A 144,179-nucleotide genomic window follows, 5' to 3' on the forward strand; every position below is an offset into this window, starting at 1 on the left:
AATATATTTTAACAAAAAATTTACTCTGACGTCTTAACACCGCGCACTAAGCAATGCCGGTTGATAGCATGATTGCGAAGCCATTTCTTCTGTTCAAAAAATACAGCGATTCCCCTGTGACACCACAAGCACTCTTCTTTAAAAAAAAGATTGTTATTACTCAGGGCCCCTTCAGCTCCTTGGGGCCATAAAATGTCGCTTGTTTCTGCGTAGCATCTTCCGTGTTTTTTTTTGCCAAGGGAGGGATTTCTGTGCATGCTTGGCTCCTTGACAAATATTCACCACTTTTCAGTGTCCTTGGACTCTCCTGCAAATGGAGACTGAAAAAAGTTAAACTTTCAGATTGATACTTATATCATATGGCACATGCCGAACACTCTGAAGCCTCTGACTGGCTCAGAGGGATAATAATACAATACACAGCTATATGTTAGGCACATCGCCGCTGGGAACATGAGTTCGAATCCAGGTAAACTCTCATTTCTGGGCTTACAGAGACACGTCACTTAGTAGTGTGGCTAAAAGAGGCTGCCGAAAATGAATAATTTCTAATGCTTATATATTTTTCAGGAGGGTCCTGCCAAACATTTTTCTGCAATAGGGAGAAGGGGCGATGTTGCTACGTGTTATCCCAATTGAGTAATTTTAAAGTAACTATTCAACATTGGGATGTTGGTCAATGCCAGTTACATTGCTTTAATATATATTATCTATGGGAGAAAAGTGGAAAACTCGGAGAATACTCATGCAGAATAGGGGGTAGAGCATACGTACCACACACAGACAGAAGCCCGAGTCATGAATCTACTAATCTGCTGAGCTGAGCCAGAATAAATCACGATACGCTGACCTCACGCCAATTATCAGAATCAGAATATTTATTTAGACTGGAGGAGGAATCCGATGAGCTACGAAGACCTTTTTCACAGATGTCCACTTTTCTTTCACCGATGGGGGGAGGGGGGGGTCAGCATATATGAATGTGGCTTGAGAGCCACTATGTGATTACAGCTGTCAAGAGAGAGAGACGCGAGGAGGAACCACAGACAAATGGGAAGGCAGCAGCCACACGGTGAGCCGGCGCTACCAACTACCAACAATTGCCCGAGCTCTGCTGCCCTCTACATATGTGCAAAGGACTTATATCATCTGCGTTTAAAACTAAGCTCAACACATTTATTTGCGGTGTTACTGCCCGATAGAAATTGCTGTTATTATAATATATTATTTTCACAACTAAGGTTTCATGCTTAATGCTCTAGGCAATACATGTTTTTTTTTAATGAACGTAACATATCGCTAACCCGCACTGACCAGGGTGGTGAAGTATGGACGAGACAACCCCTCGTGACTGACAACAGTGTGGGGAAGGTCTTCATCCATCGGTGGATTGAGAATCGACTATCAATAATATTGAGTACGCCATTTAAATCAAGGCCACAGCAACAACAACGTTTTCAAGAACTGGAATGTATCGAATAAGAGGGAATATTTTAAACGTGCGAATGCAAAAAAATACACACGAGGTGCCAAACAACAATGTAACCCGGTATCAATGATCGCGACTGCAAATAAGACTCGCGTAAAGTAACAGGCCCGACGTCAGTGTTCGATTTAATTCACTGCTTAAACAGACCGGCCTCAATTAATTGGTGTTTGTCTGTTATACATCGGCTAATCCCACAGAAGTGCAGAAAAAGCAATCAGGAAACATAATTGGAAGGGATATTTAATGTGCTCGCATGCACTCACTGTTAACCAAACAGCGGTTTCAATTAAATCCGTCTTACATTTAAAGGGACCCGATCACTCAGAGGGGAATTGTGGTCAAGTAGCGCACGCGTTATATATTTACATGTGGGAAAAAAAAGAACGTGACATTTATACGTTGGGCATTATCATTGTCGTCATCATCCCGTGGTCTATCCACTGCTGGAAAATGACCTTCCCCCACCCCCCCCGCCATCCCTCACGGCCGTACGCTCTGCGTGAATCATCGGATGCTGCCACAGTGGTGGAGCGGTCAGCAACACGGGACCTGCAATACGCATGTGGTCGTCGGTTCGATGCTGATCTACGAGCGCGGCAAGTTAAAACAACGAGCACGTTGCTCTATTGCCCCCCACCCCCTTCACAGGAGATGCTGTCGGGTTGTCATGGTTATTATACCGCACTGGACAGAGGTCGCCGGCTCAATTTGATCTGCTCGGCGTGGCAGTTGAAATCAGGATCTTAATTTATTCTGGAAAAATCCGATGAGCTATGAAGCGCTTTTAAAAAAAAAACACATGTCCAAGTGATTAGACTTCCTTTGCCAGTACCAAAATGTAATAATAGGGTTTTTCCCCTTTTTTTATGGCAACAAAACTGGTACTGGCAAAGGAGGTCTAATGATGTAGATGCTCACCCCGAGCCCTCATTACTTTGATAGTGCATTGTCTTTGAGCTGTACGCCTTTTGGCGTCATCTGGTCGAGCACCAATTGGGTCGAGGCTCAAAAGAAAGCCGTCCCTTGGTGTGGACTAGTCAGTTTCAAGGACAATGCATATATCATCATAGTATGTTTTTTGTTTGCATTTTGACTGCAGGTATTGTGGTTAATGCAGACATTAATCCTAGTAAAAAAAAAGTTTCAGTTTTGTTGCCAGAAAAAGGGGGGAAAACCCCTATTATTAGATGTCCAAGTTTTATTAAAACTTCCACAACCCCCCCTGCCGCCCCCTCCTTCCCCCGCATTGCCTCTTCCCAGCCAGCGGCTGTATCAATGGTTCACCACAGGTAGTCGATAGGCAGGTAGCGTGTGGTGGGGTAAAAGTGTGGGTACTGCAAACCCAGGAGGTGAGGTCAACGTAGAAGAGTAGGCCAAATATCCTCGGGGAACTCAAGGCCCTTCCGCCCAGCTGAAACGTGATTCAGACGATTGCAGGGCTGTAGCTTTACCTACCAATCGTCAAGCAAAATCGCGGTTACAGTGAGGGAAAAAAGTATTCGATCCCCTGCTGATTTTGTACGTTTGCCCACTGACAAATAAATGATCAGTCTATAATTTTCATGGTAGGTTTATTTGAACAGTGAGAGAGAATAACAACAACAAAATCCAGAAAAACGCATGTCAAAAATGTTATAAATTGATTTGCATTTTAATGAGGGAAATAAGTATTTGACCCCTCTGCAAAACATGGCTTAGTACTTGGTGGCAAAACCCTTGTTGGCAATCACAGAGGTCAGACGTTTCTTGTAGCTGGCCACCAGGTTTGCACACATCTCAGGAGGGCTTTTGTCCCACTCCTCTTTGCAGATCTTCTCCAAGTCATTAAGGTTTCGAGGCTGACGTTTGGCAACTCGAACCTTCAGCTCCCTCCACAGATTTTCTATGGGATTAAGGTCTGGAAACTGGCTAGGCCACTCCAGGACCTTAATGTGCTTCTTCTTGAGCCACTCCTTTGTTGCCTTGGCCGTGTGTTTAGGTCATTGTCATGCTGGAATACCCATCCACGACCTATTTTCAATGCCCTGGCTTAGGAAAGGAGGTTCTCAACCATGATTTGACGGTACATGGCCCAGTCCATCGTCCCTTTGATGCGGTGAAGTTGTCCTGTATCCTGAGCAGAAAAACACCCCCAGGGCATAATGTTTCCAACTCAATGTTTGACGGTGGGGATGGTGTTCTTGGGGTCATAGGCAGCATTCCTCCTCCTCCAAACACGGCGAGTTGAGTTGATGCCAAAGAGCTCCATTTTGGTCTCATCTGACCACAAAACTTTCACTCAGTTGTCCTCTAAATAATTCAGATGCTCATTGGCAAACTTCAAACTGGCATGTATATGTGCTTTCTTGAGCACGGGGACATTGTGGGCGCTGCAGGATTTCAGTCCTTCACGGCGTAGTGTGTTACCAATTGTTTTATTGGTGACTATGGTCCCAGCTGCCTTGAGATCATTGACAAGATCATCCCGTGTAGTTCTGGGCTGATTTCTCACCGTTCTCATGATCATTGCAACTCCACGATGTAAGATTTTGCATGAAGCCCCAGGCCGAGGGAGATTGACAGTTCTTTTGTGTTTCTTCCATTTGAGAATAATCCCACCAACTTTTGCCACCTTCTCACCAAGCTGCTTGGCAATGGTCTTGTAGCCCATTGCAGCCTTGTGTAGGTCTAGAATCTTGTCCCTGACATCCTTGGAGAGCTCTTTGGTCTTGGCCATGGTGGAGAGTTTGGAATCTGATTGATTGCTTCTGTGGACAGGTGTCTTTTATACAGGTAACAAGCTGAGATTAGGAGCACTCCCTTTAAGAGTGTGCTCCTAATCTCAGCTCGTTACCTGTATAAAATACACCTGGGAGCCAGAAATCTTTCTGATTGAGAGGGGGTTAAATACTTATTTCCCTCATTAAAATGCAAATCAATTTATAACATTTTTGACATGCGTTTTTCTGGATTTTGTTGTTGTTATTATGTCTCTCACTGTTCAAATAAACCTACCATTAAAATTATAGACTGATCATTTCTTTGTCAGTGGGCAAACGTACAAAATCAGCAGAGGATCAAATACTTTTTTCCCTCACTGTAAGTATATTGTGTTACATTTACACATTTACGCGTAAGATTTGTAAATTAAATCTTAATAAGCATGGTCATAATTGACAGATAATATGCAATGTCTCTCTAACCCCCTCTACCCGCCACTCACATATCCACCCACACACTCACGGAAGCCTCAACGTGAATTACATAATTTGGGAATACAGTTAATTTATAAAAATAGAACAAATGATTTCACGAAGCGAATTGTATAATTCAGGAGTTAATTCGACACTGTGTAACACAAAAATTATTGTCCCTGGGTATTAAGTGTCATTTCCTAATTGTTTATGCATCAAAAGTAAAAAAATGGCTATTATTCCCCAAAAACTTAGCTTTTGTGATGAGGACAGTGATATTTTGTAATTCCCCTATTTTCAATGAGAAAACGTGGTGTGCATTTGTGTCATTCCTTCACATGAAGTCTCGGTCAGAAAAGCAAAGTTTGTGGGGAATAATAGCCATTTTATATACTTTTTAGGCATAAGCATTTAGGCAATAACACTTACTAATGTAACATTGGAACAGGAAACCCAGATTAGGGTTGATATAGTTGTCACATTTCAAATGTCACGGAGTGTTAGTGTGACATAAATTTATGCTGAACGTAGGAAAATCGCACACTGTGCAATTACAAATTATGATAATTTAAAACGCCTTTCTCAATCCACTGCTGGATGAACGCCTCTGCACGCCCATGTCACTCACCCAGTGCAACACACAAAGACGTGGCGTTGCCTGTAACTGTAAAAACTGTCTCCCTCGTTGGGCGTTAGGCCACATCCCGTTGGTTCTATGCGGGTACACGACCTATTGGCATTTTAAGACATACGTGCCCCCTGTGTTTAATTGAAACAATGTAGATCTTAAGCATCTGTTGTTGTTTCTTTATATGGCGTTTTAATATATCTCATTCCTCCCCAATACGTCTCGGCAGGGTGTAAAAGTGACGAGACGGCCACGTGGAAGGGGAGATCACAGATGTCGTGATTATTCGCCGCACTAGGGGTGCAAGCCTTTTCTAACACGTCCATGTTTGAGATGTTTATATCGTGGTGGCGAGATGTTAACTACTTCGCCTGGTATGCAGGAGGCCGTGGATTCGTTGCCAACTCTGGCGCCTGCGTATTTGGAGTTTGCCTGTCTCTCTCTCTCTCTCCGTGGTCGTGTGGATATTTCTCTTGGGTCCTCTGGTTTTTTCTCTCCACATTTATAAACATGCGCTTAGATGATCTGGCTGCTATGAATGTTCACCTGATAAGCCACTTCACGTGGCCTTAACGTGCACATAGCCTGGCACAAGCGATGTGGGGACGTCACGCCACTTACTGGCGAATGGCGGTTGTTGCAGGCAATGCTGACTGGGCTGAGACCACGACCTATCTTTGAGAGCATGGTTTACATCTCAGGCGGCGGAATTCCGAATTGTACCTACATGTCTGTTGAGCTTTTTTTGCACCATACGTAGCCAACCGTGCTAATCGGAGGTGCAGAGGTGGAATGAAGAGGTAAAGGTGCAGCCCTGCAATTGCTTGTTCATGCCACTGCTGACAAGAAATGCATCTCTGAGAGGAAGCTGTAGTGTTCTGCACATATTGGGTGTTTGGCATATTTCTCCACACTAGGCCAGATGTAAACTATAAAAAAAAAACTACTGAGAACTATTTTTTTTATTTCACCAGGCAAGGCCCACTGACCTATGTAGCTCTTTTTCAGAAGCGACCTGGCCACAAATGATAGCCAAACGAAGTGGCTTATCACGTGGAAATTTATAACAGCCATATACTCTAAACGCATTTTGATTCTAAATGTGGAGGGAAACCCCGGAGAAAAATCCACGCGACCACGGGGAGAGAGAGAACATGCAAACTCCAAATATACAGCAGGTGCCAGGGTCGGGATTGAACCCACGACCTCCTGTATACCAACGGAGATAGTTAATAATCTCGCCACCGTGACGCCTGATGTCAAACCCAGGATCTGAGCGGTGCTTGCTCAGTGTCTCTGACACGGTATTAGTGCCCTTAGCCTTGGGCTCACCTCCAAAACATAATATTTCAATTTCTCCCATGGAGGTAATGCGCCTAGAATCCTGCGGGGTGACAGGTCCCGCACAAAAGCACCCATGAAATATAAACACAATGCGGCCATATCATGAGCGTGCCATGGGAATGCGCGAGTTTAACCACCGCAAACGTCACTGTGACATGACCGAATCCACGTAAGACGAGATGAGAGCTGTGTGCTGGGATTTAAGAACTGTCCAAAAGTGTGATGCTCGAAAACTCCCCTGCCGTTCGTGTGAATGAATTAGCGCTCGATTCAGGACACCTGTGGCGTTTCTCATATGGCCAAGGTTAGGAAAGGGTAAATATGAGTTAGCAGATTGAATTCACACCATTCCATACATCGTCTCATACGTAGCCAGCCAAGAGTCTGTTGCAAATCGTTACCTCTTTTAGTTTATTTTCGCTTTTTGCAAGCTATATCTTGGGAGGTGATGCTTTCGCAAGCATCTGCTTGAAGTTTCTAGTCATTTTGGCTGGTGGCTGAGACTACTGCAGAGTCGCAGCCAAAGAAGGAAACGCATCTGAGATGATGTTAACCCAAGGGGATGGCGTGACACAACGACTTTCTGCGCAGGAGGTCTGTGAACTGCTGCATCACAGGCCCTTCACAGGGTGGTGACAGCTTGGTGAGGCCTTCATTTAGCAATGGATAGATTGTTGTATACGGCCCTTTTTCCACAATTAATATCAATAATATTTGCCGATGTATTTTTTTTTTACAGTAACCGAAACAAACAAACGCCGCTACGACAAGGACCAGCAAACAGCAGATGGAGGTCGTAAAAAGGGCCATTTAAAAATAAACAAATAATAAACTCCGGGGCAAAGAGAGGTTAGCGACGATCTGAAAAATCTCCAGATTGCCAAAGGACAATTCACAAACCAACCTGTGACGAAGGGTATATGTTTTCTCTCTCTCGAGAGAGAGAGACGCGGAGAGATGAGAGAGAATTTCACATTTAAGCTCGGCAAGGGACAGCGAGACAGCAGATCGGAAGAAGACATCAAGCCAGCTTCGAGGCATGGCCTCGAGACACTAGCAATGGGTGCTGTGTCCCGCAGAGAAGAGGGGCGAGGGGATGTTAGGTGCTGAGTTCGGCATGGACCGACAGACTATCGCTGAAAGTCATTCTACATTCATCCTGATGTTTTGAGTCACTTGCGGAATCGAGGATTGCGATAAGCTGTATCGTACTATCTCTCAGAGTTGTGTAAGAGGTGTGCAAATACAATTTTCAAGTGTTGAGAGTGAGCGACAATTCGCCACTCGGCAGTTCAACAGACAACAGCTCGGCGAGCGCCAGGAGAGGGCGGCGAGCGGCTGGCTCCAAGGGGCCCCGCGATCAACTGAGAATGGCGAGGCTCGCCGAGTAGCGATGTGCCACCGAGTGTGAGTTCAGAGCTGAAATAAGAAGTATCGCTAAAAGACTCTTATTCTACATCGAGCGCCAGCTGCCAGCGGCCAAGCGTGTGCCGACTTGGCTCATCCACCAGGGTAAAGAGCCTGACCAGCCGCCCGTGAGCAAAAGAGTCACCAGCGAACCAGCGGAGGGCGCGTTCGAACATCTCCACGGAGAGACAGCGCGTGCGGCGCGGCTACTACAACAGTGGAAAGAGCCTGTATCTGCCAGCACGAGCAGCCCAGCCGACACCCCGAGCAAGAGAGCAAAGCAGTCTGTATGACCCTTCCCCACACTCACACCCTCACGACGCATCACCCGGCGTCTGCTTCACGAAGACACACAACACGCATATCGGGACAATCAAGAAGAGTGACATTCCAAGGTGGTGCATTAAATATCAACTGATCGTGAAGAACATTGCTGCCCAATGAGTTACGTGAATACGGTCACTTAGAAGTATTTGAGTCGTTCGTTTCTTTTTCATGGCATAATCTTGCCGATGAATCCATTGACGTATACTTTTGCCTAAGGGAATAATAATTGTTTTGACTGCCTTTTCGCATGAATATCGTGGGATGAACTTTTAAGGACTTTTTATTCGAATTTTCCATGTGCTGTCTGGTACCCAGAGGAAGTAATAAATTGTTCCGTTACCCAATTACCAACGTGATTATTGAGGGTTGAAGAGATGGATCAATGAAATGAACATCGCCTGTGGTACTGTGTTGACAATTTCAAGTATAATAATTCATATTATAGTGTTAAGGTTTTCGTTTAGAATAGCGTGCATGCATGTTTGGACGACTCTCCCTATCAACAATCGAGCTCGCGTTACGCGGTGGAATTAATCATATGTGCAGTTGCCAAAGTGAAACAACGCAATCGTTGATGCTACTGTGTTGATAGTGTGTTGATAATTCCAAGCTTGAGAGTTTGCATATCATAAAGTTAAGGTTTCGTTTAGAATACAATTGATTAACGCAGAAGTGTCTGCGTGCTTCTTTCCTGATTTCATGCGTAATAATCTCATTCATAAGAACTGTAGTCTGCGTTGAGATTCTAATTTGGAGACCTGACATGAACGCACTAATACACAATCAGTAAATGTTAAAGCGAGAATAATTGTACTATACCGAGCGTTAATACAAACCTAGACAACTAAGCGGAGCCTACTCTGGCATACTTGCATCACACTGGCATAACTTCATGCGATTCTCTTATCCCGATTGATAATCCGACCCTCGTCAGCGAGGCGGGGCCTAATCATCATAACGGCTTACATTAGCATAATCACACCCCTCGCATAAAATAATACGATTATCCCTCGAATTAGCATATTTTACACGCAAATTCCAAATTTCATGTAACTTTTATTATTTTCATCAAAATTTTCACAACCGACATATACAACAAGATCATGGCTGATGACGGTGGCAATAATGAAATGTGGGGTTTGTCTTGCGACAGTGACATGCAGTGCTTTACTCTTGTAACAAAACTCTCACGGGGTCTGGAATTTGGGACTTTCCATTGACGGGATGTGATCAGTGGATGAGAATAACGATGGTGTCAATGTATTCTTGTATTAGAGAGAAGCCATAATGCAGTGGTTAGCACACTACGCTATGAACCGAGAGACTCGTGTTTGATTTCCAGCCACGACTAATATCAGTGGCAAGTGATAGCTGAACCGTTCCTTGGGTACCCCTTCACCAACCCATACTGACCAGCCTGGTGAAGTATGGTCAATTAAATCTACTGATGGATGTGGGTTAGTGAAGGGGGTGGGGGGAGAGATGTGCGGGGTGCTACCCAGGACCTGTTTAGATGTCACTTGCCACCATCGTTAGCTGCAACCAGTAATCAAACTCAGGTTCGCCGGGCTCGTGGTGCAGGGTGATAAGCAGCGTGATAACCACCGCGCCACAGCTCCACATCCGACGTGAATGTATATCGTGTTGCCGTGTCGTATACCGTGGCACGTATAATGACTCCGTGGCCAGCACATACATCATTATGTGAAAGCATTCATACGGCGCAGAGTTGTAATGGGTTTATTTTGTTGGTCATTGCTGTGGGTTATTTACAATGTTGCTCTGTGACAAAGCTGTTGAATCACAAAATGAAATTCATGTAATTTTGGCCCAAGGCCAGACAATTTCTGTAATCTAATTACGTGGCATACGTAATTTAATGGTACCTGGCCACTTCCCTCTGTGGTGTTTATTTATTCATTATGCATTCGCATACATATGCACACATAGTTACAAGAAAAAAACAACAACTGCTTTGTCTTTTCATTTAAGAGTGTTTCACGTATTATAATTTGTTTTACACGGGGAAATGTCTCCATAACATCCGCCAATTATTAAAATGTCCTGTCCGTTTGCAATTCGTTTACGGTATATGAGAGTCTTCTTTGGTTCTTTCGGTAAAGTCACGTGGAATTAGAATAAAATAATAAATTGATAAAATAAAATAACACTCGAGACTGTCTCGTCCTTTCACCTGATGAAGGCCGCTTGTGTTGTGGCCGAAACGTCGTGAGAATATTATTGTGTTATTTTATTTTATCAATTTATTATTTTATTCTCATTCTACGTGACTTTACCGAAAGAACCAAAGAAGATCATCAGCATCATCACCAACATCGTAGACCTCATCGGCAGCATTACGATAAAAACGGTGCTCGTTAGTGGAGCAATCGGTGGCCACGGTTGGCTAATCCTTGCAGTCACGAAAGCTTTAAATCGAAATTTATATGAGAGTCCTCAAAGGTCATCCTCTGCATTTTTGGTTCCAAATAATCATCGATGAAACGCCAAATTATTTCTCCAATGTGTTTTCGGCTCGTACCGAGTGTTGCCCGGCACGACGTCCCACGTTTTGCCCTCCACGTTGCCCGGAGCTTCTGCGGCAACTGGCCCGTCGCGCGGTGCCGGACAAATCCCAGAGTCATCCGCCTTCACGAATTGTCCCGGCAGGTCGGTTCAGGCGTCGCCCCGGCCAGCAACGTTAGCCGTGGCCGGGGATCGAACTCGGCTACCACCGGCTCCACCCCGCGCGAAACGAAGGGCGGCTGGGCTGCGTGAATAAAGGACGGGTCGCTGTTCGAGAGAGAAACCAAATGAACCAAGTTTATTCACGCGCAGCGCAGAACAAGTGTAAGTATGTGACAGGTGCGATGCGTCGGGCACACCAGGGGGATGTGTTAAACACCTTCTCCGTTGGGCAGTGCTCGAGGACGTCGGCGGTGAGGTCATCGCGAGGGTCCGCAGTGGGGCCTCAACGAAATTGAAAAAATAATTTTTTTTTCTAAGCTATACAACTTTTCAATAAAGCCCAAAAAACTTCCTCGCGAAGTGAGATGACGGGATGTGCGTACAGTACGCACAGAACTGTTCGTTGGACTTCTTTCGCGCCGTTACGTAGCCAACCGCGCTAGTCCGGAGGTGGCAAGACGGCGGGGATATCGACAAGAGATGGAGCTGTGGTGAGGTAAGACGAATGCGGACAGGCACAAGAGACGTCAGTGAGATTTAAGGAGAGATTCAAGAAAACAAAAAGTTAAGTTGAATCGACTCTTGATACCAATGACCTTGTTATGTTCATGACAATACAGCATTGGGCTCACCTTTAGATTTTTTTCATTAATCCCCCCCCCCCCCCATCGGCCTCCCGCCCCTTGAGCTCCCTTGGGGGCTCGAAGCGTTTGCTTTGGTTGCTTTTGCCTAAGCGCCGCTACCGACGGTCGCACGCCGACAGTGTTGGGGGGTTGTTGTTGTTGCTGTGTTGTTGTTGTGTTGTTGTTGTTGCTGTGTTGTTGTTGCTGTGTTGTTGTTGTGTTGTTGTTGTTGTGTTGTTGTTGCTGTGTTGTTGTTGTTGTTGCTGTGTTGTTGTTGTGTTGTTGTTGTGTTGTTGTTGTTGTGTTGTTGTTGCTGTGTTGTTGTTGTTGCTGTGTTGTTGTTGTTATTGTTGTTGTGTTGTTGCTGTATTGTTGTTGTTGCTGTGTTGTTGCTGTGTTGTTGTTGTTGCTGTGTTGTTGTTGTGTTGTTGTTGTTGCTGTGTTGTTGTTGCTGTGTTGTTGTTGCTGTGTTGTTGTTGTTGCTGTGTTGTTGTTGTTGTTGCTGTGTTGTTGTTGTTGTTTCTGTGTTGTTGTTGTTGTCCAGCACGTGTGGAGCCTTCCCCCGTCCCGGCGAGAAGAGAGAAACGAGCCAGACTTGTAAACTCGCACCCAAACCCTTTTTGTTTATCCTGTTGCGCGGCGGGGCCGGTGGTGGGAGCTAGTGCGCGCCTCCGAGGTGACAAAAGTGTGGCGAGGATGAGAATAAAGGAATAACCAAATCGCCGACTCGATCGCGACACATTTAGGAGGAAACGCACGCCCCGTCCTCAAACTGTGGTTCGTCTTCTTCTTCCTCTTCTTCTTCTTCGCCGTATTTGTTTTTCCACAACCTGGCGTTTTCCGTACCACACGCTAAGCATTGTCCGCTGATAGATTTAAAAAAACCCAAGTATAATCATCATCCCAAAGCAATTTTTTTTTCCGTTCAAAAAGCAGGCATCCATCCGTGACCCCCCCCCCCCCCTTCACGCAACACGCTCCGAGGAGCGTGTTGCGGTTCTGTGATTCATTTACATAAAGGGTACCCATAGGTATAATAATAATTCATCGCTTCCCAGATACCTCTTGGCCCTGCTGTCCCCCCCACCCACCCACCCTGCTTTAAATGTGTAGCTCACCGCCCTGACAGCTTCAGGTATCAAATCAAGCCCTGGATAGATATATACACTTTAATTATGGGCATTTTAATGCTTGTTGGAATTGGGGGAATTTATTTATATCCATGCGCATATGACCAAAGGGCCCCAAAATATCCCGCTCTCGACGGAACCCGCAAGCTTAGCAGGAGTTGAGCCTGGAGAGTGCTTGGATGGGCGACCGTCGTGCAAAACAGGTGCTATAGACTGCTGCGGTGTTTACACTGCGGGTAACAGGGGGCAGTGCAGCCCTCCCTACTGCTGCTACCTGCCCCCCAGCTACGAACAGGCCAAACGCCACCCCCCCCCCCCCCCGCTAACCTCTCCTGCCCGTTCTCCCAACTTTCACCGTAGCTAAAATACCATCTTCAATAACCCCACTTTAAAATAAAAAAAAAACCCATCTCAAACGCTTTCACCGCACGTCCTATTTTAGTTTCATCACTGATGTAAAGCGCCCCCTGTAAATCTTAAGAAGATGCGAAAATCCATCGTTGAACTGTGCTCTGCCCCAATGTCTGCGCACGTCCCACGCCTTGACCAATCCGGTCGTGGGGAGGCCCTCATTCAGCAGCGGCTTGACAAAAAATACGGCACATATACCTCGGATGTGCTGACATAAATCTATCTCGGTTTGAACAAACAATATTTACATTGCCTACAGTCACTCGGGATGTGGTGTGGTGGTTCACAGCGCACTGGGCTTGCAATCAAGAAGTCGCCGGTTCGATTCCGTCTCCTGGTGCATAATTGACAACAATCGGCTGATGTTCTCAAATCCAACCCCACATCTGTCTGCCCAGCACTGGTGATGGATGGGGGGGGGGGGGCACCACACGTCAGTCAATTGGTAGCTCACGTGTGGTCTTAAAAAGCTTGGATCGTCCCACCTCTCTCATGATATCTGGTCAGCATGGAAGTGTGGGCCAAATTCCCGATACAGGGGGAATCTCTTAGAGCTCCGCCAGCAGTCCTGCACTTCTTACAGCCAATGAAATGCGTCCATCTCACTCGTACGGACGTCTTGCCACGGCGGCAGGTAAATCATTTGCAAAGAGGCAATATCATGTGCGACTCAGCACGTGGGTTTTCTCAGCCGGTGTTATGTTTCGTCATTGACTTTGGGGCTAGGCCAAGCAATTACACTGCGTCACAATGTTTTTTTGTCCCTGGGTAGTAAGTGTTATTTCCTAATTGCTTATGCCTCAAAAGTACAGAAAATGGCTATTATTCCCCACAAACTTTGCTTTGTGACCAGCACACAAAAGCATGGTTAATAATCCACTCCATTAATAACCCTGTGTAACAATTTTTGTTTTGTTCCTGGGTCGTGTTACTTCCTAATTGCTTATGACTCAAAGGTTCAGAAAATGGCTATGATTCCCCACAAACTTTGCTTTTGTGACCAGGACAGTGCTATTTTGAAATTAACCTATTTTCAAATGAGAAAACGTGGTGTGCATTTGTGTATTTCGCTCACATTAAGTCCTGGTCACAAAAGCAAAGTTTGTGGGGAATAATAATAATAATAGCCATTTAATATACTTTTTAGACATGAGCTATGAAAAAATAACACTTAGTACCCGGAAACAAAAATTGTGTTACATCGTGAATTATCAGGGCCAAATCTATTTCGCAAGGAATGATCCACTAGCCAAACACGGCCAAACAAATTACATTGCCACGTATACCAGCGTTTAACACGCCAATTGTTATTCGCTCAGCTCACTGGTAAATTGAAGAACAAAACCCCACAAACGAACTCAGCAATTACACACACGATGTTTCCGCTTGTGACTACATCAAGCATAATCAGGACAAGGTCTAGAAAGTCAGAGTAACAATCAGAGTCAAACATCTTGGGCTGTTTGCAAACTTTGCAGAATTTTGGCACAAGAACGGGCACACAACGTCGCGTTCTTAAATCATTAAGGCCCATGGCATTTAACGTCACATTGACATCACACGTCACGCAACAACAATAATATTCCTCATGCCTACGACTGTGTCGGTGTTCGTGCAGTTGTGCTTCTGCTGCTGTGTATTTCTCCGATGTGTTTTAAGGTCGTACTGCATGTTGGTCGGCACGTTTTGCTCCACGTGCCGGAACCTTCTTCACGAACTGAATTCCATTGCGGAGCGTAAACGTCGGACACCACGACAATCAAGCGCAGTACGACGGGTGAACAAGAACGAAGCAACCAAATAATACATCAGCGAGCAAAAAAAAAACCCGGTAATTATTTTAGCAATTATTATGTCATATGGCATTGTGGAATCTAGGAGCGGTGTTTTTTTCAGCGTTGAAATGTCAGGATGCCAGCAGTAATCAGCGTAATGTGGCGTATCGTCGTTAATCGTTGTGATGCCTATTTGCGAGGGGGTGAGATTCAGCCATGGAGCTCAGGGAGGGCACGCAGCATATGCTATGTTGTGTCCCCGTGGCCCCAACCGCACCGACGCAACGCTGCCATATCATATCGCTGTCTTAACCCCCAGCCCCCGCCCAATGGCCCTGCTTGGCTTCAAGCTAGATTCGGGTGGCTTGTTGTGGCCACAGTTTGGTTCAGGCTCGGCTCGGTAAATGGGCAGTGGAAAAAAAAAACCCCACCCGTACCGCGAGGGCCCCAGACTGGTTTGGCTCACAAGTGCATCTTGGCTCCTAAAGCTCCCTTTATCATCGTGTTGGTACTCAGAGCAAGCTGTCAAATGTAGATATTTTAATACTGACAAAAGTGAGCCATTACAGTGGCATTTTTTTAAACGTTTATATATTTGTCTTTCAGTCGTGCTACAGATATTGGAATGTTTTGTGTATACTGCCATTTGCAGTGATGATGGGATTTGGTGTCAGTAAAATGCATTAACCCCATCGTCCCTGACCTTTCACCGCTCGTGAATATATGCTATGCAACTGCTGTCTAATTTATTCTCCTAGAATCGGGATTGAAGATTTTTTTTTCTGTTCCACGTGAACATTTGCATGTTATGTCACTTAAGCGTGTAGTCTGAGATTGAGTATTTAACATTTATTTTTTACCGCTTCTGCATATGTATTCATTATTATGACCACATTTGTTTAACCCAGGAAAGCCTCATTGGGTGTCAATACTTTTTTTTTAAATCGGAAGAGGAGATTTTCCAATTGAGAAAATTTGCATTTTTTTTGTCATCGAATGTTTTGGCCATTACGAGTTAGACTCATGGATGTTTTTTTTTTATTTGAGCTAATGCGAGAAACCAGAGAAGCCAGAGAAAACCCATACAGGGCAGGGAGGGAACGTAGGCATTACGCACATAAAGGCACCCAAGTAGGGATCCGAACCTATGTCATCTAGCTGTGAGGTACAAGTTTTACCACTGAGCTACTCTGCCATCATATTAGATTAGCAGGGCGACATTTGATGGGTCCTTGGACTAAAACACAGAGTGCTCATGATGTGAAAGGTATACTGTTCAAAAACACGCGAAATAGCCGTCGGTTGGATGCAAATTTGAAAATGCGGCAGAGTATACAGATTCAGTCTATACCCAGGGCAATTTTTGAAAATGTATCTGATGAAAATGAAAAAATAAAGAGGTGAGCAAGAACCAGATGGAGTGCTTATTGAAATAAGTAAATTCCATAATGAAAAGCAGATAGGAGTGTGCCCCAAGAGGAATCTTTTCAATCAGTGCGCAGTGCCAACTGTAACCTGTGAATGAGAAACACTGAAAAAGAAGACTGGGAGAGAGAGAAAAAAACGGATAGGTGCAGAAGAAACTCATGGGGAGATGCACAACTGATATGACACCGAGACGAAAATGAAGACTCTGAGTGATCTTCTTGGTTCTTTCGGTAAAGTCACCACGTAGAATGGGGATAAAATAATACAAATAAAATAAAAATTCTCACGACGTTTCGGAGGCAACACAAGCTTCCGTCTTCAGGTGGGACAGTCACAGCAAGATCAGCGATCTCACGACGTTTCGGAGGCAACACAAGCTTCCGTCACAGCAAGATCGCTGATCTTGCTGTGACTGTCCCACCTGAAGACGGAAGCTTGTGTTGCCTCCGAAACGTCGTGAGGATTTTTATCATTTTATCCCCATTCTACGTGGTGACTTTACCGAAAGAACCAAGAAGATGAATCCCTGCAGTCACAAAAGCTTTAAATCCACTTTGAGCGAGTCAATAAAACGCAAATCAGAAACATCACATTTGACTGAAGAAGATTGAGCTTGAGCAAGCCACGTCATCATAGCTAAGTGCGTCTGAGCATGAATGTTGCATGTAAGTTGAACTTCTTTCGCACCGTACGTAGCCAACCGTGCTAATCGGAAGTGCGGGGGAAGGACAACAACCCTAAATACAAAAAAAAGCAGTTCTAAATAAATTAATGTTCAATCCAGAAGAGGCATTGGCCCCAGTTCGTCACGAACGAGACGCTCAATGGGTGAGACTGGTGAAAGAATGGCAGCCAATGGGATGGGTTGTGAACGTTTCTGAGAAGATGAGCACTGTTAATGAAGTGTGATGAATGACAGCATTTTCAAAACCGCGAGTGGTGACACGGTGGCGAGATGTTAACTACCTCGCCTGGTATACAGGAGATCATCAGTTCGATCCCGATGCTGATGCCTGTATACTTGGAATTTGTTGTGTCCCTCTCACCGTGGTTGCATGGATTTTTTCTCCAGGTCCTCCGGTTTCTTTCCCTCAACATTTAGAATCGACGTGATTAAAAAAAAAACCGCTTCGTTGAGCTATCATTTGTGATGGCCAGGTCACTTCTGAAAAAAAAGGCTACATAGCTCAGTAGGCCTTACCTGGTATATATAAAAAATAGTTTCGTTTAGTTTCATGTTTGGCGACTGCGTTCGGAGGCTTTGATAGACAACGGTTAATACAAACCGTGCGTCGTGAAAGTTCTCATTTCATTCCACGGCGCTTTTAAAAAAAATTCCAGCCAGCAATCAAAAACACCGTGAATCCGCCTCCGAGTGCTTTCCCTCCCCCCACCCCCCACCCCTACAAATAGAATACGGTGGAACTAAGAGCTACGACTTTTAATGGAATTGACTTTCCGTTGGACATTTCGAGACAGAGTTTCAGACATCACAAAAAGCGAATGGAAGTTTTGAGATGCTTTAGTTCACTTACGTATTATTTCCCCCCCCCAAAAAAAAAAAATTACGCAAGTAACGTCTGGTCCATCAAAACTGAGCTACTGCATTGATGTCAGAAAGTCAGATTTTAAAAGCATCGAAGTGCACCCCCCCCCCCCCCCACTGAAAAGAAAGGATTTTTTTTTGTATATAATCCATGACTTAAATCCTAAAAAAAATGTGAAGGGATGAGTTTCTGATATCGTTTTTTTTTCCAGACATCAGATTTAAATTTTTTACCAAGTCCATTTTGGGAGTTTATTTTAGATTTGTTGTTTTAAATACATTGCCATTATAGTTAAACAAATGATTTGCTGATGCTGCTACGCTAGCAGTGGTGCACACGCACAATTAACAAATACCAAACTCAGCACATTCGTCAAGAACACTGTGGCCTTAAAAAAAACACATGATATACATTTGTATTTGAATGCAGTGTTATTTCCAAACGTGTTCTCTTTTTTGTGATTAACTTGACTTGTTCACACGGTACCTTTCCACATGAAGTGTTGCATTTTTTTTTAAACAACGTTCAGTCAGTGAAGCAATGATATTCAAGTAGACATTTGAGAATTTTAACAGGAATAATATAAGCAAATGTTACCGTCACGGGATAATACTTTTTTGTTTACATGAAAAGCACAGATGTGGTGACGTCTAGGAAGTGATGTCACTTCCTGTGATGTCACATTTTCAGATAAATCCGAAATGAACAAAACAATTGAATATTCATCCCAGTTTTCTCTTTGTTGATCCAAGTTTCTGACAAATAAAATAAATCTGCAGCACATCCCCCATATGTATGTTTAGGCACACTGCTCATTAACCTCTGGTGGGTACTGATGATTATGAAGCCTTTGATTCATTTTCCTGTTAATATGTATAGTTTCATTTCAAATTGCAACAACCACTGCTTAAACGCCTTTTAAACAGTGTTGGCCGTTCGTGGTTATAAAACGCACAATAGTGTCTTAAAAACACAATGTCCCAATTAACTTTGATTTCGTGGTGAATGATAATTCGTCAATTAAGCGATTACAGCCCTTCCTCTTACCACTGCTGGATGATGGTCTCTTCCTCGTCAGGTCGGTCGACCTTATTTCACCACGCTGGTTAGTGCCATTTTGTGAGGGGGAGGTGGGGAGAGGGTTGAGGACCGGTGCACACGTCACTCGCCACCGGTGTTGGCCGTGACCGGGTCATCGAACTCAGGTCACAAAGTTCACGGTGCAGTGCGCTAAACGCCGTGCCACCACTTCCACTCCATTCGCTGAAGGAACGTATAACAACCACTGCTTTTACACGTTCCTGATTCCTTAGCTGGTATCATCTGAACTGTTAATTGGTTGTCAGTTTTTATCGTATCAAATTTCTATTTGTATTATTCTTACTGTTTGATATATTTTTTTACTGATATCACCAAAAATGTTTTTTTGTGGCAAAAAATATGAGTATCTCACCTGCAGCTCCCATTCCCTAGGCATTCTACTGACCTGTCCCCAAACGCCCCCCCCCCCGCCCCACCATGTTCATATGAAGTGATCACGTGGCCTCCGAAACGTGGGCCAGTTTAAGATATTTGACTCGGAATGTTTGCCAAGTTACAATTCAGCCAAATGTGCAATGAAAAACAATAAAAAAAACCGACCCAGTTTGAATGGTAAGCGAATATTCCACGCAGCCTTAGTATGCTCTGGCCCGCCCCTACTGGACATCTGTGAAAAAATAGCTTTATAGCTCGTCGTATTCCTCCACTATAAAGATTCTGATTAAGATTTACCCAGGTAATCTCTCTCCACTGAGTCTCGAGACTCTTTTGCAGGAGGGTCCTGCATTGGAATATTTAGCAAATTTCCTTTTTGAGCATTTTGAGAAGACGAGGGGTGGGGGGAGGGCAACTATGTACGTCTTGGAAAATGCAGCACTCAAAACCAGGTAGTATACATATATGTGGGAGCCAGCAAATCATCTGCCTCAATGTATTACCATAATATGCAACACAATGTCAAACGTGCCGAGTGTCGGTGGCTATACACGTGGCCTTTAATGAAGCACCACCGTGGAGGAGAGGGTTGGGGGACCAGGCACGCTCTGCGAAACTCCCCGTGGGCATCGAGGAGGAGCCATAACCCTGGCTTGCCAGAAGAAGGTGGTCGACCAAACGTGGAGCCCACCTGTTCCGTCTGTACGAGACAAGCGTTGCCCCCTCGCGCGCGCGAGTTTTTTCGCCGCGTGCTCCGGTTTCCTACCACAAAGTGCTTCCTCGTGCCTCCATCGCGCAAACTCCGGTGGTCATCCTCGCAGCAACGGCGGCGGCGGCTTTGGGCTCGCCATCGAACAAAGACGGTGGTCGCCGCATCGCGCGCTTTCAGACGCGCTTTTGCAGCCACCTGGAACGCTCTTCCTTTCCGATATTAGGAAGCCACTTGAGCTATGCACTTTTAAATTATCACCCAGATTGAAAACGAATTTCTTTAGAGCTGCTTTTTGTGTTTAGTTTGTTGTTTTTTTTCCCGCGCATCTCTGATTAGCACGGTCGACTACTTACGAGTGAAAGAAGTTCAAAATAATACATACAAACACTCATTAATTGGCCTATAACACCTTACAATACAGAGGCCTGCAGAGCTCGGGTAATAGTTGGCACCAGCTCACAGCTTTGCTGCCTTTCTGCTTGTCTGTGCTTTTACGTGCCTCCGAGTTATTTTCTCTCTCTCCCTCTTCGAGAGCGAGCGAATAGTTTGCGGTGCGTCACAAGTTGAAATTATTCCGCGTGGCGAGCGACGAATTGTGCGAGCTTACGGGCTCTCTATGTGAGCACGTATATCTCTCTGTGGGGGTCTATGCGAGTTCTATTTATTACCGCGGTGAAGCGAAGTCCACCGCTCACACCACGGACTGTCGGGGCAAGTAGCACCTATGAAGGCCGGCACGTCACAGGAGAGGGTCGGTGGCCAGTTCCACGCCCGGTCGCGTTTGCCTCCCCAGTGGTGATGTCCACACACCTGCAACCAAGTGCTCATTTGAGGCTGGGTGTCAACCTAGGCGGAGGCCAAGGACCGATTCAGATAATCGCCACTGGTGTTGGCCTTGAGCTGGAATCAAACTCGGGTGGCCTGGTCCGCAGTGCGACGCGTGCGCTAACCGTTGCACTGCAACCGATCATTGGCCCCCGACGGGCGCATTTGCAGGGGATGCAAAATGCAATAGGCCGGGTAGCCCCCCGGGGCGCCATCGAAATGGCTTCTCCAAGCTCGACATGCAGTTATCAACACGCCCATATTTTTTTTCACGAATTCCATTTGAAAAAAAAAAACAGCACACAATAATATTTGTGTAAATCCTCCAACCCTGCCTTAATTGCAACGTTATCCAGGCGAGTGCAGCAATGGCTTTTTTTTCTTCTTTTAAGATTGCTTAAAGCTATCTTTTTTTAATTATTTACCAGACTTGGTGTGTGTTGCCTGTTGCATGCTAAAGCATTTCCCTTCTAACATATTTAAGTCATCTGCACCTGCTCGGCATGAACTCCAATCTGTTGGGCACATTTTTACTTGAAATCCTTTGCATACAGAATACACGGTATAGTACTATTCAGCCAATGCGTGTATCCCCCGCCTTATTAACAAGAACATTCAAATTAATTCCACAGCGTTTCTTAAAATAAAGTGCTCAAAAAGCTTCGGGAGGTTTCAGATTTTTTTTTAAATCGCTCTTGTTTTATCAATTGTTTTTCTTCTTCTAGCGAAGCAAATTGCTATTCCCGGGTTCCATCTGAGAGACTTCAGCGTAACTTCCCCAAAAAAAGCCTTTGCTTCATCGTCCCGAGACAAATAGCTAGCGTGAATTATAAATCACAAAGTCCGTTACACTGCTGCGTGGCTTTTCGCGGTTGTGCTGCGCATCTCTCTCGATGCGCCTTCGGTGTCGTACCGCGCGCTGATCGGCGCGACGTCCGCCGTTTCGCTCCACACGTGCCGGGACCTTGTTCAGAAACCGGGCGCTTTGGCAACTCTGCGGGCAGAGCGAGATGCGTCGGGCGTCGTGCCAAACAGCGGGACATGCTTCCTCTCGGTTCCCGAAGAAGCTCCCCGCCCTTCCGGAACGTTCGCAGAAAAAACATCGGACAACCCAAAAAAAACAATCGGAGGGCTCCCTACTGGGTCCACAGTCTCGATACGTCCGGCGACCACCACCACCATCACCAGCAGCAGCAACAGCAGCATCGGCTCAAGCAGCGTGTGACCGCGCGGGTATGAGCCGCGCTCAGAGTTTGGAGTTGTTGAGCTGGTCCATCAGCAACACGAGCTCCTCCCTCCGCGTCGTGACGCGCCGCAGCTGCTCCTTGATCTGCTCGATCTCGCAGTCGAGCTCCGACAGCTCGCGCAGCACCGACACGTGTCCGTCGGCCGGCAGGAAGCCCTGTCTCTGCCGCTGATGCTGCTGCTGCTGCTGAAACGCAACTGGAGTGGCGCTCGCGGACGAAGCGATCGGCGCCGGCGAACCCAACTCTGGCGACTGGGCCGCCGCGGCCACGGACGGCCCCGTCGCAGAAGCGACCGCCGGGTTCCGCTTGGGCGCTGACAGCCGATGGCCCCACGACGCCTTGGAGCCAGCGTAGCGGCCGTGGCCGAGGGCGGCCGCCCGGCGAGGGGCGGACGCGTTGGCGAGGAGGGTCTCGCGGTACGCGTGGCGCTGCAGCTGCAGCTGCTGCTGATGCTGCTGCAGCTGATGCTGCTGTTGCTGCTGCTTGCTGGAGCGGCGTGGAAAGGTGCGCTGCAGGGCGTCGGAGTCGAACTCAGCGCTGTCGGGGATGAGGGTCAGGTCACGGTACACGGTCCTGTCGCGGAGAAACGCACGTCCGTTTGCGTTTGTGGGGACATCGCCACTGGGGAGACAAAGGCGGCCGTGCGTGGTGATGACCACCCATCCCTTCATGTGCTATGCCGGCCTTTATAGGTGCTCGCTAACAGCACTTGCCCTAACAATCTGCCAAGGCTATATGGGGGATTTTTTTTGTGGGGAGTGGTGATGTAGTAGGTAGCGTACTGCGCTATGAATCCGGCGACCCGAGTTCTATTCCCGATCACAGCCGACAGCAGTGACGATTATTTGAACCTGTCCTGGGCCTCCCCTGGGTCGACTCAGCCTCAAATGAGTACCGGATGTTGCGTGTGATCATTGCCACTTTGGAGACAAAGATCGTCGGGCGTGGTGCTGGCCTCGTGTACCGTGCCGGCCTCCATAGGTGCTAGTCGCGAACAGACCATGCAGCTACGTGGTAGGCAACAGAGGGATGGTGGAGGCAAGTCCACTGTTGTACTCTACGCTTTCACGGGCTATGTTCCATATCTTCACCAAATCGCACTGACGGGCGTGGTGAAGTATGCTCAAATCAAAATCAGGAGTTCATCATCCAAGTAAATTACCCATTGAGCTAGAGGGCTCTTTTTTTCAAGCATGACTCGGCCAGCAGACAGACACGGCAGCAAGAGTTCATGAACACGAAATTAAATATGTAAATAATATGTATATATGTAAAACGAAATGATATTACGAAACAATTACGTATGTTCGCCTTTGTAATGTTTGACCCTCGATGACGTCCGTTTCAAAGAGTACAGAGATAATAATCTCCTTGACCCGCAATTAGTCTGCAGAATGGCGCTCATTGAACGGTGGATTGACAATTAGATAAGGTCCTTATATATAATTAATGTACAGCGTTGTGGGATGCTATCAGCATGAATGACGCTGTATAAAATAAATAAATAAATAGATAAATAGATACACATATCCATATATCGTGGGACCTTTGTTGGAAGTTTCAAAGTGTGAAAAATCCGAATGGGTTTTACCCTTTCTGGCAATAAAACAGGTGTTAAAATGTTCCCACACCAAACATATACATTTTGCAAGGGATTGTTAGTATAACAACAACAACAATGCTGTAGCGGCAAGAGGCAGGTGTGCATGAGATGTAATTGTGACAATTAATGGCAGTGTTAAACCATCACTTTGGTTTATTGCTGTTTAGTTTAGACCCAGCGATAATTTAAGAGACTGGTCAGGAATAGTCTCATTTGTGGGAGTGACCCCGGGGTCGCCAGAAGGGGACAAAAGGCCATGAAGCGGAATACGGACGATGAGGGACATCAAACAAACGCAGGAGCCGAACGACCGCGTTGCAGGCGAAATAAAAACACACAGCACAAATGTCGATACAAATATATAATATCAAATAAAACATCCACAAAAAACATACCTCGTTGGCTTAGTCAAATTACGTGTAAATAATTCATAGAAAAATTAAGTAAAAAAAACAAATATTAGGAGGTTTTTATTGTATCTTTTTTTATATTTTACACTTGTTTACCCAAGAAAGCCTCATTGAGTACAATGACTTTTTTTGAGGAGGGTCCTGCCAGGTTTATTGGCAGCAAGGGGGCGATGTCCGTTGACCTATTGTTTCTGGTCAGATGTCTTCCTTGGGGAAAAAAATAACAAATCTATTCCCAAATGAGTAATTTCCAGGTAACTTTCCGGTATTGGAATGTTTGGCCAATACCAGTTACATTGAATGGTTCTCATTTTTTTCCCGCACCTACGATTAGCACGCATGGCTATGCATGGTGCGAAACAAGTTCAACAACTACAGGAGGAATCTCAAGAACCTGCAGGAAACCCATGAAGAAATACAGGGGGAGAGGGCATAAAAATGGAACGTCGCCTAAACGTTGCTATACATAAACAGTCAGAGAAGACTCTGACAATCGTGTATATTTTGCACCCAGAATGGGTAACACAATTGAATCAAATATATCGCTTTACAAATGTAACAATTGGTAGCTTGCTGTTTACACCCCTATGCTTATTTATTCTTTAACTTCTTATGGAGTTCTCACAACCCATCCACTCCCTCTCCTCTCCAGGCTTAACTGCCTTCAAACTGCTATTTCGCCCCTTTTTTATCTAGACTCTGACCCTCCCTTAATTGCCCCAACCGACAGCCTCGTGGCTGCCCGTTAACTCTGCCCCGACTGACAGCTCCCCGCCGATCGCGCTCCACGTCACACCCACGAGCTGTTGGGAGTGGGTGTCTCTGTCCACTCAGTGGTGCTGATAACGTTCGTAATTCAGCACCATGAGGTCGGGAGACTCATCCCTGCAGCTCCTCTTTGTTGTGTCACCCCCCCCCCCCCTTTATCACAGTCTCTCAATGTACACGAGGAGAGTGTTTCACTACAGACTCCAAACGGACCAGCACACGATTCGAGAACCGAACCGATGTGCATTTAGCTGTTGAGGTACAAGCTTTAAAACAAAACAAAAAACAATTAATATTTTACCAGGTAAGGCCCACTGAGCTATATAAAGCTATTTTTCAAAGCGACCTGGCCACAAATGATAGCTCAACAAAGTGGCTTATCATCATGTGGGAATTTACATCAGCCAAGGACTCTAATTACTCTGTGATTCGCGGCTTGCTTTGTTTTCTTTAGAAAATAAGGCACCTTGCTCACTCAAACAGGATGTGTATTTTCAGCGCAAGATGTGCCGGGCTTTCAGGGTTAAACCGCTGCACTGCCCTGCCCTCGCATCACGTTAGCGGCGTGACACATGATGGGGCCTGTGGGCTAAAACACAGACTACTCATGATGCGGAAGGTGAACTACTTTAAAACCACGTGAAATAATAATCGGTTGGACACAGATTGGAAAATGCAGTAGAATATACATATTCAGTCTATACCCAGGGCAACGAGTGAAAATGCATCGGGATGAAATCATGAAATGAAGACGTGAGCAAGGGCCGGAAGGAGTGCTCATTGACAAACAAATCCCGTCAATGAAAAGCAGATACGAGTGTGACCCAAGAGGAAGCGTTTTCAAAGTGTTACCATTGCGCCAACATGCTATACCCAATAAAGGTGATCACGACACTATTGGGTACACAGGCCAGGATATGCATCAGCTACGTTGTCAAGTGAGGTCATTAGTGCCTTAGCAAGGATGGGGCGGGCCCGGTGGACTGCCGCAGGCATCCCTCCCGAGAGGGGGGAGGGGGGCACCGCTTGAATGGGGAGCCCGATTGTTGGTGGGAGGGGTGGGGAGGGGTGGGGGGGGATGCAAGGATGGCACCTTGCTCCGAGTGCCAACCAAAGTCTCGCTATGGCTCTGAGAGTCGTGGGCACAGAATCGGCGGGTGTGTGTGACTTGTGATCGTCCACGGAAGAGGCCGGGAGGCTGGGGGGGGGGGGGTGCGTGGTACCTGCTGTTGTTCATCTCGGTGTTGTGATGCAGCTGGGTCTGTGGCGTCTTGGCCTCGGGGGAGTCGAGCGTCACGTGGAAGCTCTGTCACAGAGCGGGAGCAGGCAGCGTTCCCATGATTAGGACGATTCGCGCGAGCGAGCGATGCCTGCCCATTTCTCTCTCTATTTCTCTCACTCTTGTGCGTGTTTCGCACACCCTTTAGAATATCACTCCGGGCCACTCTTCCTGATAACCGCTCATGAATCAGTAATTAGACAAGGTCCCCCTTACGTATAACCACGTGAGAGGGCATTGAGGCAAACGTTTTCTTTTGCAAAGGGAGATTTAAAACACGTAAAATGTCACCATCGTCATCATCGGCCACGATCAATCCACTGCTAGATGAATGTCTCCCCACGCCGTTGCCAAATCTCATTGTTCTGCGATCTGACAAGCCACGCAGCGCCTGCGGCGTGAGCTGATTTAATCGCTCCATCTCCTCGCTCGAGATCCCCTCCAGCGCGTTCCATTCATCCGCCGCCGCTCCGCTATCAGTCTCGACCATCGGCCATCGTCCCTTCGTGCCGTGACGCGCATCCTGCCCAAGCCCAAATTTATTTCGTAATTGGGATGAACGACGACCCTGAACTCCTGCACGTTTGCTGATCCGTGAATTCCTTTGTCCGCCTCACAGCGTGTGCCTCTCCAAGCCTATTTGGGCACTTTGCGAGATTTCGTTCCGTTGGAAATTTCACGAACGACCTCAGTTTTTGTTTTCTGTCGAAGAACCATTTTAAATCCAAGCAGTGCTGCCGTGCGCGCTCAGCGTGAACGTTTGCCCCTCTCTATGGGCGCAATGAATTCTCAAAGTTTCAGTTCCTCCAAAAGCACTGCGGCGACCCCGCTCTCCGGCAATATGGGTCGCGGAAAATAAAATGCGAGACGCACAATGGCACGCGAAAAAAAGAAAACGCTTCGAATGAAAAATCAAATGAGAGAGATACTGAACCGCCGAGCGATATTGTTTTAGAAAGAGCAAAGAGCATTAAGTTAAAAAAACTAGTGATCTATTAACTGAGCCAAGCGGCAGTTTAAAAATGAAATAATCCAGGTTAATTAAAATATAATTAGCGTAATGTGCTATATAAGCTGTCTGCGTTAATGGTCTCTAAAAAAACAATTGTCGTAACGACTGGCCATTAGAGAATCGATCAATGAAATGAAATATGATCGCGGTGGCACGGATGAAGAATGAATCCAAGAGGCAATATCATTCCAACATAACTGGTACAATATACATAGGCACCTTTAGAAAGCCCCCACACGCAAATGGATTCTCGAAAATCCATACAAATAGGTTATCAATCCCCTTGTTTGTTGCACTGAATGAACGCAATATTAAAATGGAATATAATTTACTTCAACTTAATGTACGCGAGGACCAGGGTGAGACATTCCCTGCGGTGATCTTATGGATGGACTTGTCCCCTGCCATAGAAACAGGGGGCTCATGGAGGCTAACAGAGGTGAGCGCCAGCGTGACGCGGTGATGACACGTGCGCCTCGCAGCAAGAACGACCTGGGTTCGATGCCCGACCCGGGCGTCGGTCTGCGTTGCAGTTTGTCGTGTGTTCTCTCCCCCTTATTATTTCTTAACGTGTTTCCTCCGGGTTCTCCGGTTCCCTCCTGTAGCTATAAAAGGAGCACCATGCAATGGTAACTTGGTCTTGGCCAAACATCCCAATGCTGAAAAGTTACCTGGAAATAACTCAGTTGGGATTAAACTTGGCAACACTGCCTGGCAGATTGGGAATAAACCTAGCAGGACCCTCCAGCCCAGCAGATTGGGAGATCCACCACAGATTGTGATATAAAGTCTGCACAATGCAAACTCATGTAAAATATTTCGTATAATCGCGGTGGGGGGTGGGGGGGGGGGGCTTTTTACTTGGGCATATTATGCCGACCGATTATAAAATCGATTCGGATGACTGGGATGTGGCATAACGAGAGGACAGAAAGAGGAAAACTAGACTGGAAGAAGGCAGATGATGAACATGGAGTTATCAGGACGGAGATCGAGAAGCAGGGTCTAGATAGAGGTGGTTCAGAGTGGTCAACCAGGATGTGAAGGACTGTGGAGTGGGCGTTGAGATGATGGCCCGGGACAGGAATGAGTGGTGAAATATGTATGTTGAACTTATTTTGCACCATACGTAGCTAACCGTGCTAATGAGATGTGCGGGCGAAGGGCAACACACTTAACACGAAAAGCAGTTCTAAAAAAAATACTTTTCAATCTGGACAAAAGATTGTATAGCTCCAGTGGCTTCCCAATATCAGAGGTAAGAGCATTCCAGACGGCCACAGAAGCGCATCTGAAAGCGCGCGATGCCGTGACCGTCGTTGTTTGATGGCCAGCCAAAAGCCGCTGCTACGAGGATGATGGCGGGAAGGCAGCCAAGATCCCCGCATGAGCTGGAAAAATTCCAGGAGAAAATTAAAAGTAAGTCAACCAATTAGGACCGTGATTCAGTGCAGAACAACTTTGCACTCTTCCTCGAAAAGGCAGAAATGCCCATAAAATACCACGCACCAACGATGATGCTGCATTACAGTTTTTTTTGCGCGCGCGCATGTGTATGTGTGCGTGTGTGTGTGCGTGTGTGTACGTGTGTGTGCGTGTGTGCACGCGTGCGTGCGTGTTCGTGTATGTGTGTGTGTGTAACCATCGACTCATTCTGTAAACGATGCGTGCGTCCCTTAACAAAAAATCAACACGTTCATCAATTTTTCATCCAGGGCAGTGTTTTTTCGAAGAAACCTTGTCCAGTCTTTTCTTATCTGCACTCAGGCACCTTAGCCAACGGCAGTTTCATAACAACAACAACAACCTTCCCATGTTACTTAAAACTAAAGATACTCACTCTTCAATTGACACCAATAATAGATTAGCATTATTATTATTATTCGTAGTGGTTACCTGGCTGGTGTAGTGCCCCGACATGGACTTGCCAGATGCTCGCCTCTGCCTCTGGAGGCCGAAGCGATGCATCAGCTGCTCGACGACCGCTGTTAGCAGGGCTGCGGCCGCCCCGACGCACAGGAAAATGAAGAGTCCCAGCAAATGCTTCAGTCCCATGTGCTGGCTCTGAACGGCAAAGGGAGAGAGCGCGCGGATTTACCGGGGGTGGGGGGGGGGGGTAGGGGGGGCTGCTCCTGTGTGCAAGAGAAACGGCAGTGTAGCAGCGCTACGAAACTGGGGCGACCCGGGTTCGATTTGCGCTCGCTGCCAACAGCGGTGACGATTATCTGAACCGGTCCTGGGCATTCCCCTAGGTCGACTCAGCATCAAATGAGTGCCTGGTGCGGTGTGTGAATATCACCACTGGGGAGACAAAGGCGGTCGGGCGTGGTGCTGCCCACCTGCCCCCTCTCGTTTGCCGTGCCGGCCGTCATAGGCGCTTCTCGCTAACAGCACTTGCCCCAAACAGTCTGTTAAGGCTACAAGGGGTGGAGGGGGGGGTCTTTGTCTTTTTCTGTGCCAGTTTTTGTTTTGCGTGTGCTTTTATCGACGTTGTCATTGCTTATTCAACAAGCCGGTCCGTCCTGCTTTGCGCTTTATGACAAACAGCACGCCGATGTAATGTTGAGGGGCCAAGTTAATTATTTCGCTGGAACGCGTTCTTGTCAAATGCATGTCTCGTTGTTTTATCAACGGTCACCGCGGTTTTTTTTGTTCCATTGACGTGATCACCGCACTCATCGTGAAACGTTGCTGTGGTGATAAAAGACCGGTGTATACAGATGTAATGGGCTCGATCGAGGTGCACACTCGAGACTTGGAGGCAACACTATTTATTAACGCACTACACCAACGTGAACACTATGCACAAGGTGGTGACCACCGTTCCTAATCTCACTAACACTCGGGGAACACTGCACAGCGTGACCAAGGCAGGTGACGGCTGCCTGATCACGAACGACGATCGGAGACTTGAGGACTTTGCATGGCGTCTTCATCCCGGAGTAGAACAACCCAGCTCCCCGTTCACACCCCCCTTATAACGACTCCGGCGAGGCCGGCTCCGCCCCAGGCCACGCCCCCCCCTTCTCGATCCTTCGCGAAGGTCCGGGCCCCCAACCACGTGTCCTGTTGGGATCACGCGGAGTGCCACGGCCTGACACGACCCCCGTGACACCCGCCTACAGCCCCCATACCGAGCCGACACGGTAGTGACGTCATATGTCCCTACGCTCGTACAGTCCCGACATAGTAGTGACGTCGTGTCACGCCACAATTATTACCGATTAATAGACGCGAACATCGCTAACACCATTAATGACACCATTACCAATACTACCATCGTCGTCATCATCATCATCATTCTGTAGTTCAGCATCAGTCAACCACCACCATCACCACTACCAACATTTTTCATCATCATTTTCATCATCATCATTCCGTGGTGCATCATCATCATTATCATCATCATCAATCGGACATTTCCACCACTGACTACCATCACCATTTTTGCCTTATTTTTTCATCATTAAATAATAATAGTATTTATTTAATTTATTTACGTTTTCAATAAGACACATCAGACCCAACAGAGGCCTTGGAGCAACGTACAGTCAAATGTATTAGAAAAATAATTCATATTCTTAGCTCTTTCGGTAAAGTCACGTTGAAAGGAAACAATAAAATTATTTAATAAAAAATATATATTTTTATTATTTTAATAATATATATTTTTATTATTTTATTGTTTCCCTTCAACGTGACTTTACCGAAAGAGCTAAGAATATGAATTACTGCAGTCACGAAAGCTTTAAATAAAAAAAATAATTCAGTTCATCTAACATGTGATAGAAGAAAAAAATTATTGCTGTGGTTTTCCCACCTGATGATGGTTGCTTGTGTTGCAATCGAAACGTCGTGATTTATTCTATTTTAGACCTACGTGACTTTACCGAAAAAAACAAAGAGTATGGATTCCTGCAGTCAGCAAAGCTTCAAATCTAGATCAAATCTAGATATGATAGAAAATAAGCATTGGTTTTTAGTTTATTTCTAAATGGCAGATTCTCAGCGGTCAGGCGCAGAGTTCTTCAGGCAGAACCCTCCGAATCTGCTGGGGGTGTTGCCGTCAAATCGACAGCACCACCACCAGTCAAAAAAAGTACGGCATGCAAACAAATGCTTACTTTTACTCCACTCTCCTGGAATCACATGGAAATGCCAGGATCTTCTGGAAAACAATCAAATGTATCGAAAAGGCATCCAACACAGATAATCTGCCCATTGCGCATACCCGAAATGGGGACTATTTTTCAGAGCCCCAAAAAATAGTCGACAATTTTAACCTTAATTTTTCTGAAGCTGGAGACCTTTTTGATAATGCATTGGGAGTCACCCTTGTCCAAACATTAAACGAATTTAGTTTCCAGCCTATCCACGAAAGTAATGTTCTGAAACAACTGTCCTACCTCAAAGGGTCCTCCTCTAGCGGAGCAGATCGTATTCACGTCTTTGCTCTGCTAACTGTTGGTCACCTAATATACAAACCTATAGCCCATATTTTCAACCTGTCCATAAAAGAAGCATCAGTACCTCTAGAATGGAAACAATCCTATGTTTGTCCACTTCACAAAGGGGGCCCTAAAGATGATCCAAATAACTACCGGCCTATCTCAATTTTGTCCCCGTTGATGAAAATTTTTGAAAAATTATTGAACTAAAAAATTAGCAGTTTCCTGTCCGACAACAATCTACTACATCTAAAACAATCTGGGTTCCGAAAAAAATACAGCACCACACCTGCTGCATTAGACTCTCTGAATAACATTTACAGTAGCCTTGATAATAAGCAGTACTGCGCCAGTCTTTTTCTTGACTTGTCCAAAGCCTTTGCTACAGTGGACCACAACATCCTGCTTAGTAAACTAAGTTCCCTCTGTTTCTCCAAACACATAGTAGAATGGTTAAAAATGTACCTCTCTTATCGTACCCAAACTATATTCACAGATGGTTGGAGGTCGAAAAGTGTTAAGATAAACGCCATGAGAATTTTATTTTTTTATATTTTAAATATTGTATTGTTTCCCTTCTACGTGACTTTACCGAAAGAACCAAGAATATATAACAAAAGGGGTTCCACAGGGTTCCATCCTCGGCCCCCTCTTGTTATCTCTTTATGTCAATGACTTGGGCACTGACCTGGATTATTCCAGGGTAAATCTGTTTGCAGATGACACGATACTGATTACTGCTGGCCACTCTCCGGATGACGTGATTGCTAAGCTCCAGGGTTATTTCAACAAACTACAACATCAGCTAGTTGCTCTTAAACTGGTCCTGAATACCTCCAAAACCACGGTGGTATGCTTCTCACCAGGACTAAAGCAGGAAGTTGTTTTTCCTCAAATATATTCCTTAAATAATCATGAAATAGAGCAAGTCAAGATCTATAAGTATATTGAGGTCATCTTTGATTCAAAACTGAGTTTTCAAGATCACATTGATTATATTGGTTAAAAGACAAAATAAAAAAAATGGTTTTCTGTATCGACACAAGCAATGCTTCCCCCCAATGTTCCGTTTGGAATTGATAAAAGCTACCATACTTCCTCTACTTGATTACTGTGACATCGTATATAAATCATCCCCCAGTACTTTACTGAAGAAGCTTGACTCAATGTATCACTTGGCCTTAAGATTTGCATTGAACTGCCCATATAGGACTCACTACTGCGATCTCTACATTGGGTCAAACTTAACTTCTCTTGATGATCGACGGCTTGTGCATCAGATCATATTTATTCACGAAGTACTTACAAAAAAATCAGCAGACTACCTGCTGGATCTCCTCACTGTTTCGAAGAACAAATGTGACCTCAGGTCTTTGCTCATTTACCAGCTTCACATTCCTTATTGCCGTACAAATACTGGAGGAAGGGCCTTTGCTATTGATGGCCCCAGGGTCTGGAATGCTACTGCCAATAAACTGCAACTGGGATCACTACCTGTGAGATCTACACTCAAAACTGGTCTAGAGGAGTTGTACACACCAAGCTGCCACTGCTATTCAGAATGGCCTGAAATCAAATGTATCATTCCGGATGACTGCTGCAAAGTATGATCTTGAGGTTTGATTGTGGTGTGCTGATCTTTAAAGGTGTATTGAGAATGTTTTATTCTGCTACTGATGCTCCTGCTGTTATGGAGTGACTCATGCAGCCAGCTATGGTTTGGTAATACATGTTATGTATATCGTTCGTTGTTGTATTTGAATCACAGTTCCTATGATCACTGTTACATTGTTTTTGTGGCTTTATTTTGGTGATTTTGAGGACGGTTTGGTCTGGCCTTGTTTGTTTGTTGTATTACAGAGTTGGCCTGCTAACTTGAATCTATATTGTCCTATGGTTGTAATTGTTTGGCTTGCATTCCCACTGGGATTTTTGCACACAGCGTTGAAACGCGGTGTTTTTTCTGGAAGACTTTTTGCTGTTTAATCCAGGATTTTTTTCTGTTGCGTGTAGTCACTTTAAGATGTTTCTTTGTTCGTGTTTTTGTTTTGTTGCGGTTGCGTGCGAGTCAAGAGCCGCATGGCTCACAGGGTCATACCTAATAAATGAAACTGAAATAAATGAAACTGAAACCAGCAATAGCAGCAAGCATCACAACTATCCGATAGCCGCAACAGACACAAACCCTCGCTCACGCTCTCTCAGTCTCCAGTCCATTTCGCACGGAACCACAATGCGAACCCAATCACGCCGGCCCGGTGATCACATTTAAAGTCTCGCGGAATCACAGCTGCAACAAATAATAATAATAACCAGCGCCGCGGGACACCACCGTGTTGTGTGAGGGTGTGGGAGGGGGGGAGGTATTGGGGTGTTGGGTGGGTGGGGGGCAAGAGGGGAGGCTCCCACCCGGGGAGGGGGGGTGGGGGCTCCCCCCCCCCCAATACTCACGTCCTTTGATTTGAGTCCGTGTTGCCCACAGGGACCCGGCTTGTACCACTTGTCGTGCAGGGCGCCCAGGTCCCCGTTGAGCCTGTACGTTTGAATCAGGTCCGAGATGTTGGCCGTCAGCCCAGATCCCTTTCTCAGTCCGATCCCGTATTCTGCAGCGGCAAAGGGGAAAGAAGGCGGTAATGAAAAACAACAATCATCGTAAAATCTGGTGCGGGGGTAAAGGTGCGGTCCCGCAATTGCTCTCCGCCGATACGCGTGCCGGTATTGTTTGTAAATAGACGCGAGTGTGAGCGGCAAAGGTGCAGCCCTGCCACTTCTGGTTGAAGAGAACTCCAAGAGAACCCAACTAGAAGGGGCAGTTTGCCTACTCTTCCACGCTGGCCACACAATATACATTTAACGCGATTTTCCGTGACGATTGGTAGGTAAAGGCGCAGGTCCTGCAATCGCCTGAATCACGTCTCAGCTGGGCAGAAGGGCCTTGAGTTCCCTACGCTTCTACGTTGACCTCACCTCCTGGAACTGGTTTGCAGTACCCACACTCTACCCCACCAAACGGAAACCTGCCGATCGACTAAGTCGTGGTGCACCCTATTAATACCGCTCGGCGGACAGAGCCGGGAAGATTTGATTTTCATTTTTATTTTTAATTGTGTCTCAAGGACCCAGAATACAAGCGAAACTTTGAGAAGGAGGGAAACAACAGATCGCACAGCGTGTAACAGCGATACGCCCTTAAATTCACGGACCCATCGAGGCCATTTGGGATCACTGCAGTAGCGGAGAGATTTAAGAACCTTGCATCGTTGTTGCAATTGCCTCGCCCTGAGATGGAACCGAAGACACAGCGAGCGGTGTGCTATCTAACCATCGTACCGTGGCGGCATCGCCCGAGAAAAAAAAGTTAAACAATAAAAATATGAAGATTCAAACGAAATGAGTGTCGCCCCAATTTTGCTTTGCGCGACAGTAACGCATGGCTCCAGGACATTGTCGGAGGCGGCACACCAAGGTGAGTGCGGAGATTCTGGTGAAGTCGCGCGTATCCCAAATTGACATGATGCGATTTGTATTTTAAATATACACAAAATCAAGATTAATACAAAGAATGATTAAAAAAATGTTAACATTCACATGGGACTCTCCATTTTTAATGGAAAAAGAAACGGATAATTACACTGTAACGTGATGTATGTTAATAGCCTAAAAAAGTCAAGTCTCCACTCGTTCGCCATCATTGTGAACACGTGGCCTGGAATCTTCTCCAGGTGGTCTCCAGAGCCCGGAGGCAGCAGCATAGTTCCTGTGGTATTGTTGCAAATTCTCGGAAGTGTTAACATTGTTTTGAAGCACCCTGTATATCGTAAACATTTTATTCTTTACGGAAAATTTCGGTTTGGACGCACGAATGACGTCACCTCAATTCCGAGACGTTACGAACCCTCCGCCGAACCCAAAACAGGATTACGTTTCCACGCGGGCGCCAATTGTTATCGTTGGTTTCAGCTCGCCGGCCAGTGGAAAAATTGAACGAAGCGATCCTCGTGGCCAAGTTTAGCGTTTTGAGATCTCCCCAAACCCCTGCCTCTGGATTCCTCCCTCGCATTCCTCCGTGAGTAACAAAAAAACAAACCTCGTGGCGCGCACACATTGAACGTCAAAAGGACATCCCGAGGCGTGGGAGAACGTTCTGGACCTGCTCCGACTGGACGCCTGTGAAAAAGAGCTTCTCAGCTCATCGGATTCGTCCTCCGGTTAAAAAAAAAAAATCCGATTCTGACTTACGGCCGACCGGAAGCTGCGAGGTGGAACCAACGATGAGACTGCGGAGGCTAAATCTGCCGTCGCTTCAACGGATGAGTGTTCAGCTATTGTTGGCTTGAATTCTGATTCATTTGATTTTTTATGACCTCTCATATGGGAGATGAGTCAAATCCTACACTTGTAAATTGCTGTTACCTATCTCGCAAGAATCTTGTCTCGCATGTCTGGAAGTTCACATATTAGTGTATAAATTCACATTCATGTCTATGCCTCTGCCTTTCTATCTCTTCACACTTCTGTCTATATGTCTGTGTATCTTGTCATATGTCTGTATATATGCCTCTAAACGTCTGTCTCCGTGTCAGTGTAAATACGTGTGTACCTGTATATCGCTCTCATCACACTTCAGTCTATCTCTCCGCATTTCTGCACATTTGTCCATCCGTCTCTCTACACATGGGTATAGGAATATTTATTTATAACGGAGGAATCCAATGGGCCATGAAGCTCCTTTTTTACAGACGTCCAGCCGGACACGTGTCTCTGTCTGCCCGTGGTTCTCTCTCCATTTCTCTGTCTATGGCGTCTCTCCGTCCCTCCAACATCGCGGCCCGTCTGCCCGCCCGCCCGTCGTGTCGGACGATCGGCCCGTGGCGTAACTCTCCCCCTTCCGGAGAGAGAGAGAGAAGCCGTCGGGGGGGGGGGGGGGTGCTGGGAGCGTCGCACATTCAAAATCCATTACGCGCGAGGCTGACGCAACGTATATAAAACAGAGAATTAGGATAAATGACACAGTGCGGACGGAGGCGCATTTTGGGTCAAGATCATCCATTGTGTGCGCGCCGTGGGCATTCTCCACTTGAAGAGATTCGCGATTGATTCGCGGCCCGCGATAGAAAAACAAATCCTCGTCAGGTCACTCATGGATACAACTTTTGTTGATTTCCAAAAGAGCTTTTTGACGTCCGTGAAAATAAACGGTTCCTTAATTTTCAGGTTTCCGGCGTGAATTTCGATGTAAACCTAGAAAAATGTAAGTTATAATTCTGCGGCAGCTATCTTGCAAGTAACCAGAGCGCTATTGATAACAATAAATTGCATTCACAAAGCACCTCTATGCAAGGCACTCAAGGTGCTGTAAATGCCAAGACATAAATAAATGGAGTATTAGCCAAGGGGAGGAAATACTAAGAAGTATAGAATATAATTGAGAGAACCGAAAGCAATAAAGAAATAACTGGATCTTCAGGTGAGGTTTAAACCACAGCCAGGGAGCAGCACAACACTGGGGCAGGGAATTCAGATGGCATGATCACCCATTGTGCCTAGCAGAGAGTGCAAAGTGATGTACAGGGCAGTGGCTATCGGCATATCAGTTTCCTTAACAAAACCCGATTACTTCCACGATGGGAGTTCAAATCCCGGCCAGGGGTCAATTCATTTTTTTTCCGTAGGGCAGACACCAACGAGAGCACGTGCCCAACTCGTGGGAATTCAAGAGTTGGCTGCCTCGTGATACAAAAGGAAAAAGAAGACTCCAATCCGCTGCCACAGGGAATGTGGAATTTCCACCACCACCGACACGATGTCTGCTGGCGAGGTCTTCATCCAGCCGAGCGTCGATTCACGTGAACGGACGAAGACCCCCCCCCCTCCCCGCAAGGTGAAGATCCCACACGGGCAACTTCGGCACGGTTGTCTTATCTAATGCTTAGAAGGTGATGGACCACGTTAATAAATGCTCGGCTTCAGCTGGGTTTTGAATTAACCCTCTCATCGTACCTCACGACTAAACTGTGGTGGACCGCAATGATTTATACCGCTGCGATGAAATAGTATGATTTTTTTACACGTTTGGATCATTTTCACGTCACTCGTGAAATCTAAATTAATCCAATATTTTATTGATAATTTTGTTTTTGCTTTTAATTATTCATGCGTGATAGGATTAAGAACTCCCCAACAAAAAATATATACAGTATTTTGAGTGATTATTTTTTGCAGTTGTTCCGGTGATTGGTGATTGAACTAAGACCATTGATTTGCAACAACAGATGACAAGGGAGTAGCAGAGAGGGCATGCGGATTGACTGAATTATTAATGTGAGATCATAACTTTGCACTGGCGTTGACCCTTGGAATCCTTTAAGGTGACAAATGAGTGAGTATTATTGCGAAGTATGGACAGATTTTTTTTCCATAAACAGATGTTTTTAAAACATGCTCAGGCAAATCAAGCGAATATATAAACTTGTCTAAATAACACTTGTTATGTACAGCCATTTTTCAATCCACTGCTGGATGAAGTCATTCGCATGTACACCTGCGTGATGGAGGATGTCATCTCATTCGTATTGTTTGTAATTCGTTCCATCGTTTATACGGTTATATTCACTCTGTCCGTTTTACGTGTTTGAAGAGTGTAACATGAGCATGCAAAATGCACAACTAAGACATCATCTGCCCCCATGCATGGTATTGGAAGAATTCTTAATGAGCATAAGAATGTATTTAACATCATTATTCGATGCATACCTATACGGATTAATGGACGGTCGAACGGTGGAGCAGTGGTTAGCAAGCTGACCTCCCGAGTCTGGTCACGTGAGTTTGAGTCCTGGTCATGGCTAACATTGTTGGCGAGTGGCGGCTGAACCGGGAACCAGTCCAAGCCCCACCGCTACCTTCACCGATCTTCACTCGCCAGTGTTGGTGAAGTACGGTCAAAAAAACCTCCTTAACCATCACAGCGTGGCGAGGCCTCCATCTAGCAGTGGTTGGACGAAATGGATGCACGCCGTTACTTGTTCACACTTGATCTCCGATTGCGTTCCTACACCAAATCGCGTCAGATGTTCGGGCCTCTGTGAAATCATCATACAGTGCATCGTTTGACGGCTATTCCGTGGTAAAAAAAAAATAAAAGACAGGTTTTCAAACGGCAAAATAATCAATTGGCAAATGTGCCTAATCATTCTACATTATTATTTTTAAAGTAAAAATATAGCACTCTCGTGTAGCATGACAATCTCGCCTGCTCCCATGCTCAAACGATACATCTCAATTATAGAGAAAGCACCCGCAATGTCAATATGAGTCACAAATGAATTTCTTTCTTCATGGAGAAAGATAAGAGCTTAGCGCGATACAATATCTACTTTGAAATGCACAAAAAAATATTGGCGCTAAACATAAACGGGTGTGGGGGAGGGGGGAGAGATTGGGTGGGGGGGGGAGTCCTCTGAATGAAATACGAAAATACAATCACAACAATATAATAATGCAAGCAAACAGGATTTAACAGAGCGTCGTGAGAATATCCGTTGAGTGCAATGACAACTTCAAGGATAGAATGCGCTACGCGCTCGGGAGGGCAAGGGCGCAATGTACATAAAAATGAAATAGTCAAATAAAATAAAACCACATCGAGAGTTTACCGTGAGTGGGCGTTGTAATTGATGCCCGAATCTGCGGAGCTCAACAATTAACAACTCGCAGCGAGCGAACAGAGTTCACGCGCGTCCACCCACCGTACGCCTGTTGCTTGTGCGTACGCACGTAAGGTGTGAAATGTGACACCCGCGGATGGCGTTGTCACCGCCACCACCGTCATCACCATCATCATCATCTTCATCACGAGTCACGTGTATGCAGTAAATGTTTACGCGCCACGTAATTATCTTGCGTTACGAACATGGGAACACGCAGATTGCTGGGCCGAGAAGTAATTTTATTATGAAATGGAACGAGCTAAGAGGAAATTTTTACATAAATTATTGCAAAAATTACTGTTAGCTGCAGAAAAAGAAAAATGGTCATCAGAACACATTAATGTTTTAATTCTCATCAGGCCCGCTGCTGTAAGCAAGTCTCCAACTCTTTCCATCCACTCTCTCTCTCTCTCTAGCCTCTATTTGTGTGCTAAGAAAAAGGACCATTACCCAAAACGTCGTCGAATATAAACGTAACATTTTAAGGCCACAGTGTTATTGACGGATGTGTTGAGTATTTTAGATATGTTGCTTTATCTTTAAGAGGGGGCAGAGCATGGCTTTGCTCAGGTTGCAATTCTCACGTCAGAATCAGAATCGGAATATTTATTTATGCTGGAGGAATCCAATGAGCTACGAAGCTCAAAGGTGTCCCCAAAACCTCCTCCTCTTAGCCCAATCTTTTCTGTAACACTGACTGTCCTCCCCCCCCCCCCTTGATATATCTCCCCTCAAGCCACACTTTTATTTTGTTTAACTAGGCGAGAACTCAAGAAACCAGGGTGAGTCTCGCCAAAATAACAAGAGCATAACAAGCAAAGGCCAAGATTTTTTTAAAGTTTTTTTTTAAAGCTCACAATTTTGGCCCTAACATATTTTGGAGGCCGGCAATGAACAATGCTTGTTTTTTTTTAAATGATGTTGAAAACCTTTGAAAAAGTCCCCAGAAACAAATTTCAATTATTTCAACTATCATTTATTTATTACACCCCCTCCGCCCCCAAATTTGCGGGGCCCAACATATAAAATGTGTTCGCGTTTGTTTTGCTGGTAGTTGCAATCAGCATCATCAATCAGTTTGCTGAAAATTATGAAAATCTCGTCCAGTCTTGGGGCCTTAAATGGTAGGGTGTGCGATTTGGTGAGTGAGCGAGTTATTGGGGTACTTATTACGGGTGCGAAGAAAGTGCAAGTCATATTATCACGCTCCCAAGGCACAATACCCGGTTCACGTGCGCGAGGAAAGCCGAGGATGACAATGGATGGATAACATCAAAGCATGGACGAGGCTCACGCTGGAACAGACGATGAGGTTAGCAGAAAACAGAAGTCAGTGGCCCGTGTTGCGACCAATCCTCGGATCAAGGACGGCTGAAGACAGCACAGGACAAGCTTTTCCGCTGCGTAATTTATGCAAAATTTGACATTTTTAGAGCACAAATCACCCAACAAACTTTTGAGATTGGGCCACTCAGGAGGTTGATAAGTAGCGTCTAATCTACAAGGTGCCGGAGGGCAAACATTACTAAATAAATAAACATGGCTGTGGAATATTACGTAGTCAAGACATTTGTTCTTATTTGTTCAAACGAAACAGCTGAATGCTACCGCCAAACACTGATCTCAAAGATTGCACAAGTCAATATATTATCTGTTGGTAATTAAACAATCGGCCTTGTTATATATATTATTATCATCACCATCAGTAATGCATCCTTCCTCCGAACTTGTTTTGAATACTCGCAAATTAATGCAGCAACTCATTTTTTTGGGGCCATTTGTTCCGGCCCCGTGGTACCCCGGCGGTTTTAATAAATCTTTCCTCACATCCTTCATCCTCGCAGCAGCAGCAGCAGCAGCCGCATCAGCCGCAGCAGCAGCAGCAGCGGCTTTTGACTCACCATCGAACAAAGGCGGTCACGGCGTCGCACACTTTCGGATGCGATTTTGGCGGCCGCCTTGAATGCTCTTCCTTCCGATATTAGGAAGCCACACGAGCTATTGGCTTTTAAGTCATCGAGGTTGTAAATTCATTTCTTTACAACTGATTTTTGTGTTCAGATTGGTTTCCTTCCTCAAGCAACCTCAAATTAGCACGGTTGGCGATGTACGGTACGAAAGATGCATGGTGCGAAAGAAGTTCAACATGGATGCATACATATCAGAATCAGAATATCTATACAGAAGGAATCCGATAAGCTATGAAGCTCTTTTTCACAGATGCCCAGGAGGAAATATACACACAGGGGGTGAGAGCCAGAGCAGAATGTACGATAGATAAAAGCAGAAGGTAACGTTACTCATCCTCTATAATAGAGGCGTTTTTGGGTTAGATCGCGTAAATATATAGCGTCGCCTGATGAAGCTAGTTGTAATTACTGGCGAAACGTCGTACTCAGATTGTAAATGTTGTGCCTTGGCTCTCCAACACAGCGGTTAGTGCTGTACTAGTGACGAATTGGCCACGTTCTGTTTACGTGACAACCCTTACTAGTTGTCTGTGTAGGGAGGTGGCGGGTTTAACCTGGTCACATTTATATATTTATGCGATCTAACCCAAAAAAAAAACTCTATTATGGATGATATTGTCGTGAACGCCTCCTACGTGTTGAACTGTTACTCATCCTGTTGAGCGTTGAACATTCGGTAAAACCGTGTACAACGTTCACTCTGTCATCCCTACCCCACCTCGAGTTTTAAAAAATATTTTAAACAGGGTCAAGCTGAAGAATTGCCTGGCCTGTTAAATAAAAGATAACACAAAATATCCATTCGCGTCGTCATGGAGAATATAAGTAAAAAAAAGAATCACGCAGACGATGTCCCTCCTTGCCAAAGCCTTCCCGTAAAATACAAAAGTACATCTTTCTTTACAACGCCATCAGCCACGTGGCCTTCTGGGAGTCATTATTTTCAGCAGCACTTGTTCAATATAAGCAAACTGTCGATTGGCGTTGACATTTACCATCTCATCGGCAGAGTAAGTCCTGCTAAATGCAACTCTGGGGAACTGTTAAATAATATAGCATCACACCAGGACCCAGTATTTTAAAGAGAGGGCCCTTGACTCATAGACGTTCGCGAGCATTGATTCAGGTAAACCTAACTGCTGATGAGACACTGTTTCTCGAAACGAGTCCAGAGGTCTTCCTTGTACTGAATCAACTTTGCTGAAAGTATGCACTCCCCGAAGGCCACGCGGCCGATAGCTTGTGTAAAAAAAAGGAAAACAAAATCACAACAATCTAAATGCTTGTGTTACTCATGATCTTCCCTACGACGCCGATCATAATTTTGTGTTGAGTACAACGGCGTCGAGAGGCGTCCTCACCTTCCATGGCGAAGGGCTTGCCCACCTGCAGCAGCTGGCAGTCGGGATCAACCGAGACCTCGTAATCCAGCAGCGCTTTGTCCATTATAAAGGCGTCCAGCAGACCACTCCTGGTGGCATGACAGCACAGCGATGCGAAGGTTTGAATTAAAATGTTCCAAGAGACCCTCCTTTCAATGTGGACATCAAAATTACATGGCTTGGTACGAGCACGCGCAATTTCGTTGAGCGGTGGCGCAGCGGTTGGGACGATGCTCTACGATACCCGCTTTCGGCCAATTTCGGTTACGTACATCTGAACCGGATCTGGGCCCACCCTACGTCGACTCGGCCTTACATGAATAATGCGGATATGGTGTAAAAACATTGGCACTGGGGAAACAAAGGCGGCCGGGAGTGGTGCTGACCGCCCACCCCCTTGTGCGACACACCGACCCCAAGCAGGCTGCTCGCGAACAGTCGCTTGCCCCATCAGCCTGCCCAAGGCTGCACGGGTGGACCATTGCCTCTGGTTTGCCTCCCACAAGAGCTTTACCGCCTGAAATGTAACGGAAAATAACGTGGGGCAAGCAGAGCCCCTCGGCACGTCCCTTCGAGGCTGTAAATCCTGCAGAAGGCGGCCGCTCGAAAGGGGAAGTGACAGGCACTCAGGGTCAACAGCGGGCGCTGTCCGTGCAAGCGGAGGGTCGCGGGGAGTACGGAGTGGCCGATGCCAAAAGACAAGTTGTTTGTGATGGCTAAGGCCGAGCTGTGCGCACGACGGTTCGTGCCCTCAATCCTTCCCCCCACACCCAACCCCACCGTGCTCGCTTCTCGGTGCATGAGCGGGGATCGTTCCCACGAGCCTCTCTGCCCCTCTCTCTCTGCGTACGAAGCACTCCGAGCGGAGGCAACCACCAACAAGCTAACGAGCGGGACGAACCCCCCCCTCCCCCGCACTTCCAGCGCGGGCGTCATCGAAGGCAAGCCTAGGTCACGGGGTTATTCGTTAACAAAGCGAATAAATGCGTTGGGGTGCTTGAAGTTTAGCGGCGGTTGCCGCACTGCACTATGAACTTGCCGGCCCGAGATCGACTCCCGGCCTACGGCTAAGTGATATTGAAACGGGCCTTGGATTTGGCCCCTTCACCACACCGAGCTGACCGGCGTAGTGAAGTATGGTCAGACAACCCCTATGACCGACGGGGCATGGGGGTAGCTTTTCATCTAGTAGTACATTGACAGAGGAATGTAATATTCTTGTTTTTTTCGGTAAAGTCACATAAAAGGGAAACAGTAAAATAATAAATATATAAAACAATATTTTTATTTTCTTTGGTTCTTTCGGTAAAGTCACGTAGAATGAGAATAAAATAATAAATTGATAAAATAAAATAACACAATAATATTCTCACGACGTTTCGGCCACAACACAAGCGGCCTTCATCAGGTGAAGGGACGAGACTGTCTGGTAGGACAGCGCTGGAGTGAAAGAGCCACGTTCAGCAACGTTCAGCAACGTGGCTCTTTCACTCCAGCGCTGTCCTACCAGACAGTCTCGTCCCTTCACCTGATGAAGGCCACTTGTGTTGTGGCCGAAACGTCGTGAGAATATTATTGTGTTATTTTATTTTAATCAATTTATTATTTTATTCTCATTCTACGTGACTTTACCGAAAGAACCAAAGAAGATGAATCATTGCAGTCACGAAAGCTTTAAATCGAAAAATAGTTTTATTATTTGATTGTTTCCCTTCTACGTGACTTTACCGAAAGAACCAAGAATATGAATCCCTGCAGTCACGAAAGCTTTAAATCAGAGGAATGTAAGTTATTAATTACCGTCGTATTTACATAAAGTTTAAATTATTTGCTGCTCAATGGAGTGTTCACTTTTAAGAAACGCAAGTGGGCTCGGGCAGGGACACATCGCTAGGGTTAGGGTGCATAGTTAGTGTTAGAGACTAATGACGGAGTGGCAGCCAATAGATGGAACATATCTTACTGAGAACACCACTGAGGAAATCTTCGTCACGAGATCAACCTGTGGGCAGGAGCTACATGGATCATCCAAATGGCATAACCGTAAGAATTGGTGATGGCCTTCAGGAGACTTTCTTCCAGCAGTGGATAGACAGTTGGTGATGATGAAACCCCACGCAGATTGTTTCTCCATTCTTCATACAATGCTGGCATGCAGTGTAAATTGTGCGAACGTAAACTTACCACGGGAATTAAACGAGGTTAAATGTGTCACGAGACCCACGTGTGCCCGTATAGCTGACACCTTTTTACCGATTGAAAGTAAAAGAAGCCAGTACGCCTTGATGAAATCATCAGAGACCTTGGCCAAATTTCACGACCGCTTAATCTCACCGGTGAGTCTCACCGGCCGTGGGATCAAAATTCAATCGCTAGAAAAATTACTTTCCCCGGTGATAATGATTCTTTCGCACGTACAACGCACGAACGACACCGGGAGACAGCTCAATTGAGCGTGGGTTTGTACTCCAGATTTCCCTGGATTTTCTAAGATTTTCTAGCAAATTACTGTTGACTTATTATTACATTTTTGGTACAAATCGCGGATCGTAAGTTCGCGAACAACGAGAGAAGACTGTGATACAAAAAAATAAATCTAGCAAAGCAGTCCACTGCCACCCAATTTGACAATACTTGAAATTAACGGGGTTTTAACTTAACGTTTCCCGGGATTTTATTTTGCGGCAAGATTGTTGCGGAAATAAATTAACAACATATTGTCAGGCAGTGAACTCTTTTGGCCTTTCTAGATTTAAAGCTTTCGTGACTGCAAGGATCCATACTCTTTGGTTCTATTCGGTAAAGTCACGTAGGTAAAACATAAAACGACAAAAATCACGACGTTTCGGCCACAACACAATTGGCCTTCATCAGGTGAAGGGACCAGGCTGTCTCGAGGACAGCGCTGGAGTGGAACACAGCCACGCTCAGACCGCGACCTTTAAGCTGTGTGCGAGGAAACAAGGTGCCTTGACAAAGGAATTAGCAATGATACCAAGAGCTCTGTCATACTGCATAGTTTTATGAAAATGCCACACACACAAACTACGACAGGAAATTACCTGTCAAAATTGAGCACTTTTGTTGGCCGGATATGGCTGTTGTCTTTTAACAACTTACGTAAAACAAGGCAACACAAACGGAATAATTTGCCAATGTTACCACTACTGATGCATAATTACAACCATTCACAATGCATGGCACGCATTTATCCCTTACTACCAAAAGCCATCAATATATAATGGGTGCAATAACATTACCGAATAAAAAAAAATCCCTTTTTTTTCCATGCATTTTCCTATTTTAACGCGTTGTTAAGCTCTTGTAATGAGAATTTACCTCGCCGCTCTCTCTCTCTCACTCAACTGTCGAGTGTGGCGACAGAGAGAAGGGGAACAGAGCGCAGAGGAAGACAGCGGAAAAGTTAACGGCAGTGAGACGGAACTACAGAGTTCGAAGGTCAGGACGAGACGGGAGTAGTTGGTGGAATGGAATGAGAGAAAATGGCATTTGTCCAACAGTGGGAAATCACTAGCTGACACGAACAACAGCACCAGCAGCATATCTCCGTCTGCAAACGGTTCTGTTTGAAGTGCCCCCTGTATAGAGGCTCGTAAATACCACGTGGAGTGTTAAATCATTCAATGTTGTGCACTCACGATCATCATAAGCCATGATCTATCCACATACAGAGCCATCGTTTTCGCAAACGTTCAATCAGCTGTCGAGAAGAAACTTAGAGAGTTGTTATCAAACAGTGGTATCTCTAAATAAACCACCCTGTATATTTTGTGAAGGTGGATATCCAATGATCCCAATATTATGGTTTATACTACGAGCAAAACTTATGTTCTCTCCCAATCCGTGAAGCATTTTGAGATGAGGTTGCATTCAGACGCTATCTAAATTCATATTGTATTTGCGTAACAAAACTAAAGGATTTTAAAGCAATGTGTTTTTATTATTATATTATTATTACTTTCCTTAAACACACACAACAGGAAAGGCAAACCTTCTACTGAGAATAGTAATTTCCCTCCATAGTAATGTGGAATTTCGGCTTCTGGCCTCGAGGCAGCCAATGACGGAGGCAACCGTGGGCTGACGCTCGTGTGAGTGTGGGGGGGGGGAGGCATTTTCAGCTTGCCTCGTGGTCTATCTACTGCAACAACAAAACAACCGAGCGAGGCTGTTATCTGCAATGGCGCAACTGACCCCCCCGTTTCTCTTCCTCTTCTTTTAAATGACAATCGTCCGGACGGAATTGGAGAAGATTGTCCCTCCCCTGATCTTTACTCACAGCGGGCCGTCCCCACGTGCCATTGTCTGGTAAGCTTTGCCTCTATCTGCAGAAAGTGCGCGCTATCTTGGCAACGTCTCGTCGAAGCCAAGCACCGCGGTCTCACCACGCTAAAAAAAATAAAAAACATTATCCCACCCATCGTCATCAGCCATGATCGTTCCGCTGCTGGATGACGGCCTGCCCCCCACCCCCTGCCAAGTTGCCACCGCCTCTTCACGATCCTGCGATGCAAATGATCCGCGGTAGCGCCTATGCAAGAGCTGATTTCATCGCTCCGTCTCAGTTGGCTGACGTGCTCTCTGTCGCGTGGTTATTATCCTTGATCATTGTCCACCATCTCATTCTGCGTGCTCGTCCTGTCAATGCCCACTCGCTTTTCTCAAGTCAAGGCGGTATCATTGCTTTTCATATTTTTCCCCCTGTTCTATGCATTATTTGTTACTACCTCTCGATGTAATTCATGACCTTACAATTTCAGTCGCATTTTTCTTTTGTTAATGGCCTTATTTTTGGATTCATACACCAAAGTGAGTAATACACGACAATTCAAATGGATCTTTAGCGCGTTCAGTCTTCCAAAAGCACTCCAAACTGCCACGTGTGTCCCTCTTAATTTAATAATTTCTACGATGTTCCATCGTCAATAATTGCCCAAGGTGTTTATGCTCTGCTTTGTTTCTCAGGTGTTTGTGTGAGTGTGTGTTTTAGTGTAGCGGTAGTGTAGGGAGCGGTAGTGCAGCGGTTAGCGTGCTGTGCTACGAACTCGGTGACTCGAGTTCGATTCCAGCTCACAGCCAACACCAGTCAATTTTATCGGAACCGGTCCTGGGTACCCCCTAGGTCGACTCAGCCTCAATTGAGTACCTAGTGGGATGTGTAAAAACCATTGCCACTATGGAGACAAAGGCGATCGGGCATGATGCTGGTCAACCACGCCATTGTGTGCCGTTTCGGCCTTCATAGGTGCTCACGCACAGCACTTGCCCCAACAGTCTGTTAAGGCTATCCTGGGGGATCTTTATCTTAGCGTCTTAACTGCTGTTATTTTGACGAACAAAACTCAACGTACAATAAACAAACACGCGTGTAAAAACATTTTCCAAACATGTTTTCAGGAACGTCGATTAATTCGAACAAATTTGGTGAGAGTAAATCTTTGAGATGGATTTGAGAAAACCACATTTGTCTCATTATGACCTTGAGAGAGGCTCCATCAATAAGAGGAACGTGTGTAAGGTAATTAAGGGCAGATATTGTCTCCTAATGAACTGTGGATTATAATTAGCTGGTGTTGATTTTCATTGGTGCGAAAACGTATTTTGTACCAATTTAAATCTCATTACAGCTGAGACTCTATGGTAAGTTGATATTTATAAATCATATCGAATTGCATTAAATAAAACTAATTAAAACGGTTGTGCATCTTAAAACAATTCATGAAGCTTATAAGAAAATTACATCCGACACACACACAAAATAAATTGGCAGGCCCTATGCAACGCCGACCCAGAATTTAATATATTTTTTTCGCATGCTTTGCTCATGATGAAAAACTTGTATTTTAGCATTGACGTTAAAAACTCCAGTTAAAACAAATTGTGCTTTAATGTATTTTACGTGTAACGGTTAGCACAAATAAACCTGCAATCCAGAGGTCGCAGGTTCGATGCAATCTCCTGGCACGAGAGTTAGGTCACATGGCACGTGTTTTAAATCTCCCCTCACCTCTGTTCCACCGAGCTATAAAGCCCCTTTTCACGGATGTCCAGTGTAACTGGGCACACAGCATTTAGCTGTGTGGGTGGGGTAAAGTGTGGGTATTCCCAGAATTCCCGAGATTTCTGGGGAGCGCGGAAGAGTAGGCCAACAATCGCTGCTATAGAGGAGCACATTAAAGCCCCCTCGAGTCGAGCATCCTCCACCAGCAGCGACGTGAGCAAGCCATTGCAGGGCTGTGCCTTTACCTCTACGTTTCTCGCGACAAAGAGAGTCGTGCGGCACCAAGTGCCTCGGTGGACTTGTTGTTGTTGTTGTTGTTGTTTTGTGTGTGGCATTTACATCGGAAGATTCCGGTGGGAATTCTGGACGCCCAATTGTTCACACGTTAGATCTGCTGTAGGACGCAGAGGGGAACTCGGGGGAATTTTGATTTCGAAATGCCAGCAAGGACGCCGCATCCACCTCTTTAATCCCCGAAGCGCAAATACCGACGCAGGACGGGAGCCTATCATGGCCATGGCTCTGAGCTGTTTACATTCGTGCGCGCGGTGCTCGTTACACACGCTGCAGAGTCCGGATTAATTGCTTTGCTCTTCAGTTGCTCGTCGTTCAGGCTAAACGCAGAGCCATGGACAAGGTGGCCTAGAGCGTATATACATTTACGAGCAATCGGAAAAATCTAAAGGTATTTTGACCCCGTGCGTAAATGCGGTGTCGGTAACTTAATAAAACGGAAATAATCATGGGATTTTTTTAATAAGTAAAAATATATATTTCTTTATACATCTAAAATTGATTTTATGATTGTCAATTTAGCCAATTGAGAATAACATTATCCTTGATGGCTGGATTGATTTTTTAAAATCTATTTGAGGCCGTTTATAACGAGGAATTTCGTGGCGAGAAAGGATTAAGACAATGTGGAAGTTCGGAAGAGGACATGGCAGGGCAGTGCTCTGGAATATGATTTAGGCGTATGCATGTTTAATGACTCATATTCTTGGTTCTTTCGGTAAAGTCACGTAGAAGGGAAACAATAAAATAATATTGTTTTATATTTTTATTATTTTATTGTTTCCCTTCTACGTGACTTTACCGAAAGAACCAATAACACTTGTCTTTATTCTTTATTTATTAGGGCGCAGATAACGTCCTCTCATATCCTACAGTACTTAGAGCTATGACTAGCATACAGCACTGGGCGAGAATAACAACAGATTCTTGGGCTACGATAACGACAGATACTTGGGCTAGGACGGCACATCAAGCAACGACCGCATGGGGACAGTGACGACACAAAGACAGCGAGGGCCCGAAGTCGACGGCGGCGTGGAACCAGTCCATTCCGACCCCAGGGCAGCCCCGAGCTCTCTCAGTCTCCGCCTTCTGCCTCGCCTCGCCCCGCCCCCGGACACGCCCCGCTCCCGGCCACGCCCTCTTTCTCAAACTGGCTCAGCCCAACTCGAATGTTTCCCTCCTGCAATTAGCCCTCGTGACCACCTGGCCACGCACTGCCCCTATCCCCTCATTGTCTCTACCCACGCACCGTCTCGCTCTCTCTTTCCGCACTGTCCCTACACATGTACAGGGACTCCTTCTACTTACGAACGAGTTTGGTTCCGAAGGTCTGTTCGTTAGTCGATTTGTTCATAAGTCCAACTTTACTCATGTCGATTCCAAAAATGCTGCACGGTGTATACACTAAACACGGGGAATGGCTTTAAAAGTTGTATAATCTCCTGTAGATGTAGATGCCACTGGTTCTTCACGTTCTCCAGATGTAGATGTCCCCATTGCCATCTATTGCACGGCTGTTGAACTTACGACTCTCGGTCTGAACAGGCAACTGGACATACGGACAGGTTTGTTCGTATCTCTGAAAGTTCATGAATCGAATGTTTGTAAGTAGAGGCGTCCCTCTATGTTGAACTTCTCGCGCACCGTACATAGCCAATCGTGATGATCGGAGGTGCATAAACGGTTGCACTGGGTGGTTCACGTGTGTGCAGCATGGGGGAAGGCCAATTAATGAGACATCCATTGGCGTGGTCTCCATGAGGAGTCAATCGCCGGATTGGAAATCGAGATCTCAGATCGTGGGCATTGCCATGAAACTTTTATTTTACCAGGTAAGGCCCACTGAGCTTCATAACTCTTTTTCAGAAGCGAAATGGCCATCACAAATGACAGCTCAACAAAGCGGCTTATCGCATAGGAATGCGTAGCAGCCGATTACTCTAAATGCACGTCGATCTTAACTGTGGAAGGTAAAACCGGAGGATCAGGAGAGAAAAAAAAACATCCAGCCAACAACGGGCAGATATTTTCTTTGGTTCTTTCGGTAATGTCACGTAGAATGAGAATAAAATAATAAATTGATAAAATAAAATAACACAATAATATTCTCACGACGTTTCGGTCCGAAAGAACCAAAGAAGATGAATCCTTGCAGTCACGAAAGCTTTAAATCGAAATTTAACGGGCAGATAGTCAGAGAGAACATTCAAACTTCGAATGAACACAGGTGTCAGCGTCAGGATCGAACCCCTCGACCTCCTGCCGGCTCGAATCGAGCGCGCCGTTTGAGCCGGCTCAACTGAGCCAGTGCCAAGCCCGAGCCGAACGACCCACGACGAAGGGTGACTTTAAATTTTGATTTAAAGCTTTCGTGACTGCAGTAATTCATATTCTTAGTTTTTTCGGTAAAGTCACGTGACTTTACCGAAAAAACTAAGAATATGAAGGGTGACTTTGTGAGAACCGTGGTGGTGTTGGGGGTGGAGGGAGGGAGCGGGGCCCACCTGAGGCGGGCAATGCCCTGCGAAGCGGAAGGCACGTTGTGCTGGCGCATGTGCTCGTGGATCTCCGGGAAGACCCTCGCCACGTAGCTCTCGGCGCCGCTTCCCCGCACCGTCCCGCAGCGCAGGCCGTGCGACGGATGCTGCAGCTGGGCCAGCCGAAACACGCGCACACACGCACGCGCACGCGCGGATAAAGGCAAAGATCCAACCCCGTATAGCCTGTGACAGACCGTCGGGGCAAGTGCTGTTGGCGAGCGCCTGCGAAGGTCCGGCACGGCACGCGAAGGGGGGGTGGGCGGCCAACACCGCGCCCGGCCGCCTTTGTCTCGTGAGCGGTGGGGTTTAGAGACCGCAGCAGGTATTAAGTTGAGGTTGAGTCGACCTAGGGGAAGTGAATGAATGGTTAAGATAATCGTCGCTTGTGTTGGCCGTGAGCTACCGCTCCCCGTTACACACGTGGGCACGCGCCCAACACACACAAACAAGCCCAGATGCACGATACACATTTATGTGCCACGGCCAAGAGGACATCGCCTTAGAAGGAAGCAATATATGAAAGTCGACATTTCGGGCAATGGCTTTACTGCATAGCACAAGGTAGAGAAGCCAGAGAGATAGGGTGGCCAATTCTCTTGAGATCCCACGCTGTTCAGTGTAGTCTCAGACTGTGATAATTATCAGCTGCATTTTTCTGGCCTCTCCATTCATATCCGCATTCAAAATCATGACGTCCATTTCTCCAAGAGGACGGAACGGCAAAACGACACGAACTGTCGTCTCCTGTAGCTCTCTCGTCGTGGCTAGCCGACCTCGACATTGTCATTTAGCTCCTGAACACATTGTAGGAATACGCAACAGTAGAACAGAATGTACTCAATAGTGGAAGGCGCCTTACAAATAAATGTAAATTATTTTTTTAAGCAGCCCCATTCCCCCGAAACATCGACCACTGTTTTGTGCAAACCCGACATCTGAACTCCGAAGCACCGCTCTCGCAGTCTCATCACCACCACCGATTAACACGGCTGGCTACGGTACCGTGCGAAACAAGTCCGACATACATAATACATACTCTCAGTCTTCCCCTTGTTACCCGGTCGACACGTGCTTCAAGGATCGCTCTCGCAGCCTTGCGTGCGGCTCAAATAAAAACCAAATTGGCAGTGGATTTGATTTGAGAAACTGGTGTGCACGCGTGGGTGTATTTTTCCCACTCGCTCTCCGTTCAACGCTCTGCTGCTCGGTCATTGCATTCACGAAGGCCACGGATGGCTTAGACAGCAAACATCCCGGGATGGTAATTGATCATTTGCACCTGGGAGACTTGGGGTGTGCAAGATGATGCAGCTCTGCTCGTGGGGGACCTTGGCTAGGGCATTGCCGCTTTTGGCACAGCCACTTCGCTCACGTGATTTGTGTGTGCGCGCGCGCGCGCGAGGAACGGCACGGGTCGCCGGTTTGATCCCCCAGTGGCGGCAGTGGAAACAAAGGACACGTTTCCTAAATCATCGCCGCCCCTGTCCGCCGAGCGGCCAATCGGCAAGGCGCGTGCGGTGGGGTAAAGCGTGGGTAACTTCCCACATCCTCGAAGAAGTCTGGCCAGCGTGTAAGGGGCCGTCCATAAATGACGTCACGCGATTTTGGACGATTTCCCCCCCCCCCCATCGTCACACGGCGTCACAAAAAATCAGACCCCCCCTCAAATATGACGTCACAAAGCTCTGCCCCCACTCCCCCCCCCCAAAAAAAACCACATGCTTCAAATCGCTTTAAAATATATTGTCATTGTAGTGCGTATTTAATGTGGCGCTGCACTCTGATGTTGCAGGAGAAAACATTTATTAAAAAGTCTATTTATTTAAGTAGAACGTGTCGTCACACATCGTCACAAATGTCTGACCCCCCCCCCCCCCACCAGGTGCGTGACGTCATTTATGGACGGCCCCTAAGGGTAGGCCAAATACCATTTGGCGCATCTGCCGGCGGCGGCATGAGCAAAGCCATTGCAGGGCTGCACCTTTGACTATTATTGCAAGCCACCGACTATAATTTGCTGTGTCGTCACCGCTTGGATACCCGTCGCAGTGCGTTCCACGCAGGATGCATGAGCGTTCCTCCTCATGTCCACGTTGACGTTAGCTCACTCGGCTTCAGGCGTCATCGGTAGCTCGGTGCCGTCTCTGGGACGGCCGGGGGAGGACAAGGCCAAGAGGCGTGAGATCCGGTGACTTCGAGGGCCCAGTTCGATCGGACCTCACGTCCCAAATCCGCCCGAACCGCCTTGAGCGTGCGTCCTGAATGTCCTTTTAATAAATGCACGAACGGAGATCGCAAACGTTGAGCTGGCACGTAAATTGCTATCGTTTCTGAAGTTTACCGCACAACTCGCCCGGTTACTAAGAGCCAGAATATACAGAGAACATCACGTGTTCACGACTCCAATCAACGGGATAAGGCATTTGTTTCATGTTGTGCTTGAGCGTGGTATGTGCAAGGCATTTGTTTCATGTTGTTTATAAGCGTGTGTTTTTGTACTGGTGAGGCATTTGATTCGCGTGGTGTATTAATAATTTCTGTTGCTACATACCGATGCCGATTTTTTTCCCGCGCGCATTCGAAAAATGTCCCCTGCACGGTATCCATGCCACAGCCTTTCCCCCCTCCCAACCACTGAAACCCATGGGTTGATATACTCATGCACACACACAAAACCCAACACATTATAGAGATCCCTGCGCCGCCAATATGAGTCAGCAGTGCTCAATGAAAATCCAATATGTTTGTAACGGAAAAAAACTCAACACATTTGTCGATAAGACTGTGGCCTTGAAAGGAAAACAATATATCTCCATATATAGAAAAGGCAAAGCTGTGATTATGTGTGTCTGTTCAAAAATGTTTAGCATACTTCCCAACATGCAACAAACTTGAAATTTGCCATGTGGGTACTTTCCAGACTGTACACCATGCAAACATTATGAAAATACACTTTCGTTTTTTTTATTTGGGGGGGGGGGGGGAGCTCAATAATGCATATATTTTTTGCACGGCAAGTGAGCTATGACGTCAAATCTGTCACGTGACCCGCGCATGTGGAAGCGTAACGCATTGTAGTGTAGTGGTTAGCGCACCGCGCTACAAACCCGGCAAACCGAGTTCGATTCCCGCTCACGGCCACCACCGGTGACGATTATTTGAACCGGTCCTGGGCCTCCCCTAGGTCGACTCAGCCTCAAACGAGTAACTGCTGTGGTGTGTGAACATCGCCACTGGGGAGAAAAAGGCTGCCGGGCATGGCGAATCCAAGTCCCGGGTGAAGCCGGGTAGGAAATCTAGTACATATATAAGAGGCGATGTTTTGTGCAATAGCCGCTTGTTCATGGCACATGACATCAACTGAGGTGCTATATTATTACACACAAAGTGCTTTCCACAAATGAACCACGGCACACCTTGCTGATCGCGCTAAGGAGCGTGAACCATCACGTGAGCTCTGGTCGTACTCACGGCGGCGGGATTTTGTCTGCTAGACGTCGAAGATGACCACCGCGTCGCGCGCTTTCAGACGCGGCCGTCTGGAACGCTCCTCTTTGCGATATCGTGAAGCACCTGGGAGCTATGTGTTATAAAACAAAAAAAATAGATTGAAAACTAATTTCATCACAACTGCTTTTTCGTGTTTAGTTTGTTTTCCTTCCCCCCTGCACCTTGTATTAGCATGGTTGGCTCCGTACGGTGCAATAGAAGTTCAACATGCGTACATACAAGTGTGACAATGTGTTTCAACAGCTCCGCTACATTGTACGTATTACATTCACCCGCACCCACAGAAAGCACGCTGTCCCAATATCGAGTCCATCGCCATAAGCACAAGCATTTTTTGACAGAGACAAACGCCGCTTACATGCAGCGCTGATAAAGGTCGATCAGTTAGCTCATCGACCGCAATTCGTATTCCGCGGAATAAATTGTGTTTCCACACCATTACCCCGGGAGGCAGGTGACTTCGACAAAACAGCCTCGTTTCATTTTCCACGCAAGGCAGCTAAGCGACGCCTCCGACCAAATCACTCCGGGATGCGCAGATCACGCCACGAGCTAAGCGTAGGTTGAGCCAGGGGAAGTGCTTGGATGGGCAACCTCTGGTCCCCGAAGCGGGCTGTTGCGGTGTGAGCTGCTGCTCAGCTATGCTGTCAGAAGAGAGGGGGGAGGTGCAACAGCAGGTCCATTGTTGTGACTCGACTACGCCCCGATGGCAACGGCCTCCCATCTTCGCCACGTTATTGTGAAGTTCCGCGCGCACTGGCGTATACTATGAGTGTACGGGTCCCTGTGTGAGCCGACGGGTCTCTGTATGCAAGTCTATGCGAGTCTCTGTGCGAGTCCACGACGTGTGGGTCACTGTTGTCGGTCTTTGTTGTGAGTCTACAGATCTCTCTGTCAGATAATTTGTGCCGGGTTACAGGGGTATTCCCTCCAGCTTCCGAGACGATCGGCCTCCCATTGAAAGAAGTTAAGATCCTGTCAATCAAAGCCTCCCCCAGCACACGTTTGCCGAGTTGCGTTTCTGTGCTCTAAACTAAACACATGTTTAATGTACCCGCGTAAGACCCGCTGAGCTATACGATACAACCTCGATTTACATCCGAGATCCATTCAACGGATCTCGGATGTAACGAACACAATCTGTTGAATCAAGAGTTTCGTCCGAATATCAGACAACAACAACAACAACGGACTTTTCCCCAAACAACGGACTAAGTCCAGTAATGGGGAAATCAGTCCAGTCAATATTCGCTTCTTCCCCTTAAATGGGTGCACAGCAATTATTACACTGCACGTGTTTTTTTTTTAAGATTTAAAATAAGTCAACACATATGAGAAATAAAAGTAGAAATGAATTGTACAATACATTTACGGTACTTTGGTCTTCGAATATATTTGACAGGACAGCGTCGTGTACGTAACATCGCGACAAAGGTGAACAGTGATTGCTTGACGCTTGGACAGTTTTAAGAGAACGGATTAGGATGGCTTTACAATACATGCAACCCTCCACTCAAATCATGGATATGCAAATGTGAATGTACAGTAGTACTATATTACAATATTAGTACAGCACGGCAATGTATTACCGTATTATTATTGTACAAGTATTCTTAAACTAGTATTATTACTGTGTTGATTTTCTTATTATGAAAAGCATTAAAATATTTTATAACACTCCATTACTGAACTGTCGGTGAGTAGTTTGCGTGTGGTAGGGTGTGATTTAGTGCTCTAAATACGTAATTTGGCCATTAAGGGACAATTCGATTCTACGGACATCCCTTCCACCCTATTAGTCTGTTAAACCGAGGGGGCTCACTCTATAGCTACACATGATAGCTCAACGAAGCGGCTTATCAACGTGGGGATTCATAGTGGCCAAACAACTCTAAACGCACGTTTAACGAGACGGCATCTTGTACGCGGATTTAAATTGAGCAGTGTTCCCATTCGTCGCGAGGCCAATCTGCACACGTTTTAATTCAGATCCAGGCTCCTCTCAGTTCTGCATGGCCATTGCTTTAGAATCACACTGTGCGATTCTAGATTTAAAGTTTTCGTGACTGCAAGAATCCATACTCTTTGGTTATTTCGGTAAAGTCGCGTCGGTGAAAAAAAAAAAATCCGGCATCTCTCCCACTTCAGTAAAAAAAAAGTATTACTGTGGTTGTCACATCTGATGATGATTGCTTGTGTTGCAATCGAAACGACGTGATTTATTTATTTATATATGTTTTTATTTTTTTCACCTACGTGACTTTACCGAAAGAACCAAAGAGTACACTGTGCGATCTTTCCTGTTTAGTTTGGCCATTCCTTTGGCCGTTGTTTTAAGAACTGATTTTTGCGTTTGTATTTGGATTGTTGTACTTCCCCCGCACCTCCGATTCGCACGCTTGGCCACGTATGGTGCGAAAAACGTTCAACATGGTGGGTCCCGCTGCTGGTAGAAAAGCCAAAGAGAGAATGCCCCCCTCCGCCAGGATTATAGAAGGGTATTAGCAGAACCATTCAAGGAAGGGGACGCAAGCTGAGAAGGCCATTGTGCAAGCCAGTGAAGGAAACTACTTTGCCGTCTTGCAACTGAACGAGAGAAGACTTCGAAGCTGAAGCCGCGTAAATCGGTCGCGCCAAGTGAACGCACGGCGTGTGCTCGAGATCGTGGGTCAGAGCCAGTGTCGATTGTGTTTGTGTATGTGTGTGGCCACTTCATAAGAAATCCTTCGGAGCCCGTGTTGCGTTGCCATTCCGTTGGACTCCTGATAAATCCTTAAAGCTGCAAAAACGGCTCTGGGAGATTGTGAGAGAGCTGTGGGGAGACGCCGAAAGATTGACTCGTCACTATCTGGGGCGACACTACACACATGGCTGCTACTCGAGACTTAGCCATACAGAAGCGGAAGCAAATTAAATTTGGTATCGATGGATCGTGGCTTTAAAGGTGTTAGAACAGTGCAGGCATGTGGAGCAAATATTTACATTGACATCGGTTTTACATAAAGAGCTTGTCTGCCGTTAATTAACGGCATCTTACGAGGTAATATTTGCCTTCGACTTATTGATGACATGTGGGAGGATTTTTAGGCCGACTGGGAATTTCGTTTTGATCCCGACAATCGGAACGGAAAGACAGATCACTGGTGGAGGTTTGCGGAGCGACAGCCGGCAATGCTAATCGCACCTCCGATTGGCACGGTCAGCTACGCATGGGTGCGAAAGAAGTTCAACACGCATGCATGCCGCACCTCCGATTAGCACGGTTGGCTACGTGCAGTGCACAAGAAGTTTAGCGTGGCATACGATAGCAGCATCTAGTGACCGGTGAAGTGACACGGCAGCTGCCACGAAGCCCTCTGCCTAATTTAAAAATGGCGGGCAAGGCAGCGCGTCACAATGCGAAGCGGGGCGGCAGCGCGTTACGCGACGAGATTTTTTTTCGCGGTGACGGGGGAATTAAAAAAAAATGAAATCCCAGCGTGAAATGTCACAGGTAGTTTTAACTGTACAAATCCATGATACATTCGTCTCCGGGCAGAACGTGCGGGCGGTGGAAAATGTTTTAAAAAATGGATGCGAGTTCATGCAAGAGTGATGAGGGGTGTGAAAACAGATGTCCCGAGAATGTGCCAAGTGGAACCTGTCCTAAAGAAGACCTTTGCTTCTGGCAGCAAAATAAGATGTAACAACGCCGAGGGGAGAAATTCACACGGGTGTCGGCGGATTATGGTGGAAAATTGAATCGGCTTCAACCACTTCCATGCTGCGTTTCACATTTACGAGAGCGAATGGTACTGCTTAACCTTGGATGACCCTCATAAACAAACGCAGTGAGCGGTGTTAAAATGTAAAAAAAAAAATGTGTAACTTCAAGGATGTAAGGATCCTTAAACTGTGGTTTTAGGCAACTGTGCTCATTATAAAATGTGTGACACGTACACTTGTTCGCAAGCATTTTCTTCCGGAGGTGATGATGCGTACAAAAAGGATACGTTACATATATGACGTACATTTCTGTGATTACGATTGATTACCCAGAAACGCCTCACTGAGTCTCCAGACTTTCAGGAGGATTCTGCCGATTTGTTTTTCTCAGAGTAATTTGAAAACTAATTTCTTGTCAGAACTGCTTGCTCTTGTCTTTAGTTCGTCACCCTTCCCCCCGCGCCCCCCCATACCTCCGATTATCACGGTTGGCTCGGACGTCCATGACGTCCATATCACCAAGAGCACGGAACGGCAAAACGACACGAACTGTCGTCTCCTGAAGCCCTCTCGTCGTGTCTCGCCGACCTCGCCATTGGCATTTGGCTCCTGAACATATTGCAGCCCCGATGCGAGAATAGAGTAGAATGTACGCGTGCTATCAAGAAGGTCCACTGTCCACAACATCGGCCATCATTGTGTAAACTCGACATCTGAACTCCGAGGACAGCTCTTGCTGTCTCATCACCACCACCACCACCACCGTCCGATTAGCACGGCTGGCTACGTACGGTGCGAAAGAAGTTCAACATGGATACATATCAGAATCAGAATATTTATGCTGGAGGAATCCGATAAGCTATGAGGCTCTTTTTCACAGATGCCCAGTAGGAAATATACACACAGGGGGTGGGAGCCCGAGCACCTTTTGCTTGCTATACATCCCTGGCTTTCGGTTAAATAAAGGATACGTACGGACACCAACAACATTGTAAGAATTGTCCCGCCCGCACCCAAACCCCCGCTCCTTCTGCTATTGGTCTTCCATCAGTATCCACAATAGAGGCATTTTGTGTTAGATCGCCTAAATATGAATACGTCGTTAAACCAGCCACCACCCGACACAGCCAATTAGTAAGGCTTGTCACGTAAACGAAACGTGGCGATGATTGGCTAGTTCGGCACACACCGGTTGTGTGTTGGAGAGTGAACCCACTGCAACATTTACAATTCAAGTGCCTGTGACGTCTCGCCGGTAATTACAACCAGCCTGATCAGGCGAAAGCCAGAGTTGTGGAGACATCCTCCTCCTGTTTCAGTCTTGGTAGTTACCCCTCTTCCCCCCCCCCCCCCCCATATAAATCTTCACTCCATCCCCCCAACGCGTAGTCCTCACTGAGTTGGGACATGGAGTGCAACGGCGATCGTTGCGCCGAATTTGAATTCTCGAGGAGTTTCTGTTCCCACCCCCGCCCCTCCCTCCCCCACAATGTCGATCGTCCGTATTGTACCGGGCTCGCGTTGAGTGGCAATAAAAAATAAAAACACACACTTTTGAAGGAAAAAAAAAACCCCGTAAACCATAAACATCGTAAGGATTCCCAGCGCACGTGGTGCAATGCAAGCTCACCGACCGCAATTCGCGGGCAGTGGGACAGCATTTCACGTCGACGCGACGTGCCACTGAGCACGAACACATCAGCTCGTGATAAATCGAGCGCTCATGCAGCAACAGCTACGGGTTTCAGAGGTACAGAGCAGTAAGCGCGTGCGTGCGACAAAGTGCGCAAAGCGTCAGGGGGGTGGGGAGCGTGCAATCTTTACGTTTTATAAATACATTTGCGTCTTTCCCACAGCTGTATCCAGATAACGCCGTCGGGGTTCCATGCCACGAGGAAGGAGGCATCCGTTTGGATTCCCTCGCAGAGCAGAGCAAACCCGTTGTGTTCGAGAAGTGGATATCACAGAGCTACTCCCGTTGAGATCCCCTCAAGTAGTAGTAGTAATAATTAGTATTAATTTCATTTTAAATAGCGTCATTAATGGAATTGCATTCCACCACGCTGCACAACAATTATCCAGCTCCGTAGACAGATAATAGAAAAAGAAAAACCCAACTATTTAGCAAAAAAAAAATGAATACGTAAATAACAAACAAAAAATACACAAGAACAAATCATCGCAGAGAAAATAAATTAAACTGTATAAATCCGTTCGGTCTCCATACCCCAGACCACAATCCCAACATTTCGCCGGATTTTAGAGAACCTTCACTGGTGGGGTGGTGGAGTGGCCAAAATGTTCCAAGCCAGTTGGACAATAATGTAAACGTCTATTTCCCAGCATACAGTGAGGGAAAAAAAGTATTTGATCCCCTGCTGATTTTGTACGTTTGCCCACTGACAAAGCAATGATCAGTCTATAATTTTAATGGTAGGTTTATTTGAATAGTGAGAGACAGAAAAACAACAACAAAATCCAGAAAAACGCATGTCAAAAATGTTATAAATTGATTAGCATTTTAATGAGGGAAATAAGTATTTGACCCCCTCTCAATCAGAAAGATTTCTGGCTCCCAGGTGTCTTTTATACAGGTAACAAGCTGAGATTAGGAGCACTCCCTTTAAGAGTGTGCTCCAATCAATCAATCAGATTCCAAACTCTCCACCATGGCCAAGACCAAAGAGCTCTCCAAGGATGTCAGGGACAAGATTGTAGACCTACACAAGGCTGGAATGGGCTACAAGACCATTGCCAAGCAGCTTGTGGAGAAGGTGACAACAGTTGGTGCGATTATTCGCAAATGGAAGAAACACAAAAGAACTGTCAATCTCCCTCGGCCTGGGGCTCCATGCAAGATCTCACCTCGTGGAGTTGCAATGATCATGAGAACGGTGAGGAATCAGCCCAGAACTACACGGGAGGATCTTGTCAATGATCTCAAGGCAGCTGGGACCATAGTCACCAGGAAAACAATTGGTAACACACTACGCCGTGAAGGACTGAAATCCTGCAGCGCCCGCAAGGTCCCCCTGCTAAAGAAAGCACATAAACATGCCCGTCTGAAGTTTGCCAATGAACATCTGAATGATTCAGAGGACAACTGGGTGAAAGTGTTGTGGTCAGATCAGACCAAAATGGAGCTATTTGGCATCAACTCAACTCGACATGCGTTTTTCTGGATTTTGTTGTTGCTATTCTGTGTCTCACTGTTCAAATAAACCTACCATTAAAATTATAGACTGATCATTTATTTGTCAGTGGGCAAACGTACAAAATCAGCAGGGGATCAAATACTCTTTTTCCCTCAATGTATGCTGGTCCCTCACAGTAGGAGGCAGAAATGTCCCAACCCGCCCTGCTACGGAAAGCAGTCACATGCCGATCAAACCGATATTTAAAATTCTTAAGAGCTGGAACGTAGGCAAATTGAGTTCAGAACCAATTCGAATGTGATGCTTTTTATTTTATTTCGTTGAGCAGTCATTGGTGATCAGGCTGAGACCATGCCCTCACAACTACCACCTTCATCACAGTATTCAAACCCAACATCTTAGAAGCGCCAGCTCAGCGCTCTAACTTATGAGCCAACAAGCCACATCCAAAAAGGCATCTTTGTAATCATGGTTAAAAAACAAAACTCCGTGAAAACCCCGCAGGATGATGGAAAGCAGATGCGGGAGTTCATACACACACAAAAAATCCCACCATCGTTTGAGAGGCGTGCGCTTTCAAGGGGGCAGAAATTATGTTATCCTGCCGAGATGACGGATTAAAGTGTTTACTTAAAAAAATTCTCCCACGATTCACTCCATTGGCCCTACTTGTGATTAAAATGTACACCCACCTGCACGCCGTAGAGCAGAAACTGACGGCAAAAATCTGACAACAATACGGAAAAATGGTTCAGTGTTGTTCAGTCCCTGACACCGCATCTGTTCTGAATGCTCCATTGAACGGCGGCTAATGCATTATTTGAAGCAACAAGCCAAAAGAAAAAAAAATACCAAGGTATAAATGTAGAAAGTTAACATTCCGAATGTGACAAAGCATACTCGGTAGATATACACTTTTGCATGGCACGGTGAAACGTGGATTTGAAGCAATTGGCGGGACCCCGGGGTCCCATCACTGCCCCGGGGTGGGAAAACCCGCGTAGCGACACGAGCCTTGCTGCCTTACCGACAACACAACTAGTGGTCAATCAATTGGCTCTCGTCGAGAGCTACTCAGGGACACTAAGTTTCGTAAAAAGTTGACAAATTACACAAACACCTTAAATTCACTGCGGCGGTGGGCGGGGTTCGCCTTGGCAAAGAATCTGAGGACCGACGGCTGACCGGAGGGCGTCGGACGCCCCCCGGGGCTCGCGTTTGCCCGGTGGGGTGGTGCCCATCGTGTTGATCGCCGCCTGCTGGCGCTTGTTGTTGGTGCGAGTCTGGGTGGGCGGCGCGTTGCTGTCGGGATCACGTAGTGGGGCGGACTGAACAACAACAATAATTATTATTATTGACCCGATTTTTGCGGGGCCCCAGGGTCCCGCAAAATTATTCATTTTGTTTATTCAAACTGTAAGCATGTATGCCTGGAATCACGCAACGACTGATTATTTACACTTAATCCGAGAAGCTGGTTCGTAAGAGGGTTCCGGTGAAAACAAAACAACAAAAAAACCGCGCGGAAGATTTGGATTCCGCTCGCGTTGCTAACGTTCCGCAGGAATCGAATCACGAATCGAATTGTGATCCCGCATCGCGACAGTTTTTTTGGAATCGTGGAGACGGTAAATCTTTACAACTCCTCAATGAACAGTGCCAAAGAGGTGAAGGGGCAGCCCTGACATTGTTCGGAGACGCCGCGGAAAGATGTTAACTACCTCGCCAGGTATACAGGAGGTCCGTGGGTTCGATCCCCACCCTGACGCCTGCTGCTGCTGTATATTTGGAGTTTGTGTGTGTCTCTCTCTCTCATCATCATCACGGTGGCTAGGAGATGTTAACTTCCTCGCCAGGTATACAGGAGGTTCGTGGGTTACATCCCCACCCTGACGCCTGCTGTATATTTGGAGTTTGCGTGTCTCTCGCTCATCATCATCACGGTGGCTATGAGATGTTAACTTCCTCGCCAGGTATACAGGAGGTTCGTGGATTCGATCCCCACCCTGACGCCTGCTGTAAATCTGGAGTTTGTGTGTCTCTCTCTCTCATCATCATCACGGTGGCTAGGAGATGTTAACTTCCTCGCCAGGTATACAGGAGGTCGTGGGTTCGATCCCCACCCTGACGCCTGCTGCTGTATATTTGGAGTTTGTGTGTCTCTCTCTCTCCCCGTGGTCGCGTGGATTTCCTTTCGGGTCCTCCGGTTTTTCCATTCACATTTATAATCAACATGCGTTTCGAGTATTTGGCTGCTGTACATTTCCATATGATAAGCCACTTCTTTGAGCTGTTATTTGTGGCCAGGTCGCTTCTGAAAAAGAGCTACAATGCCTTACCTGGTAAAATAAAATGTTTAGTTATAGTTGAGTTTGCTCAGAGCACTGCCTTTCTAGAAAGGGAGCTCCAGAAATCTTACCGTGGAGGATATATTGGCCAACTCTTTCACTCAGAATAGGTGGGAATAGCCACACCGTATCCCACCACATACGACCTGTCGATCGACTAAATGTTGGCGTGGTAGAGAACTGGGAGGCCTTGGAGCTGGGGGGGGGGGGGGGGGCGACGGAGTCGGGGGGGGCCGACGGCGCGAGCAGAGAGAGCCGACACTGACTTTCTCACACATCATAGACTGACTCACTCACACATCATACACTGACTCACTCACACATCATACACTGACTCACTCACACATCATACACTGACTCACTCACACATCATACACTGACTCACTCACACATCATACACTGACTCACTCACACATCATACACTGACTCACTCACACATCATACACTGACTCACTCACACATCATACACTGACTCACTCACACATCATACACTGACTCACTCACACATCATACACTGACTCACACATCATGCACTGACTCACTCACACATCATACACTGACTCACTCACACATCATACACTGACTTTCTCACACATCATACACTGACTCACTCACACATCATACACTGACTCACTCACACATCATACACTGACTCACTCACACCATGCACTGACTCACTCACACATCATACACTGACTCACTCCATGCACCGACTCACTCACACATCATACACTGACTCACTCACAGATCATACACTGACTCACTCACACCATGCACTGACTCACTCACACATCATACACTGACTCACTCATACCATACACTGACTCACACACACCATGCACTGACTCACTCACACACCATGCACTGACTCGCTCATCATGCGCTTACTCACTCACACATCATGCACTGACTCACTCACACCATGCACTGACTCACTGACACATCATACACTGACTCACTCACACCAAGCACTGACTCACTCACACATCATACACTGACTCACACCATGCACTGACTCACTCACACATCATACACTGACTTACTCACACCATACACAGACTCACACACACCATGCACTGACTCACTCACACATCATGCACTCACTCGCTCATCATGCGCTTACTCACTCACACATCATACACTGACTCACTCACACCATGCACTGACTCACTCACACATCATGCACTGACTCGCTCATCATGCGCTTACTCACTCACACATCATACACTCGCACAACCACTGACCCATTCACTCATCATACACAGGTTCACTCATCGTGTGCTGGCCCACTCACACATCATACACTCACTCACACTGCCACTGATTTGCTCACACATCTTACACTGACTCACACATCATACACTGACTCATCATGCGCTGACTAACACATCGTGCGCTGACTCACACATCATACATTCACTCAAGCTACTACTGACTCACTCATCATACGCTGACTCGCACATCATACGCTGATTCATTCATCATACCCTGATTCGCACATCATACACTCACTCACACTGCAGCTGACTCTCTCACACATCATACACTGGGAGTGTCGTGCTGCCAGCTATGGCTGCAGGTTTTGTCGTACGTGTTATGTATATCGTTTATTGTTAAATTTAAAATCACAGTTCCTATGATTACTGTTGTTACATTTTTTTGTAGCTTTATTTTGGTAATTCGAAAACATATGGTTAATCTAAATTGTCTTATGGTTGTTGTTGTTGTTGGCTTGCACCACATTGTGATTTTTGCACACAGCGTTTTAATGTTTTTTTTTGCGTGGAATATTTACTGGTTGAATTCCAGGATGTTTCTGGTGCACGTCGTCGCTTCAAGATGTTCTGTGTTCATATTTTGTTTGTTGCGGTTGCACCGACTTAAGAGCCGCATGGCTCACAGGGCTATACCTAATAAATGAAACGTGAAATAAATGAAACTTCATTTAGTACTGCTGTGATGGAGGGCAGTAAACTATTAGTCATTATTATTATTGACATAGTTTTATGCCATCATAAATCATATAGGTTCATACCCACTTTACTTGTGCAGCCCTTTTTCATAAGGGATGTTTGAAGGTATATGGGTCTCTTTTGTGAGACTGGATCAAGTGAGTGTATGGGCCTCGATGTGAGTCCATGGGTTCAATGTGAAATTCGATGGATCTTTTTGTTTGGATATGTATGTATGTTGAAACCGTACGTAGCCAACAGTGATCATCAGATGCACTGGAGAAGAACAACAAACTTAACACAAAAATAACTTCTAAAAAAAACGAATTGTCAATCTAGATTTAAAAGTTCATAGCTCCAGTGGCTTTCTAATTCGAAAGGGTGCGGAATATAAAAGTTCACGGAGCATACAAATCTGAGCAGCTGAGCCCATTCCATGAACGGGACTTGTGGCTTAGAAGAAAAATAATGGAGAAGTGGCCCAAACTCACACACCACATTGGACGAAAATCGAACGATCTCCCAACGTGGTCCGTGTGAGAGCACGGGGTTCAAATGGCGAAAAAAAAATGTCACGGCAGCCGAACCAACGGAGGGCACGCGATTCACAGACGTCTGTCGCAAGAAAGCCACGACGACGCTCACTTTTGCCCTGGAGGAATGCGCACGGGACGTGAAAAAAAAGAACCCAACCCAGGCAAATGTGCGTTTTTTTTTTCTTTCTCGGACTTATTTCGAACGAAACACAACGCTGGCTACTTCCCCGCCCGCCCAAGCGACACTAATTACGATGTTGAATACCTCGCATCCTCGCTCGCATTAATGGCACGTTCATAGGGGTGGAGGAAATTGATCACAACGGGAAGTGAGCTGAAGAATATTCTCCGTTTCAACCCACCGAGTGATTTATTTTCTCCCACAAAAGGGCGGGAAACTGTGAAAGTGAACGCTTGGCGCTGCGTTTCCCCCCCCTCGCCCCCCAGACCACTACAAAACACGTGGACATGTGGCGTGTGGTGAGAAGTTAATTAAAGTAGATCATAATCGTAGGTTTCAAAATTTTTGTATGCTGTATGGTACTAAAAGCTTCGTGAGTTAATTGGGGATATTTTTGTTTTAATTGAGATAGTTAACGTTTCGCCATGCGCAGTTAATGTCTCGTCATGATATTCATTAATGATATTCATTAATTGTACATGAATGAATATCATGAATGTACAATTATTTGGGTTCACCGTAGGGACTTTCAGTGTTAGCTCTACGTGTATTTAACGCCTTAAAAATAAGAAAAACAACCTGCTAGTACTCTATGGTTCAAACCAAAGAGTATGGATCCCTGCAGTCACGAAAACTTCAAATCTAGATTGAACCTGCTCGTGTTTTAAAACAGCGGCTATCATGCTTTAAAGTGTCTAGGCCACACAGTGGGAAACGCGATATTTTGCAATAACCTACCCCCAGTGCCATAAAAACAGAGATGAGCAACACTGAGCACCCATTTTTACTGCTTTCTATACTAAATAGTGGGGCGGTGGGAGGGGGAATGACGCTCATGCGTGGGTTACATAACAGTTTCCAACGTGCGTTTGTCTTCGTAATGTATTGTCTTGCCATCGTCGAAGACGGCTGCTTTGCAGCTGTCACGGGAATATGCATTTGCACATTGCTTTTTTATTATTATTTTTTGCTCTGGTTGTTCGTAGCAGCGGTGTGTCCTACAAACGAAAGTGTGCTTGCACAACCCGACTCTAAATCATAATCAGAATATGTATACTGCAGTAATCCGATGTCCAGTAGGGGCGGGTAAGAACGTTACAACTGTAGTGACGTCAATGGAGTCACTATGGCGTTTAGTGCCAGCTACATTCACAAGAGTAGAACTGTGCGTCTTGAGCACTGGTGGAGCCAGTGGGGGGTGGGGTGGCACGTGCCCCCCCCCCCCCCCCCAATGATCCGATCGAAATCCCTAATTTCGATCGGATCATTGAGGTTTATTAGTAATAAATCGGCATTTTGTGACCCCCACTGCCACTGTGTAGCATATTATTACGTGTCAGGGACTCTATGAGATGATAAGACAATAGTCTGAGTCCATAATTGGCAATAAGTAACGGCAAAGCAGTTACAAGTGACTCACAGAAGTGTGCGCAGTTGTGTATACAGTACACGACTTCCCTGAAGGCATTCACCTTCAGCGAGCGCGGTGCTCATCACACAACGCGGTTTGAATTCGACCCTCGATCGATGGCTGTGCCATCGCCGCACACGCGTCGATTAAAAAGCAACGGACAACTCCTCTTACTTACTAACAACTCCTTACTTACTAACAACTCCTTACTTACTAACAACTCCTTACTTACTAACAACTCCTCTATCATTTTTCATTGCTGGAGGGGTTGCCCCCCCCCCACTACCTGAAAATCCTGGCTCCGTCATTGGTCTTGAGCCTCTCTCTGGCACCAGGGTAGACATGCCATGGAAGCGGGCCCTAGGGGGCATGGTTCTGGTGGCAGTCAGAGAGAGGGCAAATAAGGACGTGACAGTCTGGGTGAACCCGAGAGGGGACGTGACCAGGACAGGATAGTGAGGGGGGCCAAAAGGGAGCTTGAGGGGCACGTGATGCTCGGTCGAGAACCTTCTGGTGAGATCGAGAAAGGGGCGTGCCCGAAGTCGGAGCGAGGCCACGCTCGGGAGCATACAGGGGAGGTCCCGAGAGCAATCGCGGCTCTCTGTTGGAATGGAACCCGTCGGGGCTACGTCTCTTTGATCCACAGTCCTCGGTCTTCGGTCTTTACGCTCGGCTTCGTGGGTCAGGCATTATGTTACTGACTCACCCGGTTATGTAGTTACCACGTTGTGGTCTAGTTAAGCAAGTGTACGTTTATGCAGTTACCCCGTTGGGGTGTTATAATACACGTGTTGCCTCCAAGTTCTAGTGTGTGTCTCCATGGAACAAATTACTCAAACACAAACAAATACAACACTAACCAATCACCATCCTACCAGGCAAAGCCCACTGAGTTAAAACTTACTTTTCAAAAGCGACCTGGCAACAGATGACAGCTAGACGAAGCGACGTGTATAATTTTGGGCATCTATAGCGGGCAAATAATCTGAATAGCGCGTAACGGACGTTTGTTAATGTGGAGGGCAAAAAAAATGCAAAAAAAACGGAGGATCCGGAGGGAGAAAAAAATCCACTCCAGTAGCCGCGGTAAGCGCAGGTAGCAGCGCGTTCTACAAATGAGAGTGCGCGTGCGATGTGATCCCCAGGCGTTTTGCAGCGGAGTTTTTTGCTTATCCGCCGGTCCCCCCCTTGCTCGCTCGCTCGCACACGCACGCGGGCGCGTTCGCTGCACCGCTGTTTGCTCATTGCGCATTGCCCGTAAATTGAATTTGATCACTCGGATTTTTATTCCATCAAAGGAAGGTCCCCCACACTTTCAATTCCCAGTTTACGCCCGATAAAACACCGCGCCGACGGTCACAACGGGGTCCGCTGAAACACCACCAACAACAACAACAACAAAACCTGTCGCGTTTTCGGATGAGTTTGAGTTAGATTGGGGGGTGAACGTATCCACGCTTTATCCCACCGTGCCACGAGAGTTGCGTCGTCTCCGTGAGCTTTGTCAAGTGAGGTTGTCGGGACTTGATCAGTTGGCGTGGCGTGGTTATCTGTATGCGTGTAGAACTTATTTCGCACCGTACGTAGCCAATCGCGGAGGCTTAATGGGGTCCCCCCCCCACCCCTGTATTACACCCCCTCCCCAACCCCTCTTTGTATCCCCGAGCCTGGGACCCAGTACAGTCTGCGCAGCCGGGCATCTCCACTGCTCATTGTATGGAGATCGCGACGTGCTTGTGTGATGCGGGGATCGGTGGTGACATTGTTAGCGGCCACCCGGGTTCGATTCCCGCTCGCGGCCTACACCGGTGACGATAATCTGAACCGGTCCAGGGCCTCCCGTAGGCCGATTAAGTCTCAAATGAGTACTTTGTGCGGTGGTTAAATATCGCCACTGGGTAGACGAAGGCGGTCGGGCGTGGTGCTGGCCACCCATCCCCTCGTGTGCCGTGCCGGCCTTCGTAGGTGCTCGCTAACAGCACTTGCCCAAATGATATGTTAAGGCTATACGGGGGATGGTTTGTCTTTGATGCGTCTAAGCCACTGCGGCAGCCAAGTTCTTGGGCGAGGCAATACAGAAAATAGGTTCCTGACCAATATTCATTGAGTTGGGTAGATCATAGAGGTGTACACGTAGGAGTTGTCTTCGGCAAATTGTTACCCCTGCCACATACAAAGAATACTTATTTCGTATAAGTCTCCCAACGAATGTGCACGTGCACTGCTGGATAAAGGCTTCTCCCTGCTCTGTCACTCGACCATACATCACGACGGTGGTCTGTGCTGGTTTGTGAAGTGGTGGGGGGGGGGGGATGGAGGGGGGGGGGCAGGATCCTGGCCAGGTATCGAACTCGGGTCGCTTGATTCACAGTGCAGTGTGCAAAGCACTAACAGCGCTGATTGAGTTTTTTTTTTGCAAATGTTATTGCTGTTGTCTGAGCGATATGAACCTAGAGCACGTATGTTGGTCGCCGTATAATAAATGAATAAAATAAACAATCACACGCGACGCAAACGCAACTTAACACGTGCGCCTCACAAGTATATACATTTTTTAAAATATAAATCAAATCAAACAATCGTTCGATTCCTAATTAACTTTCGTGCAGCTGAGTCATCAGGTTCAAGGTTAAGGGCCTGCGATTGCTCGGTCGCGCCACTGCCGCCGGACAATCCTCCACTCGAGGCGTCTCCAGAGAGCTCCCGCGGTGTTGCAGCCTCCACCGCCTCCTCCACGCTCGGCCAGGCATCTCGTACGAGGGCGGTAGGGCCCACACTTGACCCCACCGCCACACCGCAACGTGGCCCATCGACGAGCCGCGGATCGCGTGGCCATTCACAACCGCTGGGCGGACAGAGCTTTGAATGGGGCGAGTGGGTGGGCGACGGCTGTGGGATTGTGAGAAGCGTGCACCGTTGCTTGCAACTGCCGCGCCTGGAGATTGAACGTGAACCGGACGACCCCTGGGGTCTGGCGTGCCGCCAAACGTCGCAAGGGCTGTGCGGAACGGCCTCGTGTAGATGAAACAATTTTAATCACGGATCCGCTATTATCTCTTTTTTTTCTCTCTTCAGGCGCGGCCCCTCTTTATTTTTATTGTCTTACGAAAGCCATCGAGAGCGAGCGAGCGAGCACATCAGTAAGGGCAATAATAATAATAAAACCATGCAGAATTCTCACGCAAAATTAAACAGGCCCTCGAATAGCCCGAGCAAGCAGTGATACTCAAGGGAATTTGATATTACGTGTATTTAGTATTTACGGAAAATCTGTTTTGCCGTGGGATGATACGCTGAGGGTAATACGCTTCGAAAATGTAATATGAGCAAATTTGTTGTTGCTGTTGTTGCGCCTACAAATGGCTTTTTTCTTTATCGGGTTGCAGCCAGACTGCTAAGGACCCTCTTTGTTTTAGGTGAATGTCTTTTTTATACATCTTGTAACGGCGCCTTCTGTGTATTTTTTGTTATTTTACGTGTGGGCTATAATTAGATATCTTGAAACAGCATCGGCCTCTGCGAGTGATTTTTCCAGAGACATGGATGTGTGTTTTGTATTTGTCTCGTGTTGTTTCATGACTTTAATGAAGCTTCCATCTTTCTAGCTTATTATCATAAACATTTTTTTTTCAAACATAGAGTGGATTAGGGGGTGGTGGCGCAGTAGTTAGCGCACTGAGCTATGAATTCGGCCACCTGAGTTCGATTACCGGCCACGGCTAACACCAGTGGCGAGTAATATCTGAACCGGTCATGGTCAAACAACCCACGTTTATGAACAGCATGGGGAGGCCTTCATCGAACACGTGCATCAACGAAGAGCCATACACTATTAATCGACTAACTATTGTGGTTGTTGATGATGATGAATCTGAATATGTAATTGATCAAATAACGTTCTGCTGCTCTACATAACAGTCATGGGGACGATGACAAAGATAATGATGGTGAACCTTGTTGATGACGATGATGGTGAACCTTGTTGATAACGATTATAACGATGAACCTTGTTGATGACGATGATGATGGTGAACCTTGTCGATGACAATGATGATGGTGAACCTTGTTGATGACGATGGTGAACATTGTTGATGACGATGATGGTGGTGAACCTTGTTGATAACGATGATGATGGTGAACCTTGTTGATGACGATGATGATGGTGAACCTTGTTAATGATGATGATGATGGTGAACCTTGTTAATGATGATGATGATGGTGGTGAACCTTGTTAATGACAATGATGATGGTGAACCTTGTTGATGACGATGATGGTGAACCTTGTTGATAACGATGATGATGGTGAACCTTGTTGATGACGATGATGATGGTGAACCTTGTTGATAACGATGATGATGGTGAACCTTGTTGATGACGATGATGATGGTGAACCTTGTTGATGACGATGATGATGGTGAACCTTGTTAATGATGATGATGATGGTGGTGAACCTTGTTAATGACAATGATGATGGTGAACCTTGTTGATGACGATGATGGTGAACCTTGTTTATGACGATGATGATGGTGAACCTTGTTGATGACGATGATGGTGGTGAACCTTGCTGATGACGATGATGGTGAACCTTGTTGATGACGATGATGATGGTGAACATTGTTAATGACGATGATGGTGAACCTTGTTGATAACGATTATGACGGTGAACCTTGTTGATAACGATGATGATGGTGAACCTTGTTGATGACGATGATGATGGTGAACCTTGTTGATGACGCTTATGATGATGAACCTTGTCGATGATGATAATGACGGTGAACTTTGTTGATAACGATGATGACGATGAACCTTGATGACGATGAACCTTGTTGACGATGACGGTGAACCTTGCTGGAGCAGCGCTCCGTCAACATCAAAGCGACGGCATCATCGTTTCGCCCACCGCTGAATCATCGCCCGAATCATCGCCGCCCTACCTTGGGGTCGTGAATCCCCGTGAGCTCGTCGCGTGACCTCCCTCCCACCAACATCGCGGCCAGGTTGGCCGTGTAGATGCAGAAGCACAGGAGGCAGAACATTGCCCAGAGGCCCACGAGGAAGCGGCTGGACCAGCACCGCGGGGCCCCCCTCGCCACGTTGCGGCCAAACAGCACCGAGTAACAGAGGCCGAGGGCCGCCGCGAGCGAGAAGGAGCCCCGGGCCTTGGCCGGCGTCCCCGCCGCGGCCGCCGCCGAACCCGAGGTGCCAACCGGCGCCTCGCCGTCGGCGCGCGGAGTCCTGCACTCGAAGAGCGTGAGGAAGAGCGCGATGGCGTGCAGCGCGACGAAGACGCCCACCCACACGGTCCAGTGGAGCGGCAGCGCGAAGGCCCCCAGCGGGTGGCGCCCCTCCTGCCGCCGCGCCACCGCGATGGAGAGGCTGCTGGAGAGGAACGGCGCCGTGAACTCGAGGGGCGGCGCGGCGTGCGGCCCCCCGGCGCCCAGCGCCGTCACCGCCAGGTCGGCCGCCCCGCTCGACAGCTCGCTCAGTGGCCACGCCCAGCGGGCCCTGCCCCGATCGTCCGCCTCCGCCTCCACCGCCTCCGCCGCCTCCTCAACGTCGTCGCCGCCGCCGCCTACGTACAGGTCGAGGTCGAACGAGCGCAGGTCGTGGGACAGCTTGTCCAGGAGGTCGACGGCGTAGCCCGAGCAGCAGCGGATGCGGTAGCGACCCTCGCCGTGGCCGGGGCGGCCGTCGCCGGCCGGCGTCGCGACGCTGCCGTTGCCCAAGCGGAGCTCGCGGAACGCGGCCTCCAGCGACTCGACGGCGGCCGCGGCCGCCGCCGCCACCCCGCCGGCGAGGGCCTCGAGGCAGGGGCGTCCCGTCGGGCACCGCCCCTCGTCTGCGGCGTCGGCGGTGGAGACGAGCGGCGGGTGGGCAAGCGCGGCCACGCGCAGGCGGGGCCGGGCGGGGCCCCCCGGGCCCTTGCGAGCGCGCTCCCTCGAGTCCGGCCACAGGCTCGGCTCGATGGTGATCTCGGAGGAGTCCCACGAGCCGACCTTGGTCCACGTGGGAATGCCCAGCAGGTCGTGCTGGAGGTGCCAGATGTTGTGGCGCGCCGTCGCGGTGATCCTCGACGCGTTCTGCACTTCGATCCACCCCGAGATGCCCTCGAAGCTCGTGTTGGTGATGAACCTGTAACGGTGGAGGTCGCGGGGTGAGGGTTGGGAGAGGGGGGTGGAGGTGAGGGGGTGGTCAAGAGCGTCAGCGTGGGGAGTGCTGTTGGCTGTTGATGCCAAGCGGCGTTCATCTCGCGAATGAAATGGGTGGCAAAAAAAAATTCGAATGTCCGTCGACGGAGTGTTTATTGTCGCTCCGGTCGATGATGACGATGATGAGCGGGTGGAAATCGCCAAGCACGACGATCGCTTGGGCCGCTGCCCGCCGCTGACCAAAGCGCGACCGACCGTGACGAGGCGATCCTGGCGAGTCTCAACGGAGACGAATGCCAATAGTGCACTGAGGAATATTAGATGGAACGTTTGTTTAACCCGAGTTCATAGTGCACTGAGATATATTATTAGATGAAACGTTTGTTTTACCCGAGTTCACTTTTAACGGTTGACCTCAGCATAACATCGGCAGAGAATTGTGCACCACTGCCACCAACAATAATCGAGAGCGGACTTCATCTCTGGCTCTTTTGTCGCCTCGAGTGAGACGATCACCAAAAGGAAATCCACAGACTAAATTCCACTGGATCTCGTCGACCAACCGTCCTCATCGCACCTCCAATTAGCACAGTCGTTTATATACTGTGCGAAAGAAGTTGAACATACATACGTAAAAATACACCAAAAACACACCGACTAAATTAACACAATGAATGCCCACACAGCTTACTGTCACTTCATTCCCTCCCATAAATACCATGTTTGTTGTGCTGTGAATACCCGAGCTATACAGACAGGTTCTACCTTCGGCTGCTACTGCATCGTTGGTCTTCAGATTAACACTTAGTAGGCTTTCACGAGAAATATTATTCGTAATAAAGGTTTTCATGGGTTAGATCGCTTAAATATAAACGTGTCGTTAACCCACCACCACCCGACACAGCCAATCTGTAAGGTTTGTCACGTAAACAAAACACGCCAGTGGCTTCAGCACACCGGTGTGTTGGAGAGTAATTGTGCACGTTGTGGGTTTTACTCTCCAACACACCGGTGTGCTGAGCTAACTCCTAAAATCTTCATTATGAATCGTTAGTCTTGGCCGTCGGTTGCCATCCCCTCTCGAGAGGTGTCCTTCGCAAGCTCACTTACAATTGAGATTGTACTTGAATAATATTCATCATTCTCGTGTATTAACCAGTGCCGGATTATCTTAGTAGCAAAAGTAGCTACATATTCTACGGGCCCCGCACTTTCAAGGGCCCCGCGCTTAATGCTTTCAAGCTATCAATTCCGGTTCAGTGATTCTGCACTTGCTCAATTACTATAGTACCTTACTGCCTTCAACTTTTATGAACGACTGGGTGTTTAAGGTTATCGATTTGTCGTATTATCTGGCTGTATAGCAAAGTAAAAAATAATTATTTTACTATGCAAGTAGAAAAATTCGTGTTTTAATATTTACGTGTTTTTTTTAATTTAGGGCCCCTTTATAAGATATGCTACAGGCCCAGCACTAGCTTAATCTAGCACTGGTTGCAGGTGTTAACATTATAATATGGTCACAAAAGCAAAGTTTGTGGGGAACAATAGCCATTTTCATACTTTTGAGGCATAAGCAATAAGTAAATAACACTTACTAGCCAGGAATAATTTTTTTTTAAAAAAATTGTTGCACAGTGAGGTGTCTGGGTTAATAGCGTTGTGTTCTCACCACTGCCGGCACTGTTCTACCTTAACTGATCGGCTCTGTATCTTAAAGTGATGGCTGCATGCAGTGCTGTATTCATTATGTATGGAGAGCTGCTCGATTTTAAATAGGTGGCCAGATGATGTATTAAGTACTTTTACAAGTGGAGGCTTTTGTTAAGGAAGGCAGTGCCTAGATGTATAAGTGCATTAATTCCCAGTCGCCCTGCGAATTCTGAAATTCCAAGGTGTCCTTTGTAATAACAACAACAACAACAAGAACGATGAAAACAACGCCGCGAAAAGGGCCTTTCCGTCAAAAAACTCTCAATCAACGTTCTCTCTTTTGGTTGGAGAAATAACCGTCTCTGCTACGCGTAGGCTTTCACGACCAATATCATCCATAATGTGGGTTTTTTTTGGGTTAGATATAAATGTGTCATTAAACCCGTCACCACCCTACACAGCCAATTAGAAAGGTTTGTCACGTAAACAGAGCATGCCACATTGTTACTAGTACAGCACACCGGTGTGTTGGAGAGTAAACCCACAACATTTACTCTCTGAGTTCTCAAATTGTCTGAGACAAACCTGACTGATTGGCTGTGTCGGGTGGTGGCGGGTTTCACGACATATTTTTACGCGATCTGCTACTGTCCCCACGGTCTATAATTCCTTTCTTCTGGCAGTTGACAATTGCTGAGACTCCTCTGTTCAAATACATCATCAATACTTGTATGTTCTGCCTCATGGCTGTGTGCTTCTCTTTCTTCCTATACAAGTGTCTTCATTTTCTCTTCTGCTATGAACATCGTCTCCCCAGTCCCCGTTAGCATTCTACCCTGCTGTCCCTGCATAAGTAAAAATAAAATAGAATACTCTTAGATTCCGCTTGCAAAAGTATCTTGAGCTATAGCCTCAATTACGTACATGCGTAAGAAAAACGCATTTTGTATTTGCCTTTCAATCGTATTCAAAATGTAAACAAAGCACTCTGCGAATCTAACTTTTTCTAACAGTGACGTGTTGGCGAAGACAGCTCAATGCACGGAGCGTTCCACAATGGCGGCGCCCGGTAGTGCTGCACTGTGTGAATAAGGAGGTCACGGTGGCTAGGAGATGTTAACTACCTTGCCTGGTAGGCAGGAGGTCGTGGGTTCGATACCGACCCTGACACCTGTTTATTTGGAGTTTGCGTTTCTCTCTCTCTCTCTCCGCGTGGTTGTGTGGATTTTTCTCCAGGTCCTCCGTTTTTTTTGCTCGAACATTTGAAATCAATGAGCGTTTAGAGTGTTTGGCAGCTATTTGCACGTGATGATGAGCCACTTCGTTGAGCAATCAACTGTGATATCCAGGTCGCTTCTGAAAAAGAGCTATACAGCTCAGTGGGCCTTACCTGGTAAAATAACAAAAAGTTAAATCTTGACTCAAAGCTTTCGTTACTGCAGGAATTCCTGATGATGACTTTACCTAAATGATGGCGACCACTTGTTTTGCGATCGAAACGTCGTAGTTTTTTGTTATTTTCTTTGAATCTATCTACGTGACTTTACCGAAAGACCCAAAGAATAACAAGTAGTTCATAAAATTTTGATTTAAAGCTTTCGTGACTGCAGTAATTCATATTCTTAGTTTTTTCGGTAAAGTCACGTTGAAGAGAAACAACAAAATAACAAAATATATAAAACAATAAAAAATTCTCACGACGTTTCGACCATAACTCAAACGGTCATCATCAGGTGTGTCGGTTTGCATAAATTTATTTTGAAAACGGCATATTTATTTATATATATATATAAAAAATAACGTTTGCGTCACGCGCAACGATTGGCAGTTTGCCCAGGACTAGTCCATCTATTTTTTGAAAAGAGGAGGGGGGAGACGAAATTTGTTTTTATGTATGCTGTCTGAAAGCCACTGTAAGCGTGAACAATCAATCAAGAACTGAAATGATTTATCAAATCTTTCCAATGATTGCTAAGATAGAATCCAAAAAAAGTGTGGGCAGTATTCCCATCCTCTTCCATGATATTTTCACCATCTAGAGCCCTTCTCTCGGGTTGCCTCTCGTGGAGGCCCCTTCTGCCAGCAGTGGCTTGAGTGAGCAATTGCAGGGCTGCACTTTCACTTGTTTTACTAACGTGACAAAAAAACGTTGACCGTTTTGTTCACATCCATCTTGAAATTGTTCCATGCGTCAGTTTCTGCGTTAAACGATTTGGCTGCTATTAATTTCCACGTGGTGATGATGACGACGACGTCGATAAGAAGCCACTTCGTGAAGCTGTCATCCGTGATAGCCAGGTCGCCGAGTAAAATACAATAACAAAGTTTCGTTCAAACGGTTCCGGGCGCTATGCGTCCGTGGCCATACGGCCCCGCGGTGCGCTCCCAGGTTGTTGCCGCGCGCTCTGCCTCCGACACGGCGTCGGCAGTGACAGCCGAGGTTTCGCTCCACGCCGCGTGAACTCCCTCCTGGAGCCGAACGTTTTTGTTGTTGTCTGAACCCCCCACCCCCCCCCCGCTCTGTTGTTCTGGGCTCATCGCGCCGGACAGCATGCTGGCGGTATGACCCAAAAAAAACACATTGCAGGGTTATTTCAGCGTCTTAAATTTGACAAATATCCCTCCCCCCCCCCCATCCTTCCCGCACCCCTGGAAATGTCTTGTGAAAAATAAAATAATGTTTTGGAAGTTCAATGAAATAGTCGTGAAGTTTGAACATTTCGTAAATGTCACGCGATAGCAGTTAGTTATTTGGCCAGGATTACATTTGCATTTTGACATATGATTCAATAGACCTCTGCTCTGTATTAAAATCAGACCTGCAAAGCGTTTTTTTCATGCAATGTCTTTCGATGAATGAACAAACTTATTGCTACAAGGAACCAATTTTCCTCCCGTCAAAGTTCCATTTATCAGCGCAATGCAAAAAAACAGAAAGGTCACCACTCAATGCAAGCCGCTGTAGCATTCCATTGCAGTGGAGCATTTATTTCGGTCAAGGTTGCCTATAATATTGCTCGGCAACTCCAAACTTCGCAGCTTTTTAACACGTGGGAGTTTTTTTTTATTATTGTCGTTGTGCCTTTAAATGTATGAAATGCTCAAATTTAAATTTTCCTTCGCTTTGGTTCTATTCGGTAAAGTCACGTTACCGAATAGAACCAAAGAGCATGGATCCTTGCAGTCACGATAGCTTCAAATCTAGAATATATAATTTTCCTGTCGGCCATGACCGTTGCTTTGACCATACTTCACCGCCTTGGTTAGTGCAGGCGGGCTAAGGTGAGCGTGTGCGAGCTGTCGGCTTCCGAGCGCAAGCGTGCTCACCGTTGCGCCACTGCTCTATTTTCCCAAGAATGTTGAAATATCGACTTCTCACTGATAATAATAATTTCAACGTATAAAGTGCCCTCAAGCAACCGTTCTCCGGGTGCTGCCGAACCGTTATATAACGGTTCGGCAGCAAATGGCCCACTTTGGGCCGATGCGACAAAATCTGGTGATCTCTTGAAAAGTGGTCCCCTTTGTAATTAAAGGGACACCGTTTGGGGTGTTTAAGCCGAGAGAGGAGATAATTGAGTGTCCTTGCACTCATTGCCAATGGTGGCATATTTCGCATTACAATCCTAATCACGCGCACCAAATGCCCGGCGCTCAATTGTTAAGTCCAAATCTCATATATATGTTTATATATAGCTGGCCTTGAGTGAGCCAATGAGAGAATCGCTAATGCAAATGATGGTCGAATAGAGCGGGAATGCTGAAATTTGGCAAAACTACACTGTAGCTGAGTCTTTAGTTCTCATGGGAAATATCCAATTTCATATTTCATGCCCCCACCCCCCACTTTGGGGTGGGAGGTGGGGGGGAGGGAGCAGTTTTTATACCGGTTCCTTTTTGAGATTTGTCAACACAGATCTGTGAAAATGTGCATCTGGCGGTTTCGAACGGTGTGTGTATATCATCGTCACCAGTAGCAGCAGCAGCAGCAGCAGGAGCTGCCCATGGTCGATCTACTGCTGGATAAAGGATTATGTAAGCCTACACCGGTGTGTCTACACACAATTGGTCTGAGAAGGCATCGGGCTACTTGAGCAAGGGGCTCCAGTGGCAGCTCGGAGTGCCGTAGTCAACATTCAGTTCCCGAAGAAGCTCCGTGGCATGTGGAGCGAAACGTTGGACATCGTACAGAACGCGCGGTAAGACCTGGAAACGCACCGGAAGAGCCGTACGGCAGCATGACCTCGAAAACCAACTTAGTAGGACAATACTCATCATGGCCATCATCAACCATGGTCTCTGTCCCCCAAGTTCCTGTGGTGTAACATCAATGATTGTACAATTAACAAGGTCAAAGTTATTTATTTCTCAAATGAGCATCGAGGCAGTACTCGTCTGCTGTTTGAAGCCCTGCGCCAGTGGTGGAAATTCCACATTCCTATGGCAGGGTTGGGGACGGAGGGTTGCGTTTGGGGTGAAGGGTAGATCGAATCTAGCCATAGACTAACCACTCGACTTATATACGTATGTATATTGAATTTCTTTCTCACCGTACGTATCCAGCCGTGCTAATCGGAGCGGTACTCATTTCGTCGACCCTGGCGTTAAACCCCAGTTCAGAATTTGAACCACGGGCACTTCCGACCGCAAGCCTCAGCTCCGTCTACCTGCTGAGCCACAGCCCGCAAGTGACTTCACCCCTCTCACCTGAAGAGGTACTGTCCCGACGTCTCCGACGTCGTGTCCAGGTCGAAGCAGTTCGTGACCGTGGGCACGAGTGTGAGGTCCGGCCGCACCATGACGGCCGTCCGGATGGCGCGCGCCACCAGCTCGAACGAGTCCACCAGGTAGTTGGAGAGGTTCGGGTCGCGCGTCCGGCCAAACGCCAACAGCCCGAGGGGGAACTCCTCCCTGCGGAGGCCCTCGATGTCCTGCGGGTCGCCCAGCACCCACTGGTAGGCGGGCGCGAGGAGGCGAGCGGTGGCGGCGGCGCGGAACACGGCCCCGGCTTCGGCGACCTCGCAGCCGAACATGACGATGGTGTCCGACGCGCCCCTCAGGGTGCGCAGCTGCTCCGCCAGGCCGTGGTGGCCCACGGCCGGGTTGACATTGAGCACCGTCTGGATGTCGAAGGTGGAGTTGACGTAGATGTGGCTGAGGAACTGCTCGTAGACGTGCCAGTGGACGTCGCCGTTGCACACCACGAGGCTCACGTCGCTCCAGCCGCGCATCTCCAGCAGCTCGACGAGCACGTCCATGAAGGTCCTCCGGTGGGTCCTGAAGCTCAGCAGCAGGCGGTTGGAATCCTGTCTCACCCAGTCCCCCCACACCGCGAGGTGAAAAATGGCAATGCGTCAGGGTGTGATTTTTTTTCTACCGCTAATAAAATAATTTTTTTATTACTTTGATTGTTTTGGCAGATGTTGTAAATGTCTGCGTGATAAGCCAATTCGTTGAGATATAATTTGCGGCCAAGTCGCTTCTGCAAATGAGCTACTAAATAGTTGAGTAGGCCTTACCCGGTGAAATAAAAAATAGTTTACTTGAGCATGATTTTTTTTCAGCTCGCGGTTGCTCAAATACAAGCTGGAAAGGGCCGAGCAGCCAGCAACAATCAGCGCTATTAAAGTTGCGGTAGATAGGAGTGAATACTTTGTTAAATTGAGCAAGGTTGTAAAGGAGGCTTTGGCAGGGAAGTCCAAAGTGGAGCAGCACGAGGGAAGAACCAGATGTGAAATGTTGTGACCTGCGGTGCGGTGAGAGGGTGGGTGAGTGGGTGAGTAAATCAGTAGGTGAGTGAGTCAGTGGGTCAGTTGTTGTTGTTACCTGCAGTGCGGTGAGTTAGAGGGTGGGTGAGTGAGTGTGTTGTTGTGATCTGCAGTGCGGTGGTTGAACACAGTGCGTTTGAGACAAAACAGCCAAACTCTGCTTTAGCGAGTCCTCAACACGAGTGGAGGAATCAATGACGACAGTTCATGGGAACAGTATCCACAGTGGTAGTAGCGATAGATGAGCAATACGGAATGGAACTGACCTCCGGTGAGTAAGCGATTTGGAGTGAATGGATGAGTACTGGATTATCAATCAATAAATGGCTCTGCATGCACATACGATCTCAGAGCTGGAATTAAGCTGAGTGCAAAAGTCAATTTCACATGGTGGGGTTGTTTTCTTTGTTTGCATGCAGTCATTGGTTACCGGGTTTCAGGATGAGAGCATTAGCTCGCTACAATTTGAGGGACCCAGTTTAGTCGCTGCGATACATTTCCATGTGATGATACACCTCTTCGTTGAGCTATCATTTATGGCCAGGTAGCCTCTGAAAAAAAGAGCTACGTAGCTCAGTGAGCCCTTACCTGGTAAAAATAATAGTTAAAAAACATTTTTTTGCGGGTGTTCGAAACCCAAATTCAACCTTGCATGGCGGTCTGAGACATGATGAGATCGGGCAAATTCTGGGCTTATTTGGCCATGGTCACTTTTTTGTGTGCTTGTGTTCCAAATGACAGTTGCAAGGCAATGGCCCTCAGTGACCAGCAGCAAAAAGAGCTGGAGTTGAGGGTAATCCACCACCTGGATGAAGTCCTGAAAATCCTGCGTTGGTCGTGGAGGTCGCGAGCTTAAGAATCAATATCGGGGACACCTCTGATATGATTGTGTTGTTGGCCTGAACTCGAATCCCAGGATTTGAGCAGTGCTGGCCCCACGCTATGATACGGCGGTGACTGTGACCTCCGTTTAAGCCGCCTGACCACCTCGGTGAATCGCCTCCGTAACTGCACGTCACGTTTTGAGTGCTCCTGTCATAGCCAGAAGAAGCAGTAGTTCCGTGGTTAGTTAACTGCACTGTGAAGCGGGCGACCCACATTGGGTTCTCAGCCTTGACTCACCCCGGCGAACGAGTGATATCTGACCTAGTCCTGCCCCCCCCCCCCATTCCCATTTCACCAACCTGCATTGACCACCGTGGTGAAGCATGGTCAAACAAGCCTCATGACTGACACAGCGTCGGGAGGCAGCGGCTTGACAAAGGGGTTATACAATATCACCGCGGAACAGAGGGCATGCTTGGGTGGCATCCATCGGTGGAATTTGTTGCCTTTCCTTCAATTGACGGCGGCCAGACAGATTGCGACCAGCCCACGTTTGACCCCCGCCGGATGGAGTCACAAGGCGGGCGATGAAGAGAGGGTGACAGCGAGCGGAGCGCCGCAAGTGCGCTCTCCGCGGTACGCGCCACGTTACCAGCCACAAGAAGCACTTCCCTGGCGCATAACGCGTCCTTTTTTATTGCAATTTCAACCTTGACGCACTTTTGTAAACGCTCCCCTGGACGTGCTGTTACGCGCGGAAAATTATACGGTACGAGCGCGCCGTCCAATTTATTTGTTCGTCTATTTTTGTATTTTCATACGCGCGGCGGGAGACGGAATAATGGCCTAAATTGTGGAGCGACGCTTTACATTACGGCATATTGGGTCCTTGGGGTAACTTCAACGTTGATCATTTGTGGAGGTCGAAATTCCAGGCAAATTCATTCCACTCGAAGCAAATTTTGCCAACAACAAATCGAGCTAATGGGGTCTCCAATTCACTGCTGACGAAGTCTTGAGGTGCATTAAGGCAGCCTCGTGAGAAGGTGACACAAAAATGTCGTTAGTTTTAAAAGGGACTCACGCGTGCCGAGACACCGTGAACAATGAGCAATCATTAAATGTATGGGCCCGTTGAGTCATGGACGGTTGAAGGTATTCTCAACACCGTGCCTTTTGTGGCAATGGTTTGACCCTACTTCACCACAATGGTCAGTGCAGGTACAAAATCAATTGTTGCTGATGATGTTGGCTATGGCCACTGCGTTTATGTGTGACGGGAAGGGCGCCACCATCGCGATATGTTAACTGCCTTGCCCGGTATACAAGAGGTCGTGGTTTCGATACCCACCCTGACGGACGCCTGTTTATTTGGAGTTTGCATGTTTTCCCCGTGGTCGTGTGGATTTTTCTCTGGGTCCTCCGGTTTTTTCCATCCACATTTAGAAACGTGTGTCTAGATTATTTGGCTGATGTACATTTCCACATGATAATGCGCCAATTTGTTGAGCTATCATTTGTGGCCAGGTCACTTCTGAAAAAGAGCTGTATAGCTCATATGGGCCTCAGCTAGTACAATAAAAATAACATTTCAATTGTTGTAGTTTCGTAGCGCAGTCTGCTAACCTCTGCATCCCCACTTTCCCGTATGTATGTTGAACTTCTTTCACACTGTATATGGTCAACCGTGCTATTACACTGGATTATAATCACAACTATGCTTAACAAGGTTACTTACATATCCGTATGGATTTACGAGCGTCAAGCATCGGTGGGTTTTCTCTGGACACTTAAACATGAAAAAAGAGTTATGACAAAAAAAAAAGAATTCGAAAGAATAATCCCAATGCAGCACCCTACTGAAACATAATCTTGAGGCTCAGTGAGGTCTTACTGGCTAACCTAAGGGGGTTCATGATTATCATCATCATCATCATTATTATCTATATATAATTCTAATCCACCAAGCAACCATCCTAGTTGCTGCATTACTCGGGTGCATCTTAGCTTGCAGCGTGCTTTTAAAACTATTCAACAATTAAACAATGTTTTATTTAACTAGATAAGGCCCACTGAGATATATAGCACTTTTTTCAGAGGCGAGATGGCCACAAATGATAGCGCAACGGAGTGGCGTATGATGTGAAAATGTATAGCAGCCAAATACTCTGAACGCATGACTCTAAATGTGGAGAGACAAACCGGAGGACCCGGAGAAAAATCCACGCGACCACGGGGAGAACATGCAAACTCCGAATACACAGGCATAAGAATTGGGATCGAACCCACGACCTCCTGTATACCAGGCGAGTTAGTTAACATCCCGCTGCCATGGCGCAGTGGTGTGGACAGTGCGCGGCGAACCATGCAATCTGAACCCGACTCCGCAGCGAACATCAGCGGTGAGTGAGAGCTGAAAGTTCACCAACCCACACACTGACGCGGCGTGGTGAAGTATGGTAAAAAAAAAACGCCATGACGAACACGTCTTTGGGAGGCCTTCGTCCAACAATTGGACTGACAACCGGAAGAAACTTGGACCGATGAGCCAACGTTTGAGCCAACGGTTCAAACCCTATGCCAACGTTGGCCCAACGTTGTACGGTTACTGGCAAAGGACTGTAAATAAATTCGTATTAATTATGCTGTCAACGCCATGTCATACCGTACGTGTGTATGATGTCGAACTTATTTCGCACCGTACGTCGTCACACCGTGCTAATCAGAGGCGTGGTGGGAAGAACCACAAACTAAGCACAAAAAGCAGTTCTAAAGAAATGAGTTTTCAATCGAGAGAGAGGAGAAAGGAATGTCATTTGAGAGCATCTCTCTGTGTGAGCAGTAGGCCACGTTTTTCTTTTCAGGGAATGGCCCCCCAAAAAAGACTGTGTCACAGAACCACTTCTGAATTCACTCCAATAGTGGTCTACCTTTTTATGAGTCCTGCAAGTATTTTTTCGTTTGCGTCAGATGGCAATCAAAACAAAACCCTTCAATCGTACTCGCTGGAACGCGCTACGTTTGCTTGCGCAGAGTCACGAACCCTACTTGGAGATGACGTAATAATAACAACACTTTCATTTTTGATTTAAAGCTTTCGTGACTGCAGTAATTCATATTCTTAGCTCTTTCGGTAAAGTCACGTTGAAGGGAAACAATAAAATAATAAAATATATGTAAAACAATAAAAATTCTCACGACGTTTCGACCATAACACAAACGGTCGTCATCAGATGTGAAATGTTTCTTGCCGTTGGTTTTTCACACCTGATGACGACCGTTTGTGTTATGGTCAAAACGTCGTGAGGATTTTCATTGTTTTATATATATATTTTATTATTTTATTGTTTCCCTTCAACGTGACTTTACCGAAAGAGCTAAGAATATAATAACACTTTCATTTTATAGAGCGTCATTCACTCTGCTGTCATCCCATACGAATGCCATGTAAGTAACCTCGTTAAACGTAACCTGTTTTTTTTGTTGACTTTCACGTGCGGTCATCTGTCGGTGGCCGAGCTTTAGCCGCCTTTTAAAGTTCACCACAATTGAAAAGGTAATTTAATCACGGACGGCTGAAACCCAGTTTCGAATCTAGGATGTCAGCAGTGCCGGCTGAGTGTCGGTGATGGTACTATGCCCCAGGCCGCTTGTCCACCTCTAGGTTCACAGTGTTTCAATATAATTTGCCGGATGGCATGCCGTCCGGCGATCTTCTTGCACAGACGATTGTCACGCAGTCAACTCTCGATTATCCCAGCGTAATGGTGAGAAGGGGTTGGGCCAGGATAACACCACCAACAAGAGCAAAACAAAAGCGTGGACGTTGCAAAAATCTACGTGAAACATAGATGATATTCCGCTGAGCTGTAATGGCCAACGCCATTAAAATGAAAACTCAACTTTTTGTTTTACAGGGCAAGGCCCACTGAGCTATATAGCTCTTTTTTCAGAAGCGACCTGGCAACACATGATACCTCAACGAAGTGGCTTATCATGTGGAAATGTATTAGCAGCCAAAAAACCCTGAACGCATGACATTGGTTCTAAATGTGGAGGGAAAAACTGGAGGACCCGGAGAAAAATCCACACGACCACGGGGAGAGAGACACATGCAAACTCCAAATACACAGGCGTCAGGGTCGTGATGGAACCCACGACCTCCTATATACCAGGCGAGATAGTTAACACCAAAACCACGACACCACCGCTGACAAAAGCAAAACAGAGAGACAAAATCCCCAGAAGAGCCTTCAACATACCATGCTATGAATACGACGACCCAAGTTTGATTCCTGCTTACGACCAATAACAGTGGCGAATGTCTGAAATGGTCCTGGGCATCCCCTATAGGTCAACTCAGCCGTAAATGAGTACCTGGTGCAGTATGCAAACATCAGCACTGGGGAGACAAAGGCGGCCAAGTGCGGTGTTGGTTACCGGACACCCCCTTACCCCAATCTGCGCCGGCCTTCACAGGTGCTCGCCAAGAGCACTTGCAAACACAAAGATTCGCTCTTTAGCCTCAACAGACGGTAGGAGCAGGTGCTGTTAGCGAGCACCTATGATGGCAGGAGCGGTACATAAGGTGGCTAGCACCACGCTCGGCCGCCTTTGTCTCCCCAGTGGCGAACTTTACACACCACACGAGATACTCATTTGAGGCTGGGTGTCGACGTAGTGGAGGCCCAGAACCGGTGTTCAGTTTCAGTTTCATTTATTAGGTAAAGCCCTGTGAGCCCTGTAAGCCATGCTGCTTCTTGACTCAGGTGCAACCGCCTTCCATGGTAAATCTTAAAGTGACTACGCGCAACAGAAATATCCAGGAAAAAAAACAGCAAAGTCTTCCAGAAAAAAAAACACCGTATATCATCGCTGTGTGCTAAAAATCCCAGTGGGATGCAAGTCAAACAATAACAACCATGACATAATTTAGATTAAAGTTATCGGGCTAACTCTGTACTTCAACAAACAAACATGGCTAAACCAAACAATCGTCAGCGGCAAAAACTCGGGTCGTCCCAAATGCACGCGCAAAATAAAAAAAAAACCCCACTAAATATTTAATAAGAGATAACACGCACGGTTGTGACAGCGTGCGCAGTAGCCGGAGCAATACAACAGCCGTGTGCCGGCGTCTTCGGGAACACGGGGCAACTCCCCTGAGCTCCCTGTGACATTTCCGGAATTACAAAAAGATTTTCCTTCAACCACAAATCGATACCGGGCGGCACCGACTTCCGCTTTCAACACGGTTGAGAAGAAACGAACGGCAAAAGCGAAGCCAAGTTTGTCAAAACCGCTGCTCAGCATCGAATCTGAGTAAGTGCTGTCCAATGAATAGGGGGCGCCACGGTGGCGAGATGTTAGCTATCTCGCCTGGTATACGGGAGGTCGTGGGCTCCATCCCGACCTTGACAATTGCATATTTGGGGTTTGCGTGTCTCTCTCCCCGTGGTCGCGCGGATCTTTTCTCCGGGTTTTCCCTCGAAATTTAGAAATATGCGTTCAGAGTATTTGGCTGCTATGAATTTCCAAGTGATAAGCCACTTCGTTGACCTATCATTTGTGGCCCGGTCGCTTATGAAAAATACCTATATAGTTCAGTGGGCCTTGCTTGGTGAAATAAAAATAGTGTAGTTTAAAAACATCTAAAATTAGGATTTATTTAAGCACGATAATGTTGTATTTTTGAGATTAAACCACGTGCACTTAAATTGTGTCAATCCACTATTAGATGAGAGCCTCTCCATGTCATGTAGATCATGAGAAATTGACCATCAAGGGACAATGTTATAGCAGGGTGAGTGGCAAAGTGTATCCTTTTCTGTGGAGAGTATACAAATAAGCCCACTTGAAAGATTTGTCAGTGGTCCTGTGAAGAAAAAAAATGTCTTCCATAGCTAGTCTCTAACAAATGAAGTGCACCGCTCTGAGATGTCTTTGAATGAATTCTTCATATCACGGCTTGACAAACGCTGAGAGAAAACCCATCGATTGAAATAAATTTTGTGGGAAAATACCCCCCAAAAAGCACAAAAAACCATCAACGATTTCGGTGAAGCATACCACGAGGCTTACTAATGGCACCACTCGGTTGTGAATGGTTTTTGAATACAATTGGAAGTGGGATCCTTACAATTCTTACAATTGGAAGTGAAATACTTTCGAAAAGAAGCGCCTTCTCTTTTCACCGATGCGGATGCAGTGGACCTGCAATTCAGAAGTCGCCAGTTCGACCAGTGGTGCAAGTTTATACTGGTAGGAAAGGTAGTGGACTGGAAGCCCAACCGGAATTAATTCACAGGAGGCAGGGGATTAATTGTGTATGTCTGTGGATGTCTGTCCACGTGTATCCGGACACCCGGATAAAATGGGAGGGGTGGGGCTGGGTGGAGAGGGGAGGGTGGGGAGGGGCTGGGTGGGGACGGGAGGGGCTGGGGAGGGTGGGGAGGGGAGGGTGGGGAGGGGCTGGATGGGGAGGGGCTGGGTGGGGAGGGTGGGGAGGGGCTGGGTGGGGAGGGTGGGGAGGGGAGGGTGGGGAGGGTGGGGAGGGTGGGGCTGGGTGGGGGGTGGGGAGGGTTGGAGAGGTGGGGGGTGGGAGGGGTGGGGCTGGGTGGCGAGGGGCTGGTCACCCCGTGGTGCCCTTATAAAACTCAACGTTTAATCTACTCACGCCGGCTTGTGCCCGCCCTCACAGTCGGGCATATTTGCGGAATACACCACGTGGTGGTGCCGACGTTGACCCTGGCCATTGACCGAGCAACCCAACGTTCCTACCTGCTCCTCCCTCCGCAGGGATGTGTTTAACGCTGCCCACCTCTGTCCACACAGCAGGATAAAAACAATTCTATACATGCACAAACTTTTTGTTTGTTGTTATAATGTTACCATGTAAGGCCCACTGAGTTATACAGCTCTTTTCAGCAGCGACTTGGCCATCATAAATTATACCCCAACGAAGTAGCTTATCATGTGGCAATGTATCGCAGCCAAATACTTTAAATAAGGACACCACAGTTTGGCCATCGGCAGGTCGCGTGGGCTGGAGTAAAGTGTGGGTGTGCTCCCACCTCTTCCAAGACATCTGGACAGCGTGGTAGAACAAACCAAAATACTCGAGAGAGAGAGCAGTGTTCTTCACTAATTTTCACGTACGTAAAATAAAATAAAACAACTAAATTAAATCACGACGTTTCGGAGGCAACACAAGCTTCCGTCTTCAGGTGGCTTATCTCGTTGTCTGTTAAAGGCTCTAACAGATAGGTGGAAATCCTCCTCGTAGAGGTCATTAATTCTAGATTTGAAGCTTTCATGACTGCAGGCATTCATACTCTTTGGTTTTTTCGGTAAAGTCACGTAGGTAATATAAAATAAAATAAAACAACTAAATTAAATCACGATGTTTCGGAGGCAACACAAGCTTCCGTTTTCAGGTCGCTTATCTCGTTGTGATTTAATTTAGTTGTTTTATTTTATTTCACCTACGTGACTTTACCGAAAAAAACAGAGTATGAATCCTTGTAGTCACGAAAGCTTCAAATCTAGAATTAATGACCTCTACGGGGAGGATTTCCACCTATCCGTTAGAGCTTTTAACAGACAACGAGATAAGCCACCTGAAGACGGAAGCTTGTGTTGCTTCTGAAACGTCGTGATTTAATTTAGTTGTTTTATTTTATTTTACCTACGTGACTTTACCAAAAAAAACAAAGAGTATTAATCCTTGCAGTCACGAAAACTTCAAATCTAGGTCTGAAATCGGTTTTAGCTAAAGGGCTAAACTTTGCAGTCACACCTAAACACACCAGTTAATGATATCATTGCCCAAGTAGACGTGGCTCTCAAGGGCCTGGGTCACATCGCTGCAGATGTAATGATATCATTGTCCAAGTAGACGTGGTTCTCAAGGGCCTGGGTCACATCGCTGCAGACGTAGCAAGATCTGAAATCGCTGCAACCCTCAAAAACGCTAAGATGCCAGCTAGCAACCTCAGCAAAGATGAGCGTTTTGAACTATCTAAATTAAAAAAATAGGGATGACATTGTCATCCTCTCAGCCGACAAGGGCAATGCCACTGTTATCATGGATAAAATAGAATATAACAACAAAATTAAGAATTACTCAACGATGGCAGCTATACAAAAATAAAAAGAGATCCCACCAACAGCCTCGTCATACAAACCAACAAAATAATTTCTGATTCAACCGCATTAATTAATCAAACCAAACAGTTTTCGTTGAAACCTTTTGCTGCCAGGCCACCAAGATTATACGGCTTACCAAAAATACATAAAGTAGATACACCCCTTCGTCCCATCGTCTCTACAATCAACTCCCCCACCTACAAACTGGCTCGTTTTATTATTCTTAGTTTTTTCGGTAAAGTCAACGTGACTTTACCGAAAAAACTAAGAATATGAATTACTGCAGTCACGAAAGCTTTAGATCAAAATTTGGCTCGTTTTCTGTCTGAAATCCTGCGGTCTTTCACTGGAAAAACCACCTCTGCGGTACAAAATTCTACTCACCTGGTATCGACAATCAAGGGTATTTCCCTGTCCCCAGATGACCTGCTTTTCAGTTTTGATGTAGTTTCCTTATTTATCAAAGTTCCTGTACCTGACACCATCTCAATCATTGAAGACTTGGTTCATCAAGGACTAAACACTGAGGTACCCCCCCTGGTGAGACACTGCTTTACCAATACATACTTCACTTGGAATGGAACTTTCTACAAACAAACTGAGGGCACCCCAATGGGCTCCCCCCTATCTCCAGTTGTAGCCAACATTTTCGTGGAGAAATTTGAGACTGACGCCATCCAGACTGCCACTCTACGCCCAACCTTATGGAAGAAGTACGTGGATGACACTTTTGTCATCTGGCCACATAGCCGGCCTGCTCTAGATCAATTCTTCGATCACATCAATTCTATACACCCAGCCATCAGATTTACCATGGAAGTCGACAAAGATGGCAAGCTACCTTTTTTGGATGTCCTAATAAAAAAGAGACCTGATGGTTCAATGAGCCACTCTGTCTACAGGAAAGCTACCCATACGGATGCTTACCTGAAACCGGATTCCCACCACCATCCATCCCAGAAGAATTCCCTCATCAAGACTCTGCACCATAGAGCCCAATGCATATCCGACCAGGAACACATACCCAGTGAACTCAAGCACGTACACCAAGCTCTTTAGGCTAATGGTTACTCCGACTACACAATCCACAAATCTATTACTCCAACCATGAAGAAGGACCCTCTTGAGGAGCCTTTCAAAACAATCACTTTACCTTACATTGTGGGGATCACAAAAAAATCTCCAAAATCTTGAATAAACACAAGATCCAGGTCCGTTTCAACACATTACATCAAATCCGTGATCTGGTTCCGTCTGTAAAGATGTGATTCCGGACATACAGTACCCTGGCGTCTACAAACTAAGTTGCCTCTGTGGTAGTAGTTACATTGGAGAAACCAAACGACATGTCTCGGACCGCATTCGTGAACACAAAGCAGACCTAAAACACTTCATCTCACTCCTCCCTTCCCTCTTCGCTCCTCTCTTATCATCTTCACTCCTCTCATTCCCGGACATGGTGACCCACTCGCTCTTGACCTTCCGGCCCAGCACTCCTTCCTCCTTCCTGCCGCTCATCGTGAGCAGTGCCCTCCTGGGGATTTCCGCCGTCCCGGCATCTTGCCCCCGTCTGCCCCTTTTGCACAACTCACTCTGCTCCCCGTTCCCGTGGTGTGCCGTGGGTAAACAGTTTTTGTGCACGAGAACTCTGTCACAAAATAGCAAAGCTCCATTGATGCATTGTGGATTGCCAGCCCGTTCGCTGTTCATGAACTCTTCCTCCTTTCAACAAGCTGCATGCAAGGGCGATCAAAGTGTTGGGGACACTCTCAATCAGAAGGATGTGAAGTTCACATTTCTCTCTCGGAATTGACTTGGCCCATCATCTGGCCACGGTCAATAAAGGAGGTACCACTTAGTGGCAAGTCGATCGCGGTCAATCATGGGTGTCGCGTGGACAGATCGGCTGCTGTTATTAAATCAACGACGGCCCCTTTTCAATCCACTGCTGGATGAAGGCCCGGAGTCAAGAAGTGGCCAAGTGGCTGCTAAAGCAATGAGACGCGGCAGATGTGTGTCTACCACGCAGGACTGAGAGAGCGAGAGAGAGAGAGAGACGGAGACAACTCGTGGGTAGACACCATCTAGCCGTGGAGTGAGCACGGCTGGTGATGGGGATGAGCGTTAACCCAAGGATGCGGCTTGCCAGTTCGTATCGATTCAACCTCTTTGCCTACATTCCGACAACCCTGCACCCCCCATCATTTACCTCCTCGCGGTTTATGCTCTCTGTTGTATTCTCTTTTTGATACGTCGAAGTTTATTTGGTTTTGTTCACGACGGTGATCCCGTTTAGTCAGCTCTCCACCCCACCCCTGATTATTTTACAAGGGGAGCAGAGAACGAGCACGGAGTACAGCAGCTGCAGGGGTCCTTGAGGAATATTTGCACAGCTAACAAGCGAGGTGTGTGACGGTCCGAAAACGAAACACACGCGAGTCAAACAAAAACAATAAGAGTGCAAGTGTAAAGATGACAGGTTAGGTACAGGTGCAAGTAAGCTCTATATTTTAGTCTCACGAAGACAATGATTCCTCCCCCCCCCACCACCACCCCCTCCCCGTATCGCCTGAACTGACCATTGGGGCACGTGCTGTGAGCGAACACCCTGTGAAGACCGCAACGGCACACGAGGGATTGGGTGGCCAGCACCACGCCCGGCCACCTTTGAGGCTGAGTCGACCACCACCACCACCACCAACAACAACAATCCCCATTCGCAACTAAGTGGCGGTTACGTCACCATGGCGTTTGTGCCAGGCTGTGTGCACTTTAAGGCCACGTGAGGCCACGTGAAGTGTCGAACGCCCGCTGGGAGGAGGTCACGGGACAGACCCAGCAGGTGCCATGGGTTGACTGACTGGCCGATGCACCACCTGTGCCCCCAAAACGTGCCAACTTGCTGTGTTTTAGCCGCTTGGCGCTCCGCTCGTTGTTATGAGTCAACCAGTGACATAAAACACACGCAAATGACACTTAGCCCCCCCCCACACCCCTAGATGGGATTAACAACAAAAGACGAATGGATGTAATGAAAGGAGACAGGAGCGTGACAATGATAACAACCTTTGCAGCTAACACTGCAAACTATCATGGGACCTTTTTTTACAATATCAAAGTATGAAAAAATAAGAATAGCTTTTACCATTTCCAGAAATAATGCATGCTCACCACAAGTAAGTGTGGTTAATGCATACTTGATTCCTTGAAAAAGGTAGCTATTTGGTGTTTGAACATTTCAACACTTGTTCTATTGTCAGAAATTGGCAAAACACATTCTTATTTTTTTCAAACACTGGAAAAAACCCCCAGGTGCGAGTGCTTATGTCTCATTCAAATAAGAAGGATTGGGGGGGGGGGACACGCACTGTTCTTGACAATGAGATGCGATTTTTTTGTAATCGCTATCCGCTTGATATAGGACCCACATCCAATAGACAAGGGCCCGGCCCTTGCGTCGAGATTTCTGGCAGATCACCAGCATTGGTTCCAAGCGACCCTGACTCTGCCGATGAGACACTGCATGAAAGGGAGAAAAAAAAACACTGGTGGAGTGTCTGATTTTATTAAGCCAAGCTGCTGAAAAGAGTCACTCCCGCAAGGCTAATGGGAGGTGTACTATATATATTTAAATATATGTTTTGAATGTGCGGGGAGATAGTAATTTGATTTGTGAGCAGCACCATTGTCCAGAGAGACTTGTACAAGTGTTGGTGTCGCCACAGCGTTAGAGGCCCTATCACAGCTTCCGGGACATATATCGGAATGAGGCATATTCTTGCTTACTTATTGTATTTAATACTAATAATACCATTTATATAGCGCTTTTCATCAAGGATCATAACAGCAGCAGACACTCGGCACAAATATAACTGTAGTATTAATACATAAAAAAAACAATTTACTAAATGAACTCAAACTTTAATGAGCGGAAGCGTATGAATAGGTTTTAATAAGACGCATTTAAAACATGTAGACAGACTCGGAGATCCTGATAGCTCACGGAAGAGCGGTCCACAGTTTACACCCCCGCCCCCACCCCTTCATATGAACCAAGCTATACATTTCTCTATGAACGAGGACGAGTAATTTTGATGGCGAAACCTATCTGAAAAGTATGCAAAGACGCGTGGGGAAGATTCGTGCTCAGAATGTATACTTATTAGGAACGGTGCACATCTCTTCAATGCCCCCGCCTCTGTCCACCCATGGGTTGCACCACAGTCGGTCGATCAGCAGGTTGCGTAAGGAGGGGTAAAGCGTGGCCATTTCCTCCTCTTTCTTTTGACTGGCCAATCGAACAAAGACGGCCACCGCATCGCGCGCTTTCAGATGGGGCTTCCGCGGCCGTCTGGAACGCTCTTCCGTCCGATATCAGGGAGCCACTGGGGCTTTGCAGTTTGAAACCTAGGTAAAAAAAACTAGAACTGTTTTTTGTGTTCAGTTTTGTTGTCCTACCCCCGTACCTCCGATTAGCGCCGTTGGCTACGTACGGTGCGAAAGAAGTTCAACGTACACACGTACTTGCAGACACGAAGAAAAACACGTAGATAAAAGAATGAATGCCAATCGGTCAAATCTTTTTTTTTTTACGCGAGCAAAACCGACATGTACATTTATTTCCTCTTGTGAGCGGTGTTGTTGACCAGTGCGCCAACAGCACCGCAATTGTTGTTATTTGTGCTTGTGAAACACTGGCCAACGTTTTGTCTGCCATGTAAAAGGTTCATTTGCAATATTTTCCCAAGTTGTAGCCTCCAAAAAAAATCGAATTTGCACCCGCTTTGCACACCTGTTCATTTCCATCGCTTTGCACGAGTGTTTGACTCTTTACCCTTGATCTAAATCGGTGATAGATGGCACTCGGGTGACCTTGGTGACCCCTTAAGAGCCCACTGAGACCACGAGCCATGTATTTCAAGTCAGACCGTGGCCTTAAATAAGGATGGAGAAAACAGGAAAGAAATTCCAATATTTACAGAACAAACAATAACCCCCCCCCCACCGCCCCACGAAAAAAAATCATTTAAAATTCTAATTCAGGATAGATTACTGATGACCATCACCCACAGTCATTCCACCGCTGGATGATGAAGGCCGCCCTAAACTGCTTCCATGAGCTGATTTCATAGCTCTAAATGAGAGGGAAAAAAACATGTTCCAATGTTGATTTAAAGCTTTCGTGACTACAGGGATTCATATTATTGGTTCTTTCGGTAAAGTCATGTAGAAGGGAAACAATAAAATAATAAATAGCCACTTTTTTCAAATTTTCTTGTTGTGGTTTTCACACCTGATGATGATTGCTTGTGTTTCAGTCGAAACGGCGTGAGAATATTATTGTTTTATATTTGTATTATTTTATTGTTTCCCTTCTACGTGACTTTACCGAAAGAACCAAGAATATGTTCCAATGTGTAACATTTTTTTCTTCCATCATATATATTACCTCAGCTAGCATCAGTGGAGAGTGATATCTGAACCAGTGATATACCCCAGCCCCAAATCACCCCACCCTTTACCAACCCACACTAACCAATGTGGAGAAGTATGGTCAAACAACCTCCATGACCAGCGTCTCGCTTTATTCATCAGTCATATGACAGATATCGATACTCCACATGCTTTTCTTAGTCAGTGTTCAAGTGTTTCTGATCCGTATACTATATTTTTCTGAGCCTCAGGCATTTCTTAAGAATTTTACAAACGTCGAATGTCGTCTTCTTTCATACGGCTGGTATAGAAGCAGAGCAACAACTATAATTTCACATTCAGGTGGTCAAGCCGGATAACCGCGCCAAGAGCAGTGGGAGTGTATCGCTCGGACGTCTCCTTCGTTATTTGTGCATAGGGCATTGCGTTGTTATACGTTGTGCGGTCTGTTCTGGATGACCACAGTCGCACACTGGAGAGTTTTTAATTGTCCATTTGTGCATCAGATATCCGCATCTACTGCCACGGTTTGTGCGGATACGGCTTAGGGCCCACAATGAGCTTCGTTGAAGCTCAAACCCAGGTCTCTTCTGCGTTGGGTCTTTCACATAGCAGCTAAGAAATGCCGATTGAAAGCAACAATTGTTTAATAACAGCGGTGTGATGAAATGAACAAAGTAACACGAGCTGAAACGGGCGGAGTGAAACGATGAGAGACGCATGCTTGGAATGACACTCCAGAGACAGGGGAACACCTCTGGTACGGAGAACACATGCAAGGTAGGGTCCTCATATTGACTGTTGAGAAAAGCAAACGGGGTTTTGGCAGGACACGTCGCCTGTGGGCACGACGGGCGGTGGTCAAGCCTAAACGTGGAGCAGCAGCCAAAGGAGGGAACACACGCCCAGGAGATGGACATCTGTGGAAAAAGAGCTTCATTGCTCGTCAGAATCCTGCAAAATGAATAAATATTCTGATTCTGTAAAAGTGGGTCCGCCACAATTCATTGGCAGTATGCGCGCACTATCAGAGTATTGAGAGCTCGGGGTAAGCATTTACATTATGAGACCTCCTTTGCCAGTAGCAAGATATAGTAATAGGTTTTTACCCTTGCCAGATAAAAGGGTAAAAACCTATTACTATATCTTGCTACTGGCAAAGGAGGTCTCATAATGTAAATGCTTACCCCGAGATCTCAGTACTCTGATAGTGCGCTGTTTTTGAGTTGTACGCCTTTTGGCATCATCTGGTCCAACACCAGTGGAGACTAGGCTCTAAGAAAAGCCGTCTCGGGTGTGGACCAATCAAATTCAAGGACAGTGCCAATATCATTATCAGAGTTGTCTCTTTTGTTTGCATTTTGACTGCTTGTGTTGTGGTTATTGCAAACATGATCCCTTGTATAAAGGTGTCAGTTTTGGTGCCAGATAAAAGGATAAAAACTTATTACTATACCTTGCTACTGGCAAAGGAGGTCTCATATTGTAGAATAACGTAACGGTTTTTTTTTCCCATGAAAAAAATGTAATTCCACTGACAGATCGTGCGCCGCCACGCGATCTCATTGCTCCCACAATGCAGCGGGGAACTAGGCGGGAGGCAAACGAGATGGAGAGTGGTTAACGGGAGTCAAAGGTTGACCGATGCACCGAGCGGATGACGGCTGATGGATGCAGGCGCCGGGTGTGTGAAGGCGCATTCCGCCGCGCGTCTCACCTTGACCCGACGGCGTTCTACGCAACACTGCGTGGGCCGCTTAAGAGGCGAGGACGACACACAACAAGAACAACAACAACAAAACCGTCGCCCGTGATACGTCGCCGTCCGGAGAGAGAAGCGACAAATAAAGTGAAAAAAGAAGACAAACGCGAGCCGCTTGATTGAGCAGCGGTTCTTCTTTTTAGTCTTAACCCAGGGTGCACACTACACGCCACTTGGGATGCGAGATGGCCCTGCTGGGGGTGCGAGACATGGCCAGATCTTTTTTTTAGACGGTAAATAATCGAAACACAAATGCAGCATGCGCACGTAAGTAGCAACTAAATTATTAATATTGCAGTTTTTTTTTTTACGATTGAGAACGAAAGGGTTGCAAGGCTGCAGGAAAGGTCAAGCACCGCTGCCCGAGACGTTTTTCCTGCAGCTCCAATTAGCACCGTTGACGACGTACGGTGAGAAAGAAGTTCAACATACATACAGAGACCCTTTTCACTTATCCGCCATCGTAAAAAAAGAAAAAATGGCATTTTCGATATGATGAATTACACCGTGGTCTTAAGTGCCAGCGTTGGTTTCAGGATGGCTATTATGGCCCACTCTTTGCGCGGCTATTACCCGGGCATTTGTGTGTCAGTCGCGAATATAAACATTTCACGATAAATACCCCCCCCATCGTTACCTTCCCCTGTTTTTTTGGCCACCGAGGATAAACTGGACAACGAGACGGTATGCAAAAAAACAACAACAAATTCAGGGTCTCGGCAGGATGGGTAAGTGCGCTGTTATGCGGGCATGAGGTTTTCAGTGGCACGATGAATTAAACGTGGGTTTCTTTCAAGGGCTTTGTAGAGACGGGCGCTATGCAAATGAACCATGGTTTCGTTTTATTTTGTAACCCGGCCAAAAAACCCAACGAACAAAGTTTTGGAGAGTGCTTGGAGTCATCTGCACATAATAAGCCATTCGTTGAGATCGCCACGTGCATCTGAATACTCATTGCTTCCAATGGCAGGCAATGGTAGAGGTATTTCCGTGGAATATCTAAAACAATGGCATCTCCGCGTAGTGCAGAACATGGCGCGGTTAAGTTCTCTTTGAAACGCCAGCCATCTATACTGCACAACTTCATCATTTACAGCCCTTTGCCAATCCACTGCTGGATGAAGGGTTCCGCTCACCATGTGGTCATGAGGATTGACCATACTTCATCTTGGATTTGAAGCTTTCGTGACTGCAAGGATCCATACTCTTTGGTTCTATTCGGTAAAGTCACGTAGGTAAAAAAAAAATTTAAAAAAATTACGACGTTTCGGCCACAACACAAGCGGCCTTCATCAGGTGAAGGGACCAGCCTGTCTCGAAGCTTAAAGGTCGTAGTCTGAGCTTGGCTCTGTTTCACTCCAGCGCAGTCTTCGAGACAGGCTGGTCCCTTCACCTGATGAAGCCCGCTTGTGTTGTGGCCGAAACGTCGTCATTTTTGTTGTTTTATTTTTTTACCTACGTGACTTTACCGAATGGAACCAAAGAGTATACTTCATCTTGCCGGTCAGTGCATATGTATAAGAAGGGAGCCCATGGCACTGATTCGGATATTACTCGCCATTGATATTAGCCATGACCAGGAATCAAACTCAGGTTTCTAGATTCGTAGTGTGGTGGGTTATTCACCGTGCGACCCACTGCGCCACAGCTGCTCCCAGCATCTCCCGCGACCGTGAGCTACCCATGCAAATATAAAAGCCATGCGCGCGGCAGAGCTGAGCAGACACAATCACGCCCAGTGAGTGTCGCCATTGGATTTACAACGATGCGAACAAGTGCTAAAGGTGTCCGAATGAAAGCTATAGGCGTTGTTTGCGTGCATGTCGAACTTCTTTTGCACCGTACTTAGCCAACCGCGCTCATCGGAGGTGCGGGAAAATCGGAGGTGCGTTCACAATAGCAGTGGAGAAGAAGTCTCTCTCTCTCTCTCTCTAAGCCACCTATCAACGAGACAGACATCTAGCTCTGAAAGCTATTGATGTTGCTGCACAGACTATTGCGTGCTGTGAGCGAGCACCAGTTCAAGGCTATCACAGCGCACTGAGGTGTGGGTGTGGTGAAAATCGCACCCAGACGATTTTTCTTTCCAAGTGCTTATACCCCGCTAGGTACTGTGCCGATTTAAGGCTGAGTTGACCTACAGCGTTCCAGAACAGGTTTAAACAAAACTTGCCGCGTATAATAGCTGCGGCTGAGAATTATTCTCTGTTTGCTTGGTCCCCACACACACACAGACCCCACTTTCCTTCAATGTATGGCGTATTATGAGTAAAACAATTGTAAGTATGTATTATGTTGAACTTCTTTCGCACCGTATGCAGCCAACTGTGCTAATCAGAAGTGCGGGGGGAAGGACAACAAACTAAACACAAAGAGCAGTCCTAGAGAAATGAGTTTTCAATCTAGATTTAAAAGTCCTTAGCTCTAGTTGCTTCAACATAAAGGACTTCACGACCAATCCTTACGTCATTACCATACAAAATGTACAATTACTAATTTATCCAGGATGGTCCTGCTATATTGTTTATTTTATTTCGAATCTTAAAAAAAAAATCAGCCAACTTCTGAGTTGTTTATACAACGAAGTGTGATGAAACTGGAACAGGTGGAGACACCCCACGTGTGTGAGGGAGACGGGCAACGCTGTATCCCACACAGAAGGCGCAGATGGAGATTCTGGCTTTCGCCTGATGATGCTGGTTGTAATTACTGGCGAAACGTCGTACTCGAATGAAAAATGTTGTGACTTTACTCTCCAACACAGCGGCGTGCTGTACTAGTAACGAATTGGCTAGATTTGTTTACGTTGCAACCCTTACTTATTGGCTGTGTCGTTTGGTGGCAGGTTTAACGGCGCATTTATATTTACGCGATCAAACCCAAAAACCTCGATTATGGATGGAGATGAGTCTGAACTTGCTGTACTACCTTCTCCTGGCGAGCCAGGGTGTGGCACCTGCTCGACACCCGTAGGAAGGGGAGTTGTCACAGCAGTAGCGTGACCCACCAACCCTCGCTGCCTCCACCAGCGCTGGATTGCAGAGGATGTGCGCCCCCCCCCCCCCCCATAATGTTTATGCGTTGCACAACCTGCGTCTTCTCAATGTAGCTGCGTCGGCAAATGTCCTGACCTGCACACGAAGCCATGAATGCATAATTCCCGCGCGTGTCATGTGCAGTTATTGTTAATGTCAGGCTATGGCAAAGTGCATTGGATATTTTAATTTGTATTGTTCGTAGATTGCAGGTTCACGAGTTATCGAGTTTTGAGAGGTTACAAGAACCCAGGGGCTTGCTGCCCTGGTGCCTTGTGGGACAGAGTGTGGGTACTCGCCACCACTTCTAAGATGTCTGACCAAAGCGTGGAAGAGTAGGCCAACGCATTCTCTCGAAGGGCCCCTTCGGGATCTCCCTTCAGCGGATGCCCTTCTTCCAGCAGTGGTGTGAAGAAGAAACTTCAGGGTTGCACCGTTACCTTTGTTTTTTTATATACCCACTTTGATTATTTAAAAGGGCCCACTTTGTTTAGAGCGTGAGAGAGAGAGAGAGTATTTAATGGATCCTCCATGGCGCTGCCTACCATAGATAACTGATATGAGTGTAATCGGAGTGTTTCTCCTAGAGATTACCATCTTGACATCTATAAGAAAGGGCAGGCACATTGAGTGACATTGAACTCATTCTCATTGACAGAGTGGTTTGATAAATATCATTTTAAAGGTTCAAGTGGAATAATACAACCTTTAATACTCAACTGAAGCAAACGTATCCATTACATTGCACCCTGCGCGCGAGGACAAGGAGCAGACGCAATTTATGGCCTGCAACCATAACATATATGACAAGTCTGTAATGAGCGAAATGGTCAGGATATATTGCTAATGGAACACCAGACCTTTGTTAAGTAACGCTGTGTTTGCCACTGCCGGGAATCGTATCAATATATAACATTTTGCACGTTTAATTGGTAAGATTTTAGTGGCCACTGCCCACAATGATCCTTGGCAAACAGTTTCATTCTCGATTAATTTATGTTTTCACCAATTGTTTTTTTATATATACCTAGAAGACAGTATTTTAATTGGGGGACATATTAATGACGACTACGTTATTTTTTCTCTGGACAATTTTTACAGCGATGTACACAATCACTGAAAAACAGGTGTAAACGCATAATTGCTACACAAGGGTAACAGGTCAATTAAGGAGATCGCGCGTGTTTAGGTGACATTTAAGCGTTCATTTGTATTCCGAGTATGCATTGGCCTTGCAGGGCGATGATCAGCAGTGTTCTGTGCAACCAGAGTTCATTCGTCAGTGAGTTAACAAGAGCGTACACGGAAGAATATTCCACGCAGTAAAAGGTGAAATTATTAGGGTCATTTTAGAGTCGGTAGTAAAGACGTTTGTCTTCCGCCTAAGTGAGAACAGTTAACAGAGGTATTGCAAACAGAATAACATGGCCAGGCCGTCGAGTTTAATTCATTTCAATTTATCATCTCCAAGCTGGGAAAAAAACTATTTTGCCTTGGAGTGACAGCGCAGCAAGTAGGCTATTGCGCAAACAAGTTATTCCTGTTGTTTCAGTGTTTTTTTATGATTACAATGCCAGGTTTTTCTTTGACATACCGTACATATACGGCCAGAAACATTCATACTATACTCGTATATTAAATGGGCCCAATATCACAATCAAGAATACAAATCATTTTGCCGGGGGTGATGTGGGTGGGGGGGGGGGGGGGGGGTGATGAAACTGCAATGAAATGTTAATTCCACTTAAATGTCAAACACGAATCTCTCGACGTAATGGATAAAGCATCTGATATAGCAGCACCGCTAGGTGGCTGTACCGCCCACTTCTCCCTGCTAATGAACAGCACTTGGCCACTAGACAGCGCTCCACTCGCCCTCGCTAAAAAAACTTCGAACGCATCACGATGAGACCCAGAGTACAATTTTCGCAGTGATTCGTAATAATTCAGAGGTCACTCGGCCTCAATTTGACCTTGACGGAGTCTCTGGAGTTCAACTCTGCCCCGCCTCTTTTCAACGGGCGAATCTTCGTTGGAATAAACTGCTCGGCTCTCGACCACAAAGTAGCTGTCCCTGGTGCTGAAATTAAATTAGCTCTCCGTTCTTCCTGGAGCTACCTCCCGTTGCGCTTCAAATTTCAACATTGCTAATTTAATACGGGTCAGGGGGGAGGGGGTGCTTCTCTGCTGTAAAGTGTTAGTCTGGCTTCGCGAGTCTACATTGGCTTTGTCAACGCAGTAATCCTTTTTGTCATCAAACGTTGGAAGTGTGTGTGCACTCTTGCATTTTTTGTCACGCTTTAGCTGTTATTGGTGTCATTGTCAAGGAGTTCTACGGCTAGCCTGTAGTTTTATTTTCGTCACTCAATCGCTCGCGATGCGACACGCGCAATTATCTACGGTATGTGCCCAGGCTTCACATTACCACGGCGCTGTAGATCCTATTATGGCTACAATTATCATCTCATCCCCTTTACTCTACTGGGCATTCGCTGAGTGGTTCCTTGTTGGACTGCGTGTCGATTGTTCGGGTTGCAACCTGTTTCTACATCTGTTTGAATATGAAAACAAATGTGCGCTATTTCAAGAGATAAAATATAATGAATGGAGCTGTAATTAATTTAAATAAAAAATATATAATATACACGCAAAAAAGTAATACTTTTATAATGAACCTTAACATCTAAAATAACTATCCCAATTAGCGACACAATCGTGTTTCCTCCCCCCCCCCCCCCCCAACTATGATGGAATCCCGTTCAATCACACATGAGACCATTGAATGTAATCTACCATTATCCTATGTGTCGCGTCCCTGAAGCCCGGCTGACAATGCCACTCGCATTCCAGGGTTGTGCATGATGCCAGAGGTCGCGTGTTGCACGCCGAAAATGCGAAGTACGCACAATTATGCGACGCACACTAATCGTGAACGCGACAGAGCAAACAACCGCCTGACGTGGAGCGGCCGATCGAGTGACTGCTACGTGCAGTATGTTATACTGGTAACCGTTGGAGCGGTGGCGCAGCTGGTTAGCGCACCGCCGCGCTGTGAAGCCGGCGGACATGAATTTTGCGATTGCCACCCCACTCGTAACACCAGTGGCGAGTGATACATCTGAGCCGGCCCTTAAGGTCACCACTTCACCATACCATCACTGACCAGCGTGATGGTGAAGTATGGTCAAACACCCCCCCCCCCCCCACTACGTTTGGGGAGGCATTCAATACAGCAGTGGATTGACAAACTAGTCGTGAAACATTATAATTATTATTTACACGAGTAACCGATTACTAGCGGCGTTTCACCCGCTCTCTCTCTCTCTCTCGGATTTAGCGTCACACTCCACAGAGAGGAAACCAATGGGCTCGCTGTTGCTGGGTGTGGAAGGCTATTCGTGTAAATGTCTAGCACGAGACCTCCAAGCAGAGTAGAACTTCAGGCTGAACCCGCTCTACGAGTGAAACCAATCAACCGAATGCGCCTCTCACTGTGAGCAGAAACTCCGCTCTCATTTCTCCCACACATTTGATTTCTGGCCCCGTCCAGACCATCATCGCTCAGTAACTCTGAGTCGGTGTTCGTTAAACACTCCGTAGATTTTGTGTCGGTGGACTATTAGTGACAGAGTGCTACTCAACGCATTGCCCCGCAAGCCTGGCGAACGAGGTCTGACTCAATCATGTGCTATGCACTCCGTCAATGCTGGGTACAATCTGAGCCGGGTCCCAGTCATACCAGGTAAGACCTAATCAGCACTCCCCCCCCGCCCAAAAAAAAACGACTACCTGCTACTGTTACGGCAGCAGCAACTGCAGCAGCGACGAAGTAAACATCAGCATGGCAGGGTAGACAAAGCCGACATGGTGTGCGAGATGCGTATTCGTCACTCGAACAGCGTGGCGTGCCGGCTGAGGTTAATTGAATCGCTCAAACTATCAACAAAAAGTGGGGAGACGTGGGCAGGACGCGGAGTGGAGGCCGAGGAATGAATGAAACGTATCCTAGAGTTAATGGGGAATGAATGAAGCGTCCAGCGAGTAGACGGAGCGGTGAAATCGGCTCGCGCGCACGTGCTAGGTATGGATTATTCGGGGATCGTGAGAGGTGTCGACAGTTCGGAGGAGGCCTTCATCCAGAAGTAAATTGAGCACGGCTGACGACGAAGAAGAAGATGATAATGATGATGATGATGTACAAACAATGGAATGTGGAATTGGTCATTGTTATGAACACGTGGCACGAATTGGAGGGCAAAGGACAACGTCGCACGGAACATCATCACATCGCGCACGACGTGACAGCGCAGGGACCGACCGGCTCACCTGCGCCAGGGCGCTGTAGTCCTGGTCGCTGATGCTGATGAAGGGGATTTGGAGGGCGGCAGACATCATCTCCAACTGCAGGAACCGCCGCGGCGACTCGGTGAAGGCCAGCACCGCCGCCACGCCGTGCACCACCACGCCGTGGCATAGCTCCTGCATCAGCGTCTGCGGATCATGGCCCTGGCCCAGCCCGCCGGCCGTCTGAACGTCCAACGTGATGTTATACGGCAGGAGGCCCCGCGCGTTGATATCACTTGCGGCCGCCCAAACGGCCCTCTCGGCGTCCAGCGAGCGGCTCTGAGTGGCCGGCGAGGGCAGCGTGGAGTGCGCCGAGGAGGAGGAGGAGGAGGGCAGCGTGGCGGAGGAGGAGGAGGGCAGAACCACTGCGAGGCGGACGGTGCTGCGAATCTGCTTGAGAATGCGGCAGGGCTGCGGGTGCGAGTGCCCACGGGCAGCGAGGCAGAGGAGGACGAGAGACCAGGACAAGAGGTGCAAGGGCAAGAGTGGAGGTCTGCCCTCCCGCATCCTCGCCGCCAGCTGGTCTCCCGCTCGTCCACAGCGCCTGTCCGGCGCGACGCCCGTTACGCACGCCTCGAGTGGAGCGGCGCCACAGGGCAGCTGCATGCCCCGGGCACCCAGCGTCGGCTCACGCGTAGTTGTCGTCTCGCTTTGAGTCGGCTTGCGTGTCTTCCTTCCGCCCTCCCCTCTCTCTCTCTCTCTTCTTCCTCAATGGCTCTAATTATCACAGTTGTGTTTCATAAATAAATAAACACAAACGTATCTTTAATTCTCCCAGCGGGGTGTCGGCATAATTAAGGCATCGTTCCCTCGATATCTGGGCAGGTTGTTTGCTGTTTATCTTTCTCGAGGCGCTTCTTGTTGCAGGAGCGGTGACAATGATTCTTCTTCTCTTGTTGTTTACCTTCACTTGGCTTTGTCGTAGCTGCGTTAATGGTCGCGGGCTATGCGATTACATTAAACGGCAGGGACGCGCAGACAACGCGAATCGAACCCGGAATATCGCTTGGCACTTGAGAACCGCGCCCAGCCTTCTCTCACTGCGCGCGTTGCCGATCTGCGAGCGAGTGTGTGTGCCACTGATTCCCAGGCATCTAGCAACACCTCTCTCTCCCTGCCTCTCCTCCCTCCACGCTCGCACGCTCTCTCTCTCTCTCTCTCGCACGCTCTCTCGCTCTCTCACTCTTTCTCTTCCCCGCCCCGTGTTTCTTGCACGCCCCGTTCAGCGCCAAGTCTCCGCTAGCCCATACGGAGGCACAGCAACGCACACCCTTACGCGCAATCAAGAAGAGACGCACGCACACCAAAAGACCCCACAAAGATAGCCCCGTATCGTCGGAACAGAATTTCCGGTGGGGGGTGGTGGCAAGTGCTGTTGGCGCATAGCTATGAAGGCCGGTGGCCACATCACACTGAGGGGGTGAGTTGGCCAGCCCTACGCACTCAACTCAGATACGCACGCAGGCGTACGAACACGCACACACGCGCGCACGCACACGTACCCACTGGCTCGCGCACACACACACACACGCACCCACGCAGAACCACTCAGACACCCACGCGTGCTCGCTCAGGCACCGCACAATAACAAAAATCCCCCGTGTAGCCCTTAACAGACTGGGGCAAGTGCGATTAACGAGCACCTGTGAAGGTTGGCACAGCACACAAGGGGGTTGGTGGCCAACATCACGCCCGGCAGCCTTTGACGACCCAGTGTGCCGATGTTTTCACACAGCACCAGTACTCGTCTAAGGCTGAGACGACCGAGGGGAGGCCCAGAACCGGTTAAAATAGTGCACTGCCTCGCGCATACGTACAGACATACACACGTACAAACACCCAGGCCACACGCACTCAAGACACGCATTCACACAGGCACGCTCACGCAGCCCCACGGTGTAATATGAAGGGGCACAAGCAGTGGGAAACGAAGACGAGAATCTCCAGTATAGGCTGTAACAGACTGTATGAGCAAGCGCTGTTAGCGAGCACCTATGAAGGCCAGCACGGCACACGAGGGGGGTGGGTGGCCAGCGCCACGCCCGACCGCCTTTGTCTCCCTCGTGGCGATGTCTACACACTCTGCGCCAGGTACTCATTTGAGGCTGAGTCGACCTGGGGGAGGCCCAGGAACCGTTTCAGATAATCGTCACCGGTGTTGGCCGTGAGCGGGAATCGAACTCGGCTCGCCAGGGTTCGTAGCGCAGCGCGCTAAGCGCTACCGCTCACCCCGCAACAAAGACAAAGATCCCCCGTATAGCCTAAACATACGTTTGGGTCAAGTGCTGCGAGCGAGTACCTGTGAAGGCTGGCACGGCACAGTGCGTGGCCCGCGGGCAGACGTACCGCACATACACGCACACACACACGTAACGCACATACACGCACACACACACGTAACGCACATACACGCGCACACACACGTAACGCACATACACGCACACACAAACACGTAACGCAGATACCCGCACACACACACACGTAACGCAGATACGCGCACACACACGTAACGCACATAAACGCAAACACGTAACGCACACACACGCAAACACGTAACGCACACACACGCAAACACGAAACGCACGTACCCGCATACACACGTACCGCACATACACGCAAACACGTAACGCACACACACACACACGTAACGCACATACACACTCATTACGCATACACACACGTAACGCACATACACGCAAACACGTAACGCACACACACGCAAACACGTAACGCACACACACGCAAACACGAAACGCACGTACCCGCATACACACGTACCGCACATACACGCAAACACGTAACGCACATACACACAAACACGTAACGCACATACACGCAAATACGTAACGCACATACACACTCATTACGCATACACACACGTAACGCACATACACGCAAACACGTAACGCACATACACACTCATTACGCATACACACACGTAACGCACATACACGCAAACACGTAACGCACATACGCACGCACACACTCGTAGCGCACAGAAGCTCCGCGCGTTGCTAAGCGCGTGGTCATATGGCGCTGTAATGAGTTCTGAAGCAGAAAATTATATCCAAGGCTGGCTGACTGTTTCAAGGTGGATGATATTAAATACCTTGATACCATATCCCATTAATAACCAGCAGATTTATCAAACAGTCTCACTTTTATACATATCAAAATATTCATTCTCTAGTTAATGCTGTCATATTTACGATTTGAATTTTGGAGATAAATACTGAAAACCCTAAATGTAATCATATGTCGTACCATTTCGTATTGCGTGTCTTAACAATTTGCAGGCCTTTGGGTCGATCCGTTGCTGGATGAAGGCAGAGGTGGTCGCGAGGGGCGGCTTGAACATACTTCACCAAGCTGGACAAAGAACGGATTGGTGGAATGGGGCAGATATCGCTCCCCACCCATGTCAGCCGACGTCCAGGAAATCGACGTTAGATCGCCAAGTTTATCGCCAAACAGCGCGATAACCACTGCGCCAACCGCTCCACCCCCAAAGAGATGTACTATGCATATGTGGGATTCTGTTAACAAAAAAAATCCCCGCGAATTCTATGCATTGCTCAATACATGGACACGGTGATGTAAGGGTGGGTGAGTGGTTGGCACGGGCCCTGGTGCTAGGGATGAATAAACAACAATAATTTAATTTTAATATAGCGTCATTCGTGCTAATTGCATCTCATAACGCTGTACATCACATTAATTAGATACAAGGACAAAATCCCACCACCGAGCAAATGAAGACCCCTACTGCCATTCAAAATTAAACACAAATAAACAAAGAGATTAAGCAATGGCACCAAAACAAACAAAGGCACAAATAACAACAACACGGTTATGGCAACAGCGAAATGAGTCCATCAGGTCACTCGCATCCCAGACTGCGATGTCAGCACAGCAGCGGCGGTGTGACGCCTGTCCGCCTTTCCCCCGAAAGGGGCCGTCCATAAATGACGTCACGCATCTGGGGGGGGGGGGGGGTCAGACACGATGTGTGACGAGGGGGGGGGGGGTGAGAAATGTGACGTCACATCAAAATACGCAACTTTAAATAAATATAGAATTGTTAAAACAACACAAATTGTTATAACAACACTCCGACAATATCAGAGTGCAGCGCCACATTAAATACGGACTACAATGACAATAGTTTAAAGCGATTTGAAGCATGTTTTATTTTCAAAATGGAAATATGGTTTTGGGGGGGGGGGCAGAGCTTTGTGACGTCATATTTGAGGGGGTCTGACTGTTGTGACGCCGTGTGACGAGGGGGGGGTGTCAAAAATCGTCCAAAATCTCGTGACGTCATTTATGGACGGCCCCAAACCGTAGCCCCGACGACGGGCACCACGGTGTGCGAGATGTTAACTACCTTGCCTGGGATACAGGAGGTCGTGGATTTGATCCCGATCCTGACGCCTGCTACTGTATAAAAACTTGATTTGAAGCTTTCGTGGCTGCAGGAATTACTCTTTAAATTTATTTTGTTTCTACGTGACTTTACTATATATACATTTTTTTTTTTACCAGGTAAGGCCCACTGAGCTATGTTGCTGTTTTTCAGAAGCGACCTGGCCACAAACGATAGCTCAGCGGAGTGGCTTGTCACGTGGGAATTTATTGCCGTAGCCAAATACTCTAAAACGCGTGGTGATGTTGATTGTAAATGTGGAGGGGGGGAAAAGCAGAGTGGCCCGGAGACAAATCCACGCGACCACGGGGAGACTTTACCAAAATAACCAAAGAGAAATGCTGCTGAGAATGTGTGAGTTTGCGTTTCTCTCTCTCTCTCTCTCCCCGTGGTCGCGTGGATTTGTCTCCGGGCCACTCTGCTTTTCCCCCCTCCACATTTAGAATCAACATCACCACGCGTTTTAGAGTATTTGGCTAGGGCAATAAATTCCCACGTGACAAGCCACTCCGCTGAGCTATCATTTGTGGCCAGGTCGCTTCTGAAAAACAGCAACATAGGTCAGTGGGCCTTACCTGTTAAAAATGTATATATATATAGTTTAATGGGTTCAAGTCGTTCCTCTGGGCCATCGGGCCCAAGCGTAGTAGCACGTCGCCTGCAGCCTCGACTGCTATGTCCACTGCATGCAATCCTGGAGTCATTGTGTATTGAGCAGCGCTTCCCAATGATGATTACACATGTTTTGTATTCAATAATACACGCCACGTATTGTACTGCTCCAGTGGCGTGGCATGAGTGAATTATGCCTTGGCAAAATGCATTATATTGGGGATCGCCCCTGTCCAATTTCCCTTTCCGGCGCTTCCCAAACTGGCGATGTCTCCCCTCTATCCATTTGGCGACTGAGCTCTAAAGTGGCAATTGCACCGCTTAAATACTCGATAGCGATCATAATCATTACTGAGACTGGAGGAATCCGATGAGCTATGAAGCTCTTCTTTGTTCACAGATATCAAGTATAGTGGGGGCAAGTTCAGCAAGCGATAGGAGTGCAACATATAAGAGGAAAGGTAAGCAAGCGACGTGCTGAAGGGCACAGTCGAGTCATGTTAAGATGATATTAGAATTCCATTAGGCCCGAGGCTATTCTATTGAGTCCCATGAAACAAATTATTTGCATATTTTGCTGAGATTATTTCAAATCCAAGGTTACAGATAACAAATGATTGATTCAATTAATGAATGAATGAGGAGCACCTTGCACAGACATGTAAATACACACACGCATTAAGCGATTTAACAAAACTGTGAACAATTTGTCACTTCAGTAAAACATGCCAAGGTGCAGCCCTGCAATTGCTCCCTGACGCCACTAGAGGCATCCCTACAGAAGGGAGCTAGATGGTGGGCCATCACACACCATCACACATGGTAGCCCAATGAAGTGGCTTATCACGTGAACAGATACGCAAACCGCGTGGTTAATTCTAAATGTGGAGGGGGGAAAAACCGGAGGAGCCGTAGAAAAATCCACGCGACTACAGGGAGAGAGAGTTGCAAACTCCAAATATGCAGGTGCCATGGTCGGAATTGAACCCACGACTTCGTGCAGAATAGGCGAGGTGGTTAACATGGGTAGTGAGAGAGAGAGTGGGATTTTAGAAACTTGACCCATTGTTTCATCTTCCACGTCGTGCGATAGAAATCGGTAGACCGCTGGTTTTGCAGGTTCTCGTGTGCTAAGCATTGCACCCCTGGGCAGCATCAGCGGGACATTTTTTTTCTTACAAAATGTTTGCATGAACAGAATAAATACAGTGAGGGAAAAAAGTATTTGATCCCCTGCTGATTTTGTACGTTTGCCCACTGACAAAGAAATGATCAGTCTATAAATTTAATGGTAGGTTTATTTGAACAGTAAGAGACAAAATAACAACAACAAATCCAGAAAAACGCATGTCAAAAATGTAATAAATTGATTTGCATTTTAATGAGGGAAATAAGTATTTGACCCCCTCTCAATCAGACAGATTTCTGGCTCCCAGGTGTCTTTTATACAGGTAACGAGCCGAGATTAGGAGCACACTCTTAATCTCAGCTTGTTACCTGTATAAAAGGCACCTGTCCAAAGAAGCAATCAATCAATAAGATTCCAAACTCTCCACCATGGCCAAGACCAAAGAGCTCTCCAAGCATGTCAGGGACAAGATTGTAGACCTACACAAGGCTGGAATGGGCTACAAGACCATTGCCAAGCAGCTTGGTGAGAAGGTGACAACAGTTGGTGCGATTATTCGCAAATGGAAGAAACACAAAATAACTGTCAATCTCCCTCGGCCTGGGGCTCCATGCAAGATTTCACCTCGTGGAGTTGCAATGATCATGAGAACGGTGAGAAATCAGCCCAGAACTACACGGGAGGATCTTGTCAATGATCTCAAGTCAGCTGGGACCATAGTCACCAAGAAAACAATTGGTAACACACTACGCCATGAAGGACTGAAATCCTGCAGAGCCCGCAAGGTCCCCCTGCTCAAGAAAGCACATATACATGCCTGTCTGAAGTTTGCCAATGAACATCTGAATGGTTCAGAGGACAACTGGGTGAAAGTGTTTTGGTCAGATGATACCAAAATGGAGCTCTTCGGCATCAACTCAACTCGCCGTGTTTGGAGGAGAAGGAATGCTACCTATTACCTCAAGAACACCATCCCCACCGTCAAACATGGAGGTGGAAACATTATGCTTTGGGGGTGTTTTTCTAAGGGGACAGGACAATTTCACCGCATCAAAGGGACGATGGACGGGGCCATGTACCGTCAAATCTTGGGTGAGAACCTCCTTCCCTCAGCCAGGACGTTGAAAATGGGTCGTGGATGGGTATTCCAGCATTACAATGACCCAAAACACACGGCCAAGGCAACAAAGGAGTGGCTCAAGAAGAAGCACATTAAGGTCCTGGAGTAGCCTAGCCAATCTCCAGACCTTAGTCGCATAGAAAATCTGTGGAGGGAGCTGAAGGTTCGAGTTGCCAAACGTCAGCCTCGAAACCTTAATGACTTGGAGAAGATCTGCAAAGAGGAGTGGGACAAAATCCCTCCTGAGATGTGTGCAAACCTGGTGGCCAACTACAAGAAACGTCTGACCTCTGTGATTGCCAACAAGGGTTTTCCCACCAAGTACTAAGTCATGTTTTGCAGAGGGGTCAAATACTTATTTCCCTCATTAAAATGCAAATCAATTCATAAAATTTTTGACATGCGTTTTTCTGGATTTTTGTTGTTGTTATTCTGTCTCTCACTGTTCAAATAAACCTACCATTAAATTTATAGACTGATCATTTCTTCGTCAGTTGGGCAAACGTACAAAATCAGCAGGGGATCAAATACTTTTTTCCCTCACTGTATCTGTACAATTGTGTTCAATACATCGACTGCAGATTAATTGGCCCGCGTGTTTGTTTTATTGTTGATTTACCACAGCTTTACGCATTAGCCTCACCACTTTCAAGACCACAAATTGATAACTCCGCTGGCTGCTGCTGAATTGCAGTTGCAAATGGATCCCCAGATATCACTTGGAAGAATCGGTCAATTACGAGCCAGTGTCAATGAAACTAAATGGATTATTCATGATGGTAATAATAATAATAATAACTATGACATATATTTGATTATTTATTCATGTTCGTCCCCCCCCCCCAAGTCTAATTGTGTTATTGGCATCATGTCATGAATATGAAAAAAAAATCTATTTCCGAAAATCTATTGCAGCCAAAGTTACAGGAGGACCCTGTAGGTTATACATATGTTGAACTTCTTTGACACCGTACGTACCCAACCGTACTAATTGGAGGTGCGGGGGAAGGACAACAAACTAAACACAAAGAGCAGTTCTAAAGAAATTAGTTTTCAGTGTAGATTACTTAAAGTGCGTAGCTCCAGTGGCTTCATAACATCGTAAGGAAGAACGTTCCAGATGGCGGCCGAAGCGCATCTCAAAGCGCGCGCGATGTAGTTAGTTCCATTCTTTGTTCGACGGTTAATCAAAAGAGCAAATTATAAGGGGCCGTCCATAAATGACGTCACGCACCTAGGGCTGGGGTCAAATATTTGTGACGATGTGTGACGATGGGGGGGGGGTGGGTTGAGAAATGTGACGTCAGATCAAAATGCGCAACTTTAAATAAAATATAGACAACACGTTCCACATAATTAAATAGACTTTTTAATAAATGTTTTCTTCTACAACATCAAAGTGCAGCGCCACATTAAATGCGCACTACAATGGCAATAGTTTAAAGCGAATTGAAGCATGTTTTATTTTTGGGGGGGGGGGGTTGTGGGCAGAGCTTTGTGGCGTCATATTTGAGGGGGGGGGGGGTCTGACTTCTTGTGACGCCGTGTGACGAAGGGGGGGGGGGTAAAAAATCGTCCAAAATCGCGTGACGTCATTTATGGACGGCCCCTAAAGACACGGCTTTGCACACTCGATGATTGAGAAGTGCATCATAGCCCCCCGGTGACTTCCTGCTATCGGAGGCAGCCCACCCCTCCTCGTCTGAAGTCTCTTCACACACAGGAGCTCCTCTGAATGCTCCGTCATGGCAGTGGTGGCTACGCCGCACGTGGCCTGTAATCCGGCATTGCTGAGTAGCGCACACAGTACATACAGTACACACGGTACACGCAGTGCACGCAGTACACGCAGTACGCAGAGTCCACTCAGAGTCCACGCAGTACATGCAGTACGTACAGTACACACGGTACACGCAGTACATACAGGCCACGCAGTCCACGCAGTACATACAGTACACGCAGTACATACAGTACACGCAGTGCACGCAGTACACGCAGTACACACAGTACACACAGTACACGCAGTACATACAGTACATGCAGTACACGCAGTACACACAGTACACACGGTACACGCAGTACATACAGTACACGCAGTACACGCAGTACACACAGTGCACACAGTACACACAGTACACGCAGTGCACGCAGTACATACAGTACACACGGTACACGCAGTACACACAGTACACGCAGTGCACGCAGTACATACAGTACACACAGTGCACGCAGTACACGCAGTGCACGCAGTACACGCAGTGCACGCAGTACATACAGTACACACGGTACACGCAGTACACACAGTACACACGGTACACGCAGTACATACAGTACACGCAGTGCACGCAGTACATACAGTACACACGGTACACGCAGTACACACAGTACACGCAGTGCACGCAGTACATACAGTACACACGGTACACGCAGTACACACAGTACACGCAGTGCACGCAGTACATACAGTACACACGGTACACGCAGTACACACAGTACGCGCAGTGCACGCAGTACATACAGTACACACGGTACACGCAGTGCACGCAGTACACGCAGTGCACGCAGTACACGCAGTACATACAGTACACGCAGTACACACAGTCCACGCAGTCCACGCAGTACATACAGTGCACGCAGCACACGCAGTGCACGCAGTACGCACAGTACATACAGTACACACGGTACACGCAGTACATACAGTACACGCAGTATACACACTCCACGCAGTACATGCAATACACACGGTACACGCAGTACATACAGTACACGCAGTATACACTCCACGCAGTACATACAGTACACACGGTACACGCAGTACATACAGTCCACGCAGTACACGCAGTCCACACAGTACACACAGTCCACGCAGTCCACGCAGTACATACAGTACACGAAGTACATACAGTACACGCAGTATACACAGTCCACGCAGTACACACAGTACATACAGTACACACGGTACACGCAGTACATACAGTCAACGCAGTACACGCAGTCCACACAGTACACACAGTACACACAGTCACGCAGTACATACAGTACACGCAGTACATACAGTACACGCAGTACATACAGTACACGCAGTATACACAGTCCACGCAGTACACACAGTACATACAGTACACACGGTACACGCAGTACATACAGTCCACGCAGTACACGCAGTCCACGAAGTACACACAGCACATGCAGTAGATACAGTACACGCAGTACATACAGTCCACGCAGTACACAGTACACACAGTCCGCGCAGTACACACAGTACACGCAGTACATACAGTACATATAGTCCGCGCAGTACATACAGTACACACAGTTTACGCAGTACACACAGTCTACGCAGTACACATAGTACACAGTGTACACACAGTACACAGTATGTGCAGTCCACACAGTACACACAGTCCACGCAGTACATACAGTACACGCAGTACACACAGTACACGCAGTACACAGTACATACAGTCCACAAAGTACACGCAGTCCACGCAGTACATACAGTACACACAGTACACACAGTACATGAAGTCAACGCAGTACACACAGTCCAGGCAGTACACAGTCCACGCAGTACATACAGTCCACGCAGTACACACAGTACATGAAGTCAACGCAGTACACACAGTACACGCAGTACATACAGCACACGCAGTACATACAGTCCACGCAGTACACACAGTACATATAGTCCACGCAGTACACACAGTACACGCAGTACATACACTCCACACGGTACACGCAGTACACACAGTACATACAGTCCGCGCAGTACACACAGTCCACGAAGTACACACAGTAGACGCAGTACATACAGTACACGCAGTACATACAGTCCACGCAGTACAAAGTACACACAGTCCGCGCAGTACACACAGTACACGCAGTACATACAGTACATATAGTCTGCGCAGTACACACAGTACACACAGTCTACGCAGTACACACAGTACACACAGTCTACGCAGTACACATAGTACACAGTGTACACAGTATGTGCAGTCCACACAGTACACACAGTCCACGCAGTACACACAGTACATACAGTACACGCAGTACATACAGTACACGCAGTACACAGTACACACAGTACACACAGTACATGAAGTCAACGCAGTACACACAGTCCACGCAGTACATACAGCACACGCAGTACACACAGTACATGAAGTCAACGCAGTACACGCAGTACATACAGCACACGCAGTACATACAGTCCACGCAGTCCACGCAGTACACACAGTCCACGCAGCACACACAGTACATGCAGTACACGCAGAACACAGTACATACAGTCCACGTAGTACATGCAGTACACGCAGTCCGCGCAGTACACGCAGTACACACAGTACACGCAGTACATACAGTCCACGCAGTACACACAGTGCACACAGTACACAAAGTCCACGCAGTCCACGCAGTACACACAGTATATACAGTGCATACAGTACATACAGTCCACGAAGTACATACAGTCCACACAGTCCACACGGTACATACAGTACACACAGTACATACAGTCAACACAGTACATACATTACACACAGTCCACAAAGTACATACAGTACACACAGTTCAGGCAGTACATACAGTGCACGCAGTGCATACAGTAGACGCAGTACACGCAGTACATACAGTACACAGTACACGCAGTACATACAGTACACAGTGCACACAGTACACACAGTACACGCAGTTCACACAGTACATACAGTCCACACAGTACACAGAGTACACGCAGTACACACAGTACACGCAGTACATATAGTCCACACAGTGCACACAGTACACGCAGTACATACAGTCCACACAGTGCACACAGTACACGCAGTGCACACAGTACACACAGTACATACAGTACTTACAATACACGCAGTATATACAGTACACACAGTACATACAGTACACACAGTACACTCAGTACACACAGTACACGCAGTACACAGTACACGCAGTCCAAACAGTCCATACAGTGCACGCAGTACACGCAGTCCACACAGTACACGCAGTGCACATAGTACACGCAGTACATACAGTCCACACAGTACACGCAGTCCACACAGTACACGCAGTGCACATAGTACACACAGTACATACAGTACACACAGTACACGCAGTCCACACAGTACACGCAGTGCGCACAGTACATACAGTACATACAATACACGCAGTCCACACAGTACACGCAGTGCACACAGTACACGCAGTCCAAACAGTCCATACAGTACACGCAGTACACGCAGTCCACACAGTACACGCAGTGCACATAGTACACGCAGTACATACAGTCCATACAGTACACGCAGTACACGCAGTCCACACAGTACACACAGTACACGCAGTACACACAATGTTGTCCCACGTCCGACCGCTCAGTCGCCGCATGCCGAGTGATTTCACACGGCCCACAGCGACTGTGTGGGTGTCTAACAGTCTTCGCCGGACACGGCACGTGCAATCGCGCAGAGAACCAAACCCAGCGTAAAGCGAGGGGCGACCTGAAATGCTGTCCTTGACTGACTCTCCTCCCTATCCCGTGGCATACGCCACGCATTTTGGCAGTGTTAATACTGGTAGGAACCTCACGGTTACACCACCAGCCCACGGGGGATTATTGTGTCCGTCCGTCCGTCGTGCATCCAAAAATGGGAGGGGTGGGGCTGGGTGTGGAGGGGCTGGTCACCCCGTGGTGCCCTTATAAAACTCAACGTTTAACCTGCTCATGCCGGCTTGTGCCCGCCCTCACAGTCGGGCATATTGTGCGGAATACACCACGTGGTGGTGCCGCCGTTGACCCTGGCCATTGACCGAGCAACCCAACGTTCCTACCAGCTCCTTCCGCAGGAATGCGCTAATAACGACGCTGATACCCCTCCCCCATCCCCGCTCCACCGTAATGGTAAAGTCAGACCGGTAGGGGGCTCATGCCATCTTTACGACATGAGCGATATTCGGAACAGATTATTGTAACCCTCTCTGGCAATGAAACAGTTTGTGTTCAAGATGCTAAAACACCGAACATAAACCTTCTGCAAGATATCATGTCTGCGTTAACCACACACACCTGTGGTGAGCATGCAAACATAAAAAACACATGCTCTGCTAGTATATGATGATGATATACTGATTGGTCCATACCAGAGACAGCTTTGTTTAGAGCCTCGTCTCAAACAGTGTTAGACCAGAGGACAACGCCAAAAGGCGAACAGCACGAAGTCAATGCCACTATGAGGACATTGAGAGCTCGGGGTTGAGCAGCTACATCATTTGACCTCCATTTGTCAGTATCAAAATATTAGAATTGGTGTTACCCTATCTGGCAATAAAACAGTTTGTGTTAAGATGTTAAAACACCAAACTGACACCTTTTGCAAGGAATCGTGTCTGCATTCACCACATATACTTATATTATTTCCACAGCATGCTTTTTTTGTTTGTTTGCATGTTCACCGCAAGTATATGTGGTTTAATGCAGACACGATTGCTTGCAAAAGGTTTCTGTTTGGTGTTTTAACATCTTAACACAAACTGTTGCATTGCCAGAAGGGGTAAAACCTCCTCTTATATTTTGATAATGGCCTAGGGAGGTCCCATGATGACTCAGCTTTGTGGAAGATGCAGAGGCGGGCACGCGCGCCGTGTTCACGGCGACGGTGGGTGGTGGACGATCCCGAGTCTCTTACAAAACACTCGGGAGACGTTTGAATGAGCGGAGCAATAGCGACGACAACAACAACCGACAACAACAACAACAAAAACACGTGCTTGCAAGTTGACACACGCACGGTTGTGCACACCCCGCTTGTGCTGGTCATGTAAATGTCACGGGCTGCAATGTATCCTGAGCGACTCGTGGGGGCATTTGGCTGGCATCGGAGCAAATCCGTAATGGCACAATTGTGCGCGCTGCTTTGGAAGGCAATGTCCTTGCGTCTCGACAATGCACCGACGCGTATACGTACGTCGGGCGGGCACGTTGTCCCATCTGTTACTTCGGCTACCTGCAACAAGATGATGCTGCCATGGTGTAAATGGGATTCACTCAAGGGACTTGCCATCGAGTCGCCGGTTCGGTTCCATCTCTCCCGGCGCGGCTGCTGAAACAATGCGGCGAGTTTCTGAAATCCCCCCCCCCTCCCCCAACAACCCCACACATCTTATCACCACACCTCGTTGCTGAAGGAATACATCATAATGTCGCACTCATTACACGCACAAAGAGCTTGCCACGAATGAACCACAATACCTCGCTGATCTCGTCAAGGACAATAAACCATCACACGAACTCCGGTCATCGTCGCAGCAGCGGCATTTGGCTGACCATCGACGAACAAAGACGGCCACCGCATCGCCGCGCTTACAGATGCGCTTCTGCGGCCGTCTGGAACGCTCTTCCTTCCGATATTAGGAAGCCACTGGAGCTATGCACTTTTAAAGCTAGATTTAAAATTCATTTCTTTAGAACTGATTGTTGTGTTCAGTTTGGTGTCCCCCCCCCACCCGCACCTCCGAGTCGTAACGGTTGACTACCTACGGTGCGAAAGAAGTTCAACATACATACATACATACACACCCCTGTCCCCACCCTCTGAGAATCTGAGTTGAAATCAGCAGCCAAGTTGAATGAAACCGGCTTCGCAATTGTAGCCAGTTGATGGTCTCGACTTGGCAATCAATCTTCATCTTTCGTACGGCTGATGTAGATGCAGAGCAACAACTCCGATTTCATATTCAAGTGGTCAAGCCAGATAACCGCGTCAGCAGCAGCGGAGTGGATCATCATCGCTGTGATGTCTCCTTCGTTATTTGTGCATCGGGGCATTGTGTCGTTATATGTTGTAGAGTTCGTTCTGGATGATCACAGTCGGCTGGAGAGTTTTACATTTCCCATTTGTGCATCATCAGGACACGGCATCTACTGCCATGGTTTGTGCAATGAATGCGGTTTAGGTTGGAACCATGAACTTCGTGGAAGGTTAAAACACAGAGATCTTCTGCGTTGGATCTTTCACAACGTGGCGTTGTTTGTGAGTTATTTTGAACTCCATTTACAGCTCTCTACAAACTTCATTGGTGGGGGGTCAAACTTCGCATTTTTGGAGGTTAAGCGGCTGGGTCCAAAAGGGCTTTCTGCCTGACTTCAAGCGATCAATGACCGCACACAAGCAATAGTCCATCGTGGTGACGTCATCTTTGTGCTCTATGTAAGACCGGAAGCAAGGTGGATCTCTTCGCAATTCTGACAAATCGCCCGATGATGCTGGTTGATGTAATTGCCAGCGAAACGTCACAGTGCTCAAATTATAAATGTTGTGGATTTACTCTCCAACACACCGGTGGGCTGAAGCAATAACGAATTAGGCGGGTTCTGTTTACGTAACAAACCTTACTGGTTGGCTGTGTCGGGTGGTGGCGGGTTAACGACACATTTCTACTTACGCGATCTAAACCCCAAAAAAACCTTTATTATGAATACTATTGTTCGCGAAAGCCTACTACGTGTTAAACTGAATAACCCACTGTGTGTCACGTGGTGTGTTAAGGGTTTTACAAAACTGAACCCTACAGTCCAGAGGGCTGCCGGTTCAACCTCGCAGCTTGTCCGCTGCAAAACAACGGTGTAAGGTTTCTCAAATCCACCCCCTCCACTCTCGCCTCTGTTCCACCGAGCGGGGTAAATGGGTCCAGCCGCACGGCAGGTCTCTCCCAAGAAGTCTGTCCAGCCTGGAAGAGTAGGCCAAGTGCCATCTAGAGACGCGGCGCTATTCTAGAGCCCCCCCCCCCTCCAGTTGAGGCTCTTCTGCCAACAGCAAGTAATTTCAGGTGCTGCACCTTTACATTTTGCACAGCATTGCTACAGTCTGAACACGTCCGATTTATATTACTTATATATTTTCTTTTGCGGTCGTTAGCGCGCTGCACCGTGAACCCGACACACCTGACTCCAATTCCCAGGCATAGCTATGGGGCCGTCCATAAATGACGTCACGCGATTTTGTACGATTTTTGACCCCCCCCCCCTCGTCACACGACGTCACAAAAAATCAGACCCCCTCAAATATGACGTCACAAAGCTCTGCCCCTCCCCCCCAAAAAAAATTCCATTTTGAAAATAAAACATGCTTAAAATCATTGTAGTGCGTATTTAATGTGGCGCTACACTCTGATGTTGTAGGAGAAAACATTTATTAAAAAGTATATTTCATTAAGTAGAACGTGTTGTGTATATTTATTTAAAGTTGCGCATTTTGATGTGACGTCACATTTCTCAAACCCCCCGCCCCCTCGTCACACATCGTCACAAATTTGGGACCACCCCCCACCTCCATAGGTGCGTAACGTCATTGATGGACGGCCCCTATCATCCTTGTTGAGTGATATCCGAACAAGCCTACCCCACAGTCCGTTCGTAAAGTAGCATTGACCTGCGTGGTGAAGTATGGCCACCATCCCCAACAGCCGACGCAGCATTCGGTTGGCTACGCACGGTGTGAAAGAAGTTCCACGAAGACACGTAAGGAGGTTGTAAATTATAAAAAAAACTCGCAAACAAAGATCCCCCGTATAGCCTTAACATATTATTGGCGCAAGTGCTGTTAGCGAGCACCTATGAAGGCCGGCACGGCACACGAGGGGGGGTGTGGTGGCCAACAGCACACCCACAGGGGTGTTAAACATCGCAGTGATCATTGTCATCAACATATGGAACCGCACTCGCCATCGTAATCCTCAATGAATCAGCTCATCGGGGTCTACTGAGCCCAGCCGAGGTCAACCCTATGGGTTGCACTTTAACGACTGCCGGCAACCACGGGTGCACCGAGCAAACCCTCTCTCATCCTTCCCAAGGTCACGCGCTGCACGGTAAACTTCACTTCTCAGGAATCGATCCTTCGCCGCAGATCTTTCCACAAAAGGACCCACGTGACAGCTCTTTACGTTCTCGTTCCGCCCCCCCCTCCACCCCCCCCCCTCCCTCTACAGCTGATTGTCTAAAATTAACTTTTGGGATTTGTCGAGGATTTTTCCCCAACGAAAAAGAATCCTCGTCAATTGTCGCGATCTGATATTTTATTGTTCGTGCACCTCGTGGTAACATATTTCTATGCGTTTGTGTTTTAAAAGCGATCTCTCTAAGCGACAACATTGGTTACCGGTTAACATTTGCTTCGGACGCTACCACGGTGTTATTGTGTGCATGTTGCACTTCTTTCACGCCGTACGTAGCCAACCGTGATAATCGGAGGTGTGGTTTCTATGTATGCAGAACTTCCTTCGCACCGTACGTAACCAACCGTGTTAATTGGAAGTGCGGGGAGAATACAAAAAAAGCCGTTCTTAGGAAATGAATATAAATAATGGGTTTAGCAGACTGGATTGTTTGCTCACCCGGCGCGGCAGTGGAAACAACGGCGCAAGCTTATTAGAATCCCAAACCCCCCCCACCAAGTTTGTTAGAATCTGCACCTCTTCTCCCCCCACCCACCACTCACCGCCTCTGTCCACCCAAACAGTGTAAATGGGAAAAACCACAGGCGATCGGCAAGTTCGCGTGTTTGGTGGTTGGTGGTGGTGAGGTTAAACTTCCAGGTACCTTTCCCCTCCTCCAAGACCTCTGGCTGGCTTGGAAGAGGAGGCCAAACGCTCTATAGAGATGCCTGCCTTCTGGCGCTTCCTTTCGTGAGGGTCCTTCCATCAGCGGCGGTGTGAGCAGGATATTGCAGGGCCCCACCTCTACCGTTTATCGTTACTACAGGACTATGTTGCGGGTAGCAGAGAGCTGCACAACATCCCGTGTTGCAGCCTACAATTGCTCTCACGTCCATGCGCCCCACGTTCACCAACCCTCACTGACCAGCGTTGGTTTAAACTTGCAGGGGTGGGGAACGTCCCGTCCGCGGGCCGTATGAGGCCCCGCGAAATTATTTGGTCTCTGGCCCTGCCAAGGCAACCGCGGGTGGGAATCGAAATTCAATAAATCTCGGAGCAAACCTGGAAAAGCAGCTGCGAGTAGCAAAATTATCAGTACCAGCTAACATCATCACACGCCTCGCCAAAGAGAAGCAGTTTCAGCCATCGCATTAGCGGTGAGTTAATGAAATGTTTGACCAAATAAAACGGGCACATTTTTAAGTTGATAATTTTGTATGGCCCGCGAATGATGTTAAAAATATTCAAATGGCCCTTGGCAGAAAAAAAAGGTTCCCCACCCCGGGTTTAAAAGTACGTTCAAAGTAACGCACTGAACAGACTTGTGCGATCTGTAGCTCAAGGGGTGGGTGCCTCTAACAGCGCTTTCACAGCACGCTCGCAAACAAGCCTGTTGGGGGGATTGCCACAACTCGAATACCCTCCGCATAGGCACAGTGGTGTGCGCGTGCGACCAAATGCGATGATATTCATTGCATGATACGCGCACCGTGCAAGCTGTCGATTGCAAAGGTTTGTATCCATCTCTCGCGAGGGTCTTTGCTATGCAAGTGGCAATGCTGGCCTCCCCTGGGACACCGTCGCGAATGAGGATGTTTTATCTCAAAGGATTTAGTCAGGTACGTAAATAAATAATTGAATCACTCATCAACTTCCCCGCGCGTGCACGAGCGATCCATCGGAGCCTGGTCTGGGAGCTTCCTTGGCCATCGGTGCGAGCCACCCAGGTCGAGAAGCGTTGCTTTCGCAGCAAGCTTACTGGCGAGCCGGTGGGAAATGCAAATCTGCCTACAGAATTGAGCAGCTCTGCTTGCGAATTAAAGCTACGCGTTGTTGCTTTTGTTGTTGTTGTTGTAATGGGCACACATTTCCCAAAGCTTCAGAGGCGTTTGTGCGAAAGCACAAACAGGTGGGATGGCAGCCACCAGACACGGTGCTCCCAACCATTGCCCGAGCTCTGGAATCCTAAGTAGAAATGTTCGGCCAACTCCATGAACCAGCGACGATACACGTCGGAGAAAACCGGGACACCTGGAAAAAATCCACGTGGGAGATGGGGAAGGGGGGGGGGGGGTAACACCATCCCCGTCCAGCTGGAAACAGATGGAGACGAATCCACTTGCTGCGCCGACAAATCCCGGCGAGCCAAGGTATGGCACTTGAACGCCCAACGGGAATGGAGCTTCACAAACATCCGTGCGGCGGAGATCGGCCAGCCGTCGCTGCATCCACAGTGCTGGATTCCAGGTCACGTGCAGCCACGGCCGCCACCACCACCACCAGCACCACCACTGCCCGAATGAGATGCACAGCACCAGAGCCGCGCTTCGCAACTGTTCCTCGTGGCCTGATGCGGTACGGGTGAGTTGATGGGCTTTGTTAATGCCTCATTGGGCTTTGTCTGGTAGGATGGGGATGGTTTAGTTTCATTTGTACGCGTTTGGGTGATTTGTTTACCTTTCCTGTGCTTTGCATTCCTATCGGGTCTTTGTATTGTTTGTTGTTGTAACGTTCTTACCCGGCCCGACTGGGCTTCTGTGAAAAAGAGCTTTGCAGCTCATCGGATTCCTCCGGGAAAAATACACGCGACGTGCAGTGGCTAAATATTTTTTCATCGGAATAAAAAAAAACACACACACACGCACGGGATTTATAAATCACGATTGTCATGGTTTGCCGTGACCCAGTCGCGGCCGAGGAATGGGACGCGTCTGGAGAGGGCGTCCAACCGAGTAGGTGGAGCGACAAGATTGACGGGTCGATGAGTGTTCTTACATCGCCTGAACTCGGGAGATCAGCTAAACTATAAATAAATATATAAACTATTTTTTAAAAAATTACGAGGTAAGGCCCCACTGAGCTGTACAGCTCTTTTTCAGAAGCGACCTGGCCACAAATGATCGCTCAGCGAAGTGCCTCATCACGGGGAAATGTAGAGCAGCCAAATACTCTGTTTATAAATGTGCAGCAGGCATCAGGGTCGGGGTTGAACCCACGAACCTCTTGCATACCAGGCGAGGGAGCTAACATCTCTCCCCCAATGCTGGAGGCTTGGGAGCCCTTCACCTCAGCAATGCTTTTGGACCACGGCTGACGGTGAGCATGATGATGAATCACAACAAGGGAGGTCTTTGGTGGGGTGGGGGGTCACGAGGCTTGGAGTTAAGATACTCAATGGCATGAGCTCTCAAGCAGTAAAGGGGTTTGTTGTTGTCGTTTGTTGTTATTCCTCCAGCCCCCCCCCCCCCCAATTTAATCCAATTGCGCGCTATTGATGCCGCGTCGCAAGAGGATCCTTGCATAGAAATCTGGCACGAAAAAAAAAGCAATTGAGCTCTCGCACGTCACACAATGGTTTTTACGGAAGCGGATTTCTTTTTGTTATCACGAATCTTTCACAGTGAAAATTGTATTATTTGCAGAGAAAGCGCGACGCTTCCCCGCACCCCCCTTTCCTCCCCTCTCTGCTAAATGTAGTCCAACCACAACGCACTTGCTGAGGAATTGCTCGCATTTTATTTGAATAACGCGCAAACGGCTTAGTGTTCTCAGCAGTTTCCAGACCTCCGCTTATTTTCCTCTCACGATCGCCTCTATGTCGTCGTTTACAGATCTGACTTGGTCAAACTGATCGGCGGCGTATTATTCAATCGCGGCGGTGGCATCAATCGAATTTAATCGAATTTGAGACCTCTTGCAGTTATCAACATGTTGTGGGAATCAGTTACTGGCTGATCGGGGTGCTGAAACCATCATCCCACTGCCCTCTAGAATCCGGTTCAATCAAGGGAGGCAGCCTGATTTAGAACGGCTGGTTTTAGCAGTCTGACCTTTTGAGCCACCTGGCAATCTCTTCAAACAGACACGCTTAATTACTTTCTTAACTCTCCGCGTTTCTGAGAAACCGCTTGCTGCTGTTTAGAGAGCGGCCGCATCTGTCGCAACCTGCTAATTTTGCGATTGAGTGCGCGTCCAGACTTAGGACGCATCAGCTGGTGGTCTCGGGCCTCGTTCTGAACACTATCACGGGATGCGTTATGTAATAACTTGAGTTGACACTACGGAGAGAGTACAGAGACAAAGATACCCCCGTGTAGCCTGTCAAAGACTCTTGGGGCAAGTGCTGTTAGCGAGCGCCTATGAAGGCCGGAACGAGACACGAGGGGGTGGGTGGCCAGCACCACGCCCGGCCGCCTTTGTTTCCCCAGTGGCGATGTTTCTAAACACCGCACCAGGTACTCATTTGAAGCTGAGTCGACCTAGGGGATGCCCAGGCCCAGTTCCAATAATCGTCATTGGTGGTGGCTGGGTTCGTACCGCAGGACGTTAACCGCTACGCTCCCGCTCCCCTCTCAGATTCAGAATATTTATTCATACTGGAGGAATCCGATGAGCTATGAAGCTATTTTGCTGGATGTCCAGTCGACAAAGACGAAGATCCCGTCGTATAGCCGTAGACTAGGGCAAATGCTGTTAGCGAGCACCTATGAAGGCTGGCACAGCACACGAGGAGGTGGATAGTGAACACCATTCCCGACCACCTATGTCTCCCTAGCAGCGATGTTTTTACATACCGAATCAGGTACTCATTTGAGGCTGAGTCGATCTTAGGGGATGATCCAGGACCGGTTCAGATAATCGTCACTGACGGTGTTGGACGTGAGCGGGAATCGAACTTGGGTCGCCAGGTTGGCAGAGCAGTGCGTTAACCACTACACCCGCGGGATGGGCACTCACACTCACACACAGGCGAGGCACGTATAGACGGCACACTTGTAATGGCTAGTGCACTGCATTTTCAATTACACCACGGCAAAATCCATATCGATGAAAATAAACCTCATAATAAATAAATACAATCAGGAGAACATCGTGCTGGGGTATTGTGTTCAGAATACGCTGCGGTTTATTTTAAAGCTGCTCTGGAGCATCATCTTTTGCAGCCACAGCGAGTCCAAAGGGCTTTCGTATTCATCACAGCACAGTGCCAAAGCCTCAACCCAGCTAAAGAACATCTACTCAGCGACACTTGTCGACATTATCATTAGGGTGGTGTTTAGTTTTATATATATTGCGATGCCGTTCATGCAAATTGCATTTCACAGTTGCCGAGGAAGCATACACAAATTAGAAGGCAGCAGACAGACCGTGAGCCGATGCTACCAAACAATTTCCCAAGCCATGCGGTCCTCTAAATATATATATAACAATGTCAAGGCAGGTGGCGAGACGTTAACTACCTCGCCTGGCGTACGGGAGGTCGTGGGTTCGATCCTTACCCTGACACCTGCTGTATATTTGGAGTTTTGCAATGTTTCTCTCCCCGTGGTCGTGTGGATTTTTCTCCGGTTCCTCCGGTTTTTCCCTTCACATTTACAAACGTTCGTTTAGAGTATTTGGCTGAAAGAAATGCCCACAAGATAAGCCACTCCGCTGAGCTATCATTTGTGACCAGGTCGCTCATGAAAAAGAGCTACATAGCTCAGTGGGCCTTAACTGGTAAAATAAAAAATATAGTTTAGTTCATAACACAGCATCACGTCCTTATATAATGCCGAGTCAAAACAGGAGAGGCTGAGAACCGGTTCAAATAATTGTTACTGATTTTAACCGAGGCCATGTCTTGAACCCAGCTCACCGGGTTTATAGTGCAGTGCACAAACTACTCCGCTATCTAGCATCCCCCATAAAGACAAATATTGCTCGTATAGGCACACTGACTACAGGGGCAAGTGTTGTTTTGCGAGCACTGCGAAAACAACACACACACGCACACGATAACGTATACGTACGAAATAATAAGAATAAAGGGACATGAATTGCAGTGACAGAAATCAAGGAAAATCGAGTCTGTCGTGACGCCAACAGTTCGTATGAGCACCCGGGTAGAAAATTATTTTGGCATTGGCCCATTTCTCAGGGTCGGGGAAACAGCAAAATAATGGTTGGAGTTGGCCACCACGTGCCGGGGCCACACGATGAGTGGGTACGACCGAGTTGGCAAACGCAGTTGAATTTTCACTGCCTGCTCTGCGCAATAACTCGCGAAGGAGCCCACTTTTTGTTTCAGTGGCGAGCATTGCTGGAAAGTCATTTCCAGACGAAGCTCCAGCTAGTGTGTACGTACTGTACGTGCGTACGCTGAAACTCGTAACGCTGCGCAGAGCACATGAGCAGGTCCGGTGTTGTTCATTTGCAGGGTGGCACAACGGCTGGCGCCCGAATGATCTCGCGCCCGTCTGAGTTTGATTCCTGTCCATGGCTAATAGCAGATGCGAGCGATGTCCAAACCAATTCTGATCCTTCCCCCGCCCAACACCGCCTTTTTAATAAACTCGCATTGACCGGAGTGGTGAAGTATGACCATACGACTCCAATTTACTGACATGGTGTGGCGAGGCCTTTATCCAGCAGTGGATTGACACGTGGATGTAAATTATGTGTTATATACTCTTTGGTTCTGTCGGTAAAGTCACGTAGGTAGAAATAAAATAAAATAAAACAAATCGCGACGTTTCGATCGCAACACAAAGCAACCTTCATCAGGTGGAAGAACCACAGCAAGAAAATGTTGAAGTAGGCGAGAGAGCTGCCGTGGCAAGAGGTCATAGACACTTTGAACCATTTATTTCGTGATGTTGCTCTATCGTTGTGGTGCATGAGCACGATTACCAACACAAACTCAACACATTTGTCAATCACAACACTGCGGCCTTGAAAAGGAAAAATATATAATAGGCGACGTTTCAGAGAATAGCCCTTCTCCAAAGCAGATGGAGAAAGGGGTCAGAGAGTTCATCACCAAACCATTTATTTTTCTACGTAAGGTCACCAAAGCATGCCCTCTGCTGAAAAGTGGACGTTGAAAGACCTTGCGACATTATCATTCGCGACGGATGACCACGTGTGGATGTTACGATGCGTCTTCAGAAACAGATAAAACAATGATAATTAATTAAATAATTGACAGGGCCCTTTGTCAATCCAGAGGCGGATGAATGTCTTCCCACGCTGTGTCGGGCATATGGAGGGGTGGGGTAGGGGTGTATGGGGGGGGGCATTGTTTGACTATACTTCACCGCACTGGTCAAATACATCTAGAAGAGAGGGATTTCAGGGGAGTGGCGGGGGGGGGCTGCACAAAGTCTTTGATGGTTTTTGCCAAGGTCCACATTTTCAGACGATTCTCAATGTGTGCATTCACGTCCCACGGCGCCTAAGGAAGTATTACACTTGCCGGTGCCACCCGAGGGTGGCTTAAACTTTTAGCGATTTCAACTTTCCTAATGTGGCCAACGTCAGCGAATTATGCTACCGCCGTTTGAAAAGAGTGGGGACGTTAAAATTAGTTGCTCTCATTAGCCGTGAAAATAAAATTGGCACTTACCGAACATTTGCTACATTTTGGTGTAGCAAATTCTATTCTGGCACCATGGGCTAATTCATACAATGCAGCTTGTTCGTGAAGGATACACATTTTAACACGTTTTGGAAAACTGTGAGCATTATTATATTTTTAACGCAATATCTATAAACCTTATGAAGCGTTTTTTTTCCGTTGGAAAAATGCATTAACTTGAATTGTACGCTGAGAAAAATAGCACGTACCCGAATCATTCGTTTACCCCCAAGTATAAAAAGAACTTGCAAATGTAATAAAAAAAAGAATCCAAATAGGAGTTCATGTTCATCTCATGTTTAATGTTTCGCTCATGTTATTTTTCGACTCTTATTTAAAGGGTTTTTTTGTTTTTGTTTCAGAGCCTTGAGCACAGCTGCACGCACATTACGCGCCACGAAACAAAAGGCAGAGCGAGAGGGAGAGGCTTTAACAATAACAAAAAACGTCTCTCTCGCACGCGCCTCCACGCACGCACGAGCCTACACGTGTGTCACCGAGCGTTGCTCGTACGTGCATGCACGATTTATGCCCAACGACGGACGTGACACGCGATCACGTGCGTGCGTGCGTGAGGAGCGGTGGCGTTGCGGTTAATCGCGGCCGCGCTACGATCCCCGGCGTACCCAGTTCGATTCCAGCTCGCGGCCAACGCCGTCAGTGACGGTTATTTGAACCGGTCCTGGGCATCCCCTGAGGTCAACTCATCCTCAAACTAGGCTGAGTCGGTGTGTGAAAACATCGCCACTAGGGAGACAAAGGTGGACGAAAAGGGTGCTGATTGTCCACCTCCTCGTGTGCTGTGCCAGCCTTCATAGGTGCTCGCTAACAGAACTTGCGCTAGTCTGTTAAGGCTACACGTGGGGGGGGGGATCTTTGTCTTTGTGAGCAAAAAGGTCAGTGGATGACTCAACTCCTGAAATCTGCTCACTCGTTCACGCTGCCCCACTGCTTGGCTGATTCGGCAACTGCCCCTCCTGGCTCAAAGTTAAGTTAATTTCGAATTTAATGATTCCGGGATGTGGAATGTTTTTAATTGAAATATTTCACCTGGATAATCCCTGGAGTTTGATCATATCATTTTGCAAGGGCGTCCAGGGGTATTTAGGTGGTGGCACAAACTTTTATTGGTTATAGTGCTGTGGTCTAAACGCTTTAGCGAACTGGATTCGATCTCCCGTCGCACCAGTTTGAAACGACAGTGCGAGTTTCTTAAATCCCCCCACCCCAGACTCTGTCCACAAGGGAGTTTAAATAGGTACACCCACAGTCGGTCGGCATGCGGCCAGTGTGAAAGAGTAGGCCAAAATGCAATCTAGTGGAGCTCTCTAGAGCTCCATCTAATGGAGGCTCTTCCACCAGCAGTGGCGTGAGTAAAGAATTTGCAGGGCTGTGCCTTTCCCTTGACTCACATTGCACACGATGCAACATTTTGCTGAGTTTTCTGTAAGCACATAGTGCAAATCCATACAAAATACAGGCCATCGAATAGTGGGGCCCGATTCTCAACCCCCCCCCCCACCCGCACCTCTGATTAGCACGGTTGGACACGTACGGTGCAGAAAGAAGCTCAACGTATGTACATACAACCTTATCAAATGGCCAAAAAGCGCCGCTCTTGGTTAAAACAAATTTTGCCACGTTTTCTTAGAAAATTTTATTAAAAAATAGACAAAAGCCGACACCTGAATCCAGCGCAATAGCTTGTAGCTTTTGTTCAGAAGCGACCTGGCTATCACAAATGATAGCTCAACGAAGTGGCTTATCACGTGTAAATGTACATCAGTAAATTACTCTAAACGCACGTTGATTCTAAAAGTGTGTGTGTGTGTGGGGGGGGGGGGGGATCCGGATGACTACGCGAGCACGGGGGAGAGAGAACACACAAACTCCAAACATACTGGGGTCAGGGTCGGGATCAACCACACGACCTCGTGTGTACCAGGCGAAGGTGGTCAACATCTCGCCACCGTGCCAGCGCAGATCATGGAGGTGGCTGGCACGTCGACTGTGTAGCGGCTACGCGATCTGGCGGATGGTGTCTTCATCTTGGAGCCTTCGATCCCGACCTTGAATTTTTTGTTTGTTCTATCGCTGCCGTCACACGCTCTGCCGCGCGTGCACACCTTCCTACACGATCACTCTGTCACTGTTGCATACACGGTGTCATCCCAAGAGAGAGAGAGAGACCTCTTGCGATAGCTTCGACGTGAAATGTTTGAGGGCCCTTTTATGCTTTTGAATCAACACGTTCTTGTTGTGGTTGATCCTTCCCGCCGGTTGTATTCCTGGTGCGCTGTCCGTATCGCGCGTCACTGGAGCAAAAAAAATAATAATGAAATCGTCAACTGGAAATCTCGCGCAGCTGTGCGGTGCACAAGAACGGCAGTGCGAGATATTTTCACGGAATTATTTATTGCAAAGCCATCCAAGTGGCGATGTTTGCACAGTAGGGGCGCACCTCCCCCCCCCAACCCACGCACACACAGCCATCGGTTCAGAGCTTGTATCATGACAGTAAAATCTGGTGTCTTAAAAAAAATCTTTATCCCCAATTTCATTTTGACTCTGCCATTGCCGTATTGTAACGAGACAAAGTGACCATTCGGAAATTTCACAGAGCAGTGCAACCCTTGAGTTGTAAGCAGTTATTGCAGAGCTACCACTGAGATCCTTTCAAGTGACCTCTAGTCCAGACAGTCGGGGGCAGCCCTATTCACGCCACGTCTGTCATTGTTGGTTTTTATGTTGTCACATGGCAGCAATACTGATATTTAAACAGTCTCAGGGATGGAATCCGATGACATGAATAATGAAATGAACATCCAAGTGAATTGTGATGGTGGTTTGTTTTGTGAGTGTGTGTGCAGTCATTGGCAACAGGGCTGAGACCATGAACTCACCACACACGAGAAACAAGTTTAATCATCGGAGGCTGAAACCCAGACATGAAGACCCAGGATCTCAGCGGTGACGGCTCAATGCACTGACCTCTGAGCCACGTGCTGGCCTCCTGCCCTCGTCCTTGTCAGAGACCGAGTGATATAATGGGTTGACGGTTGTGAAATAACGAGGGGTATTTTAAGAGGACAATCGACAATACCCAAATGTCACTGGAACAAAAAAAAATATCCGATAGCTTCATTTAAATTATCTGACGCAAATGTACACTCTGATGAGCTTTGTAAATTTTCTTTAAAAAAACAACACCAGAAAATCCCCGAAGAGATCAAATGGAAATTATAAAATAAGGTGTGGTAAGAGTCTTAAGTGAAAATTAAAAACATTCGCATTAAGCCTAGGCTGAATATTATTTTTATTCCTTGGTGACTATCGCTCAATAATTGCATTTCTAAGTACAGTTTGTTGCAAACATGACTGCGTGTCTATATAAAATCATCAGCCATCGTCAATCTTTTGCTAGATTAAGTTATCCTGAATACGTCACCATCTCTCACATTCCTGAGATGTAAACCAAATAAATTGTCATCAGTGCAAGCATTTAACTTTCCGGTTAGAAATGTTTAGGCTCATCAGTAAACTGAAGGACAATTCTCACGACGACGAAATTGAGCAATTACGTACCACGACCCTTCACTGCAAACTGATTCACGCACCTTCAGGACAAGATCCAGGCAGTGATAATAAAATCCCAGCAAATCTGAACGATAACACTGGCTACGAAACCTTCGTGTTCAACCCTATAGTTGCATTGGTCTTGGCCTAGTCAATTCGAAATTTAAAAACAATTGAACTTGCGACCATCCGAAATACGAGTCAAGCAGCTTCATCACCTCGACACCACTAATCGACACGGCGTGGGAGGGGACTTCATCCATCGGTCGATTGAGAAAGGATGGACTATTATTCTCTTTCATCCAGGGTACAATCTCAGGAGGTCTGAATCATCGCGCGTGCTTGCAGATGTGCTTCTGCGAATGCATTATAATGTTGCACGCATTACACACACAAAGTGCTTGCCACAAATGAACCTCAATACCTTGCTGATCTCGTAAAGGACAATAAACCATCACGCGAAACATCGGTCATCCTCACAGCGGCGGCATTTGGCTGACCATCGAAAAAAGACGGTCACCGCATCGCGCGCTTTCAGATGCGCTTCTGTGGCCGTCTGGAACGCTCTTCCTTCGGAAATTAGGAAGCCACTGGAATTATGTACTTTAAAATGTAGATTGAAAAATAATTTCTTTAGAGACATTTTTTAGCGTTTAGTTTGTTGTCCTTCCTCCGCACCTCCGATTAAAGTGGATAGCTACGTACGGTGTGAAAGAAGTTCAACATACATGAAGCGTGTACTGTGTGCACTAATCGGAAGGAAGCTGTCTCCTCGTGCGGTTTCGCTTTGTGTGAGCATGTCTTTGGAACGCATCTACGACTACCGCAAGACCATTGCCAAGCAGCTTTGTGAGAAGGTGACAACAGTTGGTGCGATTATTCGCAAATGGAAGACACACAAAAGAACTGTCAATCTCCCTCGGCCTGGGGCTCCATGCAAGATCTCACCTCGTGGAGTTTCAATGATCATGAGAACGGTGAGGAATCAGCCCAGAACTACACGGGAGGATGTTGTCAATGATCTCAAAGCAGCTGGGACCATAGTCACCAAGAAAACAATTGGTAACACACTATGCCGTGAAGGACTGAAATCCTGCAGCGCCCGTAAGGCCCCCCTACTCAAGAAAGCACATGTACATGCCCGTCTGAAGTTTGCCAATGAACATCTGAATGATTCAGAGGACAACTGGGTGAAAGTGTTGTGGTCAGAATGGACCAAAATGGAGCTCTTTGGCATCAACTCAACTCGCCGTGTTTGGAGGAGGAGGAATGCTGCCTATGACTCCAAGAACACCATCCCCACCGTCAAACATGGAGGTGGAAACGTTATGCTTTGGGGTGTTTTTCTGCTAAGGGGACAGGACAACTTCACCGCATCAAAGGGACGATGGACGGGGCCATGTACCGTGAAATCTTGGGTGAGAACCTCCTTCCCTCAGCCAGGGTATTGAAAATGGGTCGTGGATGGGTATTCTAGCATGACAATGACCCAAAACACACGGCCAAGGCAACAAAGGAGTGGCTCAAGAAGAAGCACATTTGGGTCCTGGAGTGGCTTTAATTCCATAGAAAATCTGTGGAGGGAGCTGAAGGTTCGAGTTGCCAAACGTCAGCCTCGAAACCTTAATGACTTGGAGAAGATCTGCAAAGAGGAGTGGGATAAAATCCCTCCTGAGATGTGTGCAAAACTTGGTGGCCAACTACAAGAAACGTCTGACCTCTGTGATGGCCAATAAGGGTTTTGCCACCAAGTACTAAGTCAAGTTTTGCAGAGGGGGGTCAAATGCTTATTTACGTCATTAAAATGCAAATCAATTGATACAATTTTTGGCATGCGTTTTTCTGGATTTTGTTGTTATTCTGTCTCTCACTGTTCAAATAAACCTACCATTAAAATTATAGACTGATCATTTCTTTGTCAGTGGGCAAACGTACAAAATCAGCCAGAGGATCAAATACTTTTCTCCCTCACTGTATGGGAAAATGCATAAGAATGGGATAGGGATATGAGAGAGGAGAGAAGAGGAAAACATGGGAAATTATAGGAAGTGATGGAAAAGGAACAATTAACTGGAGCAAACGGTCAGGAGAGATGAGCAGGGGAAGAGGCGACACAACGCGCGGCTGCACGTCTTTGTTAAGTTTGTTGTTCTTCCCCCGCACCTCCAATTGACGTGGTTGGATACGTACGAAAAGAAGTTCAACGTAAATGCATACGTACGTAGAGAAAGAAGTCGGCCACTTCCGCTCTACACTTCCCCCACCCCGCCCCGGGTTAGGCTTGCACCCAACATCACAGATGTGTTGGCCACTCGTTTTGACACGGGGCATTAAACCCCTGAGCAGGCTAGCCACCCGTGAAAGTAAAAAACCTGGGCATTGTGTCCAGTGCGCACGGGGGCCAGACACGGTCCCATCGTAAAATTAAAATGTGTTTCCCTTAAGCCCCGAGGCATTAATATTACATTTTCAGACAATGTTTCGGCTGTCAGCCGACAACCTTGATCATGCCTTTTGGAGAGATAGAGGAGGCTCCCAGGAGCAAAATGAAGGGTTGGGTGGAGGTGGTGGTGGAGTAGCTGCCTGCGGTACGGAAATGGTGTACGTCGTTACCGGGTGTGTAGGCGGTCCAACTGCGCTGAGATTCAAAGGTCCGGAGGTGCCTAGGCTGGTGGGGGAGCGGTGGGGGAGCGGTGGTGAAGGTTGGGGAGGCCTCCATCCAACAGTGGCTTGATCATGGTTCATGACGATTCCTATCCCAAATGCAGTCAAGTAATTACATGCAGGTGTGCATGTCCTTAACTGGACACTCGCTTTTGAGAATGAATATTCCAAAGCCTTCCACGATACGTCAGCATTATAATTAGTGTCATTGCGAAGCGTGCTTTGAAGAGACATTTCTTAAGCCGTGTTCCGAAGCAATCACCAAATACGCAGATACAAATGCCAATCCGGTAAATGTTATTGTCGTTATAATGGCATGTGTTTATCATAAGTAACATTCGCTTATTTGGAAGCAACTCATGTCGAGAGAATACCACTTGAATATTGTCAGTTGCATGCATTTTTTTTGGGCAAATGTCCAGTTCGATTATAATTGAGTATAATAGAAATGCTGTGAATATGCAAATACATCCCACATATTACATTTTGGGTTAAAAATGAATTATTTATATGCTCATTTCGTCATTTGCTTTGATGTCACTCCGATTTGTGTTCCAACAAAATAAACCTCCCACAACCATATACATCTACAGTATATATATACAGTACAATTGTTTAAATAAATACTCGTGGAGGTGATGCATAATGAGGTACAGAAAGAGGTACACGTGGATTCTAGAACATAGACTAAACTAAACAATTCTTGTTTTACCAGGTAAGGCCCACTGAGCTACTGTATATTGATGCTTTTTTTCAGAAGCGACCTGGCCACGTGGACATACCAAGCAGCCAAATACTCCAAAACACAATGTGCAGAGATAAAAAAAAAACCGGAGGAGCAGGAGAAAAATCCACTCGACCACGAGGGCGAGAGAACATGCAAACCCCAAATATACAACAGGCGTCAGGGTTGGGACCGGACCCACGAGCTCTTGCAAACCAGGCGAGGTAGTTAACATCTCGTCATGTCAAGAGGAATGATGGAGCGGAGGCAAAGGAATGGAACGGGTCTCAGAGGATGTGCGTCCAGCGAGCGAGGAGACAGGAGCATAGTCTTGAGACTCGTTAAAGGCTCTTCTGGATAAACAAACAACATGATTGTTACCATCTTTAATACTAATCGTGGCTGATTGCACAGCGGTCAAGTTCCGACGACAAGGGTGAGAAGTCACGATATCCATTTGAGAAGCAATGGCAAATAAGAATCGTCACTGTATAAGTGCCTATGACTAATACGTTTCAAATACAGACAGGGCAGTACATAGCGACAAAATACATGAAACACTTGTTTGAGATTTGAGATGTGCTGATGAAGAAGTGCAATTTCCCAAGACGTCATCTATTATATATTTATTTATTTTTGGCCACAGTGTTATTGACGAATGTGTTGAGCTTTGTTGTTGTTATATTCTGCTTGTGCTCCACTGAAAGCAGCAGCAGCAGCATAGCCAGGTAATTTGCGTGCACATCACGTGCACCTCCAAAGAGGCTTCATCCTGATTGCTCTCAATCCTCTGGTATTTGTTTTTTTTTTACAAGAAATATGCGCACGGCATTTGCCGGATAGGTTGAGGACCATTAATGATTAAAAACAACAAAAAACATATATTCCTTCTTTTTAATAACATGTTATTTGTCTCTTAATTGTGATTCTTAAATATGTTCGTGCTATTGTTACGCTCGTAACATTTAGCCTGTGCTCTCCAGTTTCCACTATGTGAAAAGTGAGTGAGGATTTGCTCAGTCCTAGGCCAGCAGGCTGAACAAACTTCATTGATGAATTGGAATGAGCGGTCGCTACCTCGCTCTTCGCAAACAAACAAAAAACCGAGACCCCTATCCTGGTACCTCGTGTTCCCACCTCGTCAAACAAAAATCGAATTGAGCTGATTTCAGTTTCTGCTAATCTTCCTGTACATGAAAAAAAAGATCCTTTTTTCTAAATGTAACAATGGATGTAGGTCTCCCGCACAACAATGTCGGCCAATGGGGTTTGCTGAGATGAGTTTCGACCATACTTCACCTTGCTGGTCAGTGAGGGTTAGTGGGCCCCCAGTGGACCTCGCACCACCATCGCATGCACACACACACACACACGCATCAAATCTGCTAGGCCGAATCGCAAAATACCGCATTTACAATCACAGCGTAAATAAATTTACCAACCAGAGATTCTATATGCGAACGACATCCCCAGTTTCTGGGCAATCAATCAATAGGATATCCAATTCTCTATGGCAGGTGTGGTGAGAAGGAAAAAAGAAACCTGAATGCATATTGCCTGATGTAGGTTGTGCGAAAGTGAATTCCTGAAAGGGCCCCCCCCCCCGTGTTTATTTTTCCGCCATGGACTGTGACACTGCCTGTGATTGACAGGGCTTCTCAGAGGACTGACCTGAAAGCTGAGATTTTTCTGACAGAGTGAAGTGTTCAACGGGGTAGAAAGACAATAGATTGGAGGACAATAGATGGCACGGCTGGCGAGAATAACAATGTGATAAGACACACCCCCACCAAATTCACCATCATCATCAGCAGCAGCAGCCCTGATCAATCCACTGCTCGACGACATTCTCCGTAATCTGCCACCACCTCTCTGAGAGTGCGGTTATTACGAGGTCCCGGCGTGTCGGAGGGCGCTACGTCAAGACACGGATCATTATCACGAATGAATTAACACGGTTGGCTACGCACGGTGCGAAAGAAGTTCAACGTGCGTACACACATAACGATCTTGCGATGCAATAATCCACCCCAGCGCCTGGACATGAACTGATTCTCATCGCTCCATATCCGTGATGGACGGACTCTTGGATGCGTTCCGTTCCACTCAACACATTGCACACGTGGGTTAAACAAAAAAAAGCTACATTTTATCATGCTACGTAATATGGCACTGTTGAACTGGCAGGCACAACTGCTTTAGCCAAATCAACCTGTGCGTGCTAGTCTGGGCGAGTGGTGGCGTAGTGGATTGATTGCCACGGTTACGAAACGGGCGACCCAAGTCCGACCCCCGCTCACGTCCACCAACACCAGTGAGCCGGGTCCTGTGCCTCTCCTACGTCGACTTAGCCTCAAAATAATACCTGGTACGATGTGTAAAAAAGATCGCCACTTGGGGAGACAAAGGCGGCCGGTCGTGTTGCTGGCCACCCCGGTGCGCCGCGCAAAACCTTCACAGGTGCTCCCCCCTAACGTCACTCGCCTCGACAGTCTGCTCAGTGGCATGTGTGTTGAGCTTCTTTCGCACCGTACGTAGCCGACCATACGTCCGTATCTTTGCATTTGCGGTGTTTTGTTGCTGTTGTTGTTGTTGTTTTCGCGATGCAGAAACGGCGTGACGCACATGCCCTCCCCCCCCCCCAGCCCCCCCACCAAAGTGACGCCTGGAGATGCGCGGCGCACTGTGAGCACCCCCTCCCCGCCACCGTCACCGCCACCACCTCCGCACGGCGCTTGAAGGATGCAACAAAGACGCGGGGTCGGCGATCGAGCGACGGAGAGAGGTCTTACGGGGCGAGGCGAGCGGGGAGGTTGAGGCGCCGGGAGAGGACGAGGGCGCGGTGGGGGTTGCGTGCCGTGTCGGCGCCCGACGCGTCCGGTGCCAATGAGCGTCTGTCTCTCGGCAGGACGCGCGCCGTTGTTCGTCAAAGGGGGGGAAGGAGGAAGTAGGAAGACTAATTAAAAGGAACAACCATGGGGAAGCCACCGCAGTATCGCGGACTTTCATCCCGAGGCTAGCCGTGTCCCAAGCGGCCGCTCAATTATGAGTCCATTGGGTCAAGCGACATTAGTGTAATAAGCCACTTTATTTTTTACAGGCGGGTCAATTACTCACGACTCTTCTATTATTTGTTTTACTCGAAATTGTTGATGTTGTGCGTTTTGCCCTCCAACACACCGTTGTGCTGTACAAGTAACGAATTGGGACGTTTTGTTTGCGTGACAAACCTTACCAATTGGCTGTGTCGGATGGTGGCGGGTTTATCGACACATATTTGATGTGTATTCTTTGGTTCTTTCGGTAAAGTCACGTAGGTGAAAATAAATAAATAAAATCATGACGTTTCGATTGCAATACAAGCAATCATGATCAGGTGTGACAACCACAGCAATAAATTTTTTTACCACACCTGATGATGATTGCTTGTGTTGTAATCGAAACGTCGTGATTTTTTTTTCACCTACGTGACTTTACCGAAAGAACCAAAGAATATGGATCCTTGCAGTCACGAAAACTTCAAATCTAGAATATTAGATGTGATCGTTCACAAACAAAACCCTCTATTATGGATCGTTTACTATTGGCGGTGGCTCCGACTCCTAAAAGGCGGGAACCCCCCCCCCCCCCGCTGCTGACCACGCCTGGCATGGCGTGGTGTGGTGTGGCCTAGCGTGGCGTGGTGTGGCCTGGCGTGGCGTAGCGTGGCTTTTTGTGGCCTAGCGTGGCGTGGTGTGGCCTGGCGTGGTTTGTTATGGCCCGGCGTGGCTTGGCGTGTGCCTGGCTTGGCGTGTGCCTGGCGTGGCTTTGCCAAGCGTGGCTTGGTGTGGCCTGGCGTGGCGTGGCGTGGCCTGGCGTGACCAATGATAATGAACGCTGCCCCATCTCCCCCACAACAATACTGAGAGCGGTTGAGGGGGAGGGGGGCGGTATTTTCCGGACCTCAACCCCGACGTCAGCCCAACGTCACAAATAGAAATTGACGCATTAACCAATTAGTCGAGTTATAAAACCGATAATCGGCAGGGGAATCGATTTCTTAAATAATCGGACAGTCCGTCTTTCGCTGTCAAGAATAGATGTTTATTTACGAGGTAAATAAACGAGGTAAATAAACGATAATTTTCAAGACATGGTCACGTGTCGTTCAGGATCACCAGGAGAGTACCCCTCGCATGACATTAAGAACATCTGACCGCCTAAGCTAAGTTCCAGCTCTGAGACTTTCAAATCTTAATTTTCACTGTCATGTAATTAATGAACATTTCTTTTTGGAACAGGGTAGGTAAGAAAGTGAAGTGGATAAGAGGTCACAGAAAGACATTTCCGAACTACTTCTATGATATTCATATTCTTGGTTCTTTCGGTAAAGTCACGTTGAAGGGAAACAATAAAATAATAAAATATATATAAAACAATTAAATTCTCACGACGTTTCGACTGCAACACAAGCAGTCATCATCAGGTGTGAAAACCAACGGCAAGAACATTTGAAAGAAGTGGCGGTTTGTATGTATTTATTTTTAAACGTTAGCACCACGGATAGCGATTTGACAGTTTGTTTTGATGGACAAGAGGACCATACTCTAATACAGTAGACTGTGGACCCATTACAGTTGCTTTACAACTCTCACAGACATAACAAAATATTACATCACATCCAATCCTTCATTATCGTTCGCATTGTTGCGTAGTCATAGACACGGAAGGGAACGTGTTTATGACTCCACAACGGCTGGGGTTGTTGATCCAAATGGTCTATTTCTCGAACCATAAATCAAATGTAAATCTCATATAAAATGTAAATAAAACTTTGGGACAGCAGTGGGGCTGAGCGGTTTTGCGTGCTGCATTTTAAAGCCAGCCACGGCGGTTCGATTCCCGGCTGCGGCGGCGTTCGTCATCAGAGAAACAAAGGCAAAAGTTTAGAGACCCATACTGCCCAGGTGGTCCCTTGAATTCCTGAAGAAAAGCATCCGGGTTGCATTGAATATCAACTCGAAGTCAGATCATTAAAACAAAACATAACGAGGGAAAATAACTTTAAAAAGGCGAATTTATCCATCTCAGCTCTGCCTTGTCTCCATCTATCCTCTCTGATCTCGAGCTATTAGTATTTGTTGTCTATGCTGTACATTGAAAGAGCTCTCCGCTCTCCAAAATATAATATCCGCTTACATCCACCCATGGCCCGGCACCTCCCATGAGCGCGGTTGGCTACGTACGGTGCGAAAAAAGTTCAACATACATACACATATACAGCTCCCCCCACTGCCCCAGCCTCCCCTAACTTCACCAAGCCGCACTGACCAACGTGGTGAAGTATGGTAAAAAAAACGGTGTGGAGGGGGAGCGGTAGTGTAGCGGTTAGCACGTTGCACTACGAGCCCGGCGACACGGGTTCGATTCCAACTCGCGGTCAAACACCAGTGACGATTATCTGAAATGGTCGTGGGCCTCCGCTAGGTCGACTCAGCCTCAAATGGGTACCTAGTGTGACGTGTAAACACCGCCACTAGGGAGACAAAGACGGCCGAGTCTGATGCTGGCCACCCACCCCCTCGTGCGCTGTACTGGCCTTCATACTAGGTGCTTGCCAACAGCACTTGCTCAAAAAGTATGTTAAGACTATACCGGGGATCTTTGTCTTTGTAGAGGGTGGGGGGTAGGAGTTTGTAGGGGGTGGGGGGGGAGGCGAAGTGGAGGGAGATGCTTCTATCCAGCAGTGGATTCACCAAGGGCTGTAAACGATCTTGATTCTCGTGAAAAAGTATCGTGCAGAAAAGCGTACGCAGAGATTATACCAGAATTGCAAGGTAACACTGGGAGAAAGGTGGGTGATAGCTTCATTCTGAAGGTTGCATTTGATGAGATTAACGTAATGACTCATTAGAAGCAATGATTCCATTACACGTTCACATTAGCATTTTTACAACTCTCTTAATAAATTTTCCGGTATTGCAGGCCTAATGGGTAGTGGTTTTGACAGGGATTTGGCATAGTGTTTCTCACCAGGCCCATGTAAAAGAAAGAGAGACAGAAAGAGCCTGTTAACATTTCACAAGATAATTTGCATATGCAAATCGCCCTTAATTAGGGCAACAAGGTTATGAACCTATTTGGGCTCAAGAATATTTAACGGTGAATGTGTGACACTGAGAAGGCCCTTTACAAGCAGGGAGACACTCCGGGGTGAGGAGAAATAATTGCCTGTCAAAGGGCGAGAGGAACTGATGGGCCTAAGTGTCGGATGCTTCCCACTGCCAATGAATTTCTGATTAATATGCCGGTTTAAGCTAGGGCTTACGTACACAAAACATAAGGGGGGGGGAGGTTTGTAAATATACATATACATGTATTATTATTTTTTTTAAGATCACGTCACGAGACGGAGCGGCTATCCGCATGTCTCGGACAGCAGGGTCGGGAGCAAGCGAGGGCTTTACCATTCTGGCGAATTGCCCGATGATGCTGGATGTATTTACCAGCGAAACGTCGTACTCAAACTGTAAATGTTGTGGATTCACTCTTCAACACACCGGTGGGCTAAAGTAGTGAACTATTTGTCTTTTGTCAACGTGACACTTTTTTTTTGCTGATTGGCCGTGTCGGGTGGTGGAGAGTTACGACACATTTATAAATAAACGCGATCTAACCCAAAAACCTTTATTATGAAAGCCATTTGTTGTGGCGAGATATTAACTACCTCGCCTGGTACGCAGGCGGTCGTGGGTTCGATCCCGACCCTGACACCTGCTGCTGTATATTTGAAGTTTGCATGTATCTCTCTCTGCCTGTGGTCGCGTGAATTTTTCTCTCCTCCGGTTTTTTCCCTCCACATTTAGGAACGTGTGTTTAGAGTATTTGGCTACTGCTATACATTTCAACGCAACAAGTCGCTTCGTTGAACTATCATTCATGATAGCCAGGTCACTGCTGAAAAATAGCTATATATAGGAATAGGTTTTACCCTTTTAACTGGCACAAAAACTGACACCTTTATTCAAGGCATCATGT

At 47.1% G+C, this 144,179-nt stretch overlaps 1 protein-coding gene and 1 long non-coding RNA gene across 3 annotated transcripts; both read right to left on the reverse strand.

Annotated features, from left to right (window-relative positions):
- Positions 1-17,849: 17,849 nt before the first annotated feature.
- On the reverse strand, positions 17,850-106,750 carry LOC116951983 (glutamate receptor ionotropic, NMDA 3A-like). Of its 2 annotated transcripts, none has more exons than XM_032970936.2 (9): positions 105,568-106,750; positions 80,978-81,576; positions 73,403-74,600; positions 51,635-51,780; positions 42,791-42,900; positions 34,202-34,353; positions 29,199-29,366; positions 26,235-26,317; positions 17,850-22,851 (listed from the first exon to the last, which is right to left on the reverse strand). In XM_032970936.2, exons 1-9 carry the CDS (start codon positions 106,189-106,191, stop codon positions 22,230-22,232), a joined length of 3,702 nt encoding a protein of 1,233 aa, XP_032826827.2. In that variant the 5' UTR covers positions 106,192-106,750; the 3' UTR covers positions 17,850-22,229. The 2 variants fall into 2 exon arrangements, with proteins under 2 accessions (XP_032826827.2, XP_075930104.1); XM_076073989.1 differs by having other exon boundaries at positions 17,850-22,803; positions 105,568-106,749.
- Positions 64,591-73,396, reverse strand: LOC142930893 (uncharacterized). Its single transcript, XR_012946869.1, has 3 exons — positions 72,920-73,396; positions 72,696-72,888; positions 64,591-72,636 (listed from the first exon to the last, which is right to left on the reverse strand). It is a non-coding gene; the product is annotated as an uncharacterized LOC142930893 (long non-coding RNA).
- Positions 106,751-144,179: the final 37,429 nt, after the last annotated feature.

Source organism: Petromyzon marinus, chromosome 44 (assembly GCF_048934315.1).
Source record: "Petromyzon marinus isolate PM22_M1 ecotype Great Lakes invasive population chromosome 44, UKy_Petmar_22M1.pri1.0, whole genome shotgun sequence".
NCBI lineage: Eukaryota > Metazoa > Chordata > Hyperoartia > Petromyzontiformes > Petromyzontidae > Petromyzon > Petromyzon marinus.

Bases quoted from the DNA above. Each gene is read 5' to 3' on its own strand.
- LOC116951983 (XM_032970936.2), bottom strand. From the start codon at position 106,191: ATGCAGCTGCCCTGTGGCGCCGCTCCACTCGAGGCGTGCGTAACGGGC. The intron at 26,318-29,198 runs GTAACCACTACG...GCTCTGTGACAG, and splicing joins CGGGGCACTACACCAGCCAG to AGCTTCCACGTGACGCTCGA. The intron at 22,852-26,234 runs GTACCACGCACC...TTGTCTCCCCAG, and splicing joins ACCGAGATGAACAACAGCAG to TGGCGATGTCCCCACAAACG.